Genomic DNA, 144,179 nt, shown 5'->3' with positions numbered 1-144,179 from the left:
TATGTGTGATAGCTGATCAATGAACAAAGATAAATGTTGAAATTGAGCCGACAGTTATGAACAGTAGAACATGAAGTCCTAGGCTATAGACCCATATGTACATTTTTCTGTTGGTGCTTTTCTGCCAGCCTATTGTTTTTCAAATTTTGATCATGTCATGTTATGTTAAAATTTACCATTTTCTTCACAAATGAACAATTTGGAACAATTGAGCTACATTTTTCTGTTGGTGCTTTTCTGCCAGCCTACTTTTTTTTCTTCAAATTTTGATCATGTCAAGTTAAAATTGACCATTTTCTTCACAAATGAACAATTTGGAACGATTAAACTTATTAAACATGCAGTTCCATTACCACAACTAGTGAATTGTTTGGTGTTTTTCCCTTCTCAAGACAAAGTTGTCAGCACCACGCTATAATCGTTACGGTGGACTCAAGCGGTGGCAAGCTAATCACGTATCAGTCTTGTGCACTTTTCCTCTCCCATTTCCTCTTCAAGGAATCAGAGCCAATGGCGTAGCCCCTGGGGAAAATGGGGGGGGGGGGGGGGGGTAAAATATAGTTGCAGAGCATAGTCATATTTTAGAAGGATTGCAAAATTAACTGTTTTTATCAAATTGTTTCTATGGCAACCGGTCAATCGATTGTGTAACGGAAGTTTTACAAACTCCTGATGACTGTTCTCTTTGTCAACGCTCGCTGGTATTTGGGGACAATGTTGGTCTAAATCATTATTCACTGAAATGAAATCATCATTAGTTGTATTATTAGTTATGTTTAAAGATAGAGATATGCTACATGATACATATAAACACACAATGCATGACTAATGTTGATTTTCAATCTTTTAGGACTTGTCCTTGAAGGGAAATTAGAGTCATGTAAAATGTAACAAAAGAAAAGAAAGTCTTTGCTGCTTTTAGAATCAGTCAGGAAATAAAATCTTTGGATATTTGATTACAACGCTGATGAAATGTTTTGATGAATCTTTCTGTGGGTGTTGCCAGAGGATGTCTCTAATTTCTTGAATTTGTGAAGGAATTGTGTCTGAAAATTATTGTATATTTTTACTTTTTTCCTGTTAAGGGTGTTTCCATGATGAACGGGAGTGATAAGATGAAACTCTTTATCTCCAAATTGCCCTGAACTTTTCTTTTTAATATAGTAACTCCAGATAATTGCTTCTTAGTTAACCTATGTTAATGTATGCCTGTGGTGTATTGAGTGATAGCGTATATATTCAGAAATGTTATTATATCAAACTTGAAACAAATTGTGGTTTAACTTTTGCCCCAAATTTTAGATTTTTATCCTTTACTTTGATGTATACATGTATGTAAACAAACTTATTTTCTTCAATTATTCTCTTTTTAATCATATAATGAGAATTGCAAAGATGATGATAGATAGGAAAATAAAGAAATGTAGAAGAAACAAAAATTGAATGAAAGGAGGAGGAAGAGATGAGAAATTAAGTAAACAGAAATGAAGAGAGACATGGAACGAATGGAAAGAACATAAAAACAGTCAATTAACTCTGCATTTAACTCCAATATATACAAGTCAAATTTTCCCTAGCTAAAAAAGCAAACCCTCGTCACAAAAGCTTGAGAAAAGTATGAAACGAAGACAAGAATAGATTTTAGACATGGAAAAGATTAATTATCCCAACTGAATTTCTTTTTCTTCCCACTAACTACACCATCTCTTTCTGCATACAATTTGTCATTAGAGAACCAACTTATTGGAATTAAACACGTTGAGTACTTTTGATATGTAAGGTGGAATTTGGACGATAGGTTGCAAGATGGGAGAAATCCCTTTTGCTTTGTGCCGTCATTAGGAAGAACTAGAGCCTAGAGGCATTATTTAAAATCCATAACTGTTAAGAAATTTATGGCTTGGGAATAAACTCTGGATCAGTTTCTGTTTGGTATTCTGAAGAAAGATCTTGACATTACTATGGGGACATTCTATCAAAAGAGGAGAATCCTGATTGTATAAAGCTTGAGAAAAACAAGTGATCATGTAGTCCCATATATAGATATATCTGATATCAAATCCTGTAGAACCCCAAGACATATTCCCCTACCATTGCAACACAACATATGATTTCTGCCATTATTCCCCCCCCCCCCCACAATTCTCCTCAACACAACACCATGGCTGGCCAGAGGAGTTCTATTTTTGATCACTGGTTGCCGTGGCGATGTGTGACTTCAGACCAGAGCTTCTGTTAACACTACACCGCCGGTAACGATCCTGTGTAAGCTGGGGGCAAGTGGCGATACAGAGCACCTTGTGTACGAGTCAATATTGACTGTGATCGTGGGGGTAATCATTTCCTAGCTATTCTTAGCATCGCTGCTCAACAAAAAATATCTCAACATTTCTAGCGGTGAGCCATGCACATGGTCAGTTAGATCCATTTTGTGATTAACAACACAATCTGCATAAACGGGTTGTCATGAACAGTGCATGCCAAATAGCAATTCTGTCTTGTTTAAATAAATAATTAACTTCTAGTGTGAAAGTCTTAATTAACTTGAATCAAATCATGTTTTATCTTACCCACTCGTTTAGAAAGCAAGTTTGTCTTTGAAGGTTATGATAATTTATTTATTATCTATCAAAAGTCAGAGTAGGATAAGAATGTATGAATGATGAATTATGTTGACATAAGATTAGATGAAAATATATTTGTTTTTACACAGAAGAAATATGACCAATATATAATATAATGTACATGTTAATAATCAGAATATGTAATGCTCTACCACACTGATATTTCATTCCGTACATCCTCTAAAAACACTTGTTTGTATTTATTATGAAATCAAATGTTTAAATCGATTGAATGGCAGAAAAGGTTATAGAAATAAATATGTCTTGTGCAATACTAGGAATTGAATATCATTATCTCATCAGTAATCTGTATATCAATATTCCAAATGATTTTCCCCCAAAAGTATTTTTAGCATTGTTGATTAAAAACTGATCTATAAATGTGCTAATTGATATATTCCCCCAATATTTCTGAGCCTCCAATCTAATTTCATAAGCATTCTTTTTTCTGAATCGGGGTAAATTTACATCATTCCCTCTTTAAAAATAATACTTAATGGTCAACAAATATAGGAAATTATGGATAAACAACACAAGCTCTTGACGTTGAGCGGATATAAAAGCTTGAACAATATGTTTTCTTAATGAGGGAAGAAAAGAATAGAAATGTTTGTTGTTAGATCCGTTTTGAGAACTGATTCCTGTGTATCCTTCTGTCGCGTTTCCCCTGATGGTCGACGTGATGCTATTTTTAGCTTCCTCGAGCCATAAAACTCGGCGTAATCAACTAACGCTATACTCTTCCTTCCCCTACTAGTTAAAGGTGCGCAGTTGAGTCTGTGTCGCCCTCTCTCTCTCCATATCTCTCCCTCTCTTCCATTCTCTTCCCCTCTCTCTTGCGCTCTCTCTCTCTCTCTCTCTCTCTGACATCACACAAGCTGATTCTCGAATAAACCATCGCCAACCTCTTTCCTGTACACTAATTCCTATTGGCCAGTTTCTTTTCATTTCTGCCAAGCGGAAAAAAGCGACTTCCCGACTCGGGGGTTGCGTTGCAAGCCAGATCGGCTGCTAAGAAATAAATCGTAGGAGGAGTTCCACTCATATTACACTATTTTTTTCTCTCTCCCAAACCATTTTTGTGATTGGTACCGAGTGCAAGCATGCATAGAAGTGAATGAATGCGTTGATGTGTTGAAGGCATGGTGTGTGTGTGTGTGTGTGTGTGTGTGTGTGAGATCGTGTGTAGGACATGTTTAGTGCACGTAATCACTACCGATGACTATTTGAATTGAAGTGTTTTTCGCAGTAAGGTGCGTTGATTGTTACGAGCTCCATGCTGCCAAAGGATTATTACTTGTCGGTCTATTGTGCGACGAGACGTTTGTATGTCAGAGGCTGGCATGAAGGTCTAAAATCAACAGAAATGGTAATTGTTATTTGTAAGCACTTAGTGCTCAGTCTCTGCAGTGTTTAAAGGCAAACTAATATAAGAGATTCAGCTACTTCAAGTAAATAATCTGAATGTTTTTATATATTTAGGTCTTTATTTAATGTATTTAATTTGTCTATTAACTCCTGACATTGAATGAATTTAAGAGCTTTAAAGGCTAAAAACTGATCATATCTCTGTCTTCTGCATTTTTTTTTTGTGAAAGGGGGGTGGTTGACTGTAACGCTCTGCAGTTGAGTTAGAAATTTCTAGTGACCTATTGACCTTTGACATCTCAGGGTCATTTAAAGTACAAGAATGTCTACATGTCTGATAAATAAATGTGTTAGTTTCCATGGTGAATTCAATAGTTTTAGTGGTGATGACAATTAGATTATACTTCTTTGTCTTGTATTTTTGAAAATTGTACACTGACTTATGTCTTTAGATTTATTTATTTGTTTATTTATTTATATTGTATATTATTCTTTTGTGTCAATGATTATGTAGACTGTATCTTATTGAATGCATAACAGTATTTTCAAATTTTTTATTCATGGTGACATAACTAAGTGAATATAATCTTCATATTGCATCAACATAGATATTATATATTTTTTTTTTACATTTTTAAGTCCATGTGTATTGTCAGCATCAATAATAGAAGAAGATGTTATTGCACTTTTTTTGTTGTTAAACACAGTGCACTTTATGTATTCCTATCCTTACTGGTCTTTTGTTGCTGTGTATTTACCAGTAATGCCTTGATGTCAGGCCAGCGTAATCCAATCAAGTTCACGCCTGCATTTGCCACAGGAAATTGAGCGAGATTTCTGACTGAGATATCCAAAATGATCATATCACAATTTTTGTCCCTTTTTTTCCTTGACAATTTTTTTCTTTCATATTGCTGTTGCTTTCTCACTCTCTCTATCTGTTCTTGAGAAATGAGACTCCAAGCTGAAAATTGAACTAGTGCCAGCAAAACACACAAAAAACACCAAAAAAACACAGCAAGTACTGCTAATACATCAAATTGGACTTGTCACTTGTCACTCATATTCAGTAGTTTTATTCAGTAAAGATTAGCAGAAATACATTGACTGGGCTTTTGGGGACTGATATTTTGGTTTGTATTATGTTTTTGTATTTTTTTTCAAACCACATCACTTTTCTAAAATATGTTTTTATTGTCCAGATTATATCTAGCAATATTGGTCTCATTGACTTTTGTTATTTTCACATTAAAAAAATCAAAAAAATCACATGAATATAATTTTGGGGAACTAGATCAATTGTCCTTCCTTGTCCTTCCTTGTATCTTGAGCTGAAAAAGAGGAGCTTGGATTGGGGGGTGGGGGGGGGGGGGGGGGGTGCATTTTCCAGCATTATGTCTAATTAGTGCACCTGTGATGTTGGAATGCTGCTCTTTCCAAAATTAGCCTTTGAACATCTATCCCGAGCAGTCCTCTGACAGGAGTTCCCTGTCTGTGCTTAGGCCATTAGCTCCACGAGCCGCATGGACCTGGTGTGAAATAGAAATATTTTGTCTGTTTGGAGCCAGAAGGGCGTTGATCCATATACTGTAATACAGGGTTAATGACCTTCTGGCTCTAATTTAAAAACAGACAATACTTGTATGTACAGTACTTATACAGCCTTTTCACACACAGCTAAAATTCATCGTATCTAGAGCTGATTAGTTTAAAGCTTTTTAACTCTACAGCTTTAAAGAAAATTTTCTCTGTGTGAACATCGTTTATACGAAGTTCGGATAGATACAAAGTCGCGATTTATACACCCCTCAAAGCAGGCTGCAGATACGAAGTTCGTATCTAGAGAGCTTGACATTTTGTGTCTGAACGGTTATACGTGTTTAAACTGGATGGAGCCCGTGCTTTGTATGATATGACCTGACCTTCAACGCGCAATGGCACTACTGCACATTTTAAGAGCAGTAGTTAATCACGAAACGATGAAAGATCGCACCGTAATTTCTGTGTGTGAATGATGTAGTATGTAAAGCTGATTATTTTAAAGCACTTTAAACTAATTTGCTTTAAAGAATTTTACTCGTGTGAGATAGGAATATAGTCTTTTCAGAGCCAGAAGGTCATTAATTAACTTTACGGTTTTTGCCATTTTAACAAAAAAATTGAAGTATGCAGGAAGTTAACACACATTTGGCTCCAAACAGACAATGTTATCATAGGTTTCTGATTCGTATGGCAGTTTCTTCTGTTATTTACCAGGTCGGATGCTTCTAATTCATATCCCATTTCTCTTAAAATTGTTCATTGTTTTACCACCAGCAAGAACCATCGGAGGTTGTAACTTTGCATGAAACATTTGCTGACAGCCAAAAAGTCTTTAACCCTGTGTAAAAGCAAATGACTAAACACCCTACTGGCTATCAACTGATGAAATAGTCACTGGCTTCTTGTCTTGGCAGGTGATGCTCATTCACTTGAAGTTGTTTTGTTGATGAAAGTATTTTGTTAATTAATGAATTGATTGTCACTTGTGGAAGGCAGACATCATTTTGTAGGAAGCCATATGCTTATTATTTTGGACAAGACAAATTTCACCCTGTTAATACTATCACACTTTTTTAACACATTCTTTTACATGTATGCAGTTCATGATTTGTGCACGATCTCAAAATTTAACTCCTTTACATGGATGTTTACTTGTAATTAGTGTGAGAATGCGTTGATATTAATTTGTCAATGTGCAGGAAATCGTGGGTTGTAAACAAACAGTACTCAATACTAGATATTGACTTTTGAATGACAGAATAATATTTATTATTGTAAAATTGATATGCCTTTGAGATGACTTTGATTTGATTGGCTCTCCGCAAGAAGGCTGTAACAGCTGTGTATTGTCTTTGACAGTAATGGCCTTATTGCAGGCAGCAGCCAACATTTGGTGTTCAACCATGGACCTACTAAGAATAGTCTTAGTACCGGTAGGTCCATGGTTCAAGGCAGTTTAGATTTCTTTGCCATCTATGAAATTTGCTTTGAGACTGGAAGAGTAAGACTAATACCAACTATCTCGCTTGCCACAAAGAGTTATGAACGTTTGGGATGTTGGTACAACACGGTTTTGTTTAAAGCAGACAAAACTCATGCAAGAAAGGAGACAGATGTTTACTAACAGAAGAATTAAAATATAGGGTTCGTTTTTGGTAACCTTGAAGACAATTATCAAAATGAATAGATATGTTTTTTAATAATCTTATTTATTTATTAATCAAACATCAATTGTAGCCAGTCAATACTGTGAAATCCTGTTATTAAAACGCATATCTAATGTTTGTTTTGTGAAAATGATACAAGCTGAAAGAAAAATAATGTTTATACAGTATTGGATTCTGTAGTTGTGTAAATACATGTGTATAATCATTTCTTTAAAATTGACAACATTCTTAAAGGGATCGTTTAACAATGTTAAATCTGAGATACACGGCCCTACGTGTTATCAGTGTCTGTGATATGGTGTAATATTGAAGCCCTAAAAAAATTGCGATTCAAAATGATCAAGAAGTGCCTCAAAAAAGTAAAAACCTTTGAGTGACCGGTTTTACCATACTCGTTTTCCCCAATAGACTGTAGTGTTATGAAAACCGTCAGGCGAACGGTTTTCAAAATTTGTAATTCCAATCATAAATATCTTGATAATCAGACAGGCGATCGGCTTGTAAAAGTCATGGGGTTCCTGACTGACCTAAAGGTTTATAATTATCATTGCATCATGAGCTAAATCCAGAATTTTGTCTCAGAATCTGAGACAAAGTTACCGGATCCCTTTAATTGTTTTTCTCTCTCTCTCTGTTTTTATTTTCCATGCTTGTTCATCGTTCAATCTGGTTAGGTAAGTGAACTGATTTTTGTTATATTCTGAGAAGTTGATGGTGTGTTAGATGAGTAAAGTGTAATGAAGGAGGACCTTTTTAACATTCATACACATACCGGTAAATCCGTACATTAAGCTTTGAGGCTCAACTTAAGTTCAACTTAGGATCTTTGTGAAACACCCCCAGGGTTATGAGTGCTTATTTTGAATGGTCTCGGGCAGAGACTATCCCAATAACTCTCATTCCAACAGCTGATCAAAGGACAGGAATAGACAGATAAAATATCCATGGAATTTGAAGCAGCAGCTCCCAGCTATTGGGTGGAATAATGCAATGAGATCACATGGTCAGGAGGAGTTCACAAATGTATCCAAAATTCTTTAGATACTATGGGTGGTATGCTCGAAAGCGGACTCAAACTATGGTCACAAAGGTTCGTACGAACGATGCGTCTGTACGAATCTCCCTGTTTTTCCATGGTCTTCCCGAATTTCAATGGTCTGAAACTCGTTTGTACGGCGTTGGTAGCAGTTCGTAATGGCATTTGTGGGTATTTAAGTGGGTAGAGTTCATCCAATGATTTGTGAAACACTAAGTGTCAACTTCTGTAATACTGTCAAAATTAGCATAATTCTGTAAATTAATATTTGTGATAAAAACTATTACATTATTGAATTTATTTCTCATTTCATGACATCTGTTTGTTTATAGTCATTATATGAAAGAATTGAGAGTGATTAGGCCAAATAAAAAAACAAAACATGTTTAGCGTCCTGTTTTTTCGAAAAATAGGAAGGAGGAGGCCCTTTTTATTTTTTATTTTTTCTTTCAAAATGGCCGCTCAAAATGGCCGCTCGGTACATTTTCCCTGACAATCGAGGCTATTTTTTTTCAAGATGGCCACCGACAATTTTTTTTTTTTTTTTAAATCAGAAATAGAGCCATTTTAGCAGTGTTTTTCTTTCAAAAAAAAACATTTTCGAAAAAAAAAATAAATAAAAAATAAATAAATAAAATAATTAAAAATTAAAAAAAAAATTAAAAATAGGAGGCGGCCCCCAAAAAGGAAGCGGGCGGGGACGCTAAACATGTATATTTTTTTAATGGCCTTAGTACTGACTACTGAGTGAAGATGTGACCCTTGGTGCTTCATAATCGGTGGACTATTAAAGTTAAACCCTGTTTAACATAATGTGCCTCAATGAAGATGAGCCTTTGAGTTATTCATGTTCTTTTTGATTATAGCTGGGCTGGAAGTGATTTGCTACTTGATGCATGCTCTGTTTTTTGTTTGGTGCATTGTTAAGCAGGAAGAAATAGAGGCCCCATAGAAAAAGGTTCATTCTATAGAGTTTGTACGCCTATTTGCTTGAGAAAATTATTGATATTTTTGTTTGCTAATAATTACACATACTGTGTTCTTTTGATGTATATTGTTATATATTAAAAAAAAAAAAGAGAATAAGAACCAAGTAGTGGTGAATGTAGAGTGACTTCTGGAAGGTATTTCTCAGTGAGATATGCAAGACAATCAAGACCATGTGTGAACGGATCAACCAGTGAGTGTGTATTGTAAGTACACCTCTTGTGTGGAGTACAGAAGGGGTTCATTTCAAAGTTGATTCAAATGTCACTTTCTATTTGATGAGTATCACCACTAGCTCAAAGTGACTGCATACTTCAATCTACTTACTGCTCTTTGACGTAAACGCTCTAATGGCTGTTTGGGACATTCCCCAACTACCCTAAATATATTCCAATTTAGGTAAATCTCTTTGAAAAAAATATATGAATAATATAATTTCATATTCCTGATACAAGAAGTTGTGGAAGTTTCTTTAACGTATGTCTAAAAATTTGATGTTTGTTAGTTGTATAATATAAGTTACATTCTTTGACGATACATACATTACACAAATGTCAGAGTTTTGAACCTGAGAGCCAGGATGGCACTCACTCTGTAAAAAAGTATGTGAGTTAAGGCCCTTCTTGCCCTTAGTAGATGATATTTTCATGGATTTTGTTTGATGGGGCTCCTGTCTGTCGTACTATGACATTCTAGACTTCTGTATTACCCTGGTTTTATAGCCAGCTTCCATTTGATAAGTTCCTTTTAAAATACATATTTACTGTACTGCACCTGGGTTAAGAGAGACAGCTACAGATGAAATGCTTTGCCCATCAACAAAGGAACTTGGCAAGGAATTAAAGTTATACTTACAATCATTTCATTGAAAGTCAACTACATGTAAATGTATTGAACCACTTGGCTTGAATTTCGAACTAGATTTTCAACTGAAAAAGCTATTCAGTCTCTTGCCAAGAAAGGCAAGGACTGATTTGAAGCATCATCCTTTACGTAATGGAGATACAGGAGATTTTTTTGGTAAATGCCTCTAAAATACCCCAGTTTTATGAACTTTGGGAAGTCACTTTTATTTTTATACTTCAATAGCAAGTATCAAAATTGGCATTGGGGAACTCATTTGAGCTAGTGTAGTATGTTCAAGGCAAGCTTTCAAAGTCAGCTGCCAAGTTTGTCTGAAGGGGGGGGGGGGAGGGGATATTTGTCATTTTTGAAGAACAAAAATGAAATAATGGCATTGCTCTTTCAAAAGAACAACTATTTAGAGCATGTTTCAGACTTTTGCCATAAGACACAAACAGAATTATCTATAAGTAAACATTTTGTTGAGCTGAATTTGTTTTGTAAACAAGACAATTGTTAAACATCTTTTTGTTGCTTGGTTTATGTAAAAGGAGAGTCGATCTTCACTCAGTGACTTCTCAGTGAACTACTCAGGATATAAAAACAAATCTTTTTGCGTACAAGCATGCAGATTTGTGTTAAATATCATTTTAGTAATCAAAAAGGAATCCTACATCTTGTTGAAAAGTTTGATTCAGTCATATTTGATTGTATTATTGCTCTGGTTTGCCACATTGGTGGTTTGTTAGTGACAATGATTGAGGCTTTACTTCTGCTTCAAACAGCTTCGAAGGCAAGGAGGAAGAGAACTCACGCATATTGCCATAATGGAGTAGTCTGACAATTAATCCTGTGGTACGATACAAGCCTCATTATTTGCATTATCACTTTAGTTATCTAACAGTCGGACAAGAAAGAAATCCCACAAATGCATGCATCACTTGTCGGAGGTTGATAATGCTGAAGCTCTCTGGTTGCCTCTTTAAGAAGCAAGGCATGACAATTCACGTCAAATGTGGTTGGTTGTTGTTCCAGCTCTGACGTAAATGAGCCTACTCGTATTGAAGACAGCATTGAAGTAATGTTGGCCTAGAACACAAGCAACACCCCCCCCCCCCCCTCCATCGGGGTAGAGAGAAAGAGAGAGAGAGAGAGAGAAAGAGAGAGATGGAGAGAAGATGGAGAGAGAGAGAGAGAGAGAGGTGGATAGAGGGAGGGAGAGAGATAGGAGAGAGGAGAGAGGAGAGAGAAGAGAGAAGAGAGAGAGAGAAGAGAGAAGAGAAGAGAAGAGAAGAGACGAGAATGGAAGAGAAGATAAGAGAAGAGAAAAGGAGACAGATGGAGAGAGAGAGACAGACGGAGAGAGAGAGAGAGAGAGAGAGAGAGATGTTAGAGGCCCAATGATGTCCTGTTATAATGGGAGGTAATTATTTTGCTTGTAAAGGATGGGTAATTATTTTGTAGGATGATACTGTTAATGAAATCATTCCATCGTCTATCCTGCCTGTGGTGAAGTGTGTTTCCACTCCCCTGACGTATGGGAAATATGATTACTAGAACCTGGTATAAGGTACATTACACTAAGAAAGGTTTTTTTTCTAGGGGGTGGGGGGGGGGGGAGATGGTACATTTGTTATCTTATTTTTTACGAGTCCACCATCAATGGAATTGAATAGTCCAGAAACTGTGATAGATTCTCCTAAAATCCCCCTTTCAAATCCCTTTTGACAAGAAAATTAGCAATCATATACCCAAAATAAATATTACAAAACATTTTCATAGATGCTAATGGCTTTCCATAATTGTTCAAGGTAAAGACCAGTATTGGTAACGCCCCAATTTCAAAAAATGAAATGGAAGCTCTCATTACCAATCATGTGAAAGAATATGTTTTGACTAATACATGATGATAAAAAATTTGCCGGGAAACCGCCTACTAATTCATATATTTGGTAAATTTATTTCTCTCATGGTCGTGTGAGAGAGATAGGGTAGTCCCATATACATCTTTCTGTGTATAGTGCTTGTAACTTTACGAAGAATGGGCCAAATTTCTTATCAATTTGATGATTCCAGAACCTTGCAGATGCTAGATGCTAGATGATCAACCTTTTCTGATCGATTCCAAAACATTTCTTTCACAATGCAATCGCATGACCATTACTGGTCTTTACCTTTAAGTCCAACTTAGAGTTTAGTTCAACTTAGGATCTTTGTGAAACACCCCCCACCCTAGGTCCATAGTAGTGTGAATGGTGGATGTTGATCACCATTTTCTCTTCTACAACTCATTATATTTCTCACTTTCAAAGAAATGCACGTGTCGTACTACTCGCAAGCTTTATCAGTCCTCACCGAGTAGAAAGTATCACTTCAAGTGTTCCTAGAAAAGTCGCCGTCTCGTCTATTTTTAGTGAAATGTGCTTTTCCATGGTGTGTGAAGTGTAGTGATTACACTGACTCTGTAACATTGCCTCAGATTCTGAAACAAAATCCTGGATTTAGCTAATGCTGCAATCATAATTATAAACCTTTAGGTCAGTCAGGAATCCCATGACTTTTACAAGCAAAGCGAGACATAGGCGCCGCTTTTCCGGTGACGGTGACGACGACGGCGGCGGCGGCGGCGGCGTCAACATCAAAAACTTAACCTAAGGTTAAGTTTTTGAATTTTTGATATAATTTTTAAAGTATAAGTTCTTAGTCAATGAAACTTTGACTATAGGGTAATCAAGTATCCCCAATCATGTGAGTAGAATTTCAGATCACAAAGTCAAGGTCAAAGGTCATTTCAGGTCAACAGACTTGGACTATGTTGTAGCATCATCATCGAAAACTTAACCCAAGGTTAAATTTTTTAATTTTTGATGTAATTTTGAAAGCATAAGTTCTTAGTCAATGAAACTTGGACTATAGGGTTATCAAGTCTCCCCAATCATGTGAGTAGAATTTCAGGTCACTAAGTTAAGGTCAAAGGTCATTTAAGGTCAACAAACTTAGACTTTGTTGTGGCATCAACATCAAGATTTTCAAAATGCTTCTTCTTCGTTATTTTTCAACCGATTTTGATTCTGATTGTTTCATATGATAACAAAAATTGCTTCTTTTCCCTCATTTCTTGACTGATTTTGATTTGGTTTGCCTTATCTGGTAGAGCTAAATTTGGAACACTAAACTTCTACACAGAATTGTGAGATTTTGCTCCATTGATTATTTATGGTACTTTATGCAAATGAAATGAAATTATGTCCCTTCCAGGGCATCAAATTTTTATTTTTTGACCAGTTCAAAAGTGTACCACATAAAATTTACGATATTTGTTGTTGCGAGATGCGGATGAGCGCTCTGTCATTGACGTTCTGGTTTATCATATTGAATTGCGTTATGCAGGCGAGACCGCTGAGAGCGTTTCCCTTGTATAACAAATTAATTTCCTTTTCCATTCCTGTGTATCAGAGTGACTGAATATTGTGAAGAGGTGTTGCTAATAATACTTTAGGGGGTACTAGGGGGTATTATTGATCATAAATATTATGTAGGCCTATATCTGCCCGATGTTGAAATTAAGAGCGGCTATTAATACTATTCTTGACTTATCTGATGACGAGTTGTTGGAATTATACATTTAGATTATAACAATGCACATTTGTTTGTATTTGTTGAGACAGTTTTCTTTTTTATGTAGTAATCAACAGTACGGAACTCCATAACATTTTGGATTGGTCTTTTAAACTTTTAATTGCAATGTAAAATGCTTGACAAAATTGAGGGATTAAAACCAATAGAAAATTTACTTCTTCAGTGTAGCAATTACATTGAGATAATTAAACACATATTACTACCGGTAATAATTTGCACATTTTTTGTATTTGCTCAGACTTTGTTTTCTTTGTTATGAAGTGATCAACAGTACTGATCACTAGCATTTCGGATTGATTTTTGTAGCAAATATGTTTCCACGCACATACCAGTGTTGGTGGTTATTATGGATAAAGATTATGAATACTAGGGTTAGATTTGATTCAAAAGTTGGGGAAAGTTGGGGTTATTGGGAGGCCTACACTCACAGGGCTACATGTAGCAATGCTAGGGTGTGCAATAGTTGCACTTAAACATTTTGCATAATAACCCAAATAATGATACCTTTTTTAAAATAAAGAGTTTGTATAATATTTGAATGTGTCTGGCAGCCTGGCTCTGCCTGCTTTGTTTGTGTGTGCTAAGAATCTAATGGACTGTATGATTACCTGTGAATACCCTCAAAGCTTTCCCCCGTTCCTTTCCCCATCGGATATCCTACTCACCAACGTATTTCCTGCCCAGTGCCGGCCCTGCCAATAACTTGTTGGACACCACCATCATAAATTGGCATGAAGGAATACATTCGTGTAAGGACACAATGGAGTCTTGTGACCAAGTGCTAGCCCAGTGGGTGTTTCACAAAGATCCTTAGTCAAACTTAACTTAAGTTGGACTTGAAAATTATAGAGAGCCATTTGTAGCCTCAAAACGATTATATTCAAAAGCAAAAATTCAAGTATTATATACTTTTTTTTTTATAAATTTTACATCAAGAACATGAAATCTCCTTGATAATAGAAAATATGAATGATTTGAATCAACATTTATGCCCTTTAAAATAACTTTTACAAAATATTTTCAAAGATGCTAATGGCTTTCTATAATTTAAAGTCCAACTTAGAGATAAGTTCAACTTAGGATCTTTGTGAAACACCCCCCTGATAGCCAGGGGTAAGCCATTAGGGTAAATTGTGGGAATTTGCCCCCTGTATGATTATCCCCTGTAAGTGACCCTATTCTCCAATGTTCCCTTCTAGTTGGTGGAGGCACAAGCCCTCACTGCCAGGCCAGGGAAAGCTAACTGAACAGTTACAGTCAAACACCCCAGTAATACTTTACTACCTCCTTAGGCATCCCAATATCCCCAACAAGTCATTCTTGAAGACTATATATGTTATAACGAATGAGGTGGAGATCAGTGCATGTAAGCACTAGTCAATACACAGATATACTGCCATTCTAGCTCTCAACAGATAGTTAGAGTCTGATTAAGAATTTATTTAGAGCTAATTGTTCACAAGCTGTTTGTCCTGTTGACCCCTTTAAAACTTTTATTTATGGAAGATATTAATATGTTGATCTGATCAACTGGGTCAGTATGGAACATTAGTCTCTCAAGTCACAAAATAATAAAAGTTTAAAAGGAAAATCATAATTTCTTTGTTTATATACAAGTCAAATATGTTTTAACATTTGAAAAATAACACATTTAATGAGTTGGATTAGTGTCTCATTTTTCAAAGATAAAAGCTAGATGAAAGCTCTATATAAACTATTTAGATTGATATGAATAATATAAATTACATATTTCAGACAGTGTGCAACATATTTCAGCATGGTACAATAATATTAAGATTTGCAATGCTAATTACAGAGCATGCACCTTGCATGATCTTAAAGACAACAACATCTCTGCACAATTAATGTCCGTCGGGTAGGCCTACTATACCATTGAATAGAAATCATCCAGGAGTTTTGTCAGGAAACGTTATTATTGAATTCAACACAAACAAGATGGCAGCTTAGTAGCTGAAGCAATCAAACACTGGAACGAACAAAGGAAAATTGAGCAGCAACGTCGACGACGGAAACGGGAATAAAAATTCTACTTTCGGCGGGGAGTTGATGCAAATTTGATGATGCCGAGGCATGCGTGAAATGTCAGGTATCTCAAGTTTAGGTTAGGGATCTCTCTTGCCCCAATATCTAGTCATGGGGCATCCCTGAAAAAGAGAAGGGTAGAAATCTGGCTAAATAGCTCACGGATGAACGCAGGGAGAGAGTTAGGATAGCCTGATCGTGCTCCATGCGTGCCTGAAACCCAACCATCACCTAATATTTCTGGCCTGTATTTCTAGGACTGTTGAATGTGTAATCAAGCAATGGATTTTACGAAAGAGCTCTCAATTTTAGTTGTTAGTTTTTACCAAGCCTGTCTGTTTGCAATGTTACATCCAGTCACCTTGCAAACAACACAGTATATCACCTTGTGCTTACAAGTATATCAGAATTATTTGACGTTACAAAACCTTTGCTGTACTCTGCAATGGAAATCTTAAGTGATATTAGCTATTAGCTGAAATGGCTAGCTCTCAGCTACTTGTATGATTGAAAATGGGAAAGAGAGAGAAAGGGAGGGAGAGAGAGAGAAAAGGAATGAGAGAGGGAGAGAGGGGGAAGGGGGAGGGGAAAGAGAAAGGGAGAGAAAGAGAGAGAGAGAGAGAGAGAGAGAGGGGGATGGAGAGAGAGGAAGAGAAAGAAAGAGAGAGAGAGAGAAATTATCATCACAATTATCATCCATGAGTTTGATCTATAAGTTTGATGGTTGTTTAAGATGTTTTGATGGAAGGAAGTGTATGACTTCCAAAGGTCAAATACAAATGCCAGACTATTAAATACTGGCTAGTTTAATTACATTAGTCAAGTTATACTGTATAGTGAAAGTTCAAAGTACAATAAAAACACTCGTGTTCAGATAGCCCTCCGTTTCTGTGTAAAATATTGAGGTAAACAAGTTTATAGAAGAAATGGTGCCTGAATCTAGTATGACTTTCAGTAGATGAGGTTTATCGATGAAGATTCGGTCCGGTGGCACAATAATTTCTTGTGACGATACCGAGCAATATTAGAAGAATATATTCCAAGAAGAATATGTTTAAATGGTGTGAGTGGGTGATAATTGTGAATTCTTTATTCCATTATTAATTGCCACCCATGCACAAAAATGCCCCAAGCTACTTTTAAAACTTTGACTCCCATTATATCATATTGATTACTAATGTATGTTGTATAGAAATCATGTTTTGATTGTGTCATTATAATATTCATACATATTAATAGGTGAATAATGTCTAGCTGCCATCTAACATTGTTTTCAAAATTCATATTTACCCAGAGCTTTCGTAACTGACATCGCTTAGGGATTAATCAAATTGTGGTTTGTAAAATGGAATATAAAGCTCAGGACAAAGTGCGCCTGAAGCTTAGACCCCCCCCCCCCCCCCCCCCCCCCCCAAAAAAAAAAAGATCTAGTAATTGTGGAAGAACCTTTGTAAAAAAAAAAATTTTGATTGTTTATTTGTATTGCATACTATCACTGACAAATGATTGTGAAGTAAAGCCTGTGCATATTTAATTGTATTATAATCACACTGAATTTCCAACCAATAAGATTTGCAGTTTGGATTTAGAAATACATATTTTAAGTGGGAGCAGTTATTCTTCATAAAGCATTGATCATTCCACTCCGTCATAGGTAAGAGATTATAACCAGACACACCTAATATTAGCAGACTGATTACCTTTCACTGAACCGTGGATGTTTTCTAGGATGGATAAATATAGATGACTTTGTGAGAGAAGTATAAGTCAGGAAAATGGTTGATTTCTACCTCAGAGTCTTGCCTTTCAGCCATGCCTTTCAGCCATGCCTCACTCATCCGTTCGAGCATTCACACCGCAAGCAAAAAACTTTTTTTTCCCCTTCATATTCCAGAGTTTTGTCGCAACTCCTCATAATTAGGACGAAACATACTCTGTGTTATGGGTTATTCCAGTAATTTAAGTGGTAGATTTATAAAAAAAACACAGAGGTTTTTCAAATTGGTTTGTCTACAATGTAACAAAGTGCTGGTCCTCATTTAACACCTGGGTGAAGAGTGGCAAATGTAGATTAATGTCTTGCCAAGCACTCTGATCCTTTTACAACCATTGTGAAGCTGTTCACATTGTATTTGAGACCACATTTAGACCATCAGAATTCACTGTATGGCTATAGGAGAACCTGGGCCTGTTGCACAAAACTTACCATTGATGGTAACTTTGCCATCAATGGTAACTACCATGGCAACCTTGATTTTGATTGGCTTTTGAGCCCTGTTACCATGGTAGTTGCCATTTGATGGCAAAGTTACCATCAATGGTAAGTTTTGTGCAATGGGGCTCAGATAGGCCTAGCTGTAGGATAAGTAATTTACCTTTTCAAAATCTGAGCATGGTATAACAAAACGTTGTATGATTTAACATTGTATTGCGAAACAAATGTTTGAGCATCATTTAGAAAACAAACTCTATGAAGAATCAGGATCACATTTTAGTCTGAACGTTGTACAAAAAAATAATATTACTGGATGGGATTTATTGTGACCATGCATTGATGATGACCAGCTGTCCATTACACAATTGACCCCTTCACAACTAGTTTCTTTGTACGATGTTGTTATGTAGTGTATATTCCGTGTTCTTTACACAACGCTTTTGGACAGTCTGAACTTAATAATAATAATACCGGTACACAACATTTATTATGCGCTTAATACGGGTGTTTCTAAGCGCACCATTGTCTGGCTAAAAATTGCCAACCAAAACTTAAAATAAACACACAAAATATAAATCTGTTCTTTATTCAATAATCATGCATATATAATAATTGAAATAGAAATGAGATCAAACATAAGGTCAAACATAAGGTCAAACATTAGATCAAACAAACAAAGAACTAAAAGAACGTAAGGAAATCAAATCTGAAAGATATTTCAGGGCTTGGCCATGGAGAATTTTATATGTCAGAACAAGAACTTTAAATGTTATACGATGGTGTATGGGAAGCCAATGAAGAGAATGCAATATTGGGGTTATGTCAGATTTGCGTCTGCAATTGCAGTTTAAATTTGTGTCCATCTTTATAGGTCTCATGTTGCCCTTGTTTCTCACAATATTTGAATCCATGCCACCCCCACATCACACACATGGGCCATATGACGTAGAAGAAGAGTAAAACAAGGAGATTGACACCCTTTTCACACACGAGTAAAATTCTTTAAAGCTGATTAGTTTAAAGCGCTTTAAACTAATCAGCTTTACATACAACATCATTCACACACAGAAATTGTTGTGCCATTGCGCATTGAAGGTCATGTCATATCAAACAAAGCGCACTCTCCATCCAGTTTAAACATGTATAACCGTTCACACACAAAATGTCAAGCTCTCTAAATACGATACGAACTTCGTATCTGCAGCCTGCTTTGAGGGGCGTATGAATCGCGACTTCGTATCTATCCGAACATCGTTATAAACGATGTTCACACAGGGAAAATTTTCTTTAAAGCTGTTTAAAACCGTTGATTTAAACAGCTTTAAACTAATCAGCTCTAGATACGATGAATTTTAGCTGTGTGTGAAAAGGCTGTGAGTAGGAGGAGGAGGGAGAGGAGGAGGTATCTATCCGAACATCGTTATAAACGATGTTCACACAGGGAAAATTTTCTTTAAAGCTGTTTAAAACCGTTGAGTTAAACAGCTTTAAACTAATCAGCTCTAGATACGATGAATTTTAGCTGTGTGTGAAAAGGTTTTGAGTAGGAGGAGGAGGGAGAGGAGGAGGAGGAGGGGGAGGGGGAGGGGGAGGGGGAGGAGGAGAGGGAAAATCAGTCAGTGATTTATGTGCTTTACCTTACTCAGAAACTGTGTTAAATGGGCACTTAGTTACCATGACGATGAGATGAGAGAAGCAAATGAGGAGTAGGAGGAGGAGTAGGAGGAGGGATGCTTGTTTGTTAGAAGGTAGTTGATTCTATAATTAAGTGTCTCTATGGATGCATACGATGCTACCAGGTTGGTCCTGCGCTTGTCCGAGACAAGAGGCCCACTTCTGGAGGATTATTTTTAATCAGGGGCCATTCAAGTGATTATTTGTTTTTTTCATGACAGTGTGTCATGTTATTCATATTCACAATTTGTTTAATTAATGATTATTTGACTGAATTAACTTGAAATCCTTCCGTGTTGGATTGGATCGATATGAAGTCGATACTTACTTGTAAGGGCGATTGAGAACAAGTACAACATTGCATTTATGAACAAGTTAGACATAATCATTCATTAGATGTTGATTATATTTACCCATAAGGAAATTAAAATGTTATCTTATCCCCACATATTAAAACAGATGTGGGGGCAGGAGACTGCATTTAAGACAACACACTAAGGCTGCGTTCATGCTTAAATTTTGAAGGCAGAATGAGCGATCTGAAACGCTCATCGTAAACGCTCATCGTGATCGCAGTTCCACGATGTAGTGTTCATGCTTACTTCTCTGGCTCCCAAGGCAATTCTACGTGTGTGGCCTTAATTGGTCTTCCAGCTGGATTCGCAAACCTTCACTGTGCATGCTATGTAGACCTACTAGAGGTCAGTGCGTTGACCCCATTTAAACGCGTTTACAAATTGTAAACGCATCTTTTTGTGAGTTTACGATCGGCGATCGTGATCGCCGTTTTTCGGTGATTCTACAAAAGTGAGCTAAGACGCAACCGTGTTTTAAACTAAACGCGTAACAGATGCCTGATTCTGGCCGTCAAAATCAAGCATGAACGCAGCCTAAGGTTACCGATGATTTGCGGTTTGTTGTCGTAAAAATGAGATATAGGCTCTAAATGTTTCATTTTCCATCATTTTAAGATGTTTAGAAATGAGGCAGAGGAAATATTCTGTGAGCCTTAGCTGCCAAAACAAATAATCGTCCCAAATGAAATCAATCACATATTGCTAGGGGTCACTCCGGGGTCGTAGGGCTTGTAACAAAGAAGTGCCCCCTGTTTGAGAAAGGAGAGGCAGCTAGCTCAGCGCACGTCAAGTGTTCAGAGAGGAGGAGGAACGAAAGGAAAAGGGGTCTAGTTAACAGTGACTGTGAACTTGTGTTATGAACCTACTGTCAACTTATGGTGTCTTTTCACACAACGTCGAAGTGTGTGTTTCTCCGTGTGTGTGTTATTGTGTATCCTCATTGCAGTTGAGTCGAGCAGTGCTTTATTTTTATTCTACTTTTTAAACAGTGTATGTGTGATATGTGTGGATCACAGACTGGGGGTTGCTAGTAGTCTGCTCTCCTAGACCCTTCTGGACAGTTTTATTTCTAATTTCATAAATCAAACCCCAGATAGGGCAGTAATACCTAGGTCATTATGGACATTGAGGATATGTTTGGGGTAATTTTCTCTGGACATGACATAAGTTCACTTTAGTGGAAGAGAGTCAGTGCCAGGGATTTTAAAGGATTTTCCCCCGAACCAGGATATGGTTGAGAAAGCATTGGAGGAGATGTCGGCCTATATTGTAAGTCACAAGTGATCTGCATTTGAATGGGCTAACAAGGATTTTATTGAGCGAATAAAACACATGGACATCGGAATTGAGGTGAGTTGTAGCGGAGACTGCTGTGTAGGAAAGAGAGAGAGAGAGAGAGAGATCAGGAGAGAAGGAGAGAGAGAGATCAGGAGAGAAGGAGAGAGAGGATGGAAGAGATAGAGATTGGGAAAGATTGTGAGAGAAGGATAGTAAGAGAGCATTAAGAGTGAGGGAGGGTGAGAGAAAGAGAGGGGGATACATTAATTATGTGACGTAGAAATAAGTGAGCGTGAGTGAAGGCAAGATGGAGAGAGAGAGAGAGAGAAAGGGAGAGAGAGAGACAGAGGAAGAGAGGGGGAGGGAAGGAGGAAGAGGGAGAGGGAGAGGTGAGTGTGTGGATTCGTGTGTGTAGTATTTGATTGCTCTTTATAGAGGCACCGTCACACATAAAAGCATCTGTCAATATGTTACCGAATATTATGCGCGCAAGTTCGGCTGGTCCCCGTACTACTACGTGCGTCAATTGACGCGGTTGTGAATTCTTCTTGGTTTTTGCTTGCCCTCCCCGTGTTTCCCTTACAGAATGGTTTGTGTGTGCGTGCTTGTACATGGCCTGGGGATGGTCGACTGGACAGGAGTGATTATGGATAGCAGCTTTACAGATTGGATGCCAGCATCATACGTCCATTGACTCGATTCTATCGATTCTAGTCATCCCGTTCCCTTTGCATTAACTCTATACCTGCTATTCTCTATGTAATAAGTGTATTCTCCAATGAATTTACGATTGCATATATGGCACATTAAAGGAATGTTCATGCATTTGAGAAAAAAAGAGAATTTACTGACATCAGAGTATTATATCAGTATATTATAAATATATTATATGATTTGTTTTCGCATATTCTATATTTATGGTGTTTTTGTGTAAATAATAAAAAGGAAAGATAAATACTTCAGTATGGGTACTTTATATGTGATTTGCGTAGAATTTATGAATGCATAGTGCATACCATATAATTCATAAGTGCATAATACTGTATACAAGTCATTTCTAGGAGTAATATATTTACTCAGGGATACATGGTGTACCTGCATGTGCACTGATTATAAATATATATAGGCCTATGTTTGCTGTATGTTTATTTTATAATGTGTCCATTTTCTTGGCTGTTGATGTGCCTATGGAGTTATGATATAGATAAAAGGTCGTAGGTCATCAGGAATAACCTTTCAAGATGTGTCTACTTTAGATTTGATCAACATTTTACGAGACCATGAGTTTTTACCATATTGCATCAAGTTTTCAAATTTTAATTATTTGCAGGATTTCATACATTAACAATGAATACCATGCTCAATTATTGGTTGAAAAACATATTCTTTTTTTTCTCCCTATTTCCCCAATATGTGTATATACTAGATTTTCACTAGTTGGCAGCAAAGAAAATGATGTCAAGTCCAAGAATGATCGACAATAGCTTTCAAATCAGTGTCATAATTTGTTGTTGGTACCTATCAGTACCTGTACTTCTGAACGTTAGTTTTGACTTTATGATGTTTAATCATTGCCAATTTGCTACTTCTTGTGTTCTCTGTGCTTAAATTGTATATCTCCGAGAAGCCAAAGATCAAACCCAGCTATTCCTGTAACCTAACAAAGCACATCCCATCAACTGCAAAGTATTCAGAGAATGCCTGGCATCAAAAACCTCCAAAAACCTCAAACTTTTAAAGAGCTGAATTGTCCCAATACAGGGGGATTGACCCCACCCCACCCCACCCCACCCCACCCCACCCCACCCCATTGCTCCTCCTCTCTTTGTCTTTAAATGTGTTTCTATCACCCTGCCTTTGTCCGCTCTTTCTCTCAACTTTAAAATGGAATTACTTTATTTCATGGTCTTTACATCTCTTTGTGTTTGAAATCTCATCAAAATCCCATTCACTTTCTCTTTTCGTTTCTGCTTGGTATTTTTGTTACTTTTCACATGTCTTTGTTTTTTGGTGTTTTGCTCATCCCTCCAACTCTGTCTACATCTCCCCTTTTTGCTTCTGGTTTGGGTAAACTCTCTTTCAAAAACAAAGTACATTTCTGTACATTCCGCCTCTCTATCAATGTAAGAACAGTTTACCTACAAATTCAGTCACCCCCTCCCCTTGTCCCTCCCCTCCCCTCCCCCTGTGGGTATTTTTTCACCAAAGGAAATATTAACATTTATCAAATGTCATAAAATTTGAAAAAAATTGTATTATGCATGAAGTGTAGCAACATCACTCATTTCATTTTTCAAAAAATCTGTTCAGATATAATGAATTGTTTTGATGCTACCTCTCTTGATCATCGATGTCCTCACCTCCGCCTCATCCCCTTCACCTCACCCCCTCCGCCCTGCTACTAGTAGTGGGCAGAGCTGTGGAGGTGGGAGATTTGAGCCTCTGTTCTCAATCTGGGTGGTCCTGGTAGACTACCCCTAATTGGTCTCCTTCAGAAGCCTGGTTACAGATACATGTACAACAGTTACAGTTCTAAACTTGAACCATGGACTTATTAGTTGTCAACTACTAAGTCCATGCTTGAACATTTCAAAACTGGTATGTGGTATCACCCCCCCCCCCTCCTATACTGGTATGTGGTATCATCCCCCACCCCCTCCCATATTCCCTTTTCATCCTTTTTTATTATAATAAATGTTTCTATATTCTTGTTATATTCTATCACTAAGAATCATTTTCAAAAGCTGGTACCAGTTTAAAAAGTTTAAAAGCTATGGTTACCTTGAAATATCAAGATTGATCATTTCCATTTTGATTTAGTATGCTCAAAAACAAATGAATAGGCACACATTTAATTGTGTATATTTAATTAATAATTGCATTATAAATGTTCGGTTGAGCAAATTATATTTCCAAAAAGAATATAAATTAAATGAATTAAGGGGGAAGGAAGTTTGACATCATGGTAGTGTGAATGTAATTTGAGATATTTCTTTCATTTTAAAATGACACCCCCCCCCCTTAAAGGTACTATGTCCCATTTGCAACCCAAAAAATGAAAAAGTTAAATTCCAACTGCATTTGAAAGATAATACTAATTTAGAACTTCTCTAAAAAAGGTGGGGCTTGAAAATATCTTCAAGTGGGAAAATAACGACCAGTAGTTGTCAAGTTGACTTTAGGGCTATAGAGCCCAAAAGTAATAGTCTTGATTTTCAGACAAATGTACCGAATGGTCATACGTTTTATGCTGCGCAAAGATTCAATCAGTTTAATCTTGGCCATCACAAGAAGTGGGTTATTGATGTAGAAAAATGATGTACCCTTCACAACTCTTTTCATGTATGTTATTACTAAAGAAGAAAACAAAGCCAGTCAGTCACTCAATAGTGTCTGACAGGGAAGTCTAGCAAATAAACGGGTTTCCTTGCATAATTTGAATATGAGGACACTGCTAATGTTTAAATTTCACAGATAGGACATACATGACATATTCATAATTCCTGCAAAGTTCTACAGCATTTGAGGTTGGCTGCAAAAGGGACATAGTACCTCTAATCCTGGTGGATGCATAACTAGCCTGAATAATCAGGCCGTAATTTAAACTCTTATATCAGTTGAAGGTAATACAAAGTTTTGGGAAGTTTTGAAACTTGACTGGATAGTGATTCTTTACAATTTTGATATATTTGGATGCCCCTGTGGATGTACAATAAACAATAAAAAATTTAGCATCTAAAACACTTTTGATGAATTTCAAATAGTGCCTACGGCCATACAATGGTAGCTGCGACCATGAAAATCTCAGAATATGTAGTTGTGATATATAATTTCCAAACGGAAATAGCCAATCGGTCGTTTTTAGTCAAGAAACATTGTTTTATAGCTAAATTAATATCTTGACCTTGAGAGGGAGCTATACAACATAAAGAGTTTATTATTTACAATTTCATCACTTTAGACTCGATTTCAACCGCGACAACGATCACTGAATATTGTAGGATCGCAATATGCTTCCAATATGTCCATTTGAACAAAATTTATGACCCCTTACACAAACTTTGTATTACCTTTAAGCCAATAGTTTTAAGTATGAAATATCAGGTTCATGCCTCATTTCTTGAAGAAATAGTCATAACAATTTTGGGTCATTGTGATTTTACAGGGTCATTTGCTTCTAGATCCATGATAGTTTCAGTGATGTTCAAGTTGAGATACTGAGCACTTTTGATGAGTTCATTGGCACTGTGTGTAACCCCTACAGTGAAAGGATGTGTCTTTTCTCCTTGGTTTCCTTTCTTGCAAACTGCCAGACATGCATATGAAGACTAGAAAATTATATTTACTGTGAGAATGGGTGAAATCCCTGATGAAAACGGTTGAAAATTAGCTACACCTCTCCTGCAGGATGAAGATAGGGCATTTCTTTCCTATTCCAACTCACCGCAAAGTTTCATCGTTTGGATCCAGCCTTGCCTCTCCCCCACTTGTCTAAAACTCTTTGACAATCTCTCCCCCATTAAAAAATCTATTTCTCTCTGTTGTACATGTTTGTTGAGTAACTTATCTGACATCTCTGTTTTTGAATTCATCAAAGGATTTCAGTCTTTTCAGCTCAGATTTGGTAGTTTTAAATCTTGATCCATGACATTATTTTTGTCTAGCTGATTCTGTTTTTAATTAGCCATTATTAAAATCTCTTCTCTCTGTAGATGTTCAATCTCTCTCTCTCTCTCTCTCTCTCTCTCTCTCTCTCCCTCTCTTGCTCTCTCTCTTGCTCTCTCATTCTCTCTCTCTCTTTATCTTGCTCTCTCATTCTCTCTCTCTCTTTATCTTGCTCTCTCAATCTATTTTCATTTGACCCCTCTCTCATTCTCCCTCTTCCATTTTTTCTCCTTGTCTGAGGAAATATCAGATAATGAATCATGCCTAAGTTACGGATGTGACATACATTTTTAGCTCTATTTTAAGTCTACAATTCCTGACTATACCCCCTAACTTCTTCCACTCTCTCTCTCTCTCTCTCTCTCTCTCTCTCTTGCTCTCCCCTTCCTCCGACCCCTGCATTCTCTCCCTCTCTTGTATTTCCCCCTCTTGGTTTCCCCTACCCCTTCTATATATATATTTCTCCCTCTCTTTCACTTTCTCTCATATTCTCCCCCCCCCCTCTCCATCCCGCTCTCTTCTCTCCCCTCTCCCTGTCTTTCCATCCCCTCTTCCTATCTTTCCCCCTCTCTCTCTCTCTCTCTCTCTCCCCCTCTCTCCCTCTCTCTCTCCCCCTCTCTCCCTCTCTCCCCCTCTCTCTCTCTCTCTCTCTCCCCCTCTCTCTCTGGTTCCCCTTCCTCCTCTCCCCCTTTATGTCTGCATCTCTCCCTATCTCTCTGCACCTATCGAGAAATTCAGCCAAGAATCCTTACCCTGAACTTCCCCTGTACTCTGTAACCTTTTATTTTCTCCAACAAGTTTTTGGGCTGAGCGTGAAATGCCATAGTCCTCACACTTCTAAAGGGCACTTCCTTCGTTATGTATGCGACTCAGAGTCAATAGAAAATAAAATAAATTGTGTTGGATAAAGAAAATATGAGTGATCAATTCTTTCCTCACCAACGCCATTGCTAAGGTAGGCTCCGAGTGACCTTCACAAGTTTACGACACGACCATTGTTCCCCTTTGTTGGTGTTCCACTTTATGCGTTAGAGAAATCATTGTATTCAATGTTGTTCTTCTTTCTAAAGAGTTTTGTGTAAAAACTGAAATGAAATTTGGTAAATATTTTACAAGATATTCTCTTTATGAATCCTCGGAAACCTTGGCCTGGTTGTTCATGGGTGAAAGAAACCCTATGGTGCGTGTGCGTAGGGTAAGTGCATGGTATTGTTTATGTTCATACTCGTCTTTTGATTGAAAACGAGGATCTATGTACACACATCGACAAGACAGTGAGTGATCAAGGATAGCATTGTCAGACAGTGAGGTGAAAAAATATGCCCTTTACCTTCACGAAGAGTCAATGTATTATCATAGTATTATTCCTAGGTGATATGGAGTTAGTCATTTATGGATAAACAAATCAAGTCACTAAAAGGCATTTTGGTTCTCAAAATTATCTTTACATTGGCGGAATGGTTTTTCTTTGACAGAGCAGTTTTCTTGTGTTTGGAAGGTTTCTTTTTTTAAAATCCAGGTTGTGTACTAGATGTACATGTCGAGTTGTGTTGAGGTTTTAATATCCAAACGTTCAAGTACATTAATATAACAATAACAATAATAAATATGTGTTTAACAAAGATCAAGATGTAGCTGCTTTTTAGTATATCATTTTTTCTCAATTTTAAATGGGTCTCCTGTTGCCTCTTCACAAACATACTGGCTTTCTGAGCATGAAAGAAAATAAATCATCAATCAATGTTTTTTGTTATACGCAATGAAATATGATGTGGCTGTCACTGTCCTTGAAGTCTTATTATGTCCCATCTATATCTTTAAAGAACTTGTTACAGGAAACACTGCCATAGCTTCCATATATTTAGAATAAATTCATGTGAAATCCACTGAGAGCACTCTTATTTGTTATGAACCGATTCTTTGCTGTGGGTGTTTGTAAATTCTCTTCAATTTGTTAACATGCATTCTCTGTCACTACTTGGAATCAAATCTGGATGGTTTTGACCTCTGTAAAGCCCTGTAGTCTCCTACTGTGTGTTGCCATGTCTGGCCCAGTAAGACACCAATTTGCCATGGTGGAACCAGATAATATTGCTCCCAAGTTAAATGCTTCATACCAAGATTTAAAGCCTGTCTGCACTACTTGTAGCTACTTGCGCCCTCTATATAGCAAACAATACCTAAACGGTATCCGTTAGTCCCCCATGATCCCCTTTTTCTTATGTTAATTGAGAGCTGATTTGATGAGATAACCACCTGCCAGTGACCAAGCAGGGAGGTCTTATCCCTCCTTGTCAAAATTGTGCAAACAGGCTTTACCAAACGTGTACATGTAGCCCTTTTTTACTCCAAGATTCAACTTTTGTGTCGGCCAATATGCATTATGCAACTGTTTGCGACATGCAGATATACGCTCAGCAAAAATAGAAAATCAGCAATCTTTATTGTTCGAGGTTTTCATATAAATCATCAATTTGAAGGAAATTTAATGCCCTACAAACTTCAATTGAGATGAAGTTTTGAAATTTCACGCTTGGATGGGCACAATTTAACTGTTAGAAGGACTTATTAAGAAAATTACAAAAATAGTGCAATTAACCATTCAAATGTACTGATGTACATTTTAGACTAGTGAGAGATGATAACTCCTGATGAAATGGGCTTTACTAAGTTTACTTAAAAGGAGGTCACCCTAACCCCATAGCAACCTGTACTCCTCTCCCAGATCCTAAACTAATATACCCATGAACATAGCAAGGGGGTAACCCCCTTCTCCTCCTCCTCCTCCTCCTCTTTACCTTTCTCTTTGTATCTTTCTCCATCTCTCTCTTTGTGTCTGTCTCTCTTGTATCGCTATCTCTCTGCTTATCTCTTGTATCTCTTACACTCTCTCCCTCTCACTCTCCCCTCTCTCTCACTCTCTCCCTCTCACCCTCTCTCTCTCTCTCTCTCTCCTCTCTCTTCATCTCTCTTCCTATCTCTTACACTCTCTCCCTCTCCCCCCTCTCTCTCTCTCTCTCTCTCTCTCACTCATAAACTCTCTATTTCTCCCGCTGTCTCACTCTCCCTTTCCTCTCCCTCCCCCATCCATCCTCTCCCTCCTCTCCCCCTCCCACTCTCTCCCCTCTTTCCTTACCACTGTACCATTCCCACCCCGTGCTTATCAATTGTTATCCCTAATTGGAGTTTAACTCCTTTGTGACCCCCACTTTGATACATGTTTGACAGAGTTTGCAGCACTGAGTAATTCCAAGTTACATACCTCCACACTTGAAAACAGAGAGCCCTCCTCGCCTCCCTCTTGCGCCTTTCACCCCTCCTTAAACTGGTATTTACAAGGAGTTTTAAAAAGGAGATGGAGAAAAGAAGGAGTCGATGAAGTATCATGCTGATGTTTCTCAAGTTCAATTGTAATATGTGCCCCATGGGAGTAGGACAACCTCTACTTAATTTACAAATTGAAATTACTATAAACTATTTGTGACAAACACTCCCTTGAATTCATCCATGTTGCTGATAAAGACATAGACTCAAAACATTGTTATTCCTTCAATGAGAGATCTATGCCATACTTATTGAGACACAATTCCACTGTTTTGTCTTTAGAGAGAGAGAGAGAGAGAGAGGGGATCCCTTGTCCCACCACCCCCTTTTCTACCCCAGAACACTTCCATTGAATGTCACTACTACCAAGACTAATGGGTCACCAGCAGGTTGACCTTAAATGCACTTCAAAAATATTTGGGACTCCTTTCTTTTCTGTCTTCTTGGAGACTGTGATGTAGATTTGACCTGAATTTGAGGTCAGAGGAGCCAAGGACTTTCTCTCTCATGGTATTTTTCCCCTTTCAGTGCTGGCTTTCTTTCTTTCATCCTTTTGCCTTTTCTCTCTCTTTTTCGCATTCTCTCTTGTTCTCTCACCCCTCTTTTTTTTCTATCAAGAGTTGTGAAAAGAGGGATAAACCTTTTCTTCATTGTCCCTGCTTTTTCTTTTCGTAACCTTCTAACCTTTTCTCACATATTCTAGCTATTGGTACTGATGGTAGTCTTTATAACATATATATGTAACTCGTGTAGTCTCTTATATCTCTCCTTGTCATTCCCTTTTTCATTAATGACCACATCTTTTGTCTTCAACTTAACAAAAAATGATTTAATATACAATGTAGTTAGAACTTTTCTCTTATATTTCTATCTTTCTGTCACTATTTTCCCCTTTGATTTATTCTGTTATGTATTTATCATCTTATTTTTGATGTGTATCATTCCTTCTTCGCCATCTCTCTCTTCGCCCCCTCTCTCTTCGCCCCCTCTCTCCTCTCCCCATTTACCCTTTCACTCCCCACCCTCCTCAACTCAACCTACAAACCCCTCCTTTTACTCATCTACAATGTATTTCAGTTGTCTCCCTAATCTGTCTGAGCAGTGGGAGTGTGGTTGAAACCCCCAACTTTCCCCTTAGATACCCCTCCCCACAACTCACACCCCTTACCCACTCTTTCCCCTTCTTTCTCCTCCCTATTCTTCCTTCCTTATTCTTCCTTCCATCTTCCTCTGCTGTTGCCTCAGTCTGGATCAAAATACCGGAATTGCTCTATCCTGCCCCCTTCCCCCTTCTCCCTTCTCCCTTCTCCCTTCCCCTCCCCATTTCCTCTTCCCCCTCCCCCTTTCCTCTTCACCCTCCCCCCTTTCCCCTTCCCCTTCCCCCTCCCCCTTCCCCCTTCCCCCTTCCCCCTTCCCCCTTCTCCCTTCTCTCTTCCCCCTTCCCCCTTCCCCCTTCCCCCTTCCCCCTCCCCCTTCTCCCTTCTCCCTTCTCCCTTCCCCCTCTCCCTTCTCCCTCCCCCTTCCCCCTTCCCCCTTTCCCCTTCCCCTTCCCCCTTCCCCCTCCCCCTTCCCCCTTCCCCCTTCCCCCTTCCCCCTTCCCCCTTCCCCCTTCTCCCTTCTCTCTTCCCCCTTCCCCCTTCCCCCTTCCCCCTTCCCCCTCCCCCTTCTCCCTTCTCCCTTCTCCCTTCCCCCTCCCCCTTCTCCCTTCTCCCTTCTCTCTTCCCCCTTCCCCCTTCCCCCTCCCCCTTCTCCCTTCTCCCTTCTCCCTTCCCCCTCTCCCTTCTCCCTTGCCCACCCCCATCCCCATCCCCATCCCCACCCCTGCCCCCATTCCATATCTCCCTGTTGTCGCCCCAAGTCTGTCTGAGTAGTAGGAGTGTGGTTGACCTCTTGACAGTCCTGTCTAGTGTTTTCAGAGGAGACAAATAGATGGAATTTCTTGACTGGATCACATGTCTCTGTTATTGTCATACAATTTGTACCTGACTGCTCGCACTGAAGAAAGAATCATAACCCAATGTGCGTAGCGGTAGTAGTTGTAGTAGTAGTACCCACTGTTTGCTGCCTTCCAGCCCATCCTCAAGTTAAACACGATGCGCCCGCTGTTACTACTGCTCCTACCTTTTGAACTGGTGTCATGATCTCAGAAAGGTAAGGTGAACCTCAAATCTCTTGTTGAGTTTCTGATAAACTTGGTGGAAAGGGGAAGAGGTCTGTTTATTGTTTCTCGAGGGAGCGAGGAATGGAATTCTTGTCTAGTTTTCAAACGGGAGACACTGTTTGGAGCAGCATTGTCGGTGGTAGAATGCGCACCTGTGCCCAAATTTGAGTCATTGATGTAAATTGATGCGGTTTGTTGAGAACTAAAGGGCCCTTGCATCTTTTTTATGTGATGCTTTTGACTCTTTTCAGTCCTCTCGGCGGACCCAAGCCTCCATGTACAATGTATATAGGAGCTATTAAAGGTAAAGACCAGTTTTGGAAAGGCCCCCCTCTCAAAAAATGAAATGGAAGCTCTTATTACCAATCATGTGAAAGAATATGTTTTGACTAATACATGATGATACAAATTTTGCTGAGAAACCGCCTACTAATTGATATATTTGGTAAATTATTATATCTATTTGGACCTGATAGATATAACGCACGTGTCGCGCATGAATATACATCTTTCTGTGTACAGCTTGTAACTTTACCGAGACTGGGCCAAATTTCTTATCATTTTGATGATTCCAGAACCTTGCAGTACACACCAATACTTATATGCTAGATGATCAACCTTTTCTGATCGATTCCACGACGTTTCTTTCACAATGCAATGGCATGACCATAACTAGTCTTTATCTTTAAGTTGATGGCATGTTATCATGAGTGTTAATTGAACCTTATGAAAATGTATACCTTACTTTAATATATGTATGGTATTATTGTCATAAATCCTTTGTGATCACATATTCTATTAAGTATGATCTTGTGATTGTATTTCATTCATTGACCTTGAAGTTTGCTGTTTTGATGCTATGCCAGTCAATCATTTTAATGGTGTTCATACATGTAACTTCCAGCAGACACTAGAGAAGAAAAAAAAAAATTAGAACAAAATTGGTACAGAGTAAGAATATTTTTCTACAAACTCATCATTCATGATCCTGCTGTAATGTTTTATTTACAACACTACAATAATCAAAATACATGTAGCCTTCAGATATCTGAACATCATACCAGTTCCCTCCATTTATGCCTTCATACCAATTTAGCAGTTAGACAAGACAGAAGTAAAAACATACAAGTTGTTAGAAAGTGAATGAGTTTGTATGTTAACATTGATTTGCTACATTGCAAATCCAAAGTCTTAAAACCAGTGCTTGTGTCTCAACTCTCGAGGAAAGCAGGATATATTACTTTCAGTTTTGCTTAGAAGTAAGTTTACTCTACTTTAATTATGAGTAACAAGTGAAACTTGGAATGCATGTTTATGCTGCTTGATTTTCTGATTCGCTGTGAGAATCCTTTTTGAAAAACGTTCCTGAAACTAAGGTATTTTTGTCTTACAAGTATTGTGCATTTATTTATGCTGGATATGTTTGTATAAGTGTATCATGATCAAGTGTAATTAGATCATGTGACTACCTGAGCTGAGACAGTTCCTGATTTGAAAAAGGAATTTTTCTTTTCACTTTCATGAATCATGCAAATTCATTTTGAGTTGATTCCCTGCGGAGTTGAATGATCATGTGCTATGTAGAGACAACACTTTACCAAAATAGCTCATATATTACAGATAGTTTGAAAGACATTTCTTCAAGTCTCATTCTGCAGTTAAATATTATAAAAAAGTGTAAACAATATTAAAATAAATGATAATAATAATGTTGAAATTAATTAAGCAAAATGATTAGTTTCTAGTTCATAAAGAAGACATTACTTATATTGTTCAAGATATTTCCTATAAATGTTAATTTGTTAATACAAAGAAACAAGGCATACAATTCAGCTTGGGGGGAATAGAAGAAGAAAGAATAACAACTTTTTTTAGCCCTGGATTATTTTGTATTGGGTACTCAAGATTTTCTAACAATAGTTACCCCTCCCCTACCCCTCCCCTACCCCTAACCCTCCCCTACCCCTAACCCTCCCCTACCCCTATCCTTACCCCTCCCCCATTTCCTCACCCATCCATTAAGCAAGGCTATCATCTTCAACCTCCAATACAGCCACATAGCCTTGTTGCCAAGCAACAGAGGTTGTTGACCCAAGGACAATGTCACATGACCATCAGTAGGAGTCGGTGAACATATTTTCCTTTAGCTCATTAGAAGATGGGAAGAATATAGACCTTGGCTTGTAGCCTGTTCATACTATAGCTATAGGGAATTCATACAAAACGTATAAAGAATAATCCTTTTGCCGTAGACTTGATATCAACATCATACAAAGAAACTGCTTTTGAGTTTTGATGAGTTCAGTTGACATGACAGCCGGCCAATCATGAGTGCACGTTGATGCTAAGCCCCGCCCAGTTATACGATGATACCAGAGCAGGGACCTAGTTCTTAATCAAGTTTTTATTTTAAACGATGCCCAAACATGCGTTTTGTACAACCTTTCATTATGCGACATTCAGACAAGCAACAATGTAATAACTTGTTGTATACATGTAGCTAGCTATACGAGACTCATTTAGCGATACGTTGAATGCTGGTAGTCTGAATGCAAGGTATGTTTGAGTTTCTCGCTCTTGACCAGTACTCAATGCCTCAGTGACTTACTTATGATTGAGAGAGAGAGAGAGAGTGATTAGGTCAAACATGGCTGGTTTTAGTGATGTACTCAAAGAAAACACATTTCTTTTCGTTCACAATATCTTAATTACTGTTCCTTGTCTGATTGTTATGATATGTATGTTTCTTTTATGTTGTAATAGCGCTCTAATTAGTTTGTCTGTAGTGGCGCTCAATAAGAATCAATTATTATTATTATTATTATAACAGTTTGTCTGCCAAGAGCCTGAACGGCATTAACTAGTATATATATACTTTAGATGACAATATATAATAATAGCTGCATTAATATTGGGCATGTATCCATCCCAAGGGATACTCAGGGCATCTACAAAGTAGTATTATTACCCTGGCCTTAGCCAAGCTGCCCAAATGTGCTAAAGGCATTCAAATTCATACCAGGTACCCATTTACTACATCTGGATGAAAAGTGGCAAATGTAGATTAATGTCTTGCCATAGGATATTTGAATTATTGTTGACACCGTTCTGGCTCTCAGCAGAAAAGAAATGGAAAACCAATCTACCAGGGAAAAAATACACGGGGCTCAGGGCGAAGTAGCGCCCAAAATGCCCAAAAGAGCCCCCGAAAGCCTTGAAAGAGCCCCCGAAAGTCTTGAAAGAGCCCTCAAATTTTGCATAGAGTTCAATTCAAAACAAATTGAAGAGTGTTATTTTCATGTAAGCAAGCTTGAAAAGTAGCCCCCGAAATTTTTAAATTATTTGTTTTCCCTGCAGTCTACTGTATGTAATGGAAGGTTTTTAAATGTTCTGTCTTTTTTTTTTTTTTTACATATTTATCTGAGAAAATATAGGTTTTACAACAGACATCACTTTTATTTTATTGTCTGTTTGGAGCCAGAAGGGCATACATTAAAGTCTGTATTGAAAAATACGAGTTAATGCCCTCCTCCAAACAGACAAATTATGATTTCGTTTATCCAAAACATTGACAATAGGAATGACTTTCAATCTCTTGTGAACCAAAAGATCAACAATATGATCTACTCCTCTCTCCTTACTTAATGTCTTGGTTTGGTTGAATATTGGTTATCGCGAAGTGTTAAAAGATGTCTTTTGGTCTTTCTCTATCGTCGGTGCTGACCTGGATAAGGATACAATGCACTTAATTTGACCGCTACATTAGAGTTGGATCTCCTGGGGCGCGTGCTATTAGAAAGAATTTAATTCCTTAAGTGCTTTACGTAATGACAGGCAAGGCAGACGAAGATTAATACCGTGACATATACCTAACTATGCTAGCCTCAGACACAACACAGCCCTACCCCTCCTCCTTCTTCCACCCTACCCGGCTAGTCTTGTTTCCAGTCTCAACTGAGGGATGGATTGTTAGCATGAGGAGCAGGGGATAGTCTGTGAATACAGACCCAGTTGTGGGGCTGATATAATAGCACAAACACTGTGGCTTGAATTCTGCTGAGGAAGAAGAAAGAAATCCTGTTTTATTGATCATTTCCAGTGATAAATAATCTTGAATGAGTTGCTCTCTCCACTCTTTCTTTCTCTCTACCCTTTCTTTCTCTCTCTCTCTCTTTCTCTCTCTCTCTCTCTCTCTCTCTCTCTCTCTCCTCTCTCTCTCCTCCCCTCTCCTCCCCTCTCCTTCTCCCTCTCCTTCCCCCTCTCCTCCCCCTCTATCTGACTCTCTCTCTCCTCTCCATCTATTTATCCCTAAACTCCTATCTCCTAGCCTTCCCTCTGTGCCACTCTATCATCTCCTCTGGTTGCCCAAATTCATTTATCTGAGTGAGGTATACCATCTTTATTTGCCACATTTCCTTTCATCGATAGGAGGGCATGAAAGGTGTCTCCACTTTCTTGTAGAGTCTGGAGGTTAAGACTACCTCAATGTAGTTGTCATGGTATAACAGGCAAATTTCAACAAGCCGCCGAGAGGTGGAGGGGACGAGAAGGGAAGGCGAGCTGAACGCACAATGCAATTTAAGGGATCTTCCGAGGCGCATTTAATCAAAGTGATTATGTCTTAGGCTGAGGGTAAAGTCAAGTTAGTGTGGCACGCTGAAAAAGCACATATGGGACCATTAGAGGGGAGCCCCCTTGTAATAAACCTATGTTACCTGTCAATGCTGATTCTTGAGGACATATCCCTGGATTAACAAATGATTTGTTGATTTACTCTTTCCATGTCCGCTGTAGCTGTCGTTATCACTGTAGATTCTTTTTGTTGGAACTTCCATCTCTTTAGGTAATCCTACTCACAGCTAAGATGATTAATACAAATGAAAATATCTAACTTTATAGTTCTGGCAGTCACTTATCATTTTGATGGAATGGTTGTAAAGAAAAGTGTTGAATACTCTGTAATCTACTAAATTGCAAACACTGGTATAGAATAGCAATAATTATCTTTTCATGCCAGTGCAGAAGCAATTTTCCGCTCATGCTGGAGTAGGGTGGAGAGAAATTTATGATTTTGATTACTTTGGCTTGGTGAAGCTGATAAGCTCAAGATACCCTGCTACGATTAAAGTGGCCTTCATTATGCTTCTGCTGTCATAGTCTTGCCGGGGCGTGTGTGGGAAGATGAGAGTATCATCTTAGGGACATCAATCCTCGTTTTCCCTTCTTCAAGAGGTCCATGAAAGGACTACCCACTTCTCATTAGGATCGATTTCACCTCATCTCATCGAGATAATCATCTTTGCAGCGAGAAACCAAACTGCCAACTCGCCTGGCCCCATCATGCCTGAGCAGTTGTCGTGTCTTGCTTTCATTTTAAGGAGGCATCGGTTTCATGGAGGAGAAATCAATCGCTACATCACACAAGTCATTGAAAAGAAGGGAAATAGAAATGATGTATCGTCATGACTACTAGACATTGATTTGGAATGCATCACAGATGGGAGTATCTCGGGCATGGTATACCAAGATTTGTATATCATTGGCCTTATACTAAGCTACTGATCAGGGCTTCATGTTCAAGTAACACTTGTATAATCCATTTTGTTCCTTCCTTTCAGTGTTTCCTTTTGATGATGCTTTTGAGGATTCTGATTTGACATTTAATTTTCAGGGAAAGAAGCTTTTGTAACAATAGCTCATGCTTAAAATACTTTTTTGAAAACGTCACTGCCAAGATAGTTTCAACATTTCAAAGAAGAACCAAGAATATGATTAAATGTAATCAGTCCAGATTGATATACATCAATGGGTTTTGATAACTTGAGTTGGAGATGGAGAAATAAATAGACAAAGAGGAGAGAGAACAAAAGAATAAGGGTAGGAAATGGGAAGATACTGCAGAAATAATGAGAGAGACAGAGAGATAGAGAGAGAGAAAGAAAGAAAGAAAGAAAGAAAGAGAAAGAAAGAAAGAAAGAAAGAAAGAAAGAAAGAAAGAAAGAAAGAAAGAAAGAAAGAAAGAAAGAAAGAAAGAAAGAAAGAAAGAAAGAAAGAAAGAAAGAAAGAAAGAAAGAAAGAAAGAAAGAAAGAAAGAAAGAAAGAAAGAAAGAAAGAAAGAAAGAAAGAAAGAAAGAAAGAAAGAAAGAAAGAAAGAAAGAAAGAAAGAAAGAAAGAAGAAAGAAAGAAAGAAAGAAAATATTAGATACATGGAGATACATCAGAGATATATCACAAAGAGACACATCAACCAAATTATCAGAACCGTTCCGGCTGTCTTGTGTAAAGAGGATCCTTTGAGATTGCGATTGAAGAAGAAGAACAACCGTCTGTGACATTCTACTTATGCCATCCCATGCGATTGTCGCTGCATGAACGGCATTCCGGATTCCACGCACCCTGCCGCGTCATGCTCCGGCCAGAATGCACGCTTGTGTCATCTTGGCTTGCGTGTAACGACACACGGGTTGTTTCATCAACCACGCATCGCCCATCACTGCTAAACAATGATAGGAGATTGTGTTTGCTCTAGGGTCTACATGGTTGGTGTTGAGCCTTTAAAGATAAAGTTGAGTTCTGGTCATGCGATTGCATTGTGAAAGAAACAGTGTGGAATCGATCAGAAAAGGTTGATCATCTAGCATATAAGTATTTGTGTGTACTGCAAGGTTCTGGAATCATCAAAATGATAAGAAATTTGGCCCAGTCTTGGTAAAGTTACAAGCACTGTACACATATATATGTATATGGGACTACACGAACATGTGGCATAAAAATCCGTTTTATGCTGTTACATGCCATATTTAGAATAATAATAATAATAATAATATTTAATTTTTATATAGCGCTTAATACAAATTTCTCTAAGTGCTTTACAATAGAATATTAAGGCATTTAAAGATCCATGCTCTTCAGGGAACATTTTTAATCTGATGTTCTTCCACCCTTGCATAATAACAATGATAAAGCTCACAAATTTTTTGTCACCTCTTTCCAGAACTCAACCTTCTCTTTAAAGATCATGCACAGTTTGGGTAGCATAAAGGAAATGGGGAAAGAAACATGTTGAATATATAGTCACATGTTGTTCTATACTCAAAACATATATGTGCGATAATCAGCGAGATCATTGGGTACGCTATCCCTGATTTCTATTTTCTAGTGAATTGTAGTGTAAATATCTGCAAGGAATGCTAGATATAAACTCCCCTACAATAGGATCCTACCACCCCCATGGCTCCCGGCACGTTAATCTCAGCAGCGACTGTAGCATTCACACACAGTCCTCAATGGTTTTATACATGTGTAGTGCAGGTTGCCATTCTTATTATTCACGTCCCAGGATGGTATCTGTATGATTTTCCACCTCTCATTTGTTTAATATTTCACTTGAGGAGGGAAATACTTCACAGTAGGTAGCTTTGAATTGCTTGTATCTTCCAATTAATCATCTAGAATCAAAGAAATTTGACTAAAAGTTTTCGAGGGCTTATCAAAACTGTACTCTACTAGTCCGAAGTCAGTATTGACTATTGAGTAGAACTGGTACCAAGACCATTTTTCCCCCTTAAAAATGAGGATATATTAATGTATGGATAGGCCAAATCAATGTAATGTAAACATAGTGGTATTAACCAGACCAGTGAATTTAATCAAACTAAGTTTTTGATCATTACAGTGTTATAGTTTCAATTGTGAAGGATGGAGCTTTATTTTTCAGGGCATATTATTATTATTTTTTTTTGGGGGGGGGGGGGGGGGGGGGGGGGGGAGGAGCGGGGGATAAGAGCAACAAAGCTTACAACTTTTTACTCTATCAATCAAGGCATGTATCTTTTGTGATAAAACTTGTATAATTTAATGTAAGGTTTAATTGAGGTAAAAGATAGGTAGTGTGAAAATAATGATCACAGTCAGTAAGGTCTGTTTATGAAGACTAAGATTAAGTACCCCCATCTAACAGGTGATAACAACAGTTGATAGTCCTGTGAGGGAATTCCCCTTAATCAACATATGGCTATACGGCCCATGTGCAAAACAAGAACTGGAACAGAACAATATCGCATCCTGCTTCATTATTGATATTTTTATGGAAGTCTAATGAGAATCAGATACAAGAAATAGCTGGAAATTCTTGCAAGGAAGCAGAAGAAGGGGTGCTAAATTTCACATTAAGACCTTTCTTAAAAAAACATAAGGTATTGATTCCTTCTCAGGAATTACATGTCTCTCAGGAGTTGTATATAATGCATGACTTTTGAAAATCAAGTTTGTCTGCACTTCCTTTTTTATCGCTGAATGTACAATTATATATATATACATCCTGTATATATACACACAGATGCTTTTTTACTTTCGACACACAATCAATGATTAGAAAATTAGTGTTGGTATTGCATCATTGTGCTGGATCAGTCCTCCAAACTAAGTGAGATTGATGGTTCAATCACATGTATGACTTGTTTTGGTCTTCATTTCACCCTACTATATCCTTCACAATGAAAAAAGGCACAATTCCAGCAAGGCTAGCAACCCTACGTCAGTCAGTGCCAGCACAGATTTCCCTCCTATCTTCCTCATAACCATCGTGTTCTTGAACTCTCGATCCATGCCAGAATCAGGTTTCCTCTACAGGAACCAGTCTTCTATCTTACTTTCCGCTTCGTTCCATAATATTTTGCCCTTTTGTCTTCCTTATTGGCAATAGGCGACTTAGAGAGGATAAGTTGTTTAGTGTCGAGAGTTTGTGTATTTGTTGGTTGGTGAGTTGTATGCAAGCTAATCTTTTACATGTATGCTTTGATACCTGTGTGGAGTTTTGCATTGTGTCTTTTCATTGTGACAATGTGAGCTGTAAAACAATAATGTCTAGCTTTGTAGGCTGAAGTACTTCTGTTCTTGTTTTTTCTTTGTCTCTTCTTTTGTTAGAGTTGTTTTATAAAATCCAGACGGACAGTAACTTTATTTATATTTACCTCTTCATGTTAAGATTTTCATAGGATTTTTTTCTCAAATATACACAAAAAGCCCTTTTTATATGAACAGAATAAGGAACACCTATTTCTAAACCCCAAAAATTATAGCTTGAAAAGTTACAAATTTCCCCCAATATTTCTGTAGAATATAGGTTCCATTATTGAGGCACATTTCAATGCTTGTTCCTTGAAAATTGAATCATCTACAGAAGTTGAATGTTATTCAGCATTTTTGTAAAAAGCTGAAAAGACAAGCTCTTCGATTGTATATCCTCTGCCTTGGCCCCTTTCTAGGGGTTTATAACTGGTGTGTTTCCAATAAATGGTTGTGGTTTTAAAAAGGAAAGTGAGCCCCAAATACCTGTAATAATAGCCCCAAAATAAACCTCAATGGAAAGAAAAAAACCTTCCCACCAGAGAAAATTTTTGTCTTGTCTTTTCTGTGTGTATCATGTTTACAATTCAATTTTCCTCTATTGTTTTCTTCACATGATTATGGTTTTTCCGAGAAGTATACATGTACATGTATTTCATTGGTTTTTAGGGGAATATCTTCATTCCTGCATTAGAATTTCCTCCTAAATTAAAAAGTTATGAAATTAGCTTTCTAAAAGAAGAAGAACCTGTCTATTTAAAAACACATTAACTTGTATGCTGTGCATACACATGCTAGTTAAAGCCTTTCTGACTCTCAACAAATACCGTCCATTTAACAGTACAATAAAATATTCACAGGAAGTGACCTTCTTGTGAAAGAATTAGTTCAGGGTCAAAAGCAAATGTACAACTTTCGCCAAAAGTGTCTTAAATACAGGAAAAGGATCAAGAGTATATACAGGCATATATTACACTGTTTGTTTCTTTTAGTGTTGTTTTCCAATCAATCACGCTGACTTCCCCCAAAAGTTTCTTAGATACAAAATAATGACCAAGAGTACATGTATACAGAGCTGCCAACAAGTACGATTTGATCGTATTTCGTTCGATTTTTAGAAGTAAATACGACAGTACGATTTGTCCACAAAAAATATATGATTTTCAACAACAACAACAAAAAAGGCATTTTCGCAGTGAGAAAGTACTTATCGATAAAAAATAGGATTTTTATTTATTTTTTTTTTTGGGGGGGGGGGGGGGGAGAAATATCATTTTTCATTTGAGGTTGGCAGCTCTGATGCACATATTACACTGTTTGTTTCTTTTAGTGTTATTTTCCAGGCAGTCATGTTGATCTGACGTAGTCTAATCTATGACTTCCTTGTGTAAGTGATCTTTAATACAACTCAACTCCAAATTTCTTTGAGATATTTGATATTTTTGGAGTGTAGACCAACAATTGTGGTTGTGGTTTTACAGCGTATTTCCAACCAAACATAGCATCAAAATACATATATGGTGTTCATAGCCACTGGGTACGCACTGGGTAGACAGGAAGAGGATTTTAAAGGCAATGTTGATGACCGAGTGTTGCCCATCAATTCATCCGTGATCAATATATGCATCTAGGATTCGAGGAAGGGGAGGGGGAGGGGGGGGGGGGGGGAGGTTTCAAAATGTCAACAACAAAAAATCTGTAAAGAAAGAAAGCTTTAAAAAAAAAAAAAAAGTTGTATTACAAAAGGATGGAACAATGTCCACTGTATCTCACAAAGTGTAAAACTACTATGAGACCCTTCTTAGACATTTTTTTTGTGGGGGAGGGGGGCGGGGCACCTGCCCCTCCTGGATACATCACTTTGTGACAGTGTACAGGATAGGTACACGTGTTATAGAGCTTAATTTGTGTTTACATGGAAGTAAATGGCTACATTCGCAGTTGGCAGTGAGGAACTCTAGTTAGCCTTATTAAAAAACAATGTCCGAGTGATTTAGCCCGTTTTCTCCTCATTCATAGTGCATGCTTTGTACTAGAGTCGCTCCTGTCAAAAGCATTGCAAAGTTGTTTAGGCTTGGCTCACTTATGAGTTGTTCTTTAAGTAGGAAAAGTAAGATTTCCTCACAGTGTTCTAGGAATTGTTTAATTTGAAGAGCTTGTATGTTGTTAGGAGAAATTGATAGTGTAAGTGATGCTCTATTCATACATATCTTTATCTGTCTGGCACAAGTCAAATATAGTTCCTGTTAACCATTTTGTTTGTAGGCTACATGTAGTAATTGCACATGCTGTATAATATCAGGGAAAAAATACACGGAGCTCAGGGCATTTTAGCACCCGAAATGCCAAAAAGAGCCCCCTAAAGTCATAAAAGAGCCCCCAAATTTTGCATAGAGTTCAATGCAAACAAATTTAAGAGTGTTATTTTCATGCAAGCAAGCTTGAAAAGTAGCCCCCAAAATTTTTAAAGTTTTTTTTCCCCTGCTGTTAACCATTTTGTTTGTAGACCAGTAATTACACATGCTGTAAGATATTCATGTACTTGAACTTTATATGAAGGCATGAGAGATAGAGAGGGGGCAGACGAAAGCGTAGAATTGGAATGTTCCTAAAGTTAAAATACCAGTACCCTACCTTCCTCCAGGGGTGGATTTGCAGAAGGAGTCGAGACGTTTAGGAAAGCGCTTCCTCCTGTTTGGGTTGTAAGCCAGCAGATTTATGCTCTTCTCTCGTCACCGGAAACTTTGCTGCATACATGTTTCCAAGCGAGATTGGGTCAGGGCTAAGCTGAGGGATAACCCCCTTCCCCTCCTTCACCCCCTCCCCCCTTTCCACAATCTACCCCCTTCCCATGTCACCCTCTTCCCTTTGGTGTTCTCAGGCATGCACACAGTTTCTGTCTCTGTTGCTTAACCCCTACATGCTATTTGCAAAGAAGTCCCCCCCCCCCCCAATCAATTTTTTGTTTGTGGTTTTTTTTAATTTCAAAACAGTATGAGCACATATTTTCCTCTGTCTAATGATATGTATTTCATGCCCATTTTAATTTTGAAACAAAATGCAAGACTTGAAGAAAATTAATTTGAAATGGCAAAGAATAGAGTTAATTAGTGATACAGGGTATTGGGTTGCCAGTGAACAATATTTTTTTATTTAGGGGAAACGATGGTGTCTGTTTAGGTGTATATATTTTACATTAATAATGATGATATTCATAATTTAATATAGCACCCTTATATTACACACCTATCTAGGAAAACTTTTCTGAGACTCATTATGAAATTTAGACATTTAAAGAAAATTTAATACAAAATAGACTCAGGACAACGATGCACACCTAAACAATTCTATGGTACACTAACAGTAACATTGATATTTCTGATTGACATGGCTATTTGTGAACCATGTATTTTCCTTGCACCATTACCCCAATTCCCTTCACCCCTCCCAAACCCCATTGTCACAGCTTCAGCACATCATCTCTTCTCCCACTAGCTTCTCTCCTCCCACCCATCCCTCCTCTCTCCCTCCTCCCATCCTCCTCCCTTCCACCATCTCTTCTCCTCCCACCCCATCTTCTGCCCCCCTCCCCTCTCCCTCCTCCCCCTCCCCTCTCCCTCCTCCCCCTCCTTTCGCCCTCCTCCCTTCCACCATCTCTTCTCCTCCCACCCCATCTTCTGCCCCCCCCTCCCCTCTCCCTCCTCCCCCTCCCCTCTCCCTCCTCCCCCTCCTGTCTCCCTCCTCCCTTCCACCATCTCTTCTCCTTCCACAACCTCATCTCCTCCCTACCACCACCTCTACTCCCTCCCCTACCCCCTCCCCTCCAGTGACCCCCCTCCCCTCCAGTGACCCCCCTCCCGTCCTCCCCCTCCCGTCCTCTAACCCACCTCCTCTGATCCTAGCACTGGTACCTTGCTGAGTGCCTACGTCATACCTGTGCAATCCTGAAGGAGATAGCTCAATCCTTGGCGCATAGGAATGCACTCCAATTTTTCTAGCTGTTTATCCAAGCCTCTCTCTCACATTCCAGCCTGGAGTCCCTCAGGGGTAGTGATCTTGAACCCCAAGCATGGAGCCAAGAAAGACTCTGACTCTAGCCCAGCCCTGATTAGACTAAGGGTGCGTTCAATCAACACTTTTTCACCCTAGAATCACGGTTTTCAAAGACGTTTAGTTTAAAACACGGTTGCGTTCAAGTATACGTTCAAGCGATTTTCGTCGGTCGTAAAATTATATGTGTTTAAAAACACAAACATGAAACGCTGAAAAGAGATGCGTTTGTAGGATCACGGTCGCTAAAATTCGCTTGAACGAACAGAGATCTCAATTATGATTCTATGACGTCATTATCGTTGATGAAAAATCGTTTGAACGCTCTCCCGCAGTAAACGTGTCTTATAACGGCCTTTTGAGTTGTGATTCATGTTTGTGATTCTAGCTTCAAAAAATCGCTTGAACGCACCCTAGACTGGTTTGTACTCCTCCTCACTTTGAAGGATAAAGACACCTTTATGCATCGTGCTCCTAAAATGCCCTGTGCTTATAGCTACTCCGGATGCTATTGTGGTCTGGATAGGCTTACTTGGTTCTGAAACATCGATGTTAGATCAATAGATGATATTAACAGACAATAATCATGGAAGATAATAATGCTAATTTTGCAGATCATCACCGATATTCAAAGTGATTCTTTACTCCAGTTTTAATTACCAGTACTATCAAAAGATACATTGGTATCTTCCTCTTTTCTCATTACAATCCTCCCTTTTCTCATTGCACTTTTCCCTTTATCAACATTACTGAATGAAACTTCTGTAAAATCAAACATATATGATTGACTCATTAACATAATTAGACCTTTAACTTGATACAAAGGACCTCTAATATAATTAGCAAAAGTAGGATCATAGAGATGACTCTCGCATCCTCTCCTCGCACACCTGAGAATTGCCCTAATTACAGGCAGGTATCGTCTGGGTAGTAGTGTGCTTGTACCTTAGCTACGGCGGCGATACATAGCATACCTAAAAGGAATCAAGGTTGGTGCAAAAACATTAATTGTAATTGTCTGGTGAGTTGGGTGTAGCGTATCCTTCAGAAGCAAATGAGATGGAGCAGGAGGAGGAACGTAATTGAAGCCCTTTGCTCTCTAGAACAAAGCTAGAGAAACCTGAAGAGGAAATAGAATGGATGACATTGGTTGCCAACCCCCGCATCCGCATCAGCTACGTGATACATTTCTAAGTAGTTTATGAGGAGGAGGCTTTATAAGAGGAATCTCTCACGGAGCAGGTGATCTAGAAACATAGCGTTGAATTGATTGTTATTGTCTCCGTCTGTCGGTAACGTCACAAACTTCCTGCATCTCGTTTGAAGTTGGAGATGACGGAAAGTGACTATTTCTCGAGATTCTGGGATGAAAGTATTGGTTATTGACCCCTCTTGTTTAAAGGCATCGTTTAGCAATGTTAAATCTGAGATGCATGGCCCTACGTGTTATCAGTGTCTGTGATATGGTGTTGGTGGGACCATGTTTATTTGTCATCATAATCAGTATTTAAGACAAACTTTGACTGAGATATTTATTCATTCACTCGTTCATTCATCCATCCATCCATTCTTGCATCATTATTGGACCAATGTACATTCAAACATGGAAAATTGTTTTCCTCACATTAATAGAAAGGCTCAAGTAATTTACATTGTATTTGCATTAAAGAAACATAAACAAATCAATGATAAGATATAATACACTTGACATGAATAATAATTAAACAATTATAATATTCCTACTTTATACTCTATAAGGAGGCCCGATAGCTCAGTTGGTAGAGCAGTGGTCTCGTAATCCGGTGACCCGGGTTCGAAACCAAGTCGATGCGCTAGTGCCCTTTGGTGAGGCATTAATCCTCATTACCAGGTCTCTCGGAGAGGACCTAAAGCCGTCGGTCCTCAGGTTGCTTAGTAACAAGCATTTATGTCTTCTTAGCAGTCAGGTAAAATAACAAAAATAACAAAAATAACAAAAATAACCAAATAATGCATGCATTAGAAATGTTTGCTGAATGCTGTCTCATCCAGTGTGAAGCATTAAGTTTAAATCCTTGTTCACTTTTTGTCTCTTCAATCACAGCCCAACTGTCGTCTTGGTGTGAAGATCTTGGGAGGCTCCTGCTCCTGAGGCACCAGCAGTCCAGAGAGGAAGGGGGAGACCTGTCTTCGTCTGGGACCAAGACAAACTCAGATTCAATGCACCAGCAGATGCAGAAGAATCTGCCTCCAGTGCCACACAGGTAGGTCTTCATCCAAGATTTTCTCTTGCAAACATTCAGTTCTTGGGAGTGATTCGCAGGTGTTGCGCAGGTCGAAAAGCGCTATTCCGGATTACACCGCACATCGAGGTAGGGTATTGTAGGATACCAAATCTGCTTGCGATATAGTACTAGCTTAAAAGTCGATGATGATCTGCTAAATTACGATAATTTTTTAGGTAAACTTCTTGTAAATTTATAAGAATATTGATGAATTTGGTATCAGTTTGTAAAAAAAAAGAGTGTTCTACAAGAAAATTACGATCATTTTGTTTTTGGCAGGCCGTTCATGCCACTAGTTCCCTTAACCATTCCTGGCATTGGTTGCTCAAGGTACGTCCAAATCATGGTCACAAATCTACAGAATTTACATTTTTTGATAATTCATTATTGAAAGAAAAAATATTATCTAAAGATCTAAATGATGGAGCAAACAATGGCATGAAAGGCCTGCCATAGTTAAGTCCAACTTAAAGTTGATCTTAGTCTTTGTAAAACACCCCAAGTTCATCTGATAATAATAATAATAATAGCTCGTTCTTATATGAGCGCTTTTCAGGACGGCAGGCCCTCTCAAAGCGCTTTACCGATATACATTATTACCCTGGTCATTGGATCCAGGCTTACCCGCACACAATGTATGCACATTCTCCACTCCCTGGGGAGCATTCCAGCCACGCGTCATTTTGACAAGCGCACACTTGCTAATCTAACCACATTAGCTTTCGCATCCTACCGGGTACCCATTTAACACCTGGGTGGAGAGTGGCAAATGTAGATCAATGTCTTGCCAAAGGATAGTATTGGGCATTACTGCAATCTTGCCTGACGTGAGAGGAACTTCCAAATTCCCTGGTCCTTAGCTGCAACTTGGGCCTCTCCCACTGACCACCCTTGGTCCATTTTGTCGATGATTTTCTTGGATTTATTTCGTCCAGAGTACAGGGTTAGGGTAGTCCAAATTCTGTCCATTTTTAAACACCTTTTATTCTTCAATCACACGCATCCCACACACAGCGCGCTGTCTCCACTCATTGCGCGATCCCCAGAAACATCCGTCGGGTACAGAATGAGAGGCAAGGACTACTGTCACTGGTTCCTCATTTAGGGCATGTTATTTTCTCGGCTGAATGGATGCCCGACAAGGAAACAGTCCAGGCTATGGACTAGGGTTAGGGTTGCGATTGTCCTTTATGTTAGGTTTAAAGCCCGTCTGTACTAGTTTGGCCAGGGGGATTAGACCTCCCTGCAAGGTCACTTACAGGTGGTTATCTCATCAAATCAGCTCTCAATTAACATAAGAAAAAAGAGGATCATGGGGGACCAATGGTCACCGATTAGGCATTGTTTGCTATATAGAGGGCGCAAGTAGCTATAAGTAGTGCAGTGGGGCTTTAAGATAAGGTAAAGTGTTTGGTCCAGGGTTGAAGTTAGGATTGTGGTTTGTGCAGGAAGTTACCACTGAGCAATCAGAAGCCAGTGTCACACAATACTTAATACTCCTGTATGAAGAGAGGTCATGCCTTTAGAAATGCATTCTAATCATGAATCAGATTACAGTAAATCCAGAAGCTTTTATACGCATGAAGTATCCACAAACTTTGTGAATGGTTTGGATTCCTGAAATAATTTAATCATAATAGTAACTGACTCAACACTACATTTTTCTGTGGGTTTCTTACTGTGAAAACTGCTGTCCTTAATAAATTGTGTAAGTTTCTTGTTTTTTTACTTCTTCATACATGTTTTGTAACACCCTCTGTAACAAAGAAATAATGAACAGTAGCTATCAAATAACATCACCTTATTGCATTTGGCAAAGCTATTTATACATTTCATCAATACGAATTGAACAACAAAACATTAATATACACAAACTGATTTTTTTTTCCTTCTTCTTCTTCATGAAAGGCAGAGACCTAGCTTTGGCACAGGTTCACAGTCGGGTGAATGGGAAAATATTGTTATGTATGCAAAGCTATGACATCATCTCCAAGAGCATGTTAACATGGTTCGAAAACATGATACCTCTTAGGTCGATGTTCATAGACAAATACAATTTAATAAAGTTGTGTGAATCGTCTGTTTTGAATGTTTTATTTAAACTGTCTGTAACTGTGATTAAGATGCGCAAATAGGATCAATCTGGTCCTTTATGTTACTGTATGTCTAGCAGTTTTCAAAGAAGATGCTTCTATTTATAACTTTGGTACATGGATTGAAGTGTAAGGTATCAATTGATCAGAAAGCTTTTCTTGCTTGTGAAGAGAGAGTAACGTGACTTTGTCCAATACCTCTACACATTTTCCACTCCAAATTGAACATCTTGTTTACAAAAAGAGATATATCATCTATATATCTTCAGATTAGTTTTACTTCTATAACAAAAGTGACCAGGGAAAAAAATACACAGGGGCTCGGGGCGAAGTAGCCCCCAAATGCCAAAAAGAGCCCCCAAAATTTGCCTAGAGTTCACTGCAAAACAAATTAAAGATTTTTTTAAACAATTTTTTCCCTGAAAGGGACTGAAAACTTGACATAGAAGGTATTTTTTTTAGATGACTCTTTTTTTGCCTGCCAGTCTGCCTGGCCTGCATGTCTGTCACTTTCTCTCTTTTCATTTTCTTCATGTTCTGTATTATCTCTGTATCTTCTGGTCGTCTCAGTTTTCTTTCAAATGCTGAAAAGAGGCTCTTTCTCTCTACCTTTCTCTACATGCTATTCTCCCCCATGTCTCCCCCCACGTAATCCTCCCTCCATCTCCGTTTCACATCTCCAGGTGTCTCAATTTGGTGAGGTATTCATCATTTTAATGACCTCTTTTTAATCTTTGGAAATAGTCTGGGGTACCCATCTGTTAAGTTACTCACATCTCTCCCGCTCTTGCTTACCATCTTGACATCTTCAAAATGTCATGGCAATCAACAGTCAAATGTCATTTCGAAAATTGGTTCATTCCCAGCATAGAATAACTGAAGGAAGAGAGAGAGAGAGAGAGAGTGAATAGATGTCTAGAAAATGTAGAGCAGTAACGCCACAAGTAATTTTTATCATGAAATATCTGAAAGAAGATTACAGTTATTATAGGCATGTTTGTTGAACAAAACAATTTTATAGTTCTTGAAAGTGAAAATTATAATTAATTAATAAGCTGGGATAACCATGTATAACCCAAAAATAAAAAATGGTTTTGGAACTGTTATTGTCATGCAAATGAGTGATATTAGAGTACATTTTGAAGTAGTAGATTAGTAGTAGAAGATTTTATTGAATAATTTGTTTAGCATAAGGCTGATCTGCTACAAGGTCCATATTTCACAATTAACAAACTATATTATCAGATAAAAACTCTTCTTTCTAGTGATAAGTTTTAATGTGAAAAATAGCTCCTTTGTGAAAATTTATGATTATGGAGTTGCATCATCATCCCACTTTATCTTTCTCATGATGAAGACCATTGATATAGTATGGTTACCATGGTTATATCTTGATGGAGGAAGCTCCCCTTATAAATCAAGACGCATTGTTTCTAATAAAACGAACAAGATATTTTTTGTTCTACCAAGGAATGGGAAGATTTATTTGATTAGAGTTTCTTAGATCTTTGATGTTCTTGAAACCGAAACCATTGAGCCGGTATATCATTAGAGGAACTCGCGCATATAATATAAAGTACTGGTCGTGCATTGGATATGTTAAAGTAACTGACTTGAAGATTTTCCAATGGTTGATTATGTATGTAGCAAGTTCAAATGAGTATTGGGAGGTTTCAGACAAATCAAAATGATCAGAAAAGCATTGCATACAGAGCTGTGTAGGCCTGTATCGCCTTTAAGTGTTATAAAACTTTGGTCCCCAATTGTGAACTATTTTGAATTTGGAATATCTGATCTTTTTAAGACGTTTTTGATGTAACTTCATTACTATGACAACCTTTCGCATCGGAATAAAAAGATTAAGAAAACTCACAAATTATTTTTCACTCTGAACACTGTCCATAGCACGGAGAGACAAAAGTACATATTCAATCTTCTTTAAGACAAATCACTTGTTTTTATATGGTATCTTGTAAACCTTTTGTCAAGGCTTGTTTTTTTCCTCATATCTACGGAGGTCAGCATAATGCTAATTACATTCAGATATTTTTGTGAAAGCAAATCTTCAGTTCCGATAATAAAAGTAGTGTCAAGAAAAACATTTTTCCTTGGAATGAAGATTGTTTTCAAATATTCATAAATGAATGATACACGCCATAAAAACTAAAACAACAACAACACAACATGTATGATGTTCCGGTCAATATTTTCTTCACCACTTCCGTCTCTATATCCAAACCTCTGAGGGCAGTGTTACAACTCATTCATTTGAAGGATGAAGATTGTGTTAAAATGATTATGTTAACCGGTGGATCGAGAGAGCTCGTGCTGTAAGGGAGAGTTAAATCAACTTACAGCTGCTGTGCATCTCTGGTCCCAGATCACACGAGCCTGTCTTCATCAGCTTGAGATTTCCAAATAGCTCGATATTTCTGATTTGGGAAAATAATCTCGAAGTTACAAATCGCGTCTTCATCAGCTCGACATTGATTGAGCTCCCGAAATTAGCTCAAGATATTTTGCTCAGCGTTTGTGCATAGTGCGAGTCTTTGGGCTGGTGAAAACGCACCGGACAAATGGCGAGATATTTTGCAAACTAGCCCAATATATCTTGGGATGATTATATTAACAAAATATCCCGCTAATTGCAACTTCGGGCTGATGAAGATGCAAATTAACTGGATTATTTGCGATCGGGATAGTTCTAATAGCGGGATATTCGGCAATCTCGAGCTGATGAAAACAGGTCTACGGAGAAGGGGATCAGGTAGAGATGATGCTCAGTGGAGGTGCTTACATAGTGCACCCAAATCCTGCACCCAATTCTCCCTACCTTTTGGTCTTCAGGATGTCGATACAAATGCAGTCTTGGATGGGTTATGTTAAACACAAGTCAGTGTGCTAAGGGCATTATCTACCACTATCAACCCTCAATATTGGGAAGCCTTCTCAATCCACTAGTCTTTAGATTCAGGCCTTATCATAAATGGTCTTAAACATCAGTTTTAGGTAAATAAATCTGATGTAGATGTCTCTTTACAGAATCCTAACTATTTAATCTTTTTAGGAAGGACAATTAGTAAATGTCATGCCTGTCCATTTGAGGCTCTTTTGGTTTCTGTACATAAGAATTGTTATTGGAATTACAAATTTACTTGTACCGGTAATCATTAAAAATCTTTTAAAAAAGTTATGTAATTATAAAAGATAAAGACCAGTTAGTTATGGTCATGTGATTGCATTGTGAAAGAAACATTGTGGAATCGATCAGAAAAGGTTTACAACTGTATCATCTAGCATATAAGTATTGGTGTGTACTGCAAGGTTCTGGAATCAACAAAATGATAAGAAATTTGGCCCAGTCTTCGTAAAGTTACAAGCACTGTACACAAAAAGATGTATATGGGACTACGCACACGTGCGCGACACGTGCATTTATCTCTCACACACCAATAGATAAACTAATTTACCAAATATATCAATTAGTAGGCGGTTTCCCGGCAAATTTTTTATCATCATGTATTAGTCAAAACATACTCTTTCACATGATTGGTAATAAGAGCTTCCATTTCATTTTTTGAAATTGGGGCGTTTCCAATACTGGTCTTTACCTTTAAAGGATCTTAACTATTCAATCTTGTCAGGAAGGAAAATCAGTAAACATCATACCTGTCCATTTGAGGCTCTATTGGTTTCCGTACATAATAATTGTTATTGGAATTACCAATTTACTTGAAATCAATTCAAATCTTTAAAATTTGTAAAATTATTATTTAATTTATAAATTGATCACTTCCCTAAAATACAAATGTAAATCATTATTTTCTCTTTGTAAAGTAGGCGCTTTAGCTGCTTTATCAAATTCCAAACTTACATGTATGACTGTAAAGAAAATGTTGCAGCATGTTGGTGAAAAAGACGCCTCATTTCATTCAGCTTCTAGGAAATTCCCCCCCCCCCCCTGTACATGTCAGAAATAATATTGAGCTTTTATATAGCGCTTAATACAAATGTCTCTAAGCGCTTTACAAATATACTATTACCCCGGTCATTGGATTCAGTGCTTGCCCGCACACACTGTGTGCACAATCTCCACTCCCTGGGGAGCATTCCAGCCAGGTGTTACTTGACGCTCAAAAACTGTTTGACCAACAATGACGATCACATCCTACTGGGTACCCATTTAACACCTGGGTGGAGAGTAGCAAGTGCAGGTTAATATCTTGCCAAAGGATATTAGTGCCGTGTCAGGATTCGAACCCTCGATCATCGCATCTCCAGCTAAGTGCCTTAAACCACTCGACCACGAGTAGAGATGCAGGTCTGAATTGTCAGACTACCTCTGTCAAGTCAGTGCAGGTCATTCCTTGTATGAAATGCAATCAAGATACAGCCAGTGTGTCATTCATTGTCCGCTCAACCTCTTACCGACCAAGCTACCCCGGCCCAAACATCTGACAATTTGATTTTGGGTCGTCGTCGGGACATAAGGCGGCATTGGTAGGCTTAATTGATTTGCTTTCTGTGCGGTGCTCTCCCCTTTATTCTCTTTTGCTCATCCGTGTAACACGTTATATCCATTCTCATATTCAAGAAGATATATATTAGTTTTACCCACCTCGATAGCGCATATTCCAACATTGGCATGGACTCTGTTTTAACAGTGTGATATAGATATCCTCTTTGTTTGTCTCTGTGCATATGTGTTTTGACCCCTATAGTTTAGGTTTATCCAAAAAGAGATTTGAGAAAATGAGTTATTTAGATCTACAACTATTACCAAATTAATTCACGGGAGAAATATGAAAATACTTGTGAAATAGACCAAAAAATCAATTCAATTAGATAACGGGAGGAAGTGAGAAGGCATACGGTATATATGAATTGATAATAGATTAAGTTTTTAAAGGTCAATTTTACAAGTCCAAATAAAAGGGAGAAAGTGCTAAATATCTGATATTAGGCAAATGTGACATTTTCAATGGATTCCCTTTTTGTTTTTTTAAGGAGGACAAAAAATGAGACCAAATACCCTGTAGCTATCTGGGTTCCTCTCTCTCTTTGATTTAATTGAAATTCAATTTCTGAATGCATCAAATAGGGTTCAATTGAAGCTCAAAACTATATCCTAGGTTTCCGTATAATGAAATTCCAGCCTTTCGGCATTGCATCGTGACGCGCAAAAGACAAAAATACAATCCAATTGTCCACACCAGTATGCAGCCGGGGTAAAGTCAGGAGTTTTGAGGCTATTTTCATCCCATTTATCCGGTTAGCAGACCGGTCCCATTATGCGCCTCTGATCAACTCCCGAGGGAGCTGTTTAAATTGTGAGACGTTATCTTGACTTGCTGAGGAACCGATGATGACTGTCTGATCATCTCTTGTTTCTATTCCGCTCACCTTTCTAGATGAAGGATAGAGGTTTAAGGAATAAATGCATTTTTGATGCTGTGTGCAGAGATCTTGCTTCCTGTCTTAAAAAAAAAATTCCAAACTTTTTCTAGCTTAGCAACAAGAAGCAATTAATGGGAATTCTCGTTCATGAGTAAGTTTACTATTCTATAGATTTCTGTCTCCCCCTCCCCCCCCCCCATCCTCCCCCTCCCCCCCCCTCTCTCTCTCTCTCTCTCTATTTCTATTTCTCTTTATTTCTATTTCTCTTTCTGTCTGTCTTTTTCTGTATTCTGTCCGTCTCTGCCTGTCTCTATGTCTCTCTGTAGATTTGTTTAAATAGTTTATTCTTTCATCTCGAAAGAAAAAAGAACTACTTGGCACCATTTTCTCTCATCTTTAACAATGTTACCATGTCCCTTTAATGACCATGTTAAAGTGTAAACAAAACCACCTTCAAACTGAAAAGTGATGTCCTTAAGTATTTAATCCAGAGAGATGGTGAGAGAGAAAGAGGGAGGTCTACTTATTATTGTGTGTGAAGAGGGCTGGAGAGAGAGAGAGAGAGAGAGATGCTGCTTATTGTTGTGTGTGAACAGGATCATAGAGGTTTAATAGAGTATGTATAGTACCTGTAAATGGTGTGAATAGCCTGAATGAAAGACTTCCTACTCTCCAATCTAGCGTTGTGAATCATGTTTGCTCAAAAAACAAGCCAACTTTAATAGAAACCTCTGCCTTTCCCCTTGTAAAATGATCCATCGAGCTAAAACCAAATACACAATATTTTTCGTAATGCACCCATTTTCTTTCCAATGTCAAAACCCATTCATTCGTTTCATATGTTAACAGAGTGCAGAGATGCCAACCCTCCCGATTTCATCGGGAGGCTCCCGATAATTCACCCCAACTCCCGACCTTACGATTTCCATCCTTATCCTCCCGATTTATTTAAAAAAAAAAAAAAAATGATTTTTTTTTTTTTTTTTTTTTTTTTTTTTTTTTTTTTTTTTTTTTTTTTTTTTTTTTAAATTATGATTTTTTTTTTTGTTATTGGCGCTTATCAGTATATATATCTGTGAATTGTATGAGAAATATCGTCTGTTAACTTTAGCATGTAGTATTTCCACTATGTTAAAAGACAAAGTAACAAAAGATTGTTTCAGCATATGGATTGCCGTAACCAATGCGTGGATATAGACACAGAATCCAAATGGCGGAAAATCAGCAAAAGAAGACCAAGAAATGGTCCCAGAAGTATAAGACCGAAACAGTATCAAGTACCCGTGTATTCGGAAGTCTGAAAGGAATTCATCATGCATTTTGTACAATTTGTATGTTATTTTAAAAAAAAGTGGGAATTATTTAACTAAATACACATGTAAAATGCTGCAAAATAAGGCTCAGATTGCACCAGAGAGCATCTAGAACCCCAGAGCTTCCAGGGCCCTAAGGCGGGCCCTGGACCCCGGCCACATGGGTCGGGCGCTACGCGCTCGAGATGTGCGCTACGCGCACATTATTTGGTGTCGGTTACAAATCCTCCCTATTTCTGTTTTCCAAAAGTTGGCATCTCTGAGAGTGATATATATAGTGTTACACTTTCCATTCATGAAATTCAAAGAATCTGTATTTCTATGAATGTTACCTTTTCTGCAATAAGGGTGCTCAATATTTTCTTTTTTCATGGCTCAAAATAGAAAGCTCTCGCCTATCTTTATCTATAGATATTGATACTGTGAATCATAATACCCGGTAGACACTGCACTAATGTCCTTTGGCAAGGCATTAATCTTCATTTGCCACACTCAACCCAGGTGAGGTGAATGGGTACCTGGCAGGAATTAATTCCTAGAAATGCTGGAGCACTGTAATGGCAGCTAGGCTAAAGCCTGGGTAATAATAAATGCGCCTCGGAATAAAATTTCTAAATGGACGGCGCTATAGAAATGCCTATTATTATTATTATTTACAATGTGATTTATAAGTGTGATTATATCAATTTTGTTGATTATTATGAACCTTAATTTCTTTCTTCTCTCTCATCAGTGATTCTGCATGGCAGGGCCAGCCTCAGCAGCCTTCCCAGCAGTCTTTGAGTGTCGTCACCACTGTCTGGGGGGTGACACAAACCAGCGACGCAAATAACATGATTAGTAACACAACGTTTAGAGGTAGGTCAATGTAGTCAAAGCTCGGCAGATTATTAATTCTTATGTAGAGTATGAACAGTGGAAGATTGATTACTGTAATCAGAATAGTAATAATTGATTTTTAAATGAATTAGATAGGCTACGTGATGTTCTGAAATAGACCACTATTACCTGATCAGTGATGCACTGTACTAGTGTGATTTACGCACTGTCAATTTTTATTGTATCTGTGTATCAACACCAATAAAGTTATAAATGTGTCATCATGGCACGACGTGCAAATTGTACATGTGGTTCATAGCAAGGTTTAGAGATTAATGGCTGTATCTTTGCTTCTGTTTAAGATCAGTCTACGTGTATGTATAGAGATATAAATCAAGTGTAACTAAACATTATGTTAACCTTAGCTTTGCTCTGTTGATGCTACCAGAACGTGAATCTTAAAGCACTGCTCACATATGATATGGTCATTACTGCAATACTCATAGAATAAACCAGATATTGAGGTTTAAAGTTTTTACAGAGTTGGTGAAGATACAATTCAAATTGCTGTACCAATGGTAATACAGTCAAACCTGTCTATAGCGACTGCCCAAAGCAAACAAAAGAAAAAGTGGTCTTTGTAAACAGGTTCCTTTAGTACATGTTTCAATGAGAAACCATTTTCAAGGGAAACAAAATATGTGGTCTTTGTAGACAGGTGGTCACTATTAAAAGCAGGTTTGACTGTACCTTAGTCAACCAACTCCAAACCAATCCAAACAGATTCCAAACTACTGACCGATTCTTAGTCATTTGTTGTATTACAATGATGTCTTTTGGGGGTCCACTGTTGGTCTGGTGTTGGTCTGGTGTCGGTCTGGTATTGGTCCGGTGTCGGTCCGGTGTTGGTCTGGTGTCGGTCTTAACGGTATGATTGGGTTAGAAGTGTTCTACAACTTTGTATTGCAGACACCAAAGTCATTTGTTACTTATTCCTTATTCTCTTTTCTTACCCCTCCCTCACAGGTCAAGGGGGTAACATGAACGCTCAATATAACGGTCAGCAGCACCCCTTCTCAGCAGCAGCGGTAGGGCAGAGCAAGCCTTACAACATGCAGGGGATGCCAGGCTACCGAGGGCAGGGGGGCCCTTATAGGGGCCAAAACAGGTAACAATCTTAACTTCTTCAAGAATTGACTCTTATGTTTCATTGACTAGAATTGAAAGGATAATGTTAAATTCTTAAGACAGACTAGTTCGTGAACAAAGTCATAGTATATACAATTGTTTTGTCTAAACAATCGAAATATACAAAAGAACAGAATTACAAAACGGGACACAAAGGACAGGGAACTGACATAATAAGATAAGACAAGACATGACAAAACAATTTATAACAGGACTAGACAAAACAAGACAAAACAAAACAAAACAAAACAAAGGAAAACAAAGGCAAGTTTTTCGAAATTGTAATGGAAATCTACCTACAACATGATTGTATTTATTAGTGAATCGAAAGTAAGTTGATATGGTCATTTTCCTGGTATTACGCTCTCTGTATGTCATTGATCACTTGGTGGAAAATACTTGGTTTCATAAATAACACCTCCAATCAGATAAGGTGCAGAGCTTTCAAATCTCCAGTCAGTTTAGTTGCAAGTATTCATTCAGCTTGTTGATGTTTTTATCACTATCTCACAGCATGCAACCTGGTATGGGAGGACCTGGATACCCCAACCAGCCCCACAACGTGCCCCCTCACATGGGCCCGGGAGGGGGAGGACCCCACCCTGGTCCTCAGAAGCAGGCTGCACCAGGACAGTTCCCACAGCCAGCAGCCGCAGCCGCAGCGGCAGTCATGGCAGCAGCAGCAGCGACGGTCAATGCTGGCGCAACGGCAACGGCCACAGCGACGGCTACAGCCACGGTCTGCTTAAAAGAACAAGAGGACCAGCAACAAATGGGAGACTACGGCATGGTAAGATACAGGGATTGTAATTCTACTTCTATGGTAATACTCATCAACGCCTGTTCAGCGTCTAGATGAGGGTAAAGCATAGAGTTGTTAAATACAGCTCTATGCGGTACAGTTCCTGAAAAGGGAACTAAATTGTTTCAAGAGCCACCTTGAACTGCTCCAAAGAAGGCAGCTCGACGATGATCTGAGGTAGCTCGTCCCAGTCCTTAAGTGTCCTGGGGAAATAACTAAATTAATGATCATGATAATAATCATAGTATACATGTGTATTTCCTGAGGTCTACCTGACTTTGGCCTAGCTGCCCTGACAGGCGCTCAACCATTCAAGGAATTTCTTCTATCTGGGGACGTATTCAATTCAGGATGCAGATTGAGTTTAGTGTTTTACTTAGAATTTATTTGGCTGAGTAATATGTCTAACTCGTATTTGAATCATATCTGAGCATTTCACCTAAGCAAGTGGACTTTCAGGCAAACTACTTTCTGATATGCATTGTGACGTCACATGGTCAATCCATGATTATGCGCAATTATTGCGTCACATTAAATGCGAGTGTACAGTTTTCACTAAGTTGTTGTACCACTGACCAGTCTTTATGCCATGGGTTAAACATTTGTGAGGATCAGAAGTTACATTCTCCTTTTTGAAGGGGAGATATGAAATGCTCCCTATTTGACAGATGGTACTTGAGGTGAGAGTGCAAAGGTCATTAACTGACCTATTAAATCTCAGTATAAAGATTTGATTCAATGAATGCCCCCTGTGGCTCTCAGCAGATGATTGAGGTCAGAGGGCAAAGTTCATTATCTGACATTGTATTGATGGGAGACAATGAATTAATGGACAAGGTTGAGAAGTGTTCTCCTTATTGCTAAATCCAGCCTTTCTTTCCCTCAGGATTTCATCCAGAAATATGAGACAACAGTATAAACCAGTAGAAACCATGACAACATGAACAAACTGAACGAGAAAAGCCCCAGCTTATTCACTAACCAGAATTTGTTTGGGTTGTGTTTCGACAGGGACTAATGAAGAACCTTTTTAATTTTTAACCTTTGACCTTTGATCTCAGAGCGGCCAGCAGCAGCAGCAGGGAATGTACCCTAGCCAGTACTACCAGCATGGGGCGCCTCCCTCGAGCCCCAACCACCATCCTCATCTTAACCCACAGATGATGCATACAGAGGTACTGACTTCAAATCACCCCCTCCTTCCTTGTTTGTTCTTACTATCTATCTATCCTTTCGTACAGTCAAACCTGCTTTAGTGACCTCCCATCTACAAAGACCACCTGCCTACAACAAGCACATTTCTTGTTTCCCTTGAAAATGGTTTCTCATTGAAACATGTACTAAAGGAACCTGTCTGCAAAGACCACTTTTTGTGTTTCCCTTGGGCGGTTGCTATAGACAGGTTTGACTGTACTCTTTGCACCTGCCTGGCTGTCTCTCCATTTGCGAACCGTTAATTTCATGAAGTTATTGTTCTCATTTCAGTTTGTAAACCTGACTTCTGTCCACCCGTCCATCCATTTTTCCTATCCATTGACCTACATGTTCCTTCGCCGTATCACTTATCTGTTTGAGCAGTCCATTGCCTATAATCTGTCTATCTGCCTTTCTGTTCATTACATCTATTCATCTTTGGAGCGTGTATTTATATATCGGTTTGCTGTTTTTACTTGGGTTTTATACCTGTACCACTGAGTCCATGCTCCTTGGTTTTAAACCACTATTGTTGAGCTTTGCACATTATATCACCTACACCTTTACAACAAGAACTCTTCTAAATGAAATTCATCATATTTTTCTTTCAATATGATCCTATGAAAAGTCTATCATTTCTCCATCTCTCTCTCTCTCTCTCTCTCTCTCTCTCTCTCTCTCTATTCCACATTCTCTATCATCCTTGCCTCCTTCTCTCAATCATCTCCATCTTTCTATTTCCTTTTCCACATTCCTTGCTCATCTTCATCTCTTTTATCTTCTCCTCCATCTCATTCTCTTCCATATTTCTTGCTCATCTTCTCCATCTCTCCTTCATATGTATTTTTCCGTCTTCCTTTTCCCTCCTCCTCTCTGTTCTCCTAATCCGTCTCTCTATCATCATCTCTTCATTCATTCCTCTGTGAATAATAATAATAATAATAATGGGTTCTTGTATAGTGCTCATGTCTGTCAGACTTGACACTCCTGTCGCTCTACAATTATCTGCTCATCATTGGTTCTCTTTAACAAGATCTCCATCATATTCTCTTATTCTTTTCATCCTCCTCTTCACCTCCTCTCCATCAATCATTTCTCCATCTCTCAATCAACTCTTAAATATCACTGGTCATGTTTTAGACCACATGACTATCCACTCTTTACACTTGAGACATTCTGCAAATTTGAACAGTCCGTCCAGTGCAATACACGGGCTGCTTTGGAGTTCACTAACAAAACTTTCTTTTTTTTGTCTTCACCTGATCCTCATGATATCATCTTTGAGAGCCAGAAGGGCAGTAACTCTGCATCAACTCTGTGTAAAAGTAAATGAGTTAACACCCTTCTGGGACCCGTTTCACAAAGCCGTTTCAATGACAAATGACAAAAGTCAGTGATAAATCTGTTGATAACCAATCAGAAGCAAGGATTTCAGTAGCTTATAACAAAAACTGTCATTTGTCACTGATGACAAGTTTTGTGAAACGCCCCCCTGGCTCTCAACAGATGATACATTCCCTTGGCTGAGAAACGGGATGCTAACCTTTGACCTTTGACCTTTGCTCTTCCAGCCCTTGGCCTTAATGTATGATATATATGATTTGAGCACAATCTGTTTTAATTCTATACTATTTTCCTTGTGTATTTAGGTGCTGGCTTGGGTGGTCACTCCCCCTATCTTCACATCCTCATATTCCAATGGTGCGGTCACACTTGCATGTAAAGCCTAACCATTACGGCCATGTACGGCCATTTTTTATGATATGGGTTAGGACATTAGCTATCTCAGTTCAATCCAGAGCTGATGAAGATGAAGATGCAAACACACAAAATGATCATGCTACTTTTCAGCTCTAGCTAATAAAGACCCATCTATAGATTGACTAACCCTTTTCCCTTTGTATTACAAATATTTTTCACTTTGTATATCATGACATGAAGATGATGTGAATTCTTGAGTGGTCATCAAACTCGTTCCTTTCACGTATCTTGAAGTGGTCAGTATTAAAGATAAAGTTGAGTTCTGGTCATGCGATTGCACTGTGAAAGAAACGTTGTGGAATCATCAGAAAAGGTTGATCATCTAGCATATACGTGTTGGTGTGCACTGCAAGGTTCTGGAATCGTCAAAATGATAAGAAATTTGGCCCAGTCTTGGTAAAGTTACAAGCACTGTACACAGAAAGATATATATGGGACTACACAAACATCTGGCATAAAAATCTGTCCCAATTTGTATGATGTTACATGCCATATTTAGAATATTAAGGCATTTGAAGATCCATGCTTTTCAGGGAACATTTTTTATCTGATGTTCTTCCACACTTGCATAATAACAATGATAACGCTCACAAATTATTTGTCACCTCTTCCCAGAACTCAACCTTCTCTTTAAGGATCGATGGCCTGACCCTCTCCACCTTCCTCTTATTATTTTCCTCCAATCTTTATCACAATTCCATAAATATCCTAAAATAGACGTGGAAAGTGAGGGAAATGTGTATTGTGTTATGTGATTTCACAAACTCAGTTTTTCCAAGCTTTACCTATTCACATTAATGTGTTTGATCATTATCACCTGTTAAGAGCAAGAAGGGCATTAAATGTATATCAAAGTATATGAGTAGACCACACTTTGGGCTCTTAGCAGGTGATATACTTTGTGTGATTGGTTTTTTAAAAGGTGGATTCTATTGGCTCTTCTTGTTGACTATCGCTTCTGTTCACCTCTAGCACATTACACACTCTGTAACCTGCCTTAATTCACCATTTTTGTTTTTTTAAGTAGATGTATGGAGGAAAAGATATGAAACTACATGAATGATGAACCTTCCTGATTAGCAAAATAGTTATAAATCTATGTAGCAGTGGAAGTTGCAAGGCACTTTCTCATATTTTAGATCCAATTATAGTTTAACGTGAGATTAAGGACAGTAGAACTACTCGTCCAACATCACCATAATGATTTGAAAAGTGCCTCAAAGTAGAGAACCCATTGTGAAAATATTAAAACAAAGTAATGAAAAAAGAAAAAAAACAGTAGCATATGTTTGGCATCATTGCAACTCCTTCCTGCTGACCTTGTATAAAGCCCATCTGTACTAGTGTGCAGAAGGGATTGGACCACCCTGCAAGGTCACTGGACAGGTGGTTATCTCATCAAATCAGCTCTCAATTAACATAAGAAAAAGAGGATCATGGTGGACCTATGGTTACCGATAAGGCATTATTTGTTATTTAGAGGGCGCAAGTAGCTATAAGTAGTGCAGTGGGGCTTTAAAAGAAAGCTACATTACATGCATCTAGACTTTGTTTGAACTTCACACTTTCCAAACTCAGCCCTTATCATCATCTAAAATCCAGTATCTCCTTTTTCTCTTTCAGATGAGACCGCAGCAGGAGTTTGTCAACCAGTACCCACCGGGAGGCATGCATCAGATGGGGCCGATGATGGGCGGAGGGGGGCCGGGCAAGCACCCTATGTATGCTGGTCAGATGGGGCCCAACAGGAGTATGGCTGGTCCACAGCCCCATCCTGCTTCCTACAACAAGAGGCCTTTCCCTGGACCCCAAGGATATAACCCGGTAAGCAAACTATCAGAGGAGGCGCGATAGCTCAGTAGGTAGAGCAGTGGTCTTGTAATCTGGCAACCCGGGTTCGAAACCAAGGCGATGCCCTAGTGCCCTTTGGTAAGGCATTTATCCTCATTACCTGGTCTTTCGGAGAGGACCTAAAGCCGTCGGTCCTCTGGTTGCTTACTAAAAAGCATTTATGCTTTCTTAGCAATCAGGTAAAACAATCACCACTACCACCACCATCCTCTCTTGTCAGTTGACCAAATCAAGAATCATTAAAAAATAAACACACGTCTCTATTGATCAATGTTCCTTAAATTTAGTAGCAGTATCCAAAGGCTTGAAGATAGTGGTTAGGGCGTTGTCATGAAAAACCTGACCCCCCCCCCCCCCCAACATCATGTGCTATGAGACCAGGGCCATATCTTATGCAAAGCTTTTAAACTGATACCAAACTAAAGATGAGTTGGTATATTGATAAGGCACGGCCCGGGTTAACAATTTACGGGCCTTACAGGATTATGCAATCATTAAATTACATCTACTGGTAATAGACCAGAGGCAAATGATGGTAATATGTTGAGTTAATTTTCTGTACCGTAGCAGTTCTCTCTTTCACTTTTTCTTCTGCTGTACAGAATCCCATGAACCAGCAAGGGTACCAGATGGGACCTCAGGGCCCTATGCCCATGAAACCTGGCCCCTACCCAGGTGGGCATCCGGGCGGGCATCCGGGCGGGCATCCAGGCGGGCATCCAGGGGGGCATCCAGGCGGTCATCCCGGCGGCCATCCAGGCGGGCATCCAGGTGGCCATCCAGGCGGGCATCCAGGGGGCCATCCAGGTGGCCAGCCGGGAGGGCCCATCCCAGGCCCGATGCCTGGTCCCATGCAAGGCCCCATGAGAGGAGGCGGGTACATCAACAAGCAGGGTAACCAATTCTTCCCCCGGGGAGGCCCTCCACCACAGGGGCACATGGGTTCCATGCCAGCACCACAGGCAATGGTAAGTATCCATTAGGAAAAGAAATTTGCTATTAATATGGAATTTATATTGAATATAGAAATGTACATATCACCTCTTATATTCCTCAGAACTTCCCTAGAAACAAAAGGGCTTGAAAATGTCTTTAAGTAGGAAAATAATGACTGTTAGTTGTCTAATCGACTTAAGCGATTGCAATCATCTAAGTTATAGTCTGATTTTTAGACCCTTTTACAGAATGGCCGTACATTTGTGCTGCGCAAAGATTCAATCAGTTTATTTTTGGCCATTACAAGAATTGGGTTATTGATGTAGTCAAATGCTCATGCACCCTTTACAGCTCATTGTATGTATGTTATTACCAGAGAAGAAAAAAGTCAGTCAGTCACTCAAAAGTGTCTGACAGTGAAGTCTAGAAAGTAAACAGGTTTCCTTGCATGATTTGAATACTAGGATGCTGCTAACGTTTAAATTTCACATAGGCTAAATGTGACATATTCTTAATTCCTGCAAAGTTCTACAGAATTTGATGTTGGCTGCAAATGGGACATAGAACCTTTAATGCAGGATTTATCACACAAAAACCTGTATTACGTCTTTTGTATGATTCTGAATATAATCATGTACATGTTATCATCTTGCTGTGTAGAGAACTTCATACTCTTGACTTCTCTTTACCATACCTTTTCTCTCTCTTTACCATACCTTTTCTCTCTCTGTACCATACCTTCTCCCTCTCTTAACCATACCTCCTCCCTCTCTTTACCATACCTTCTCTCACTATTTACTATGCCTTCTCCCTCTCTTTACCATACCTTCTCCATCTCTTTACCATACCTTCTCCCTCTCTTTACCATACCTTCTCTCTCTCTATTTACTATACCTTCTCCCTCTCTTTGCCATACCTTCTCTCTCTCTTTACCATACCTTCTCCCTCTCTTAACCATACCTTCTCCCTCTCTTTACCATACCTCCTCCCTCTCTTTACCATACCTTCTCTCTCTATTTACTATGCCTTCTCCCTCTCTTTGCCATACCTTCTCTCTCTCTTTACCATACCTTCTCTCTCTATTTACTATGCCTTCTCCCTCTCTTTACCATGCCTTCTCCATCTCTTTACCATACCTTCTCCTTCTCTTTACCATACCTTCTCCCTCTCTTTACCATACCTTCTCCCTCTCTTTACCATACCTTCTCCCTCTCTTTATCATACCTTCTCTCTCTCTTTACCATCCTTCTCAGCAGAATAATGCACAACAAATCAACTTCCAGTCACCGATGCCGGGTAACCCGACGCCGCCCCTCACACCGAGTCCCAACATTCCCCCACCTTACATGTCACCTACAGGGCCCGGTGACATCAAACCTTTCCCTAGACCACCTGACATGAAGACAGGTAAGCTAGCTCATCAACGCCAGTCAAAATTTCATTTCATTTCATATTTCTCATGTTACATATACATTTCAAAACAAAGTACAAGTTGTTTTTTTATGTGATAAAATAACAATCATGCTGTTATTTATCATGAGTATAAATAATGAGAAGGGTATGCACATCATTCTTGATTGATTGATTGATTCAAATTCATTCCATTTCATATCAATTGTTTGCACAATAAAGAACACAGTTGACAAAGTAAGTTCAAAATTATGAAATGAAACAGGAACCTACTGGAAAGCATTGCTTGTTTTTTGTAGGTTCCCAATAATAAATATAATATGAACATTATTTTCATAAATCTAAGTGTCTGTAAGGCATCGTTTAACAATGATACATCTGAGATGCACGGCCCTACTTGTTATCAGTGTCTGTGATATGGTGTAGTATTGAAGCCCTATAAAAAATTGCACTCCAAAATGATCATGAAATGCCTCAAAAAAGTAAAAATCTTTGAGTGACAGGTTTTACCGTACTTATTTTTCCCAATAGACTGTAAGATTACAAAAAACTGTCAGGAAAACGCAAAATTTGAATTTGATTTCCAATCATAAATATCTTGATAATCAGACAGGCGATCGGCTTGTAAAAGTCATGGAGTTCCTGACTAACCTAAAGGTTTATAATTATCATTGCAGCGTGAGCTAAATCCAGGATTTTGTTTCAGAATCTGAGATAAAGTTACCCAATCCCTTTAAAGTGGTTTGTCAAATATTAATCTTCTTTCATTTGATCTTGCCTAGCAGCAAGCGACGAGATGTGCATGACGTTCCCTGTACGAGATGGTGTGGTGCTGGAACCGTTCAGGTTAGAGCACAATCTAGCCGTCAGTAACCACGTCTTCCACCTCAGGCAGTCAGTCCATCAAACCCTTATGTGGAGGTAAGTAGCAAATTGGCAACACTGAAACATACTAATTTTATTTGATATGATTTGATTTGATTTTTTGGTTTCCGCATCCTTTTTTCTTTCTTTTTCATTATACATTTTCATGAACATAATATGGTTTGATACAATATTTCAAGTGTACATAATTTTATACAGATAATATACGAAATTAAACAAATATATTGAATGCATAATTAACATACATTAGATGCTGGAGGGCTACAGAATAAGCAAAGTAGCCTGACGTGCCCGCAGCTCTCAATAATATACTCATTTATGCTACGGTCACAATTTCGTACGAGTCTCCCTGTTTTTCCATTGTCTGAAAATTGTTTGTATGGCGTTTGTAGCAGTTCGTAATGGCATTTGTGACCGAGGCTTTAGCCATCTGCTCTTTGAGGGGGGGGGGGGGGGTAATCTTTTTATAAAGTTTGTTATGAATTACAAAATACAGTATTTGAGCAGCAAGAGTACAAAATACCTGAACAATTAATCCATTTCTGATGCAGTATCCATTGGACTTTATTCAATGTTTTTGGTAGCTTTTTCAGTCTCATCGGCGCCTTTGATTAGGCAACTAGATACAAGCGCTTTATGAATTCCTGGATTGGATTGGATTGGCATGTATTCCTGTTAATCTGCTTCTGGAGATTGTAGTGTCTTCATCTCGTCTTTTGATATTATATGTACATATAGGAGAGTCAACAGTGTAATTTTCAACTTATTCAGTAATATGACGACAATAACAATAAATCATGCCATACTCTGTGAAATGGGGGAGGGCTGCATTTTATATAATTTTCATCATTAATTTGTTCTGCTTCCTTGTAAAGATACATTGACTTTTTTGTCAGAAAAAAGTATCAAGATTTTCCACATGAAAGTCAGTGGGTTATACTTTCTTCCATTTCCTTTGGCATCAAAAAAAAGTTTATCAGGATCTCAAGATATTGCTCTCTTTTTCTTTTCCTTTCTAAGATCGGACTTGGAACTTCAATTCAAGTGCTATCACCATGAAGACAGACAGATGCACACAAACTGGCCGGCCTCTGTCCAGGTGTCGGTCAATGCTAACCCACTGACCATAGAGAGGGGCGACAACAAGACCTCTCACAAGCCCCTCTATCTTAAAGGGGTGTGTCAACCAGGCAGGAACACTATTCAAATTACTGTCAGGGCTTGCTGCTGTGTAAGTTTGTTTTCTTTCTATTCAGATGGATAGGGGGAAGGGGAAGGGGATAGGAAGAGGGAAGGGAGAGGGGATAGGAAATAGGAAGAGGGGGAAGGGAGAGGGGATAGGAAATAGGAAGAGGGGGAAGGGAGAGGGGATAGGAAGAGGGAGGGGCGGGGGAGGACTGGGAAGGGGAGGGGAAGGATGAGGGGATGGGTAAGGGGGTGGGAAGAGGGAGGGGAGGAAGATGGTGTCATAATGTCTTAGCTGCTATATAAGATGTTTAAGATGCTCAAATCATTCAATTAAATCATATCTTGCCAAACATTTGATTCAAGTCATGATCAGTTGATCCATACAGTAGTGTTGTAGCTTATCCACATTGATACCTACACATTGTCTAGAGAGTCCATGGGCATCATGACTGTTAGCAAATTATATTTTAGATACTCCTCGAGATCACATTAATGTCATTATCTGCCTCCCTCTTTTGTTTTGTACAGTCTCATCTATTTGTTTTGCAATTGGTGTACCGACCGACCGTCAAATCAGTATTACAACGACTACTCCGAAAGAGATTGCTACCTGCCGAACACTGCATAACAAAAAGTAGGTGTAACACAGATGTAAACTAGGTTGATTTGTTTGCTTATTTAATTGTTTATTTTGGTTGGGGAGAGGGGGGGGGGGGGGAATCTCAATGTACTCTTGCATCAGGAAAATATCTGTACGAGAAGCTAGAACAAAAGTATAGTTTTTGTTTTGTTAATGAAGCAACATCTGCATGTTGTGGCACATGTTCTTGTTTTCTTTTACAAAGAAATTGTGAAATGGTTCTATGTCCTATATTCACTTTCAGGGAGTTTTATGTATATTACTTTAAAGTAGTATTATTTCAACTTTAAATATGATATGATAATACAAAAGAGTACTGTAGAATAAATCATTGACTTTAATCTACATATTAATTGAATTATGAACCTACAGTGTACATGCATATATTTTCTTAAGTTATATTTTACACAACGCTCTTCTTTGCAATTATCCAAGCCGTGAGTGGCAGTGCTGAATTTATGATAATTTCCCATTTAAAAAGCTTTGAACACTACCTTTTTGCTTGTTTGTTCAATAAATCTGATTGCTAACAAAGATTAATGCCATACCATACTAAAGGTCACTAGTGCATCGACTTGGTTTCGAACCCGGTACCTCCCGGTGACGATACCACTGCTCTACCACTGAGCCATCGCGCCTCCTGCATCTAAAGATTGAATTTGAAGTGAAGTAACATGATATGTTTTATTATTAACCCTGCAGTCAAGAGGAATTTCTCAAGCGTGGCATCATCGACGGGCGGACTGAGCGAGGATGGGGTTGAGCAGACAGCGATCAAGGTCTCACTAAAGTGTCCCATCACGTACAAACGTATTACCCTTCCTGCGAGAGGGCATGACTGTAAACATATCCAGTGCTTTGATCTGGAGTCCTACCTCCAGCTCAACTGTGAAAGGGGGTCATGGAGGTGTCCTGTCTGCAAGTAAGTGGCTCATCATCATCAATCATCACTCTCATTGTCTTTATTGGCATCAGTATCACCTTCATCGTCATCATCATCAGCATTTTCATTGTCAATATCACCATCGTTTGCATTGTCACCACCATCATTATGATTATCATCACCATCATCATCATCATGATCAACATTATCATCACCATCATCATTATCTTATTCATCATCATCACCATCATCATTATCTTATTCATCATCATCATCATCATCATCATCATCATCATCATCAACATCATTTTAATCATCTCACCATCATCATCACCATCATTATCACCATCATCATAATCTTCATCATCATCTTAATCATCATCATCACCATCATCATTATCTTAATCATCAACATCATCTTAATCATCATCATCTCCATCATCATTATCTTAATTATCATCATCATCACCATCATCATTATCTTAATCATTGTCTTAATCATTATCTTAAACATCATCACCATCATCTTCATCATCACCATCATCATCATTATCTTAATCATCATCACCATCATCATCATCATCATCACCATCATCATCACCATCATCACCATCACCATCATCATCATCATCATCATCATCACCATCATCATCATCATCATCATCATCATCATCATCTTAATCATCATCATCATAATCATCACCATCATTGTACTCATCATTATCATCTCTGTTATCATCATCATCATCTTTATCTTCACTATCATTGATATCTTGGTCAGCAATGTCTTTTTGCATGTCATCCATGCGACAATATCATTTATATTATCTCAATATCATAAATACATATGTAAATCTGTTTCCATTGTTTATGAATAGGCATTTATTAACTCTTTTTGTGGTGGTACTTCTCTTGTCTCTTTGTAGCAAAACTGCATTACTAGAAGGACTGGAGGTAGACCAGTTTATGTGGGGGATACTGACAGCGGTCCAGTCAGCCGATTTTGAGGAGGTGACGATAGATGCTTCAGCGAGCTGGAAACCGGTCCCTATAAAGAGTGAATTCAAAGAGGAGGAACCAGGTATGGTACCACAAAGGTTTAGGGTTCAAATCCCTAATGTGAATGATTCCCACAAAGGCCTTGGACGAGGATTCCTTTTCCGTCACATGTTTTCTTCTTATTCTTCTTCTGTATTTTATATCTTCACGCTCTGTACAAGGTGTTCTGCGATTGGTGGAATTCTGGTACTGCTAAAAAAAAATAATACATGTATCCTTCGTACAGAACTAAAAAAAAAGGAATTGAAGAATTAAAAGATAACAATAGATGAAACCATATTGATGTACTTTTTGTTTGGATAATAAACTTCAAACTCAAACTCAAAGTCAAACTCATTTTCTTTTGATCTGCTCAGACTCATGCCACGCACCCAAGAGGCATAAAGCTATGTCACCAGGGAGCATGACGATGCCTAGCACGCACCAGTATGAAGGTGGACCTAGTCCCTCACCGTACCCTCTACCTAACATGTCATCACCAGCTGAATTCAATGGAGGTAGGTTCCCTAGCTTACCCCTAGGACTGGGGAGTGTTTCACAAAGATCCCAAGTCCAACTTTAAAGTTGGACTTAAACATTACGGAGAGCCATTTGTAGCCCTAAATTTAAAAAATATATTCAAAAGCAAGAATTCAAGTATTTTTGACTTTTCATAAATTTCACAAGAACATGAAATCTTCTTGATAATAGAAAAAATGAATGATTTGAATCAACATTTTATGCCTTTTGAAATAATTTTTACAAATTATTTTCAATGATGCTAACGACTTTCCATAATTCTTAAGTCCAACTTAGAGATAAGTTCAACTTAGGATCTTTGTGAAACACCCCCCTGGTCTACCACTTAGCCATCGAGCATCCTCATGACCTTTGAACTATGCAAGAATGATAATAATATTGGATATTTTTTTATATCCACCATGCAAGGTGCTCAATGTGTTCCAATATTACCCTGGCTCTGCTAGGCTACCAATTTTGGTGCTCACAGGATTCAAGGAATTTCTTCCTACCGGTACCTATTTAACACCTGGGTGGAGAGTGGCAAATGTAGATTAATATGCATGGAGCGGATTCAAGGCATAATGAATAATGTATAATGTCAAATTGATCTGTGTTTACACACTCTCCAAACTCTTCTGACTAATCTTTCTTAATTGAACAGTGCTTTGTTTTTATGATCGATAGAATATCATGCCTTTGAGATCAGAAGCAGTACATTTTTAAGAATACACTATTGTGTTGTTTGTTCAAGTGCTTTCAATCAACTTACATAATACAGTTATTATTCCGTCACTGGGTGCAATGAAATGACACATGTATCTCATGTCAGATAATTACTATAACCGATTCTTTTTTAAATTCCTCTCTTTGCAGCGATGAGACCAAATTCAAACGCCAATCCCAACGTTGGGGGTCCCAACAACTTCCGAAACTTCCCTGGCTTATCACCCCACGGTGCGGGCGGCGGGGGAGGAGGGGGTAGTGGAGGGGCACCAAACATGACCCCCAACCCCAACAGCTTCAATGGCCCTACCATGATGACAGACGATAACATCGCTACCACAGACATGTACCCAGTGGAGAAACAGTTCAATCATGCATTACCGGTAAGTATTTTGAGGCATATTTATTTGTATGGCTGCCATCTGTTTCCAAATTTATGGATGGTTTGCCAAAAAACACCTCATTTTGCCTGCACTGTATGATATTGATGTATGGATGAGATCTATGGAGTTTATTTTGCCTATATTAATTGATGCTACATTACCAGCATACATAGGGCAAGCTAAAATTAGGAAATTATTTGTAATTTCCATTACAGGAGTCTATACTAGATTTTGAATATTTATTTATTGAGTTTATTTTACTAGGGTGGCATCATCAGTTATTTCAATTCTGTTCTACATGAAGCCCTGTATTGAACAGTATTTTTGTTTGTATCTTGACAGCCCATGGGTATGAATCAGCCCCACCCACCAGGCCAGCAGCCTCACAGACACCCCTCCCCGATGCAGCATCACCCCAGGAACAATCCCACCGGTCCTGGTACCCCAACATCAGCCTCCATCGCCTCCCCACGCTCCATGCATACCAGCAACCCCAACCTGAGACCCCCGACACCAGGGGTACCGCCCCATACACCTGGCATGGGACCAAGTACACCGGGGGTGGGGCCTATGACCCCCAACATGAACCCCCATACTCCCAACAACATGAATCCCCATACCCCGAACAACATCAACATGAACCCCCATACTCCAAACAATATGAACCCCCACACGCCTGGCAACAATATGAACCCGCACACGCCCGGCAACAATATGAACCCGCACACGCCTGGCAACATGCCGCCGACGCCCAACAGCATGGGCAATACCACCTCTACCTCGATGATCCAACAACCCCACACGCCAGGGGCGTCGTCCAACCCACCTTCTCACCCCGGCATGAACACCATGAACAACAACCAGCGCTCCCACCAATCCCCTAACCCTGGACCACCACCCAACACCTCATCGACCAATCAACTTCCAGCATTACTTGGCCATGGTCCAATGAGTGGGAACCCCACGACCAACGGGGGTGTAGTGGGGCTGGACTCTCACTCCAGAAATAACAGCATATCAAACAATCAGGTCAACAATGCCAGTCATAATTTAGACTTTGACCCAGCGGCCGTTATAGATGGGGGAGGAGAGGGCCAGGAAGGCTTAGATGTAAGTATATCTCCACTTATCCATTCTCATCAATTATATCACTGTTGGGCATCACATGTTTTCTCCAAGTAGATGATTTCAGCTGATTTGAACATTTGAAAATTCGGTCAAACCTGCTTTAGTGACCACCTGTCTACAACAAGCACATTGTTGTTTCCCTTGAAAATGGTTTCTCATAGAAACATGTACTAAAGGAACCTGTCTACAAAGACCACCTATCTACAACAAGCACATTTTTTGTTTCCCTTGGGCAGTCGCTGTAGAAAGGTTTGAATGTACATGAAGCCTGTAAATTTCAGGGTATCAGTAACAAGTTCACTATTCTCAATTTCAATAGGTGATTAAAAATCTTCTGTAAACTCATATGAATATTTGACAATCCTTATAACTTTCTCTCTCTCTGTCATTTTCATCCCACAGTTACTATCGGACAACATGGTAGACGTGGACATTCTCTCGATACTTGGCCAAAGCGACAATTCAGCCGCAAACAACGACAGCGACGAACTCCTTTCATTATTTGACTCGTGAGAGTAAGACTATACAAACTTTTTTGTGAAAGAAAGAGACTCCAAGACGCGAGACAGATAATGATTAGATGTTATTGAAATCGGTGCTAGACAAACCCAAAGGAGGTTTGCGACTCCAAGACAAGTCGAGGAGAGATTTCACAGAGATAGGGTTTGCAATCGACGACTTGCGTGAGGTTGAGTTAGCTTGATGTTGTCATGGTAACAGACACTGCTCATCGTCCCAAGGCTGAGGCGGCTTCCGATGGTTGTGACGGGAAAGGGCAGTACAACGATGGACGACGGCTTTTTGCAAGACTGCATGGAGAGAACTTGATAAAGAGGAATTGACATGTGAAGTTTCTCGTTTAGTTTGGATGAGAATATTAAGCTGCCGAAGAAGTGCTGCAGAGCGGCACGCCCGCCCGATGAACAACCCTTTTAGGAGGGAGGAGATGATTGCTGCCTGTCCACTTAACACAGATTCGATCACATCTCTGTGCTTCACTACCTGCCTGGTAGATCAGAGTTTCTATCTGAAGGAAACAGAAATAATAGGCTTCAAGTTTGCCTGTGGTTAAGAGCCAAGATTGACCAGCAGATTATAAAAGAACGGTGCATGATGCTCACAGTTCAGGAGGCCCAAATGATGAAGCTAATCTGGATCATTTTCATCTCTATTTAGCCAATTCTTAATTCAGCTTGAGGGTCTAACACATCATGCAAACAAGCAAGCAGAAGCTTGAAGATAAAAAAGGGGATTCATTCAATTTTCTTATGACATGGGCACCTGTTCGATGCAGGGTGTTAAAGGCCTCCAAGAGTTAAAGAACAGAACATCATATGATTTTGCAGACATCAATTCATCTGTCGAGTCGACTCGAGTGTAGATCAAAAGTTGGTTGACGTCTTTGAAATATAAGTGGGTGTGATGCCCTTGGTTCAGGTTTCTGAAAAGGCAGTACGTCTAAAAGGCAGTATGTCTATACAGATGTAGTGGTGATAGTGTGAGAGAATTTTGAAATCAACAGGTGGAAATTAACTGAGAACACTTCCGAAGGCATCACCGTTTGTTGATGGGTTGGCAGAAATCGATCATCATTAGCATGGATGGATTTAAAGCTATCTCCCTTGCCTTCCTAGGGGTACAGGCATCAAATCATGTCGGTTGTAAGGAAGAAAATACAACAATTCCAAACAGGCAGCAAACTCCCTCTTCAAATTTTTGTTAACCTGAACTTGTTTTCTTATCTCTGCATTTTTCCTTCTACCTGTAAATACTCAATAAAAATACCTTGAGTTTGTGAACTCATTTCATGATGTTTGCGCGAAGCAATCAAAGCAACTCGCAAGTTTTGTATAAAAGAAAGATATCACACAACTGTGTGAGTTTAAAGGACAGATTTTAGTCGTCTTTTTTGTTAATGTGAAAGGTTGAATCGCTAACTTATTACTGTTTGTGCTTTTGTTGTAATTTATTTCTTGTAAAGTGTAAATTTTTTGAAAAGGTTAATTATTCGGGGTTTTCAGAGGAAGAGTTATATTTTGATGATACAAGATGAAAATCTGTGCTTCGTGCTACTTATTAAACCATCCCCCTCATTGCCGGCCGCTATGTGATATTTGTTCATAAAATTCAGACTCGTCGATGAATACTGCAGAAGTCATCGGACAATACAGCCAAAGTAAACAGTATTCAAAGCCTGAAAAAAAAACTGTTACCTGACAAGACATGTTTACGAGCCAGATTGTCCTCGGCTAACCAGGACCATAAGTCATTACTAGGACCATCAGTCATATTCTCTACATTATTGTGCCTGGAAGGAAGCTCATTATTTTTGTGTGTGTTTTGCTTTTATTCTTATGGATATTTTTGTAGCATTTTCTGTTATTGAGACACAAGTGACCACCTATAGAGGAGATGGGAAAATGTAAAAACAAAACAGCAGCCTTATCCAACAAAATTCCATGTTCTAGCCTTAGAAGCATTCCTAATCGACTGTTTTTGTGCTGTGGGCAGGTTCCTTGTGCCCAAAATGTAGTGAGTTTTCATACTCTGGACTATTAAAGCTAGTACGTTTTGTTCCATAATTTTGAGCAGTGCCATGAGTAGTGCGTGCCCAGTGCTTGAAGAAAATGAATGATATTATATGAGTACCTTTTGCTCTTACATAAAAGTCTGATATACTTATGGCTTTTGGGAGGAGGGGGTCAAAGGTCAGACAAGTTGGGCCATTGTATGCAGCTGTTACGATATTGTAGTTTGATAAGTTGTCACCACTTAATGTATTATAAAGTAAAGCAACTTTATCTTCTTTGCATGAAGAAATTAACTTTTAGCCAATGATAATCATTCATCTTGGTTGTTACCAAACATTACGTTCCCCTTCCCGTCCAGTGAGCTTACTCTGTCTTGGGCAATTCTCTAGCGCCTAATTTTGCCTGGAGTTCAGTTTGCTTAAAACTCTGCCATATGTCGTCACATACCCGGACACCCCCCTCCCCCAACACCATTGCATCTTTTTCATCTTTTAATGGACAATAACATATGGTGAAGATTTGTATGTTTGGCTGTTAAAGTCTGTTTAACGAAATTTGATTTTGAACCTAGAAATTATTTGTCTTTTGATCGGTTCATTATTTCATTCCCAGTGACATGTATTGTAGAATATTTATTGCCAAAAGGAATTCTGATAATCTCAAGCTTTTTTGAATATGCTTAAGAAATATGTTTTAAATTGTTTAGAATGAGAGAGAGAAAGAGAGAGAGAGAGGGAGAGAGTAAATATGTGAGAGATGAAGCAAGAGAAATACAATATTATTGGTTTAGCAAGGGAGGAAAGTGTTTTAAAAGAAAGACTATTTTGAGGACCTTTTTAGGGGAGCATTTTTGTCATGCTCATGTTTTGTATAATGTAAATACTTGGCTGTTTGGGAGAATCTCCGTATATTTATGCAGTAATACTGGTTGTTGTTGATAAATTATATTTGAAATACTTCATTTTCAGGTGTTGTGACAAGGGAAAGGATATTTTTTGTTAATGTCTCTCGCTTTCCTAGACCTTAAACTTTCTGGGACTATCGGTTGTGACAAAATAATTTTCATTCGTCGGAACGGCGATACTCTAATAATAAACACATGTATTCAGCATTGTAATTACCAGACCCTAAGTTATTTTTTCTCTTCTGTAAAACCTTTTTTTATTAAACAAATGTTTCTGGTTTTGTAAGTACATGTATTTTTGTTTATATGTATTGCCCTTTTTGTTTTTGTTTTTTCATGTTTACAACACGAGAGAAGAAAAAAAATGATTGTCTTTCCTCCAAAGTTCAAATGATGTCTTTGTACATAGGTATTTCTGAAACACAAGGATGGGTTTAGTCTTCTTTTTTTTAGTGTATAAAAGAAAAACTGTCTTTTCTTAGCTGGAGACAAACTATATGCATGTAACCTAGGTGCTTTCTTATGTATAGTTGGTAACAAAGGGGTTTCACAGACAGGATTAAGGGCAGTTTAGTCACCTACGGACGTCGTGACGATGCAAAGTGCCAAATAGATTTTCAGGAAGCGACCAACACAAAGAACAAAGACTGTTTCTACAAATGTTTAAAATGCTTTTTTGGGGCAACAAGTGTAGAATTATCCTCATTTTCCCAACAAGTGACAAGAGTCAAGATTTCTTACCGATTTAATGAAGATCAAAAGCATGATAAAAGCATAAATCTATTTTTGAGATTATGTCTTGTTTTAATATGCTTATTTTTATAGTCTTGTCCTGTAGTATCCATAATGTGATGATTGTGCACTGCTTTTATTTTTAATTCATAGTTGTTTCTTTTCACATTTTTCATCACTTTCGAGTCAAAATGGGTCCTATGAACATTCCATCTCTGATCGATTACTTATTGAGCTTAATTTAATGATTTTTCATATGATTTTTCAATTGACTGTCTTTATATCTCATTTTAAATTGTCTGTTTTCTCTCAAATATCCTGCAAAGTACTTTTATCATTTTCAGACTCTAAAGACAACAAAATTAAAATTCCAAATTCTTTAATTTGTTTTTAATATCTTGCTTTCTAAGAACAATTCATCATAGACTTGACATAAGTGCTTTCTAATTTGACTTGAAAGTAAAGGAGATTTGCTATGCAAGGTATATTTGACCCCAACTTCTGTGAAATTTCAGAATGTATTAACGAATGTAATATAAAACCTTTTGGTAATTTGTTTTCCCTTGATATATGCATCAAAAGAATCTCCATTTCTCATTTATTTGAAAATTATAAATTCTTTGCCTTTGGTACCCTACATTTTCAAGTTGTTTATCCTTTTAAAAAGTGATAGCTACCAACTTGGACTGCCCCATTTTGAATGAACCTTTATTTTTCCACTTTTAGTATTTCAAAAAAGTGAAACCCTGTCCGCGATGTGATTTTGTTTCTTTCTTTTCTTCATGCAATATTGAATTGCACGGCACCTTGAGTCAGATCGTTAACGGCCTTTAAGGCTTACAAGTATATTGTTGAAATAAAAATATTTGAGCTAATCTTTATTGATGTTTTATAAAAGATTACCTTTCAAACCTAGGAGGGGGTGTTGTCAGGTGCTAACATCTGATATTCCTTAACATACAGTGTGGTTAAAGGGAGACTATCATAGAAATTTAACATTCAGAAGGAAGTGCAAAAAATAGAAAATCAATGGGCGAGAGAAAGTGTTATTTTGTAGCAGAACTCCCACAATGCTCCAGGTTGTTGCTACTACAGATCGAATATAATCTTTGTGATTTCCATGAGGAAATTATATTAGTATCCTGTTCTTCTAGCATTGTTTGTTAATGTGTAATAACACCTTTAAACATTGCACTTCTTTTGAGTTTAAAGATAAATGTCTCTACTTGTCGGAGCTAATTATTATGAAACATGTTTCCCCAAGAGTTGTATGCTTTGGCTCTTTACATTTCATTACGTGATATGTGACAATGTTAATGTTTGACCGGACTAGACTATCACATCTTAAATGCACATTGTGTCTGTATATACGTCTACTTTAATGTCAAATCTTTATTTCAGATGTGGCAGGAAAACATACAAGTGCAAACAATTAGTTCATTTCAAACATTGTTTGTTCTTGTATGTTTTTGTCTCTGACCAGGAATCAGTATTTTGAAGCAATACCAGCTCCACAATAACCTCTCAATTTTTAAAGAAATTAAATTTAAGCAATTTCAAATGATTGAATGATTCAAAGGCGCCAAGATGAAATGATAATTCTTCAAAATGAAGAGATTGTGATATACTTTTTTTGTGAAATAATGAAATATTGGCAGGTGAGAGGGTTTCAGGTGGATGAAGGGCTATTTCTCGTCTTATTTATGTACAGATGTGAAAAAAAGAAGAAAAAAAGGTAGTTTGTAGAAGGAATGCGGAATGCGTTCTCTTGTTGCCATTCAATATTTATCTAATAAACGAAAATACATTGAAATTCATTTTGTGTACAGTGTTGTTATATTACGAGTCGATAAAATTTATTCTTTTGTACCAATACAGGGGGGTGTTTCACAAAGATCCTAAGTTGAACTATCTCTATGTTGGACTTAATAATTATGGAAAGCCGTTGCATCTATGAAAATATTTTGTAAAAATTATTTTAAGATTTCATGTTCTTGACATGGAATTTATAAGAAGTCTGAAATACTTGAATTTTTGCTTTTTAATATATTTTGATTTTAAGGCTTAGCATCTTTGTTAAACACCCCTGGTGTGTTGCGGTACCGGTTTACAAATACAGTTCCAGTATACCATTATAAACATACCAGTACTGATATGCTAGTGTACCCTACTGGTACACCCGTAGCTGTAGCTGTAATTAAATTTTTGAAGTAGATCTACATTATAACTAGATGGAACTTCGACTGCGCGCAGTCGAAATGATGCCTCCGTCATAGAGCAATTTTACAAACCAAAACAGAAGAAATTGTTCAAATTCAAGTTCAATTGTAATCCATTAACAGGTTCTCAGAATATCGTGATAACAAGCAATTTCTCATATACATACATGTATATGACCCTTTGATCTTTGACCACATGACCCTAACATCTACTCAGTTCATTGGCTCTGCAAGATGTCCCGAGTTAAATAGTAATCCATCTGTCAGTTCTACTGAGATGCGTTCACAAGCTATTTTTGCATACATAATGAGCCCATGACCTTTGACCTTTGACTTCATGACCCAAGAATCTACTCAGTTCATTGGCTCTGCAAGATACATACATGATCTAAGTTTGGGAGGAATCCATCAATCTGTTCTAATGATAATGCGATCACAAGCTATTTTTGCATGCATAATGAGCCGCATGACCTTTGACCTTGACCTCATGACCCCAAAATTTAAACAGTTCATCGGCTCTGCAAGTAACATACATGACCTAAGTTTGGCAGGAATCCATCAATCGGTTCTTGAGATAACGCGATCACAAGCTGTTTCAGCATACATAATGAGCCCTGTGACCTTTGACCTCGTGACCCCAAAATCTAATCAGCTCATCGGCTCTGCAAGATACATACATGACCAAAGTTTGGCAGGAATCCATCAATCGGTTCTTCAGATAACGCGATCACAAGAACGGGACGTACGGACGTACGGACGGACGGACAACCCGAAAACATAATGCCTCCGGCTACTTCGTAACGGAGGCATAAAAAATGATAACATAAAAGTCAATAAGACAGACACAAAAAACACTTGTCTCAAAACTGACTTTCTATCAAATTTTTATTCATCTGGCTCAAATTTCACGGTCAACATTATCCTTTTTAGTATTGCAACTATAAGAATATGATTGACAATGACCAACAAAATGGTACAAAAAATAAAATCATATCTTGCATAAAAAACGAGGCTAAATAAGTACATTTCAAAGGGTTTGCTTTTACAATGGGCTACAAAGAAACAAGCAAACATGGTACAGAACAAAATGATTACCCGGTAGGACTTTTTATTTCCCAAAGCTCTCAAAAGAAACATTAATCACAGTAGAGAGGTCCATACACATGAGTTAGATGTCCAATTGTCAATACGAAATTAAAAAGTGAATAAAAACAAATATATTCCAGTGCCAGTATAATGTCCAATATCCTGACATGGCAATAATAACTAACAGTAAAAAGAAAGGGGAAAAAATTCCATGCACATCTGTCGAGAAAATCATACATACAGTGGTCATTTTCCTTTCAAGTCTCATTTTATTGTGACTGAAGGATTTAACTCTTAATTGTGACTGAAGTGAAATAACGATGCTTGAAGGTCAACTGAATTACATGTTTTCTGCAGGTCAACAGAATGCATGCAAGTTCAGCTTAAAAATTATTGACCTTTAAGAAGTCAGACACCAATGCAAAGCGAATGGTCCGTTTATCTTTGTGATAGGCTACATAGCCCTTTGACGATTGATTTGCTACTAGAATTATATTAAAATAATCTAAGCACTGTAGTACCCCCACATGGCAGTCATTAATCATTCTCTTAAAATGATTTAGGTGCATGTAAATTTACTCATCAAGAATCAACATAGCTTGAGGCTCTTTAAGACATACACAGCTGTAGCTTAAAGATAAACTTGAGTTCTGGTTTAAAAAAAATGAATACTCACATAATCAAACAAAACTTACGCTGAATGTTCAAGGTTACAAATAAATGTCATTTGCCAAACAATTTGGGTTGAAAATGTATACTGGCTGAGTAATGAGCAAAGAAAGATAAGGAAATCAAGGTAAGTCGGGGCCCGACACCATGTGTAGTCCCATATACATCTTTCTGTGTACAGTGCTTGTTACTTTACCAAGACTGGGCCAAATTTATCGTGATTTTGATGACTTCAGAACCTTGCAGCACACACCAATACTTACATGTACATGCTACATGATCAACTTTTTTCTGATCCATTCCACACCTTTTCTTTCACAATGCATTTGCATGACCAGAACTCAACTTTATCTTTAAGTTTATTGGGCCTTTTCAGCACCCGTCTTTTGAAGAAAAAATTACTTGATGTAAACAGAAAAGCTTTACTCACAAGTTACTGCACTCAAAAAGTTTAAGATGTTGTATATAATCTTACAAGGCAAGGGATATAAGGTTGCTTACATTCTTTTTTTGAGAAAATTTCAAAACATCAAAAGTAAAAGCAAGCAGAAACAAACATAAAATCTTTCTCTTATTCCTAGATTACAAAACAAAATATTTCCTCTTTTAGCCATACATACATATGATATATTTCAAGATAACTTTACAAATGTTATTACAATTTTCTAAGAACATACTACCTACCCAGAACCAGAGGGGTATATGCTAATATTATTAACCATGTTGACACCTTTTTTAAAGCAGATAAAGAGGGGAGGGCATGGCCCCCTTGGGCCCTCCTGGCTAAACATATGCTTCTTTAGTCAAATAATCAAACTCCCTACTGGTTCTTGATAGATATGATAGTATGTATTCTCTTAGAACATTCAAACACAAATTGAAGAATTACAAATAACAGGCACTTTTTGGTTTCAAATTAGATTTCAGGCACACAAGAGACTTCTTCACATTAGACAACATTCTCAAATATAAATCCCAAAGAAAGAGTTCATGAAAAACTTAGAATTAACAAGTTTTTAGACTTTTCTACAAACTTCAGAATGTTCTCATGCTTAGATAATGATACCATATTTGTTCTAATTCAGTAGTATTATAAATAATAATGGGAGCTGAAAACCAGAAGGGCATCAACTATATTTTTGCCCTCCTGGATCTCAACAGAATCTGAACATGAATCATCAAACGATTGACTTGAACAAACAAAGCACAGATTAAAGATAAACTTGAGTTCTGGTAATGCGATTGCATTTTGAAATAAAAGGTGCGGAATGGATCAGAAAAGTTGATCATATAGCATGTAAGTAATGGTGTGTAATGCAAGGTTCTGGAGTCATCAAAATCATCATAAATTTGGCAGAGTCTTGGTAAAGTAACAATCACTTACACGGAAAGATGTATATGGGACAACACACATGGTGTCGGGGGCTAGTACTACCCTGATTTCCTTATCTTTCTATGCTCATTACTCAGCCAGCATACATTTTCTTCCAAAATTGTTTGGCACATGACATTTATTTGTAATCTTGAACATTCAGTGTAAGTTTCATTAGATTCTGTGAGAATTCATTTTCTTTTTTTACCAGAACTCAAGTTTATCTTTAAACTAACAAAAACTAGTAGCACAACTGCACAACCAATTCTGGTCGCGCATAGCACATTAGCAATATTACACATGCATAGGATGTAAAATGGCATACTACCATATTCAGATATATAAACACAAACAAAAATACATGTAAAGCTCTACCTGCATTACACAGTGACTTTAAAAAATAGCACAACTTCTAAATCTGAACGACAAGCACAACAACAACAAGTAGCTGAAAATATATTTTTATCATTTTAAGTAGCACATTATAACGCTGCATAGACATTGGTGTTGTTTCTATAAAAATAGCATGTCAAGTTTCTGTCAGCTTGTCTTTGCAGCACATATATTGAACATAATACATGGAAAGTAAAATAAGAAGCTGTTTTAAAACAGAACCACCTGGCAAGGGAGAGGGAGGGAGGTAGCCGCTTTAAATAAGTTAATGTAAAATAATACTATAGTAGTTTGAGCTAGGATGCACAGTTTAGAGCAAGAGTATTTTGGTTTCTACCCTGCAAGCATTTATATCTACCTTGTACAAGATAAAGCAAGGCACTTGATTATACACATTTTACAAATAAAGGAGTACAAATTGAAATTACATATGTCTGCAATGGGAAAAACAGTAATTACAAACAGTGTCAGTGGTGTAGACAGGATTACTTGGGGGGGGGGGGCGCAACAGAGCTTCTCTGCAAGAAGCACAGGAGATTAAAGTGTGGCAGAGCATTGTATTACACAGCAGCAGTATCGGATGTCCTGAAATACAGCATTAGAATAAATTCAACAGTATTCTCTGCTACTTACACTACATGACTTATCCCTCAAACATATATATAATATATATCACATTCTCTTGATTAATTGTCCATCATGGGCAGAAATAAAAGATATTTAAGATTAGAATTCTTAGAAAAGTACTTCAAAAGAAATACTCTTGTACTTCTTCTTTTGTCGGAATACTGCTTAACAAGAAATATTTAAGTCCAATTGTGAGAGTTTTGATACCTACCCTGATAGATTAGTCTTCTAATATTTTCTTTCAACAAGCATTACCCTTAACCAGTTTGTTCTCTGACAAGATGACTGATACAAAACGAGAGCTTTTACAATTGTTCTTACTAGCATGCAAACAAAACTTAAAATATGCCTTGCCTGATATAACAGCATTTTTGTCAACTTCCAATGGTTGCAATGGTTTTAAAGCATGCACAATCTTTGCATCATTTCATAATGAGCCTACTTATATCTTATAAACAAAAGCATAAAAAGAAGATAAAAAATATACAAACACTTTTATATACATTAATTCGGAATGCATCTTCATCAGAATCTATTTTTGTCAAAATTAACCAAACCAACACATAATTACATACAAGCTATGCATATTACATGTATAGTTAACAACTACATGATTGATTTCTCAACATTTATGTTTCTTGAAAATATGACACATATACATTTTAAAGCATTCAACAAAGGCCCTATTCAACCAGTCAACCTTTCATTCTTGAGTTTAAAAAAAACACCCCAAAACCATCAATTTTACAAGGGGTTTGAATAATTTAGTTGTTAACACTATAGTTGTATGTCCTTTGGCTTCAAACATTTAATTTTTAATTCATGGTTAGAAAATCATACCTCACATTGCTATTTTTGAAGAGCAATGAATAAAAAAAGTATACATATATATCAATTCATTAAAAATAAAATTGAGCAGCTACATACAATTTGTTCAGACCTGTATAGTGAAGTGAAGCTCTGAATACATTGTATTTTGGGCCAATATATCAAGTTCTAGAATTTTCATTGGTAAACATCCCCCAGGGGGTGTTTCACAAAGATCCTAAATCCAAGTTAACTCCAAATTGGACTTAAATATTATGTAGAGCCATTTGTAGCCTTAAAATAAAATATATCCAGTAGTGAAAATTTAAGTATTTTAGACTTTTCATAGATTCAACATGAGAACATGAAATCTCTTTCATAATAGAAAATATTAATGATATGAATCAACATTTTATGCCTTTAAAAATAACTTTTACAAAATATTTCAAAGATGCTAACGGCTTTCCATAATTTTCAAGTCCAACTCTGAGTTACGTTCAACTTAGGATCTTTGTGAAACACCCCTCCCCTGGATTATATTTGTCATTACCTCTCTACATGGAAATGACTCATCTACAGGCAGTCCATTTTTTTTCTTCATGCAAATAAATTCTGTGATTTCCGCACAGCACATTTCCTGCTCAACTTCTTAAAGCAAACTTGGGCCAAGTGAGCCACATCATCATTTCTAAACCTTCTGAGATCCCAATTGCAATCTAAATACACTGTATAATGTTAAGTTTCAAACTATTTACATCATACTTTAAATTTAATGGTAAGGAATCCCCTTTTACTATTAAACATATCTTGGTAATTGAACCTCATGCATATGTTAATCTATCCCTTTAAAATATTTGCATTAGATTTGAAAATTAGAAATGATATCTTTGTCATAGCATGACATTCAATCTTGTAGAACTGTATGAAATGTTCACACACAATTGTAATCTAGTATAATAATACACTGTAGTCTCCATTGATTTTTTGTGTGTAAATAATTCAATGTGCACAGGTCTGATCTACGCTTTGGTGAAATATTTTGAGCTTTTTAATGACTTCCTATCCCATGTTGTCATGGAAACTAGTCATAAATAATATCTGGGCAAGTAAAAATAGGCATCATTAAATCAGATGAGACTGTGTTCACTACTCCCTACAGTCTACTCTTACACAATCATAATAGAAAAATAGTAAATATCAGTAGTATATATATATACTTGAAAACATATACATATTTGAAAAAAATTGAATAATAAAAATGTCCAATATGATCTGAGTCCAAATAGTCATAAAGTATGTCCAATAAGATTTCATCTAAGATTTCCAAAGTGACCAATGGGAATCAATACTGTTGATACATGGTTGTTAAGATGGTTTCTGAGTTGACCAATGGCTTATGAGGTTTCTGAGTTGACCAATGGTTCATGAGGTTTTGCATTACAGATGGTTAATGAGATACTGAGATGGTTTTTGTGTTATAAAAAGTTAACCAATGGTTTATGAGATGACTAAAAAGAGTTGTATGTCACTTTCTTTGGAATAAAGTATGTCAGATTTGTTGTGATCTTACAATTATAAACCTATGTGAGACATCGACATCATTTTGTTCATGATCAGAACAAGTTATAACCAGAAGTTATGAAACGATCTTAGACTTACATATCCATTAGATTTTTATGATCTCTTAATCCTGAAGATACTTCATATCTCTATAACAGATTGCATGAGTAAATGTAAGAAAATTCAAATCATTCTTTTAAGATCGGGACCCGACTGGACAAGTAACACACTTCAGAGCAGTTGGTAGTGATTGGTCAGGCAGGTGATATGGGTGAAGATCAGTGGTCAATGTGACAAGGCAGATACTTGGTGATTGGTCAGTTACACTTGGTCATCTTGAGTTCAATTTTCTGATTGGTCAGTGTGGAGGTTGATGCTTGGAGTCTCCCATTAAATACAGCGTCATGTTGATATCATCTTTGAAAGCCAGTCGACCAAGCTGAGAGTGGGAGGCTTCGCTACGAGCCTTCGACCCGATGCACATGTGATACTGCTCCGCTGTCAGGTCCTCCGAGCATTCCTTTGGATGGTACGTGTGGAAGATACCTGCATCAGGTACCCGTATCACTTTCAGATCTGACTGGAGATATTTCTTGTAGAGGTAGACGTCCTCTCCGCCCCACCCTTTCATGTCGACGTCGAAGCCCTTGATGTTCAGGAAGTCTGACCGGTACTGACAGGTCATCCCGAAGCCAAAGTCCCTCCAGAACCCAGAGTCCTTGTGAATGTGGAACATATTGCTTTCAGGAGGAATCTGATCCCGGGTGGAGTAGACGATCTCTGGGTTGTAGAGGCTGAACACCATGGGGTAATAGACAGTTCGCCCTGCTATGGTGTAGTAGCGGCAGTGCTCCAGGAACTCCCGGTTGAATGCAATGTCCACGTCGCAGAAGAACATCAGGACATCGGAACCGTCCCAGCTGCGCACACCTTCCTCTAGTCCACGACCTCTTGAGAACTCTCCGGACAGTGTTATTATCTTATAATTATGGAACCTGAAGGGTTCTGTGACCTCCTCTAGAATGTGATGAATTTCTGGCAAACCCATATTTCCAAAGTAGACTATAGTCAGGAAGACGTGGATCTTTGTTTCTAGAACCACTGTCTGGAAACGCTCCATAAATGTCCTAAACTTCTCAATTCGACCCGATAAAGGCATGATGATATTAATAACTATACGACTAGTGTCTACAATCTGTGACTTATACTTTTGGATGGGTGCAAACGGCCGTAGAAGCTGCATGCTGTAATAATAGTTCTCATGCATACCACGAAAAACAAGATTGTAAAAGGTTCCAACAGTCCTGTCTGTCCTATATATCCCATCAACAAAGTTTTCAATGGAGAAATCTGTACTTGTTTCTTTCTTCTTATTTAGTTCATCGATAGCGAAATAAACAGCTTCTACTAATTCTTCTTTGCGATCACCCTTAGGGCGTTGCGAGGGTCTTTTGGATAGCCCTTGCTCCATACTATAAACAAGCTTGGAAGTCAAACTGCCGAATGGTACCACATCGTACTCGTCCCGGAGCGGGCGATGGCGTTCGATCTTACCCATCTGCTTCTGCATGTGCTCGAGGAGCTCTCGACCCTGCTCGCGATCAAAGTATTTGGCAAGTCGAGCGGTTGCTGCGGCTTCTCCTGCAGCCATAGGTTCCTCTAGTTGCTGGATGTTCTCCACATATTTAGTTAATTCAGTCTTGAGATCCACAATCTGCTGCTTGAGGGCCGCGATCTCTGTGCGGTGGCGCTCTTCCTGCTCACTGAGTGCGACCATGCAGTCCTCCTTTCGGTCCATCTCCCCGTTGGCGGCAAACGGCTGAGCCTGAGCCAAGAGGTCTCTGACAGCCAGTCGGCCGTCTGAGATGGTGTTTGTGCATGTCTCTAGTTTGGCTACGAGCAGGAGGAAAGCGATGCAGAGCAACAAGCCAGCCTTGATCAGGGTGCGGATTGAAGGGGTACGGAAGACCATCGTGACACATCAGCATTTCTCACCCGACAACCAGAGTCCACTCCAATATGTCACAAATCTCCCTTTTTTCCAAGCTCTAAACACAGAAAAAAACAAGACAAAACAAGATATTAGAACACTAGCAGATTGAACTGAAGAGATAAGACAGGTGCAATTAAAAATGTATGAAAAGAAACTACTTGAAACTTATTAAACCGGCATCTGCAATGGATGACTGAGCACCAGGTTTTTTAAAAAGTGCCATCAACCTCCCTACACAAGGTTGAGTAGAGCACCAAATGTGAGTCAGACCATATGCATGTGTTATTTGAACTTAAATCCATTTGAAAGTCAGCTAAAGTTTTTGGACAGAAACAACAATGCAAAGAGCTTTTTACCAACATTCAGTGAATCAGCCCAAACTCTGTACCAGAGGGTTTTTGACAATACTCTTTGAAAATGCTGCTTTTGCGTCACACTAAAGCAATTCTGAGCTTGTTTTATTCTTTTACACGTAACGGTACACACATACATTTTGTAGACCTGCATACATGTATAGCGTAAGGAGCCAACTGTACTACTATGGAAATGTAGCCCTTTTCACACCTGGTAAATTAACCCGAGTCAACATCTAGCCCGGGCTTTAAAACTTTCCCTTTTTCACACCTGCTTTGCCTTAGCCCGGAACTATCGCGATCATATTCAGAAGATTGACATGACCTAACCTGTGCGCACGCGCAGTGCAGTTCTACGACTCCACAATCGGAAGTTGACTGTCAACTTCGTTCTTCAAAATGGCGCGCCACAGTTATAAAAAAGATTTTAAAGGAAACAATGGTTTTTCTGCTTGCCATTTTCTTTTTGAGAAAGAATCATTGTTGGAGACAAAATAATAGCAGTAGGAAGAGGATGAAATGTCGTTTCCGACAATTTGAAGATTTTCAAGGTCACAGCCGGCTGTATTTCGTGTGTTTTGCATGTCAGCTACTACAAAAAAAGTGCACTCCGATCCTTGTCATGCCTGCTTCATCACACGCTGTTGTGACGATTCGTTTCTTGAATATTCATACGTACACCATCGTTCGAAAGATATCCCGGGCGAAAGGCTCATGCTTCTACACCTGACAGGTTCCCCCAGCAATTGCGGGTTAGCGCCGCAATTGCCAATTGCGCTAACCCTACTCGGAGGCAGCGCCAGCTTAGCCCGGGAACTTGCGGTGCTAGCCCCCCGGTGTAAACACAGAAGATAGCCCAGGAAATTGCAGAGTTCAAAACTCTCTTAGCCTCACAAAAAACCAGCTGTGAATCGGCTATAAGTGATATAAGATTGTACACAAGAATTGTCTCCTTGAAACTGACCTTGAATACCCTCCTACTGCTTACGACCTTGTTAATTAAGAGGTCAACTTCTTCTCTACTTTCTCCCCCTCCAAAACTCACTCTGAAATGAATGACAAGGTAAGCATACCATACGTGGCTGGTTACCGGTACGTAGGCCTACATTATGTGTACAATGTAGGGCCTACGTGTACATGTATACCAGAGCATGCATGCTATATACAGATAGATTATTGTGGATTGAAGCATGTAGTGATCATGTAACAAGATCGATCAATGGCATGATTAATATTGATGGCATGATTAAGTTTGATGGGGGATCATTTAAAAAAGATAACAACAGTGGGGCCTGTAAAAAGGACATAATGAGCCCTTTCATCCTACTATATGAAGCATTATTTACCATGGCAACAATTTCTGGCCTCTCTCAACTAGGTCAATAATAAAATATGGATTTATTGATCAAAACTTCCCACATCTAATGATAGACAAATGCTGTTATAACACAAAGCATGCTCCAGCTACAAATGCTAGCCTTGCAGTCAATTTTCTACACTACATGTATGTAACTTCAACCCTGTGCAAACACGCGACCCAGATGAGGTAAATGGGTACTTGGTAGGAATGAAGTCCTTGAAATGCTGGAGCGCTGCAATGGCAGCTAGGCTATAGCTGGGGTAATAATGGATGCGCCTTGGAATAGAACTTCTAGATAGATGGCGCTATAGAAATGCCTATTATTATTATTATTATAATTATTGCATGTACATGCAGGCTAAATGTGACCTAACCCTAAATTCAAGCGTGAATCTAACCTCACACAAAATTACAGCCCTAACCCTATATCTTTGACAAAGTACAGCCCAGAACAAAGGTGGAGCATTAAGTCGGGTCACCTTGTAAATGTAAAAAATCAAGAATATGGCTATTCACTATAACATAAAAAGTGTACGTAATGTATTTGTTCCTGTCATGTGGAATGGCCTACAGATACGGCAACCAGACAGACCTCCATCTTGAACTGCTTCAGCCCATGAGACCGACAGTCCACTAGACTGGCTGCTCACTAGACCTGGAGCCCATGAGACACAGCCAATAAGACCGAGAGTCCATAAAACCAACAGGCCACTAGACCAACAGCTCACTGGACCTACAGGCCACTAGACTGATAGTTCATGAGACCAACAGCTCATTTGACCTACAGCCCATAAGACCGAAAGTCTTCTGACAAATATTTTGAGGGTCCAATAGACTGAGAGAGCCAACAAGACTGTCAGCTCACAAGATCCACATTTGTCTATCTTCCCTAATGCATTTATCTGCCTTGTGGGATGTCAGTCTATGCATGGGGCTGTCAGAGTACGTTTATGCTCAATTTTGGAGGCAGAATGAGCTATTTGAAATGCTCATCGTAATCGCAGTTCCACGGTGTACTGTTTATGCTCACTTCTCTGGCTCCTCCAGGCATGATTCTGGCTCTGCAGCTGGATTCGCTTCCCCAGAAACCGTCTTTTTGCAGAATCGCCGATCCAAAACGCACCTTTTTGTGACTTTACGATCGGCGATTATGATCGCCGTTTTTCGGTGATTCTACAAAAATGAGAAACGACGCAACCGTGTTTTGAACTAAACGTGTAACAAATGCCTGATTCTGGCCGGAAAAAGTTGAGCATAAACGTACCCTCAGTCTACTTGGAAGACTCCATCATCATGATCAAGAGATCAGAGCTAGGGGAGAATATCAACAATGAAGATGCCTTGGTGTACTCTTCTCAAGGTCACTTTGAGAATTGACCACAATTTAGGATTGTCTAATTCGATCATTGGTCGAATAGATACGGAATAATATCTCTCTATATGTCATCGGATTTGCTTATTTCATCAAGGGTATTCTTCAACAAAAGATGATTCATGAATGAGAACAGAATCAATCATCCTTGTTATAGAAAACTTGTAGAAGGGAAGTAGGGGTACTTCACCACAATTTCAAACTTTATAAGCACTTTATACAAAATGTTATTGGCAATTTGCATGCAAAGTGTCAATCCCTTGTGACATATAACTTTTTTCCATTTATTTCATTCAAATTTCAAAAATGTCAAATTTCACCAGTGGAAATTCATAATGATATCAGAAAGAACCTTTTTATTTTTTATCAATTTTTGACTGAAATAAATGGATGAAAGTCATGTCATATGAAACACACTGCATAGAATCGCCATTACACATGTATTCACAAGGTTAAAGGAAATTGTGAGATCTCAAAGTTGAAGATCTGCATTTTGAGAGAAACTGACTAAAAATGCCAATCAAACAAACTCTTCATCATAATTAAACTGGTTGTTTGGAACAACAAAATCTATTTTAAATTACAAATATTAGACTGAAAGCAAAACTTGCTGAAATGTAGCTACCTCCATGTGTGTTTAGATGGCTATTGAGCTTTCTTTGCATACTTCTCAGAAATAATACATTTTCTTCAACATTTTACACCTTTCCCATAACATGTTTCCCATAGCAACAGGCAATTCTCCTTCAGCATTGCTATAAACCATTTTGACACAAGAAGTGTGCATAAAATTGGAATGTGGTTTGGATCAAGCTGTTACCATGGCAATGCTATTGTGTGTGGCTCGTGTCTGATGTGGTCGTAATAAATGAGAAAATGAGACCTGTACGTCTTCATTTACATTCAACTTTTGATTTGTCAGCCCAGATGATGTTCAGGGAGTTATAGGTAGAACTGCATGGGACAGGCTTGCAACTCACTATCAGTATTTCAGAATTAAATGTTTAGATTTGGTTAAGGTTCAGGGAGATTGATTTCATGTCTTCTTAGTAAAGTTCTGTAGAATAATTGAATTTCTGTAGTGATATGCCCCTCTTGTTGCCTCTAAATACACTTTTCCTGTTATTCCACTGTGTGCATACTGCATAGCGTAAGGGCCTCAACGTACAACAGGAATTATCAAATCTGTTGATCATCAGGAGTATTTTTAGTAGCCTGTTCAGACTATGAGGAATTTATATGAAACTCATAAGAAGAAACATCATAATCATAAAGAATCATTGTATAACAAAAGGAGCGTATAGACTAGAAAACAACATAACAGAAACATTGTATAAAGAAGCTAATTTTGATGCGGTCAGCTGACATGACAGCTGGCCAATCAATAGTGCGTGCTCCCATAAGGCCCGCCCAGTTATACAATTTCTGTATGAAACAACAGTCAGACTAGAGCTGGGGGTGTTTCATAAATATCCTTAGTTGAATTTATCTCTCAGTTGGACTTAACAATTATGGAAAGCCGTTAGCATCTATGAAAATATTTTGTAAAATTGAAATAACAAGTCTAAAATACTTGTATTTTCGCTTTTGAATATGTTTAATTTTTAAGACTACAAATGGCTGGCTCTCCATAATTTTAAGTCTAAATTAGAGTTAAGTTTGACTTGGGATCTGTGTGAAACACCCCCCTGACCCTGATTCTTTATTAAGTTTTTTGTTCAAAACGATGCTTAAAAAGGGTTTCGCTATACAACGTTTCGTTATACGTTTTTTTAATACAACGTTTCGTTATACGTTTTTTTAATGCAACGTTTCGTTATACGTTTTTTTAATGCAACGTTTCGTTATACGTTTTTTTAATGCAACGTTTCGTTATACGTTTTTTTAATGCAACGTTTCGTTATACGTTTTTTTAATGCAACGTTTCATTATACGTTTCGTTATACGACGTTCAGACTAGAAATTTGTAGTTATCACAGAGTTATACATTGAAGTCTTGTTTATCTCTACAATGAATGCCAGATAGTCTGAATGCATGCAGGCAGGCAGGGTAGAAAGGTTTATACCTCCATACAAACATCCTGTAGCAGCAGGAAACAGCCCTGCTTGAGTGGAAAATTTCTGTTTATAAACTGACCTATTTTAAGCTGACACAGGGCTTGAGTTCTGATTTCCAACATTAAACAATTACAGAGGGATGATCCACGATACCATGTGAATTCTAGAAATTAACCAATCGCATACTGGTACCCAGAGGTTACTGTGTTAAGCCAACGAGAATGAGACAATGCAGTAGTGAACCGGTTAAACTCTATGTCAAGAGAAACAGTGTACACAGCTATCCTTTAAAGTTGGGCTTAACTATGCATATTTCCCAAATATTATAGTATTAATGACTGCTTTGAGAGAAATAGTTGTTTTATTACGCTCAAGGGAAGGTTAGAATTGTGCTATTCCCCGAGGCTTGCCGAGGGGAATAGCCCAATTGTAACCTTCCCGAGAGCGTATGAAAACAACTATTTCTCGAATATTAAAGCAGTCATTAATACTTTTATATGCCGAAAAAAAATAGACTAAAAAATAAAAAATAAAAAATAATTTTTTTTTTTTGTCGAAGGTGAGAGTCGAACTCTCGCGTACAATGAGTGATGAATCTTACACCAACGCCTTACACCACTCGGCCATCGCGCGCTGTTCACGAGCTTGGCAGTTTTGTACAATATATACATTAAAGTGGATTGAAACCGGCTTCGGCGTGATGAATGCTTCGCAAAAGCACCCTTCTTTTACTTTTGCAATGCATATTGGCACGAACTTAGATCAAGATCTATCGGCAGATGTTGTTTTTTTGTTTTTGGAAGTTTATTTTCGTCTTCATGTCAACAATGCAAGATAAAATTGTCGGTAAGATCGATCGAGATTCAATTGTATTGAAATTACCGACCAATCCTTCGCACACATACGGTATCCTCGATCGCTCAAACCATTTTTTAACATGTAAACCTATGGGGTAACCATGGAGGCTGACCTATTTTTTTAATAACCATGGTTATTAAAAATAGTAAATGTTTTATGCATGGTTACCGGGAATTTTACAGGAACAGTTGAAGTTTATGAATGCAATTCGACCAATCAGATGGCTGGATTTCTTAAGTGAGGTATATAAATAATAATAATAATAATAATAATATTTAATTTTTATATAGCGCTTAATACAAATGTCTCTAAGCGCTTTACAAATATACTATTACCCCGGTCATTGGATTCAGTGCTAAAAATGTCAGTGGAAAAGGTATTAGAAGTGATGCAACTGTTCCCAAAATACTTTCGTTCGCATATTTCGCAAGTGTTTCATATTCATAAAATTGTCATGCCGTCAAATAATTAAAATCACAAAAAACAAAAAACTGCATTTTACAAAATCATAAATGTTTGTTGTCATGACATTTTCTGGTTTTACACTATTACATACATGCCCTTGATTCACAATGGTTTTTTTTAAAGGGATTGGGTATTTTTGTCTCAGATTCTGAAACAAAATCCTGAATTTAGCTCATGCTGCAATGATAACAATAAACCTTTAGGTCAGTCAAAAACCCATGACTTTTACAAGCTGATCGCCTGTCTGATTATCAAGATATTTATGATTGGAAATCAAAATTTCAAAAACTGTTTTTTTTTATAATACTGCAGTCTTTGGGGGAAGATGAGTGTGGTAAAAACCGGTCACTCAAAATTTTTACTTTTGGAGGCACTTCATGATCATTTTTAAATGCAAGTTTTTTAGAGCTTCAATATTACACCATATCACAGACACTGATAACAGGTAGGGCCATGCATCTCAGATTAAATATTGTTAAACGATGCCTTTAAGATACATGTACCGTTACTTTTCTATAAAGAAAAATTGCTTTGAAAGCCTTTGATGCAAGTATGAAGGGAGTGTTTATGAGCCTGCCTCCAATCCAAATACTGCCAATGGGGGCAGCCAAATGTCAAGAATGTTTATTTTTTGTGAGGAACCAGGGAGGAAACCTTCATTTATTTGTTGAAGAATGGAAGAATTGAATCTCAACAAGTGCTAGGAATCTTGCCTTTGCCCCTTGGGTGTATATTTGAGAGTGTGCTTTCGAACCTGAGTTTAGGAGGGTGTTTCACAAAACTTGTCCTCAGTGACAAATGACAGATGTTGTTATAAGCTACGGAAATCCTTGCTTCTGATTGGTTATCAGCAGATTTGTCACTGATATTTGTCATTTGTCATTGAAAAAAGGCTTTGTGAAACGGGCCCCAGATCTTATGGGAGAAGTTTTTCAAGAAAGTATAAGACAAATAATGACATGTCAGGTACAGTAAACAGACAGATCTGGATTATGTTTGAATCACAAAATACATATTTGCAAAGCTACTGTATAGTTATTACCATAATATAGCTTTGATACTTTGAATGCCGACATTTTGAGAATTAAAGGGAATTCCTTCAAAAGTTACTTGACATCCAGCACGATTTTGAAGTTACTCATTCTGTCACAAGAAATTATACTAAAATTGATAGTTTTTCTGGAAACTTTCGGTGGTGTTGCCCTTACCTTTTTCAGGCAACGGGGGAAATCAGCAGCAGTTTCTAAGTTTGTTCTACAAAATTTCGAGTTGTGAATTGGATGGAAATTACAGAACTGATCTAGTACGATAACGATATAATTTTGGAGCATCATATTGCAAAGTAAGTGTTTCAAATATCATTTTTACTTTTCTCCCAATTTGTTTTGTACATGTGCAGGATGTGTGCGAAAAGTTTTTAACTTTTAAGCGCGAATGGTTGTATGAGGTCAATACCATTTACGATTACACCTCATGCATTGAAGGAGTGCTTCAGACAGGGGTATGGGTGCCAATGAAGGCTAGGTGAAGTTAATGTCATATTTCATATCATCACTTAGCCCTTGAGGCAAACTGGTAAACTACATGCAATGAATAACAATGCTTAGAATTCGAAGAACTATGAACAAAACTGGATATGCTGACAGAAAGAGTCAGATTCAAGCAATTTCTAACAATGACTTACAGGACACTTGACATACAGAATGACACTAGAGGGTACCACATAACCTTGATCTTAACACTGCATGGTCAGAAGATATTTCAGAACAGCTCCAACAATAGGGGGAGGTGATGAGGTTCACAGCAGACTGTACTTGTTTTTTCAAAGTCTGGTTCCAATTGGATTCTCTCTCAATCTGGATTCTTTTATGCCCTGAACCTTGACTTCAGTCTTGTGCAAATCTAAAACAAAGCTTGACATCACACCCTCTGTCTGACTGTAGCTTCCATAACAAAGTGTTTCACACCATGTTCAGGCGACTATTCAATCGAGATGTGTTGGAATTCACATCGAAAACAAAATCCAGATTTTGACAAACACCTCAACCACAATCAGAGCAGCATACCAGGTTGCATCCAGCTCACACAAAGACATTTCAATGTACAGAAAAGCGAACGATCAAAATCATAAATTACAAAGACAAGTTCACAACATAAATTCAAATTTTGGGTTCAATCAAAATCCTAATTTACAAAGACAATTTCATAATATGAATTCAAATTCTTTTGATAATGCACCTATTGAGCAAAGGTTACTCTTCACATGCTTGCCTGATGTAGCAACATCTGAGCTATACACCTGGCATTCTGACTATTTGGATAGCTAAAATCAGAAGACCTATACAAATTTCAAATATATATATAATTATTAATACCTACTTCTTGAACAAAAGTTGCTATTAATAACTAACCAGCTTGCCAGAGGTTGCCTGACTTAGTAACAATGAATACAAAAGTGGGTTCCATCCACACGGATGCTAAACATAACAGTGTAAATGCAGCTAGTGAGGAATGCTACTGTTATCGTTGCCTTTGACTTGTGGTAAGAAAATTTGTTCTTGAATTGAAATTGAGACAGTTTGTTATCAATGTTCTATGAAACAGTGTCTACTTTCTCACACATGATGAGGACAATATTTAGTCTATGGGGGGGGGGGGGGGGGGGGGGGGGGGGGGGGGGGGGAGGTGCTCATACCACACATGTCTTAACTGATAAATTTTAACCTCTTTTCAAGTGATTCATTTGTAAAAATTTCTTGTCATAACTTCACTCCTCTTCAAAATACACGTACTGTACACGTAAGTTGGGTTTACACAACCATCTATGAACTTAGAAGTTTAGGATAAGTTCTTATAAACTTAGAAGTTATCTTCTAATTACACGCCATGCAGAATGAGATGAACTCTTGGTTTGGAAACTTAAAAGGGCAATCCAACCTTTGTAAAGAGTTCATTTTTATGAAAGCAGAAAACTAAAAGAAACAGAATTGCGAAAGTTTGAAAGAAATTGGACCATAAATAAGATAAGTTGAAAGAAGATAATAATTATAATATTCTCTATGCAAATCTCAAATTGGCAATTTGGTCAGTGGATTGTGACATACATGTACATGTAGTCACAGACAACTCGCCATGTATGTCGTGTACAAACATATTGTTCATTTCTATATTTCATCTAGGTGCCTTCTCTCTTGGGGCACTACTCAAATTATATTATTAGAGATGGTATATTTTATTAACAGGTATGGGTCATCTAAAAGAAAAAGACTCTTGGTTACACTTTAGTCATGTTGTGTGCTGAAACAAATGGGATAATTGTCCAACATTACATCACAATGACATTAACTATTCAGCCAATTTGACAATATCCAGATAAACCCACCTTGAATTTCAAGGAAAAAGACAAACTTTACCTCATCCTACAATTTCAATATCAGCCTTAAACCTTGGTTTATTACTGCAAGAGTATATGAAATAGGAAACTGCATACTTAATTGGCAGACAAGACTGAGAACCAACATTTGTATACTGCTTTGTATTAAAAGCAAACTACAAAAATGAAGTATACATTTAGATTTTGTCATATTGCACACAAAAGAATGAATTTTTAAGTGCTTACTAAACCTGGCACTTTGAATTCACAATTGAAGAGCTATCAAATCCAGAATTGCTGAAAAAATAAACCATTGAAAATTTAGAACAAGTTATTGACCTAAAAATATAGACCTTTGCAGAAACCAGACAAACTTCTATAAATGCTGCAGGATTACTTCAAAGGAAATTCACTTCCTAGATAAACATCTACAATTTTGTTCATAGAAGCAGACTCATAAATATTCTCTCAAATAAACATTTGCAAGATGACTTTCAGGAGCAAAGGTTACATGTCCACAATTTACTGCAGGCATAAATCACCATTCTCTCTCTCTCTCTCATATTCAGATAAACATGTACTACTGTTGAAAGACTTCAGGATCATGGCATACCAGCTGAAAGGGCAATCCAACCCTTGTAATAAGTTGATTTGTATGAAAGCAAAAAACTAACAGCAACAGAATAGCGACAGTTCGAAATGAATCCGACCAATAGGTAGTAAGGGATTAATGAATGTTTGAAATATGAGATCACTAAGTTAATGCGAATCTCAAATTAGTAGTTCGATCAGTGGATTGTGACGTAGGACGTGGACAACTCTCCCATGCGCCATGAACAAAAATATCATTAAAATATATTTTTCTCGTATTAACTTCCTTCTCCCTTGGGACACTACTCAAAATATATTATAGATAGCACATTATTGTAGGTCCTCTTAGAAGAATAGACCCTCCTGAGCAATGAATTTATGATTATTTTTTTTTAAATTTGGATTAAAAACAAACAAACAATCATTTTACATGTTGGAACAGATGGGAAAGTAGTCTGGCACTACATCACATTGACGTTGCTGCTTCAGCCAATTTAAAGTGCCCATACACATAGTGATTACAACTTTCAAAAATTCATTAAGAAGGACACAAGATTGCAAGCTCCTAGTGTTTACTGGTTACCCGGTAATTACATGTTGTATTCTATTTACTATTAAAACTGCTTTAAGAACTCAAAACATTTTACCGTCCAGGAGACTCAGTTCTGGGGGAATTCCCTTGTTCCATCACTCTGAAAAGATGTATCCATTGTCACTTTGGTTTGTAGATATTTCAATTTTTCCAAAAACCTGCACATTATATTGAAGAATAGCTGCAGCTCTTATCATTTTTCCTTTCTTGTTAGTGATGGAAACATCCCTCCTACCCTTGACTCGATCACAATCAGCGGTGAACCTCAGATTGAGTTACAGAAAACAAGGTAGCAGCGGCTAGCGGCGTGCTTCAATACAGTGTTCTCCTTGGCCTCGTAGTGACTGACTGCCTGCCTGGTGCAGCCCTCTCGAGCTCTCTGACTGGACTGGAGCACTAACCACACACCTCACCACACACCATGGGCTCCATTGCTCATGCATACATAGTTGACATGTCACTAAATTAACTGTGACACAAATGGCACTACCAGCTTGCATGTGTGGGACTTCACTTGGGTTTCTTCTAAAGATTGAGCGAGTAGTCACAGTGCTCTATCTCGCATGGCATGTGACACTTTATGAACGATGATGAATGAGGGCAAGAAATTGGTCAGTAGGTCGAACCTGCTTACAGCCTCAGGGGCGGCCACCTCTTTACAAAGGATGAGAAATCAAGCACAAACAAACTTTCCAGTAAGGCCTAGGTTAAGGTACTTCTTGAATAATAATAATAATAATAATAGTAATCTTTTAAAGTCCACTCCGAATTGTTTAAAACCGAAACAGAAATTCTTTTTGCCCAATTGATCGTGAGCCAGGCAACCACTGAGCAGCGCCAGATCGATGTTACTCTATCCCTTATTGACTATTATTGTTGAATGCCAAACAAGGTAGCAACAACTCCCATCTTTCAACGTCTTTTGGTATGACGCGGCCGGGATTCGAACCCACGTCCTCCCGGTTGTGAGGCGGACGCTCTACTGACTGAGCCAACACTCCGGTGATATGAACAGCGATCTAAATTAAGCTCCACAGGGTATTAAAAGTAAGGTAACTCAGCTTTGGCTTAGGGATTGGTCAGTGGGTCATACCTGCCTATAGTGGCCACCTCTTCATACAGACTGGAAATTCACAAGCACAATCATACCGGTACTCTTAATTTTGAGTAAGGTTACTGTTGAAACATGAAAAGTGATCTAAAACATGCTCCAGAGCTGGTAGATTAGGCTAGGTTTAGGGTTCATTCAGAAGGTCAACCTGCTAACAGTGGCTACCTCTTTATAAGGGCTCTAAAATCTACCCACAATCACATTGGAACTTTCTGAATCCATGTGTCTTTAATTATATGTCCATGGTCACACGTAACACTTCAGAGTATTCATGAAAACAGGGGTCAATATAGGGGGGGGGGCACTATTTTGAAAAGTTACAAAAAAGGACTTTTCCTCAAACTTGCACTATTCTGTTTCTCTAACATTTCTGCATTAAAAAAAAAACAGTAGATCAAGTTGGATTTCCCACTATAAATTACAGGTGAGCTTATCTACTTCCACGTTTCAGTTGTTTTGCAACTTTGGCATATTTTGCTCAGATTTTCAAGCAGATGGTTAACAGCCCCCTCCTTCAACCCCAAGCTCACGGCTTTAAATACCTGGTGCTGAAACGTGAAGGCCAGGCTGCTTACCGGCTATTACAAACAGATCATGTGGATCCATACTGGTACAAGTCTGTATCAGCTACTGATATAAAAGACAAAGTTATATTCCTATTCAAATATTAAAACTATTCAAATGGGTATGTATCATGTGGAGTATGTAAGTAAGGCTTAAAGATAAAGACCAGTTATAGTAATGTGATAACATTGTAAAAGAAACGTTGTGGAATCGATCAGAAAAGGTTGATCATCTAGCATATATAAGTATTGGTGTGTACTGCAAGGTTATGGAATCATCAAAATGATAAGAAATTTGGCCCAGTCTTGGTAACGTTACAAGCACTGTCCACAGAAAGATGTATATGGGACTACGTGACACATGCACGATATCTATCAGGTCCAAATAGATATAATAACTTACCAAATATATCAATTAATAGGCGGTTTCCCGGCAATTAGTCAAAATTATTAGTCAAAACATATTCTTTCACACGATTGGTAATAAGGGCTTCCATTTCATTTTTTTGAGAGGGGGGCATTTCCAAAACTGATCTTTAACTTTAAGTCCATGCAAAGTAGTCAAACTGGGAAGAAAATTATTGGGATGTGACCTGATGTTGACATCACTTGAATTGAGACATTTTAACATGTCCATGTAACATGAACATGCCCAGCAGGACTTCATTTACAAGAAATGTCTTCATCCAATGTACAAAGATGTAGCAGACTCTCTGTGTTTACACAGGGACTGTCACAGTTGCAGAACTTCCAAGTTTAAAACAATGCTCCACTAATGATGAAAAGTGTTCGCACAGGACAAAAGCAAGTACTGTGCAAGAAGTCATGTTGCTAACTACAGGCTGGCATAACCTAAGTCATAGTTTATTGCATCTGAACAGCATATAAGTTCATGTGAGGACAACCCCTCCCCAACTCTAATGACTGTGCTAACAGCTTATGGTGGTAGGTCTATGATAAGAGTAAACTTAGGGTGCGTTTTATAACTTTTGCTACTCAGAAACAAAGTATACAAACGTAATTTGCGGGATGTCACGTTTATCAAATTGTGACAATTTGAAATGAAGCTGCTTTCTGCCGTTTGTCCCGGGAAGCAGAGAGTTGCTCGGAGGTCAACTAGGGCACATTTTTAAGAATATTTTTGAACGTCTCACCGGTGCATATGATGTAAAGGTAGCTAGCTATATAGCTCCCCAGCCCATAGCATAAGGTGTGCATCCTCATGTCCTATAAAATTCAAACTTGAAAAAGTCTGGCTCGTTTCTAATTCTGTTGTTGTCTGCGTGTTTTTGTTAACATGCCGTATTCAGAACATGTCTTTGGCAGTAATATGTGCTCAACGATGGGTACTCATGCTGCTGCTAACTTACTGGCGCACACTATTTCTCTGAACTTGAAATTAGCCTGGGAAGATCCAAAATGTACACACGTTTCAAACTGCTTTGCATTTATCATCTCTCAGAAACGGCATTCTGGCTTAGAGTGGGTATCAAATATACACACACAGTATATAAAGACGTATGAAAACGTGCTTGCGTTTATCAACTTAAAAATTTGCCTGAATCACTTTGAAAATGCTGATTATAGGCTAGACAAACAGCCTTTTCACACACAGCTAAAATTCATCGTTTCTAGAGATGAATAGTATAAACGTGTTTAACTCAACAGTTTTAAACATGTTTATAGACAATTTTCCCTGTGTGAACATCGTTTATACGATGTTGGGATAGATATGATTCATACGCCCCTAAAAGCAGGCTGCAGATACGAAGTTCGTATCTAGAGAGCTTGACATTTTGTGTGTGAAAGGTTATTCGTGTTTAAACGTGTTTCAGACGTGTTTAAACTGGATGGAGCGTGCGCTTTGATTGATATGACATGACCTTCAATGCGCAATGGCACTACTGCGCATTTTACGAGCAGTAGTTAATCACGAAACGATTAACGATCGCACCAAAATTTCTGTTTGAGAATGATGTCGTATGTACAGGTGATTAGTTTAAAGCCCTTTAAACTAATCATGTTTATAGAATTTAAGCTGTGTGTGAAAAGGCTGAAAGAGTTGATAAACGCACCTTTAGTCTAATAACCATGAGTAGGCGCGTCTTCATCATCTCGAGATTGCCAAATAGTCTGCTACTTCTGATTTGGGAAATAATCCCGAAGTTACAAATCGTGTCCTCATCAGCTCGAGATTCGACCTCGAAACTTGAAACTCAACCTTGAGAAATTAGCTCGAGATATTTTGCTCAGGATTAGTGCATAGTGCGAGTCTTCAGTCTGAGGCACCGGACGTATAGTGGGATATTTTGCAAACTATCCCAAAATATCTTGGGATGATAATCCCGACCAAATTAAGCCTGAGTCATTACGGTTTTTGTGCTAAACGGTTAACCGTTAAAAGTATACGGGCGGTTTCGTTTAACCGTTTAATAATAATCTGAAAAAGTGAAAATACAGTATTTGTAATAGTGCTGTAGCTCGGAACCCTGCTGGTCTTCAGACTGTCGGGCTGAGCATTCCCAGCCCCGGACTATGGCACAAATTGGGTCATCCTGATAAACAGAGACCAGTAATAAACAGAATAAAACATGTCTTTTTATTCCTCATCTGAATTTGATATCATGATTAACCTTGCAAAGTTACTCTGTGAAGATAGCTGATCTGTGACGTGTTTATATATGCCTTTGCAATGCAATGTTTGCACATGTCAGGGAGAGAGCTCCCTGCATGTATCATTGCCATATGAAATTATGTGGAAGTGTGTATCACACACACCCAAGACACACCCTGCAATGAGCTGATCCAAGTTAGTGACCAATCAGGAAGGTTCTCTAGCTATGTGGGTGGAGTTTGATACCAGCATAAATTACAGGTTGGTGACCGCGCGTGCTTTCACCGTACCCAGTTCAGTGGGAGGTCAAGAAGCCACGCCCACATGTGTGCATGTGACAAGCATGAGCTCTCCATCTGTGTGTATGTACAGTGTATTTGGGCGCCGGAGGTTTGTGTGTACATGTGTGTGTGACTGAGAGAGCATGCATGGGCTAGCATGTCCCTGCATGTCCCTGCATGGACGAGGCAGGGACACGAGAGAGTAAAGAAGTAAAACAAGTGAGACTAGATAGAAAGGGTGGCTGTGTTAATCGGCTGAATTGAAGAATGATCAAAAACTTAAATTACTCACAATATCCAAGACTTTGTTTATTGATATTTCTAAAACTTCAATTATTATTGTTATCAATATTTTTGTATTTTATTTATATATAAACATTATTTTAGGGGGCGAGTCGGCAAGGGGTGGATATTAATATTGAGAGAGAGAGAGAGAGAGAGAGAGAGACTCGGGGGAGAAGGGATGTGAGAGGAACTGACCATCGAATGTGTAAACATTTAGAAAGTTGTGAGCTGAGAGTGCAGTAATAAGAAAAGGTACATGAGCGATGAACACATTGCAGAGAGAAGGGAATAAAGAGGGTGAGAAAAGAGAGAAGGGGGCTGGTTGTTTTATTGTTTACAAATTCATTCATGGGGATTACTGCTGCCAGAAAGCTGGCGCGCAGCGGCCAGGGTGTAACATTACACTGCGGTTTCTTTGATTATCTTTATCATCGGCTATTAGCACATTCCAATATGTATGCAAATAACGGTTAACCGGAGCGAGAAATGCTAAACGGTTTTGATGAATGCGGTCGGATAACCGTCGGTTAAACGGTTTGACTCAGGCCTAGACCAAATATCTCGCTAATTGCAACTTCGGGCTGATGAAGATGCATAGATGGATAGATTGCGATCGTGATAGTTCAAATAGCTGGATATTTGGCAGTCTCGAGCTAGTGAGGACAGGCCTAGTGTGTCCATAACCTTGAAGTTAATACCACTTCCTAACCTTTTAGTTTACAGAATGTCATATGAACATGACCTAATGTGCTCCAAACCACATGTAAGTTATGCCGATTGAACAGTTTCCCATGTGCAGATGATTTGAAATAAGTGATCATAATTCTACCCCCTTGATGCTTCAATAAAAATCCTCTTGCTTTCAATGAAGCAATAACGAGTCAAGGTCACATTTACATGTATATAATTCTGGGAAATATCTTAAAATTCCCTGAAGATGTTATACATCAAAGAAAGTATGCTTTGATAGGCAAAATGTGGAATGGAGGGAAATTACAACTCCTAATGCACAAAAGAAACATTGGTTGTAGCAACAAATATTTCAATGTTAATATGGGTTTCTACATGTAGTCAAATCTTATTTTGTAAAAGACTATACACCATATAGCACTTCTTAAAGCTGATACAACCATGTAGGCCATACATGTACATGTAGCTGCACTACATGTATGCACAAGAAAATATTTTGATGAAATTTCAACAACAACAGCATATCTAAACTGGAGGAGAAGCACAAAATTCAGAAAGAGAAAGATCAACATTAAAATGTGAATCACACTGTGTTTCTCTTAGTGTGAAAGGTCTCTAATAGCCTTTCCTGTAGCTACATGTATACGACTCCCATGCAGCTATACAATGATTTCTAGTAGTCTGAATGAGGGGCAGGGTACATGCATTATATCCAGAGGAGCTGTAAAACGATGCTGGCGTAATGACATAATGTTGTCTCGTGAAAGAGATTGATTGTATAAGGGAAATTTCCTTATAACAATAAAGATACAGAGGCAAAAAAAAAACAGGCTTTGATTTTGGCACTTGACTAATAATATTATGACATATTCACATCTGCCTTAACTTTCGCTGTGCCTTTGCGGAACATATGGAAATGAATGCCACTCCATGTCTGCAAGTGAGATCCTTCCTTTCGTTTCCCTTAAATTTTTCTTCTCATTTTCATACGATTGAGAAAATGAGTAAAAGTCATGATTCTTCCTGAATGACCATAAATGGTGTACATGTCATCTCAAAATGCGGATTTATCAAACTGCCTTTTCTTCTTCTTGAAAATTAAAATTACATGCATGAATGCAACTTTTCCTTCCTCAAAAAAAAAGAATTGCAAATGAATGAAAAAATGAGTAAAAGTCATGATTCTTCTTGAATGACCATAAATGGTGTACATGTCATCTCAAAATGCGGATTTATCAAACTGCCTTTTCTTCTTCTTGAAAATTGAAATTACATGCATGAATGCAACTTTTCCTTCCTCAAAAAAAAGAATTGCAAATGAATGAAAGGAGAGATCTCATTTCATGCAAACTTCAGTGAATTTCAAAGAGGATACTAAATACTTAATACACAGATGCAAATTGCCTAAAAACAGGTAGACAAAGAGAATTCACAGTGGGCTGTTCCTTTAGCAAATTAGCAACATGTACAACGTAGGTTCAATCCTAGATATATATATATTTATATGGGGGGGAGGGGAGAGGTATTACACTATTCTACAGGTACAGACTCTAATTGTCCTTAGCTTAAGTCTATAAAGTCAAGAGCAGTCTAGCCCTGTCATTCTAGCTTTAGCTGTTTCAGTAACAGCGTTAGTACGAAGTCTATGGGGTGCTATAGACCGTGCAGTTGGCATAATCTCTCTTTTTTTCTTTTTTTTCTTTCAAGTTTAATTTTATTTCATTCCAATAAAAGCATATGCACAAACAAATCAGAAATACAGAACACATGCAAATAATTATACATGGAATCAGTGTATCATAAAAGATGAAGGCGGTCTTGTCAAGATAGTCCCACAATGATAAAAACATTGAAAGTGCTCAAAACAAGAGGCGAGTACTACATTTAAAAACATTCTGTGGTTATTAAGACACTTTAAAATGATTTATGAAAATAATGTTCATATTATATTTATTCTTGGGAACCCTATGAAAACAAGCTATGCTTTCCAGTAGGTGTCCTTACTTTGTCAACTATGTCCTTTATTGTGTAAACAATTGATATATGAAATGAATTTTTTATAAAATCAATCAATTTTTTTTTTAAATCAATCAATCAATCAAATATGCAAAACCAAACAATGCAGACAATCTGCATTGTAACTGACAAAGGTTTATATGTATGCAAACTATAATATGTTCACTGTGCTTCATAGTCTATACCAGCAGACCTTGAAAGCCTACATACAGGAAGTCATACATACAGAACTGTCAGAAAGCCAGGAAATTATTATTATACATTCCAACATGTTTTTGCACAAAAGCCCTACTACATGTAGTGTTTTAGCTGATTATGAACTTCAGTACTTACAGAGGAAAGTCCACTTCCCACTGATATTAAGTTGGTTTTAAAGGTAAAGACCAGTTTTGTAACCCCCCCCCCCCCTCTCAAAAAATGAAATGGAAGCTCTTATTACCAATCATGTGAAAGAACATGTTTTGACTAACACGCGATAATACAAATTTTGCCGGGAAACTGCCTACTAATTGATATATTTGGTAAATTATTATTACTATCTGGACCTCATAGATTTCGCGTGTGTCACGCCCGTGTCGCGTAGTCCCATATACACCTTTCTGTGTACAGTGCCTGTAACTTTACCAAGACTGAGCCAAATTACTAATCATTTTTCTGATTCAAGAACCTTGCAGTACCCACCAGTCACCAATACTTATATGCTAGATGATCAACCTTTTCTGATCGATTCCACACTGTTTCTTTCACAATGCAACATGACCATTAGTCAACCTTCTCTTTAAGAAGTTATTGGAAAAGGATGTTATGACATCGAAATCAATCATCATCTTTGAGTTGAATTATCAGGTGTTTACAATGCACAATGTGTCACATTTATACAAGAAAGAAAGAACAAACTCTTTACATTTAATCCCATGGTCTGATTTAAAGTTATCATTCTGAAATTCGGATTAACAAATGCTGTTGAAACTATGCTCACTACATAGAATAGTATTTGGCAAGTCTGATTATCCTTGTATGTCTTCCAAACACAAATTAATCTCTCTCTCTCTCTCTCTCTCTCTCTCTCTCTCTCTCTGTCTCTCTGTCTGCATATCTCTCTCTCTCCCCCCCCCCCCTCTCTCTCTCTCTCTCTCTCTCTCTCTCTCTGTCTGTCTGTCTGATGAAAGTACATTGCACTGTCTACTACAATGTGATCTATAACCTCAGAAAGATACAAAATGCTTGCACGTGTATGATGTGGACATCAGGATTGAAATTACAGTGAACTGAAAACTTTACCCTGTACTAGTAGATCATCAAAGATCAAATATCAAATTATCAGATATTTTGTCTAGAATGGCTGTTAAAAGCCTCAAATTTCTGAGTGGAAATATCACATTTGGATGTGAAAAATAAAAAAGAACACAACATCTTTAGAGATTACTAGACAATAATAAATTATTGGAAGTAACTTTTCAAATATAAGTATACTTTTGTAGAACTTTCTTTAACTTACTTTAAACCTACATGAAGGTCTACATGTTAACCTAAAGGAAATATTGCTTCAAATAACCTTTGACCATTTGCTAATTTCCAAAATTTACTAACAGCACATCTTTCATGATTTACCAAACCTAAACTCAACACATGGAGAATGGTGATAGCATGATCAAGACTAGATGCATGCATATCCTATCCCCCCCCCCCCCCAATTCACCCCCTTGATGTGCACACTTAGACCTTTAAAAAAAGATGTTGTATTGCCCATTGCAACCGACCCCAGAATCTTGAAATCTATGGTCAGCTTTTTTTGTAATTTTTAATTTCTTTTAATTGCTGATGAGTGATGACAAAATAGCTACTCCTCTGAAATCTACAAAATAAAAAAAATAAAAAAGTTTCTGAATCTACCTGAATCATGATTTAACAGGCGACTGCATTTTCTCCTCCTTATCCAGAGAACTTGCTCCCATAGTCAATGAAGCCTGTCTGTTCGGTTTTGTTTGAAATGTCTGCTCCTCATATCAAATGTCTTCTCTTCATGTTTTCTACCAAGATAAAACAAAAATAAAGAGTATAATCATTCATTTTATGTTTTCAAAATAAAGAATATCCTGTTGATAAACCATAAATATTATTGATCATAACAATATTGAGTACTTAGGGGGGGGGGGGCTAAAACAATGAAGCATGCCTGTTCTGGAAATGCCTGCTCCTTATATCAAATGTCTTCTCTTCATGTTTTCTACCAAGATAAAACAAAAATATAAGAGTAATCATTCATTTTATGTATTTAAAATAAAGAATATCCTGGTCATAAACCATAAATATTGTTATTAATAATAATATTAGTACTTAGGGGCGTTAAAACTAAAATAAACATAGCACTTACAAAATATCGCGCAAGGGGAAATATCGATCTGGCTGCAATATCTGGCTGCAATGTATCTGTAAAGCGCTTAGACACATCGTTGTATCGATGTTTTTGGCGCTATATAAAAGCGGAATATTATTATTATTATTAAGCCATTGGCATTGCCTCCAGGACACTGTTGGTTCCTGCATTTACCCAATATAGAATTAATAAATTAAAAAGTCAATTGATTAACATAGTTCTCCGGCTTTCCTTATTTTGTTAAATTTTCATTCCAATAGCAAACAACCTGTAAATTGAAAAGAGAAGAGAATAAATATAAAATAGACAAAATTACCGGTACAATCTTTCAACTCACTTAATTTCCACTAGTTATCACCAGGAAATAAGACCGGACATAGCTATCAATATTACCCAAACATTCAAGCTTGATTAATAGACTTTCCACTCTCAAAATACTCAAATATCGTAAATTGCATAAACATTACTTCCCAATACATTTCCAATTAATTTGTTTGCCTTAGTGCAATTTACATGTAGATGAAAGAGTAGAAATAAAGAACACTCATAGGTCCTTTTTAGGACAGCTCTGAATTAAAGATAAAGACCAGTTATGGTCATGCGATTGCATTGTCATTAAAGTGTTCAAAACACCAAAACATGTTTGCTCTTGATGTAAGGGGTTCCATAATGCTATACTGTATTCAAAATATGAGCTTCAAGAATTACTTCTACAAATAGATATCGCAATTAAATTAAATTCTCGGTAAATAAAAAAACGTCTTGTTGGGTTAACTAGTTAATACACGCGTACACACACTCAATGAATAGGGCTGGCACGGAACCCAAGTTGGACTTGGGTCCAGTGCCAGCCTCATTCATTGAGTGTGTGTACTCGTCTTTAGCCGCATTTATACAGGTCTCCCAAATTTGTTATGAGCTGGGAAAATGCCCAAATGAGGCACCTCATTCAGGAGATTTTTATGTTTTGTCACTGCTTTGAGCAATGAAACAGATTCCCCCTACAGGTTATCAAAATATGATTCTCTCTCATTATTCTTGACTTCACATGAGGATGAATGGGAGTCTGAATTCCTTCTGTGTACCCTACTCAACAAGTTGCAGTGATGACTCCTGACGACGGATAGTCAACCTGTTCGAAAAGTCGAGCCACTCCCGCCACTCATCCTCTCCAAGCGCTATAGTTCTCCTTAGAACTATAAGCTAAGAAAGATAACCAACAGTCTTTTTCAAGACTATACCAAACAGCCCTTTTCAGGACTACAAACCCTCAAGAAAGATTACCGAGAGTCCTTTTCAGGACTCCTCAATCCTCCCTCTCTCTCACATGGTGCACCCGCAAGCCTACTGTATATGTGATGACAATGTTATCAAGAGCTCAGAGGAAGTTGCATACTCCAAGGAGGAACTGAGCAGGAAGACACGTTATCTTGGTATCGTCAAAGACAGTTCATGCAAAAGACACAAGTTACGAAGGAATGCCTCTCAGGGTTAACGGCATCGATCACACTAGAGGAAATGTACCGGTATACAAATTACAAAGTTTAAAGGTACCGGTAATACAAAGTTTTGGTATGGGGTCATGAATTTGGTTCAAATGAACATGTTGGAAGCATATGCGATTCTACAATATTTATTGATTGTTGTCGCGGTTGAAATCGAGTCTAAAGTTATGAAATTGTAAACAATAAACTCTTTATGTTGTATAGCTCCCTCTCAAAGTCAAGATATTAATTCAGCTATGAAACAATGTTTCTTGTCTCAGATCGACCGATTAGCTATTCCCGTTTGGAAGTTATATATCACAACTACATATTCTGAGATTTTCATGGTCGCAGCTACCATTGTATGGCTGTAGGCGCTATTTGAAATTTATCGAAATTTATCGGGAGCACCGGTAAATTTTTATATTCAATTTTTCTCGAAAACAGAAGCATTTAAGGGGCTAAATTTTCTATTATTTATAATACATCCACAGGAGAATCCAAATATATCACAATTGTAAAGATTCACTATCCACCAAATTTTCAAAATTTCCCAAAACTTTGTAATACCTTTAAATAAAGAAACATTGTAAAGAATCAGCATAGTGTGAGAGGGGCTTTCACACACACACACACACACACACATACAGGATAACAGTGTCTTAAAAAGAAACAAATGAAGTAACTATAGTTTCTTTAGTGTGAGCTCACATCATGGGCATCAGAGCCATCTGTATACAGATTAGGCCACACAGTTCTTATTAGACACAATATGGTGAATCTTGCTTCATTGGGCAAATACAAGATAACAGAATATTTGCCACACCAAGTCCAACTGAAACACCTAGTTGGCCAAACTCTTGAGTATAGATGGCTTTGATGGGCACTACTCAAGTCTCAAGTTGGCTCAGACGGTAAAGCGTCTGCCTGTAGAACCAAAGATTGTGGGTTTAATCCAATTCATGGGACGTTGAATTGAGGCCCTGTGTAGAGAGTAACCTTCGCACGTTAAAGGGATCATTTAACAATGTTAAATCTGAGATGCACGGCTCTACATGTTACCAGTGTCAGTGATATGGTGTAATATTGAAGTTCTAAAAAAATTGCACTTCAAAATGATCAAGAAGTGCCTCAAAAAAGTAAAAATGTTTGAGTGACCGGTTTCACCATACTCGTTTTCCCCAATAGACTGTAGTGTTATGAAAACTGTTTGGCAAACGGTTTTCAAAATGTGTAATTCCAATCATTAATATCTTGATAAAAGTCATGGAGTTCCTGACTGACCTAAAGGTTTATAATTATCATTGCAGCATGAGCTAAATCAAGGATTATTTCTAAAGGATCTAAGACAAAGTTACCGGATCCCTTTAAGAACCCCCTGCACTTTTTGTATACGAGTAGGGGGAACACCCGGAGTAGTGGTCCACCTGCACACCCCCAATCAGTTATACCGGGAGGAGAGACTTGAGGGTCACAGTGATTCAGTTCATTTTTCCCCTGCCCGGGCAAAGACGCCAAATACTTAATAATAATAATAATAATAATGTTAATTAATCGCTACCTCAAGTAAACATGAAGAGCCATCAAGGTTTGTCTCTAGATCATTCTACTTAATAGTTCTTAGTAGGGCAATGTATATCCAACAATACAACAACCTAACTTCTACATGGGGGTCTATATTCATATTTAAATTTGAAACTTGGGGGTGAATAATACAAAATAAGATATTTGGAGTAAGATGAAGTGCATAAATATGTGTAAAACTACTTTAAAATGCATTTTTAAAAGTTTAAGGCGAAATGAGTATTGTTTCATGTTTACCATGTTAAAAGATAACAGTGTCTTATTTTTTGCACATATTGTGTGTTAGGCAGGAGTGCTATTCACACACATTGTTACGATGACTTAAAAAGAACAGCCCAGGATTTGGATCATCCTTGAGAGTATTCAAGTCATGTGCAAGGAAAGTGTTATGATGCTAAATATGATCCTCTAAACCTCAAGATCATCTAAATATAGTTGTGGCTAGACAGCTACGGAGCAGGTAGTTGGTCTATCAACAGAAAGATGGATCCATAATCTATAGGCCTGTTTTCATCAGCTCGAGTTTGCCAAAAAACCCGCTATTTCAATGATCCTGAACGCAAATTAACCAGTTAATTTGTGCCTTCATCAGCCTGCCGATGCAATAATCGAGATATTAGGTCAAGAAAATATCCAGGGAAATTTTGGTTTTGTTGCCAAAATATCCTGCTATTTGGGAAATAGCTGACTAATTTGCGCCCGTCCGAGCTAGTTTGTGATGAGCGTATTGGTCTGGTGAAGATGCAATTTTGAGCTTCGGGATAATATCCTGAGTCTGAAAAAAATACAGAAGGACAGGCCTTATGTTGACCAATCAACTTGTGCCTATTTTAACAGGATGTGAGGATCTAACATGAGATATTGAGATTACATTTAGACTTATTATACTTGCAATATCAATAATATCCTGAAACATGCATTTTAGAAGACAATCCAACATGTTGTTGTAGATGTATGTTCCTACAATGATCATTTATAGGTGCTAGCCATGTGTAAAAAAAAGACTACACACCCCTTTACAAAATCAACCTGTAACATTTTCACTATTTACAAGACACTCCCATGCAAGACTAAAGATTATATTAAATACTATAGATACAATATTGCATGCTCAGGCATTCAATATGAATAACAAATTGTTGAGTGTAACATGACACCTTTTCAGGCAAAAGAATACTTGCAAACAAATACCCTATTTCATATAATACTTGTAGAGAGCTTACGGCAGTTTGCTCTGCACATGTAGCAAATGTTATCATAAAACAATGCCTTTGGAGGAATAAATCCTACCAAGCAACCATATGAACCCTGGGTCATAGGTACAAGTGCAGAAAAGTGCCTTGTTTAAAGTAAGTAAGGACATACGTACCTAGCGAATCTTAATCCTTCAACTTTCTCAACTCTTGATTTATAAGACTCAAGTACCGTACCTACATGTATGGTATACCAAATTACTCCCATCATCCATTTTAAATCATCCAGAACGTATGATAAAGTAGATTTCAATGATGCACAAGAGAAACTTCTGGAAGACAACTAGAATTTGTTTTTGCGGATGTACCCGGTGTCTATCAGGACTTCAAACAGGTGACTAACAAGGGCTTGGCCTATAAACTAAGTCACATCACTGCATGAAGCATTCCGGTCAAATCAACACTAAATTGAATACCAGCATGAGGAGATACCGGTACACGTAAATCGGGACAAGTCCTAGGCTTACCTGACTTTTCACTTGTTAAGTGTCTCTATCAGATGGGAGTCTATTCGGGTCAAAATATTTGTTGCCGATATATTTTTCTTTACGTGGGTTGGGTGGGGCTGAAGATGAGCAAAAGTTGTGTGTGTAAGCATATATAGTGGTGGTTATTTTACCTGACTGCTAAGAAAGCATAAATGCCTGTTAGTAATTAGCAACCAGAGGACTGACGGCTTAAGGTCCTCTCTGAGGGACCTGCTAATGAGGATTAATGCCTTACCAAAGGGCACTAGCGCATCGCCTTGGTTTTGAACCCGGGTCAAGGGATCAAGAGACCACTCCTCTATCGCGCCTCCTTTGAGCGAGCATCCGGAATACGGCTAGAATACCATTAGCAAGCATTCTAGAATGCGTTGGATTTACCCGTGATTGGCATTTATTGTCTAGCACACAAAGAGGTATTCCGGAATGCGCCCAGAATGCAACAATGAAATTGACTCGACATGGGCCGGTCATTCCAGAATTGTCTTAGAATGTGGGGATTAATGAAAATGCCCCAGACTGTTAACAATTATCAAGCTACGATTGATGCGCAGTGTTTCCCTTTACTCTCATCATCACCATACTGGCATGGTGTAAGATAGCGAAGTTTTACAATGATTTTATTTGTATATTTATAATGTATAATAAATGTACAAAAGCATCGAAAGATGTTTACTACTAAAACCATGTTGGTGTCTACGTATACACCTTTTATTGTGGTAACGTTATTATATTTGATGAAGTTGTCACCTGTCTGCTTATCCTTCTTCTATCTTTCCTTGTGTAATTCTTTGTTTCCCTTATGTATTTCTGTTTTTCTTACTATCATTTTCCATCTATCCTTATGTACTTTTGTTTATCCTTCTTCTTTTTTTCTCTTGTAATTCTTTTTTTTCTTTCAATCATGATGGACACTATTGCTGGGCATGTATGCTCCAAGGGGAATGGAGTACATACACAGCTGTAATGGCTTGAAGGTTGTAAATCTTCCAGCGATCACCCCCTCTGATGGTTTTACGAGTCCTGCTTGAATGGGAGATCTGAGAGATGAGAGATGCTCCCTAGTTGTTTCTCCACCCTTTGAAACTCCTTGATCAGACCAACAAACCAACTACAAACTGACTGATACTCAGCCATTAGGGGTAAGAGTAAATAACTTTCAATCAGTCAGTCTGCGGTCTGATTTCAGTCTCGTCTGTGTGAGTGTGGTGAGGGTCAGCACTCAACCCTCTTCAGCAGTGAATATGAAAGATGTTAAGAGATTGCCATTGGCTCTTCTTCACACAGGAAGAAGCTCAACCTCGAAAACATCAGCAAGGATTGACCTTCCACCGCTGACCTACATTAACGTGGCATCCTTCTTGGAAACATGGATCAGACAAAGTCCACTGGCAATTCCGTCTTGCAGCAGCCTTTGACACTAAAGGATTTTCAATCAGAGTTGGAGTGTTTGAGTGTGATGACAAGGCAAAATGGAATATTCACTCAGTAATTTCAGTATCGGTATTTCAAGAGATGGTGGGTTCTGTAAAGGCAGGGCTCCACACTACTACATTTAACAAGGGAAATGCTCTCGGCGGTCTCGCCTGCATAACGCAATTCAATATGATAAACCAGAACGTCAATGATGTAGCGCTCATCCGCATCTCGCAACAACAAATATCTTAAATTGTACGTGGTACACTTTTGAACTGGTCAAAAAATAAAAATTTGATGCCCTGGAAGGGACATAATTTCATTTCATTTGCATAAAGTACCATAAATAATCAATGAAGCAAAATCTCACAATTCTGTGTAGAAGTTTAGTGTTCCAAATTTAGCTCTACCAGATAAGGCAAACCAAATTAAAATCAGTCAAGAAATGAGGGAAAAGAAGCAATTTTTGTTATTTTTGGAATAAATTTGCATTAATTACCATAATTAATTAATGGAGAACAATTTCAAAATTCTGTGTAGAAGTTTAGTGTACCAAAGTTAGCTCTACGATATAAAGCAAACCAAATCAAAATCGGTAGAGTAATGAAGGAGAAGAAGCCTTTTTTGTGATTTCGAATAAATTTGCATAAATTAGCATAGATAATGAATTTCAGGATTCTGTGTAGAAATTTTAAATCCCCCTCCTAGCCCTATCATATGAAACAGTCAGAATCAAAATCGGTTGAAAAATAACGAAGAAGAAGCATTTTGAAAATCTTGATGTTGATGCCACAACAAAGTCTAAGTTTGTTGACCTTAAATGACCTTTGACCTTAACTTAGTGACCTGAAATTCTACTCACATGATTGGGGAGACTTGATAACCTATACTATAACTATAGTCCAAGTTTCATTGACTAAGAACTTATAGCTTCAAAATTATATCAAAAATTCAAAAACTTAACCTTAGGTTAAGTTTTTGATGTTGACGCCGCCGCCGTCGCCGCCGTCGCTGTCACCGGAAAAGCGGCGCCTATATCTCGCTTTTTGCTACGCAGGCGAGACAAAAATTTTATCGTGGTCTAGATTTTTTTTACAATCTGTATGCATGAGCCCCTACCGGTATGTAAAAATTTCAAAATTTGGGGTCCGACTTGGATTTTGGTGCCCATGTGTCCAGGATGCCTATTTGTGTTGAACCCTGGTAAAGTGGAGAATTTTTTTTTTTTAGTTTTCTTCAAGTTTTTTAAAAATTCTTCTGTTGAAGAATATTATTATTACTATAAAAATGTCTCCTGAAAAAGATTCCACAACATTTCAAAATTTTAGGGGTCAAGACGTTGAGCCCTGGTGAAGGTGATAAAAATAAATTTGAGAGCTTTCTAATTTATTTATTCTTCTGTGGATGAATATCATAATAGAAATGCCTCCTGAAAAGGATTCCTATTCAAATGCTCTGATAATAGAAATATATACATGTATGACTATAAATAGCTTAAAAGGAAACATCTCCTTTTTTTAAGTGTCGGGCAATATACCATTTGATCTGCAGTACATGTACATCAGTCCTCCCTGCACTCTGCAGAAGAAACCCAGAAACCATCACAATGGCCTTTGACCTTTGACCTCTATCCCAATCCCATGGGAAGTCTACAACCCAGACTGTCAACAATTTGATGTGTCTGGACATTCCCTAGGTTATATTTTGTTGTGTTTTGATGAAAAAAATCATTTCATTACAAATTGCCTCCTTAACAACATGAATTGGCAGCTCACTCTTTTCATAAAAATACACTCTCATTTCAGTCCAAATGGAAGCATAACTTGCCCATTATAGCTGTTAAATATTCTATTCATACATTTTCAAACCTGCAGGTCCTGTACATACCTTGTACATGTTGACCTGCAGATTTTTTCTTCTTCAAGTTGCGCCAAATTCAATAACAATCCCTAAATCTTCAATCACATATTGCTGTTAATTTCAACTCAATGTGACCTGGCTTTGACCTGGCTTTGACCTCTGACTCCAGTAAATTACAGCTGATCAAGATCTTTGTACGAGTGTCAGTGTTGAGTGGGACTAAACTAAATTATCATAACAGGATGCTATTTTTTTCCTTCTGCAACATCCCTAATTCTGATATCCCTTACAAGGCAGGAAATTATCATAACTACATGTACAACTACATGCAGTACAACTTGTATTTGCAATGGTAACAAATTTTGTTTTTTATTATTAGTTAAATATTGTACTTTCATTATCTGAACCGATGATGACCTTTCAATTGTTGGTACCGGTAGTTCAAATAAACATTTAGAGATAAAGTTGAGTACTGGAGCCATGTGATTACATGGTGACAAAAATATGGAGCAATTGGGAAAGGGAACATACATACAAATTGTTACAACAAACGTGTACCATAATGTTTTTTAATCATCAAAATTATAAGAATTTGAGTCTATCTTGTTAGTAAAAGTCACATAACTACGCACACATAATAACATATGGCATGATTGGCATCGATGTTTGGTCATTACACCTTAGCTTTTTGTCTTCATAATTCAAGTATGAGGCCATTTGGAGAGCAATCGTTTTCAGAGGACTTTTTTTATTTCCATGACATACATGAACTTCCAAACTGATATAAAGACAATGAGAAAGCTCACAAATTAATTTTTACCTAAACCAGATCTCAACCTTTTCTTGAAACACCGACGTTTCTTAGATGAAACTAGAAATATCGCAATCTGTATTGCCGCGCAATGCGAATGTATCCCCCGGCAGTGGCAGCGATTTTGTGTTATCCTTATGTGGAAGGAGGGACAAAGATTCCCTCTCCTCTTTGTGAAACAAAAGGATGACGTAGAGATTGCCACAAGTGGCTCAGACTATTGTCAAGACTAGGAGCAGCATCACCAAAACAATAGGTGTGTAGATCAGATTATGATGCATATTTATAGAAAATTTGAAAGAAATGTGATTTGCATAGCGACACAAGATATTCCTTTAAATATGACCTTTGACCCTAGGCTATAAGAGATGGAATACTGGGGGGTAGCAGCACCAAATTTGTGGAGGTCTAGAGTAAACTATAATGAACCTTAATACAAGCAGCATCACTAAAATCTATAGGCTTGTAGATTATACCAAGATACACCTTTGTTCAAAATTTGAACAAAATCCCTTTAGAAATGTGGCCTATAGAGCGCACACAAACAAAAATATGGCCTTGTACCCTATAGAAGGCGGAACACTGGGGGCAGCATCACCAAAAGTTATAGGTATGTAGATTATACCAGGATACACCTCCATACAAAATTTGAAAGAAATCCGTCAAGAAATGTGGCAGTTAGAGCGCACACTAGAGTGCACACAAGACATCTATCAAAATATAACCTTTGACCCTATAAAAGACGGAACATTAGAGGCGGCATCACTAAAATCTATAGGCTTGTAGACTATACCAAGATACACCTTCGTTCAAAATTTGAACAAAATCCCTTTAAAAATGTGGCCTATAGAGCGCACACAAACCATCCACAGAAATATGGCCTTGTACCCTATAGAAGATGGAACACTGGGGGCAGCATCACCAAAAGTTATAGGTATGTAGATTATACCAGGATACACCTCCATACAAAATTTGAAAGAAATCCATCAAGAAATGTGGCAGTTAGAGCGCACACTAGAGTGCACACAAGACATCTATCAAAATATGACCTTTGACCCTATAAAAGACGGAACATTGGAGGCAGCATCACTAAAATCTATAGGCTTGTAGATTATACCAAGATACACCTTCGTTCAAAATTTGAACAAAATCCCTTTAAAAATGTGGCCTATAGAGCGCACACAAACCATCCACAGAAATATGGCCTTGTACCCAATAGAAGACGGAACACTGGGGGCAGCATCACCAAAAGTTATAGGTATGTAGATTATACCAGGATACACCTCCATACAAAATTTGAAAGAAATCCATCAAGAAATGTGGCAGTGAGAGCGCACACAAGAATATGACGCGGCGGCGGCGGCGGCGTAACGCTGCTGAATCCAAAGTACCCCACCGGCATACTGCCGGGGGATACAATTATGGGTTGCTAACAAAGCAAAGCCCTGTAAAATATCTACGACATCTGAACTACCGGTAGATAAACAGATATAAAAAAAAGTTTTTGTACAATAAAATGTTTTTCTGTAGAAAAAAGCAATGTGTATCTTTAAGTTGACATCAACAAACTGTCAATTTGAGACAATGCCAACATCGGCATTTCCCTGCATGTTTCATCGCTATGCAACATTCACACATTGTATACCATTCCTTGGCTTTTAAGTAAATTATGCACAATCAACATTATATTTGAGGTTGACATATGACTTTGAACCAAAACTAGAAAGAAACTTTTCATATAAAAACCAAATTTGAAAGAATCTGATCAGATCCCTTATCAGATTAGAACTCAACCCTCTCTTCAACCATTTTCAATCAAATATCTTCAGATGTCTGGACTCCAAAAAGGAAAATTTTGTAAATATTTTGTAATGGTTTTACCATTATGATCACTATGAAAGTGACTCAGTAACATACGTTTAAAGGGATTGGGTAACTTTTTCTCACTCTCAGATTCTGAAACAAAATCCTGGATATAGCTCATGCTGCAATCATAATTATAAACCTTTAGGTCAGTCAGGAATCCCATGACTTTTACAAGCAGATTGCCTGTCTGATTATCAAGATATTTATGATTGGAAGTCGAGATTTCATTTACGGTTTTTATAACACTACAGTCTATTGGGGAAAATGAGTATGGTAAAACCGGTCACTCAAAGATTTTTTACTTTTTTGGGGCACTTCATGATCATTTTGATGCACAGTTTTTTTAGGGCTTCAATATTACACCATATCACAGACACTAATTACACGTAGGGCCATGCATATCAGATTCAACATTGTTAAACGATGCCTTTAAGACTACCTTTAAACCGTTCAAAATCGTTTACCATCATGGACAAGTGGAAGATTAGCTCTCCACATGACCCGACCTTGTACACAATGCAAAGGTCATGCAGCTTTGACATGTCAGCTAATAAACGATTTAAATCGTTCAGACTGTAAAGCAGATTTGCACAGACATGGATACACCAGTGATCCATGGCATAGAACATGAATAGTTAAATGCTTCTTTAATAAAAGTAAGCTACATGTATTGGGTACTCCTTTGAGTGTTGTAACATTTTCCTGGTATGAATTTAAGAAGACATCTGTGAAACTAAAAAACTTTCTCCACACTTTTGAAATTTGTAAATGAGAGGGATTTTCAGGGCTAGAAACTCTTGCAGATGGTATTTCATCTGTGTTGGTTGCAATTAGTGCTGTAACATCACGGATATCTCCAATTCTGTTTAACCGCCAGTCAAAACCGGACGGTTTTCGGTTAAACAATTTATTTTTTATTTTTAATTAAAAAAAAAAAAAAAAAAAATCGTGTTTTTTTTGTTTGTTTTTTTGGCCGTGTGAAAAAGCGGGAAGGACTGCGAGGTGATTTAACTGAAGGCGCCGATTTGTGCTTGTGAACTAGTCACAAATAATAGTAACAATGTCGTTTTTAGAATAATGTGTAAGATCATTAATGTAAATTAAAAACAGTAGAGGACCTAGGATAGAACCTTGTGGTACACCATGTGTTAAACTTGGATGAATATATATTGAGATCTTTCAAACTTTCAAACCAAGATGACAGACAAATTGGAGTGTTGTTCTAGTTTCCAAGTGGTAAGTCATCACACCGATAACTGAGCTGGGAGACATTGCCAGGCATAGTGCCAGGTGGAGGGGCTTAACTTTTATAAAAAAATAATACAAAAAATTTTTAAAAAAATTAAAAAAAAAAATTTAAAAATTATTTTAAAAAATTTAAAAACGGGAAAACGAAACCGTCCAATTGAAAACGGAATCCGCCATGGGCGATCGGATACCGGACGGTTAAACGTTTGACTACACCACTAGTTGCAATTTAATTATTTTGCAGTCATGCAGTATGAGTCTTTCATGAATCTAAAGTTCTAAACCACTAACAAATTCACATACAGGTGTATATTTCAGAGAAGTTTCTGGTTTTGTAATATTCTGTTTGTTTGGGTGGAGGATGATTCGTCAAACCAGCTTGTCATACTTGGCAGAACTGTTTGGTTACATTAAATTCTACAAGTCAGATATTTATAAAAGAGAGTCATCAACAAAGTCTAGATTTTTCAAAATATTGTACTGCGGGATAAAATCAAGTGTTACGGTTACAATTCTATTGTATTCAAATTCACCTACTTTACAATCTGATTAAAAAATCTATAGAACTTTGTCTGTATATTTGTGAAAGTTGAGTCTGTCCTTTGCAAGCATTAAAGGTGTAGGCCCCTGGAAGCGACAATTTTCTTTCTTTTGACATGAATGCCAAGTCCACTCTTCAGGGAAGATGATGAGGGCTAGACTAGTCAATCTCTTGGGAAAGGCTTTTATTATCTAGCCAGAACATTCAATAAGATAATATCAGGGAGCTAAAATTCACTTGATTTCTACGTGACATGTCAAGTCTCTTCTGAAGGGACTATAGTCATCATTGAACATGACCAACGCTGTGATTCAATATTTTCTTGATTCTGCATGAATGTTAAAGGGATTGTTTATCTTTGTCTCAGATTCTGAAACAAAATCCTGGATATAGCTCATGCTGCAATGATAATTATAAACCTTAAGGTCAGTCAGGAACCCAATGACTTTTTCAAGCCGATCGCCCGTCTGATTATCAAGATATTTATGATTGGAATTAGAAATTTCAAAAACCGCTTTCCTATTTTATAATACTACAGTCTATAGGGGAAAGCGATTATGGTACAACCGGTTATTCAAAGATTTTTTTACTTTTTTGAGGCACTTCATGATCATTTTGAAGCACAATTTTTGTCACAGACGCTGATAACACGTACAGCCATGCATCTCAGATTTGGCATGGTTAAACAATGCCTTTAGGTCTATGACAAAGGGACAAGTTAGCACTACACAAGTGACTCAAAGAACTGTCTGGTAGTCAACACTTTCTAGACATAAGATTCGCTACATGCAATATTGGTAAGAGTACAGAGCGACAGGTAATTCCACTAAGTGCAATGTAAACATGCGATCTTGTCTTTAAGTCCTCCCCAAGGGTACCAGTGAACAAGGCTGAAAGCCTGAAACAGTGATTCAGAAAGGCCTTCCTCTCAGGGAAAGTACAGCATCATCCAGGCAAAAATAGTCAATAATGTGTCTGTCTGGAACTTGAGAGCGCACTTTTTTTTTTTTTTTTTTTTTTTTTCTTTTTTTTTTTTTTTTTTTTTTTTTTTTTTGGGGGGGGGGGGGGGGGGGGGGTATTCAATCAAATGTTGAATCCATGTTCAAGGGCACTGATTAAACATACAGATCAGGGCTAGAATAGTGCAATGAACTACGCAAATGCTATCTTGTGATTGGTTGACAGTTGCCACATAAGTATGTGCATACGTGTATCAGTTTTGTCTGTACTGTGCGCACTGCCTTGGACTGTTGGACATGAATATTTTAGTCATCGTGACGTCAGGTTAACATTGCAAACACGCACTCACAACCTCTAAAACTGCGCTGAAGTTAAAGCCCTTTTGTGCAAGTAATTTCTCAACAATTATTTTCTATGAACTTTTTGACAAGAATATTTTTGTTTTATTACCGAAAAGAGCAAAATTACTGTTTGCATGCTTGCATTGTACTTACCATACTTAAATTACAGAGAAGCAGCTCTAACCTCATTATTTGCAACCACTCTAAAATAAAAGTTTAAATAACATACTCTCTGTAATTTTTTCAAAAGACTTCATATCCTTTTCCCCCAGAAAAACTGAATTCTCTGTAAGCTATTTCTTTGTTAAATCTTTTTATCTATGCATTGATTTAGCACTTAAGTCCCAACCCCCTAACTCCCCTCCCCCCCCCCCCCCAAAAAAAAAAATAATATATATATCATTGTACCTTTTAAGTACATGAATGTCATTTGCAAACGGTTACGATAAGCCAGTTCATAGTTGCAGTCTGAGCATCAGCAGATAAAGGTCATCGCAGACCAAATTGTGAAATACACAGAGACAAAATACTGGATACGTGCTCATGAAAGTTATGTAATCATTATTCATTTATGCACAAGCATTGCACTCCATGATACACAGGTGGAAGTATTCTTTGAAAAGGGAGAAACAAAGGCTATTTATGTAGCACCTCCATCACTGTAGGAGTGATAATTTCAAAATGAACAAAGTGGGACCTCTTCATGTTTTGAAGATCTGTGGATATTCGGGGTCATTTGGGAAATGTGCCAAACGTGAACTGATCTATTACAACATGCTCTAGTTCTCCTCAGACAGCTGCTACAGCTTGATTGAAGTCACCACACTGAAGATCCACCTTCCATATAAGGCATTGCACTGTCTAGCACACCTCCACGTTCTACAAGGTGGATTAAAGGTAAAGATCAGTTTTGGAAACCCCCCCCCCCCCCCTCTCAAAAATGAAATGGAAGCTCTTATTACATGTACCAATCATGTGAAAGAATATGTTTTGACTAATACTTGATGATTCAAATTTTGCAGAGAAACCGCCTACTAATTGATTTATTTGGTAAATTATTATATCTATTTGGACTAGGGCTGTGCACAACAGTGTAATGAGGTACCCGAGTACACTCCCAGGCTCACAGGCGAATACTCTAATAATCGGACGCCATGTTTTTTTATAATTTTTTTGAATTTTTTTGAATTTTTTTGAATTTTTTTGAATTTTTTAAATTTTTTGGATTTTTGGATTTTTTTTCTTTTTTTTCTTTTTTTGCCACTACCATACCACTCGGCAGTTTCTCAGGTCCCTCACTGAAAACGTATGCAACTTTACTTTTGAGTTGCAGTTGAAGGCGCCGATTTAATAAGAATAATAACAGTAAACAATGCTGTTTTAAAAACCAAAGATGGCAGAATAATCCATTTTCCTCCAAGTCCAAACAGAAATCTGGACATTTGGTCCCAGTTTCTGAAAGGTGAGTTTGACAGTGCTTGAGTTGGGAAACATTTTTACCGACGGTACCATGCCAGCGGACGCCGCTCTCCCTGGCACGGGTACCGGTAAGCGTCGGCCTGGACATTTTTTTATTTAATTTTTTTTTTTTTTTAATTTTTTTTTTTTTTGCGGCCGAATATTCGGGTACAAGAAATCGTACCCGAGTAGTTGTCAACCGTGCGGGTACTCGAGCATTCGACTACCCGTCGCAGCCTTAATTTGGACCTGATAGATATTGTGCACGCATCGCGCACGTGTCGTGTAGTCCCATATTCATGTTTCTGTGTACAGTGCTTGTAACTTTACCAAGACTGGGCCAAATTTGTTATGATTTTGATGACCCCAGAACCTTGCAGTACACACCAATACTTACATGCTACATGATCAACTTTTTCTGATCTATTCCACACCTTTTCTTTCACAATGCAATCGCATGACCAGAACTCAACTTTATCTTTAAATGTATACAGGCTACTGTGTGAAAATATACAAGTAAAAGCGTACCAATCACCAAAACTAATTTATTTTGTATGGTAGTAGTTCCAAGAGGTAGTACTACATTAAAATACAAGCTTCAATTATTACATCTGAAAAGAGATTTGCAAGTTTAAATGTATGCACGCTTTTAAAATTCACATATAAGCTACTTGTGAGCACACTACTCAACATGCCCATACGTGCTTACATATAACTAGGCTCACAAGGAACCCATTTTGTTTGTCACGCCCAACTCCAATGTAACTTACCTTTACACAACCAATGAATGTTAAAATATGTCAAACATGTATGCCATTAACACTAATTTCAGAGATCAAAGAATCATTAAAAACAACACGGGCCCCTCCCCCCCTTCCCCCCCCCAAAAAAGAAAGTGAAACAATAAGGGGGGGGGGGGGAAGGAGCTTCCCACACAAATTGTCACTCTGAGGTGGATAGGAAATAGATTGAGTTGGGGGAAGGGGAGGGGGAGCATGGGGTAGGATTACATATCATCCTTGAGCTAGTTCACAAGCCAATAATGAAAGGGTCATTTCCCATGTTAGCTTATTCACATTGCAGACAAACCAATATGAAAAACCATAGCTTTTTCTAACTACATGTACCATTTTCACTACCAGAAAAACCCATTAAAAGAAGTTGGTGTTTGCCAACCCTGTGTTTTGTTTAAATGTGAGTATCGCATAGAGACTACGTATTATGCGCTATACAAGAACGGACTATTATTATGCGATAGTTTGGAAATGAGGAGTCACATGACCAACAACCAGAAAAATTCACCTGTGAACAAGCGTTTACAATGCAAAAATTGGCGGATTTTCAGTTGGGGTTAAAAAATCACAGTCCAGAGGGGGGTTTCCCGATGCAGGTTTTTTGTTGTGTTTATGGGTAGCGGGTACTTGCTAAGTTACTTCTGAAAAAACTCTGGATGTGAGAAAATCTGAGGATTATGCTTGCCGTGTACATACCCCTATTGTTTCTGAGGTCTGTTCCATAATTGCAACTAGCCCGGTCATTGTGACTAAATTGGAAGGCTTAATTTCGACCCAACCAAAAATAAGTAAGGGAAGTGTTCATTAAGAGCTAGCTTCATTTTTAATAGATTCTGGCACTAATTTGGTTTTCATACCAAATTGTGACTTCCTGTATTAAAAAGCATTTGTTTCATCTTGCATCATTTTGACATCAGGCTCATTTTGTACTCATGATTAACAATTTCCTTCCAAATTCCAAAACTTGCAAAAGTGAGGCCTGCAAGCGTAATGCAGTGAAACCTGTCTATAAAGACTACCCAAGGGAGACAAGAAAAGTGGTCTTTATAGGCAGGTGGCCTTTAAGTATGGGTTCCTTTAGTACATGTTTCAATGAGAATCTATTTTCAAGGGAAACAAAAAAAGTGGTCTTTGTACAGATGGTCACTAACACAGGTTGGACTTACTTTCTTTTCAGCTATATATACAATAACAGGGAATAATTTTCCCGGTATCGCATCGCAATTCGCGATGTATTTTCAGCCATTTGCGACGCATCTTTTTTCATGAATCGCAATTGCTGCGATGCAAGCGAAACGTACATTCATATACACAGACCGCCAATCCACAAACTACATGTACATACAATGCAGTGCATGCATCAACAATGCACGAGCTGTGTACTGTACTCACACACAGACCGCCAATCCACACATTGCATGTACAGCAGGCTAGGCCAGCGCAGCCTGCATGCACTGAACGATATTAGCGTACTACAGTCACTTTCTAACCGTGAAGCTACACACACCTACATGGCGCACTATCGGCGATGAGTGTCTACGGTCACCTTTTAGCCGTGAGTGTTGTTGCGATGCAGACAACAATGCACGCACGTGGTGAACTAATTATATATCCAGGGCAGGCTCAATCGCGCTCATGTGCGAGCTAATACTACGTGTTGTTGTTTACCCTCGATACGATTCAAAGTTACTGGATTTATTTGGATTTAAGACTCGACTCGTCTCTGGATTTATTGTTGGACCGATATTTTTGTCATTTTCAAAACATGGTGTCAATTCGTGTAGTTACTGTGGAAGGTTGGATTAAGGATTTAGACCAGAAAAGGGAATGGATCGAGTACGAAGAAAGTGCTGGGAGATTAAACTGCATTAGGTGCAAGATGTGTGTAGCACATCAAGCGAAACTGAGATCGCTACGTAATTTCAACCAGGCATTTATCAATGGAGTTACGGGGTCGGCCCTGAAAAAGGACAATGTTGTGAAACATTCTCGCAGTGAAATGCATAAGAAAGCAATTGCTCTTTCTTCAAGGCCTAAACTGACGCTCGATGCAATCTTCAAGACAACGCCTATAGGGAAAGCGTTAGCTGGAGCATCAAGTGAGGAAGAGAAACGAGTAAGTAAACTCTTTGACATTGCATATGCTATCGCAAAAGAAGAACTGCCTTTTACCAAGTACCCTGTTTTCGTCGAGTTAGAGAAGAAACATGGAGTTCCATTAGGCAACACATACACACATGAAGCAAAGTGCAGTGAGTTTATTGGTGTCATCGGTGATACAATGAAGAGTGAAATGCTCACTGCTTTGAAGGAAGCCCAGTATTTTTCCATCATGGTTGATGGTTCTACAGATGCCAGTGTTAAGGAGCAAGAACTTGTGTATGTTCATTTTGTGAATGATAAAACTGGTGAGGTCCAGTCAAACTTCTTTTGTATTACTGATGTTAAGCATGCTACAGCACAAGGCTTGAAAGATGGGCTGGATGAAATATTCGCTGATGCAGATATGTCACTGAAAGGAAAGTTAGTCTGCGTTTGTGCTGATGGTGCTGCAGTGAACATGGGAGTAAATAAAGGTCTGATTGCTCTTCTACGGAAAGATCATGAAATGCCCTGGTTAATTGGAATGCACTGTCTGAATCACAGATTGGAACTGGCAGCAAAAAATGCCTTTGAGAAAACGTACATGGATGAGATCAGTGAAATGCTTCTGTCCATGTATTATGTATACCAGAAGAGCCCAAAACGCCTGCGAGAGTTAAGGACTCTGGGAGAAGTCATGGAGGAAGTTGTAACTAAGCCAGAGAAGGCTCATGGGACAAGATGGCTACAGCACAAGTCCAGGGCACTTGCCACCCTTCTGCGGTCATATCCAGTCATCATTGCACATCTTGAATCTATGGCCAGTGAATCGTCAGCAGCAGATGGCGCTAGATTTCGTGGATACCTGCAGGTCTTGACTAGCTTCAAGTTTGTGATGCACTGTCTGCTATTCTATGTTATGTTGCAGCCTTTGGCAGCCCTTTCCTGCAATCTCCAGGGAGAGTCAGTGGACCTTATGTTTGCCATGGCAAGTCTCGAGTCATTCCACACTTCCATGCAAAGCCTTGAATCAGAGCACGAGGACATAGAGGATGCCTCAGAACTGTCAAAGTTCCTCCATGACATCACCTTTCAAGATGGCAAGGCCGAAGTGGAATACAAGAATGTCAGGCTGATCAACGTGAGAAGCGATGTTTTCACTGCTTTTCAGAACTCTAGAAAGATATATGTTAAGAAGATCAGAGAGTGTGTCGATGCAAGATTCTCTGACTTTAATTCACAGCTTTTCCAAGCATTCAAGGTGTTGGACACTAATGCCTGGCCAAGGGACAAGCCTTCTCTTGACCAGTTTGGTCACAAGGAGCTTAACACAGTGTTTGAGCATTTCAAGGGGTTGCTCCAGGAAGTCCAGCCAGAGTCCATCCAGATGGAATGGAACTCCTTCAAGTCATACTGGAATTCAAGTCTGATGGACTTGCAAAGCTCTGATGTTTGGAGAGCATTTGTCAAGGTTTCAACAAGCAAGTACCCCAACCTTGGTCTTCTCATCAGGGTCTTACTCACCTTTCCCATCAGTAATGCCAAGGTGGAGAGGGGATTTAGTACAATGCGCCGAATTAAGACAGACTGGAGATGTAGACTAAATGCTCGCACTCTAGATCATCTCATGAGGATCAGCATCGAGGGACCATCTTCCACTGATTTTAATCCACAATGTGCTGTTAAGAATTTCTTCTGTACACCTCGCAAACCAAATGTGCAACCCTACCTATACCAAGGTAGCAACAAGCGGCCATATCCACTTGATGACTAAAGGTGAGTCCACAGTTACACCAGAATCAATGTACATAACATAAAATGTAGTAAGTATGCATTCATGACCAGATGTTGTGACGTCATTGTTTTTGCACTGTAATTTATAACATGAAAAAAAAATTGCTATACAAGTTCATCCAACTGCTATGCAAAAATTATTTTGTGTAGCAGATTTGCTATGCAAATTTTTGGCTGGAAATTATTCCCTGAATAATGCACACTATAAGCAAACAGCGCATTGATTATTTTTTCCTTGTTTGTTTTTTACTCCAGGGTACCTTTTATACATTAAAGTTTTATGTCACCCCAATCCAAAAAATATATATAAGTGTCCAGGGGAAAAATTAATATTAATTTTGGGGGGGGCTACTTTTCAAGATTGCCTGCATGAAAAGAACAGTCTAAAATTTGTTTTGCATTGAACTCTATGCAAATTTATGGGGCTCTTTTCTGATTTTCGGGGGCTCTTTTGGGCATTTCGGGGGCTGAATCGCCTCGAGCCCCCGTGTATTTTTTTCACTGTAAGTGTCTTCAAGCACTTCTGGCACCTCGTTGCCCAAATATGGAGGTATTCATGCACTTCACTGTCTAAAATCATCCTGTTTCTAAATGTTGCGACCGAGTGAAGCAAGTTAAGAAAAAACATTTAACTGTCTTTAAAATGTTATTTCCGAATGGAATAAATACAAAGGGTTTTCATAAAATTGACATTTATTCAAATTGGATTTCTATTTATTTTCTCTAGTGGCACCCCGGTTGAAAAATGCTGCTTTACCCCAAGTTATCATGTTCCCATATATACTATATTGTTTGTTTGTTTGTACAATACCCTAATATCTTCCCTAAGTGATGTAAGTATTTTTCATGATATTGCAAAAGCTTAAAAGGGGGCTGGTTGGCTTATGAGTTTAAGGTTTACTGGAGAGGAGATATCAAGAAAATTTAGCAGTTAGATCTTTCTATAGATGTTCTTCCATAATCATAAAACTCTTTCTTTTTCTATACTAACTTTAAAGATTGCATGGACTTTATTTCTTTAATAAATTGAATTACATAGAACGAATGGAATGCTTACAAAAGTCAAAAGAACTTGAATGGCAGTTTTTTTTTTTCTTTTTTAACTTCCTGATTTCCTTTTCCCATTCATTGTCTTTCTTTTTTATTTTTCTATAACTTCTGTTCATTTTTTTGGGCAGCTACCCCAAACCCCCCCCCCCCCTCCCAACCTGGTACACTAGTATGGTGCTGCCCAAGTATTGGAGATGATACTTTTCTAAAATGATTTTACTTGGGCGGCGTTTTTTCCTTGTAATCCTTATTTCTTTCACTTTATTGGCCTTTGCCTCTCAACATATTTTCTCTCCATCCTCTTGCTTATTCTTTTCTCCTGTTTCTTTCTTTTTCCTTGACCTTGTCCTAATTCTTTCCTCATCTTTTGAAGTTGTATCTCTCTCATTAATCTCATATCCCTCTCCCTCTTTCACTTGCATTTTCTTTCTACTAAAAATTTTTGTTCCCCTCTGTCAGCTAAAAGGGAAAGAAGGGAAAGAATGGGGCGTTGTGGAGTGCGCCTGTAATCCAGCTAACAACGGAAGTTACAAACTGATTCAGCAGAGGACGCAAGTTCAAAACTGAGTCACCTCTTTCGGATGGTGACGTTAAAAGTTGATCCCCAGGCATAAATAATCATATCTGATCAATACACGTCTGTAAAACCCAATTACACACACCCACACACAAAGTAAAGTGGAAGGATTTTTGTTTTCCTTCCTCTTTTCCACTCTTTCTCATTTTCCCTTCTCCTTTTTATTTTCTCCTTTCCTTTTTTGTCGACAGAAATTTTGAGTGGGGGAGGGGGGTGCTGTAACATCCCCACACACCGACGCCTCTGGCTATGAGTGTCTCAAATTGAATGGACAAAATCGACTAGACAATGAGTGATTTTAAGTTTGGTGTTAGTGTTAGTGTTAGTGTTTAGAGCAGTCAAGAGCTCTTAAATCGAGCGGAGAATTTGCTGATGAAATTAAGAGCCCGATACCGATATCAAAATCGATAGCTTAACACCAGCCGTGACGTCACCACATACTGGATTTCACGACGATGATTTAAAAATAGTACATCAAAACTAAAGATATCATGAAAAGTACAGAATAAATTTACACCTATTTCTCTGGTCTTATAAAATAACTAATTTTACACAAAAGAATATATGAATTACCTGTTTCACACATTTGTATTTGATCGTCAGACAATAAATTGGCATCGTTCGTGCGTTGACTGTGTGCGGGTACAACACTAACACCGAACTGGAAATCCCCATTTGCTTAATCCCTAGGGGCTAGTGTTAGTGAATAGGACATTTGTATGTAAAATATTAACTCCGGGAAGCTCCAACACCGGCGCCGCAGGCGTCGGAGCTTCGGTAAAACTTGTTGTGGGGGCTTCTAAAAAAGCCGATTCGGTAACATTATTGTTAAATCTGCAAAGGGAGTACTAGACCAAAAGCTTCAGTCTCTATAATCGTCGGTTGTTCCACTGAGACTACGTCTGGCTCCACTAGACCTCCGGTTATAGAGACAGAACGATCGCCTATGCCAGCCTATGTTGAAGATATCACGGCTAGATTTTAGCCGCTAGGCCCCTCCCACAAACATGACAAACTTGCCACGGCCGTATTGTTATGCCCCCAAAATCCCCCAAAATGTCATTTTACCTCGTCCATATCCAATTTTAAATTAGGCCTAGGCTATAATACATCGGTTCCACTTACTATTTTGATGGAAATAATCCGTTTAATGGTCCCTTTTAAGGAAATTATGGGTCAAAATCGACATCCATGTTGAAAATCTTGCAAGCCGTGTTAAACTCTCGCTGCCGTCAATCTCATCCCTTCTAGTCTACGCCGAAGGCAAAATGATTATGAAGGACAAAACTGTGATAACGCCATTACGAACGTGTAGATGGCGCAGTTTTTCCTTCATTCAATCCTGTCGATTTTGACCCATAATTTCCTTAAAAGGGACCATTAAACGGATTATTTCCATCAAATTAGTAAGTGGAACCGATGTATTATAGCCTAGGCCTAATTTAAAATTGGATATGGACGAGGTAAAATGACATTTTGGGGGATTTTGGGGGCATAACAATACGGCCGTGGCAAGTTTGTCAAGTTTGTGGGAGGGGCCTAGCGGCTAAAATCTAGCCGTGATATCTTCAACATAGGCTGGCATAGTCGATCGTTCAGTCTCTATAACCGTAGGTCTAGTGGAGCCAGACGTAGTCTCAGTGGAACAACCGACGATTATAGAGACTGAAGCTTTCGGTCTAAGGGAGTACTTACAATTTTTACATCATAGGGTGCACGAATCCTCAGGGCATAACAATGATCACTTGAATTCATAATTTGAAGAAGTCTTTGATGGGAAAAAAGGATATTCAGAGCCCTACACAAACGATTCTTCCATGTCGCAGCGTCGATTCAAAATGGCGAAGAGACAGTACGCAGAAAGTATGCATATTCATGCTATCGAGCGCCGATCGCTCGAAATTGCTGAATATGCACGACTCGAACAAACAGAGAGCCCTTCTCAACCTTTGTTCGAGTCGTGCATATTCAGCAATTTCGAGCGACCGGTGTTGGAGCTTCCCGGAGTTAGTAAAATATTAACACCAGCCACAAAGGTCGGTTCAGCAGACGACAATTTTGGAAAATCGATAACACTAGCTACCAGAAGTTGACGATATTCAGAGGTCAAAGCCGTAACACCAGCTGATTTCCATTTCGGTGTTTAGGCTGGTGTTAGTGTGTATTAAACACTAACACCAGCCTTAAACACCCAACTTGAAATCACTCAATGAATACAATCAGTACACTACAGCCATACAGGTAACTCAGTGGCTGGGACTGAATGACCAGATTTGTGCTGAGATTGCATTTAGCAAACACAAAGCCTGGTCACTTACCTCATTTCATAGCTCAATACATTCATACCACAGATTTGCAGCTTTCACATCTCACTTCTCTTCTCATAAAAAATATTAAGAAAACGAACTTACAAGACAAATTTGGTTCGCTTATTGCTTCCTGTCCTCCCAACTAGCGGCTCCAGCTCGACCCTGCGCAGCGGTAGTGATCTTGAATTGACATAAACATTTGAAAGCAATGTACGGTGCGTGTGAAAATTGCATGCACACGGCCGGTGATATAGAAACACTAGTTTGCAGAGCGCCATCACAAGACTTCAACAACACAGCAATCAGCTTCAACACCAATTTTATTTTGTCAGTTCAAGTTCTTTCTTTTTCGGTCACAGTTATTCTTTACCATAATTTATCACTGGGTGCTTCATCTATAGCCCCTAAATACTGCCCAAAAAAAGATGGGAATGGGGGGGGGGGGGGGGGGGGGGGGGGGGGGGGGTGTAGCAGATTCCAGATTGGAGCATGGAAAGAAAGGCCAAATCGTATAACACTCTTCTTCTTTTTTACTTTGACAAGTGCCCCCTTTCCCCTTCTAGCTTATTAGTGCCTGTTTTCATCTCTATTGGGTATCCCTTTTAAAGTATGAGAAGAACTTCTTTTCACCTCTGATAACATTACTTGACATGTGCCCCTTCTCCTTTTTACATGCCCTTTTCAAATAATGATGAATATAGTTCCCCTTGTTACATTTGATAAGCCTCCCTTTCCATTTCTATACAACTGCCCTTTAATAGGTGCCACTCTTATCTATATGTCCCATTTCTCTATCAAAAAATGTGTGCTTTTGCTGTCGTATATCTATAGTTTTAAAAAATTGGAGCAGCTCTGTGCAACAGGTACCCTATTTCCACCACCACAAAGAAAGGCAGCAGCTGCGGAGGCAAATTGCCCCAAAGTTTATAAGATCTAACTGTGCCCCTTTTAGAATATCAAATGCTATAAAACGTCCCTACTCTATATACAGAAGTCGTTTTATAAAAGTACAAGTGTGCCCTTTTTACATCAAACAACATATTCTAGTAAAGAAAAACAGCAGCTGAGGAGGCAGAAGGCCAATTGTCCCAACTTTTTAAAGAACCATCTACAAGTAAGCATTTTAAAATCTCTCATCTTGTAAACTAGGCTCCCATGCCCTTTTAACTTTCAAAGAATACATGTACCAAGCTAATCGATTGCCCTTTCTTCAGTAATATAGATTCAAAGAATAAAGGAGTTTTCAAACTCAAGGCATTTTCAGGTGCCCCTTTTTTGAGGGGTGCACCCCACTTTGAAAGATGCTACACCGCCCCTGCTTGTGCACCCTGTAAAGACCAATAACTTTCAGTTTTTGCCTGTCAGATAAATGTTCTTGTGCCCCTCAGATTGATTAATTCTGGGCCTATCATTGCATTCTTCTACATCTTAATAAAAAATCCCAAACAAACAGATCAACAAAGAAACAAAGAAACACATACTATATACAAGGGTAACAACAAGCAATTTCTTATTATAAGATTTAATCCTCATTTCTTGTTGCCACATCAGAAACGTACTCCACAGTCATAGGTCAACAGACAATCATTTTATAGTGACAAGAATACAATCAAATAAACTCAATGTTGAAATGGCAAGCAAGATTTCTGATAAATACTTACATTACATTATATATGGTAGGATTCAGAGTCCATCATACATGTGTGTATTCATTTGATATAAAAATGTGTTTTAACTTCACAAAAACACTTGTGATATGGATAAATGGATAGAGACTTGTTACATAATCATAATCATATAGTCTTAGACAGTTTGCATTCAACTTGTATTAATTCTTACGTTTTGCATTGATTGTGTATACCCGCTAGCTAAATTGTAGCAAAGTCATTTACCAGGTACCTGTAAAAAAACAAAGTCGTAAAATTGTGTTCTTTGTAGCGCATTTGGATAATCGGACAATTTGATTCAGTCCAGTATAAATATCAAGTACAAACACCCCAAAAAGAGTGGTCTGATTCCTTTTGATGCTACAGAACATAAATGCACTCAATGATGACACATGTTATGTCAAGGATCCAGCTGTAATATATATTTTATTCCATGGCTTTGCGATCCCCATACCTCTATATCTACATATACCAAATGGTCAGGATATCAGGGCGTTAGAGCGTTAAAACATGGGGTTCAACCTTAATAGGATCACTACAGGTACAACCTCATAAAATGCACTTAAAGCCCCTCTGTACTACTTGTAGCAACTTGCTCCCTCTATATGGAAAACAATGCCTAACTGGTGCCCGTTGGTCCCCCATGATCCTCTTTTTCTTATGTTGAGAGCCGAGTTGACGAGATAACCACCTGTCGGTGACCTCACTGGGTGGTCTAATCCCTCCTGGCCAATCTAGTACAGATGGGCTTTATTATTCACTCATCATCAGCACATTTCTCTTTATTAAACGCCTTATAAACTGTCCCGTTACCAGCACATGGTTTAGCTTTTGATATGAGAAACGGTACTCATTTCCACCAATCTTTAATATGACTTTCTCCTTTTTTTAAGAAACTGTACTAATTCTCATTGCACATGCAATAAAGCTGCATATCACAAAGCCCAATTCCCAAAATGAGGTAGTAAGTAAACTGCTTCATTTGATATCAAACAAACAAACAAATTATTGGCAAAATAAAACAATTCTAGAGCATGTGCCAATCTTTATAGAGTACTGAAGCTGTGACATCATAAAAATCTATTTTTAGAATTTCTCCATCTCCATCTGAAGAAATAGATTTCCTACAGGAACTCAGTGTTATTTTGCTCTGGTTCCTAATGTATTATGAACCAGAGCAAAATAACACTGAGTTCCTATAGGACATCTATTTATTCAGATGGTTATATCTCAGCCAATACTTAACATATTCAATTGGTTTTTGACATTTGGACATTATTTTTGATCCTCTTTCGGAAAATGACGAAAAAAATTGAGAAATTCTAAAAATAGATTTATTTTTTTTGATGACGTCACACTTCACCACTCTATAATTATTTGTATAGTATATTATACAGATCAGTGAGTATAGGCACCAAAGAGACTTTCATGCAACCAACCAAATGTTCAATTTCACCAAAGTGGTTTTGATGTTACCAATTTAATTTTGTGATGGTAATGGGAACTGGGCTTTAATAGGGCAATTATGCTGCATTATTGTAGAGTGCTTAGAGACTTCTGATAAAGTAAGTGTTAGGCGCTATATAAGCAAGGATAATTATTATTAATATGGGCAGGGATTTTCTTTGCATAATATCTACAGAGGACTGAAGTACTTAAATAATAACAGGCCCATTCATATAGAGCTGCTACTCTTCGAATATACTGCGCTTACTACAAATTGTTTACAGTTCATTGTCACTAAAAAAATTGCAAATCCCTTTACATCATGATCTATACAGCATGTATCATCATTTTCATCACCAAAATCAATTCTTGTTGATTAGAAAGGCTCAGGATTTTATTGTTGATAAAAAAAGGCATAACATTCAACAAAATAAAGAAAAAACTCACATCACACACCCACTCCCATAGGGAGTAATTCATTTATCTTGGAAAGGATTTTAAGGCCGATTGATTTGAAAAGAGATGAGAGATAACAAATCAGACTTAATTAATCAATCATAAACTAAAAAACCTTTACTTTGAATGGTTTCCTTCACATTCTACAAATGCAGTTACAAAAGAAGAACATTACTAAAGTTACTTTTAGCATCAAGTGGAAATAAAGACCATATCCCGATGGGTAGAGCCCTGAAAAAGCAGTGGTGTACAAAGATAATACTAAAACTGGGCTTAAAACTCAACTGATGCTCAATGCATATTGTTAAATTTCAATGTTCTTTTTATACAATGCATGCCAAACAAATAATCACACTGTGCCACATTGTATGTACCTTGGCACCATGAACTTGTATGATCTAATGCTAGTTAACATTTAATATTTCTTTAATCTTAAGTATGTTGAATATTAATTTAAATTATTTGTATGCGCCTTGAGCATCTCTAGAGATAGATATGTTGCGCTTTATAAATATTGTTATTCTTGATGGAATAATCAACATCATAACTCCCCTTTCAAGTTGTGTTTAGACTTGAGGATTGTTTAAATATGGTACAGTAAAACACACACAAAAAAAAAGCTGCCAAGATTTTTTAATGTGTAAAGAAATGGCAATTGTGCGCAACAAGGACTTGCGTGTATTCACTGAGCACTGCGTTATAAGATAAAGAAATGTGAAGAGTATTACACTTTATGTCATCATAAGAAAGCGCTGAGGTTTTGTCGTGTCATATCTGAATGAGCCTTAAGACCTGTATTATCTTAAGCTATGTTGCAAGCCATGATCAACTCAATCAACAATAATCTAGAGGTTAATTGAATGTAATTATTCCTATGTGACTCCTGAGAATAAGTGTGCACAAGAAAAGGATAAAAAGATGCAAAGTCAATCTATGCACCTACATGTATTTGTTTTTACTCGCATGCAGTTAACTACACCTTTTATCAGACATTGTACATACCGTACATATGCACTGCACCTCAACAGTACGAGAGTACACGTGACGGAGGCCTGTACTGCATCTGAAAAAGAAGTGTATTTTACTGACATCGCTCCCACTCCCGTCATGTATTTTCAATTGGCCCACCTTTCGGTGAAGGCGTACGTAGAGTGATATTCGGTTCCTGTACCCGATCATCATAACATGTGCATCATCAGTTGTTATGTTTACTGCATAATTTTGTTATCTCAACTTTATTGCCCATGTTAAAAAAATACAGAATCCAAGCATGCACTGTATGTGGCTGTAGAAGTAGCCCCAGTCATGTGTGAACTTCCTGAAGTTCGGTGGCAAAACTTGTGGAAATAAACATTCTAGGAATCAAATTTCCCAAATCTTCAATAAAGGAAATATTCACAAGAAGTTCAGCAGGCATGGTTTCTGCAGATTTTATGGACATAATTTTATAAGTACATAAATAAGAATTCCACAATTCAAATTTCCTGACAGTATCTATCAATATGATTGTACTCACTATACTCAAGCGTTTTTTATCACCTCTTCATTAATTACTGTTCTATTTTAGAACCAAAAAAAAAGGAGAATGAAAGAAAGAAAAAAAAATTTGCAGCTGTTAATAACTGTGACCAATCTTGAAAAAATTGCTCTATCAACAACATTAAAGAATTTAAACATATCGCTTTCAGAGATTACCAAAATCCACACATACGTATCTCGACACCCCTTGGTATTACTTCAAGCTTGCAGTGGTCAACAAGGAGTCTTGTATACGGACAGCCCACCAAGAGTTCAATGATTAATTTCTAAAAAAAGAAGAAATTGAAAAATACTAATCCAGAGGAAGTGAGCTTAGAGGTTGTATGCTGTAATTTTGTTGCACCCTTGCTTCTTTTAGCTTCCCTAATGCCGATAAGACATCTGCCATACTCAGAGGTCGAAGGTCATCGCTGGCTGCTTCTCCTTCAGCACTGTAAAGGTGTCAGAGAAAGAAAGACAGGTGCAGAGAGAGAGAGAGAGATAGAAAGAGACAGAGACATAGAGAGAGAGAGAGAGAGAGAGAGAGAGAGCAAGAGCGAGAAAGAGACAGACAGACAGAGACAGACAAACAGACAGAAAGAGAGAGAGAGAGAGGGAGATTTCAACTGCATTATTCCTTTAAAGAAATAACATCTAATGCTGGTATTCTGAATTGATGTTATTTAACATTCATTCAGATATTTCTTTGTCTCCTCGTTTTTAATGTCAACATTTTTCTTTGGTGATTTCAGCAGAGCAGCTGTCACGCCCTCTGTCTTTCAAAGAATATATTACTACCAGGTCCCCATTTACTTCACCTGGGTGGAGTGCAGCACAATGTGGATGAATTTCTTACTGAAGGAAATTAACGTCCTGGAGTGGGCTTCAAAATCACGTCCTTATGATGAAAGACGAGAGTCAGGACCACTACACCATGACGCTGCCACTAATCTTTGGTATGAAAAGCAAAACTTTGTGGTTTCATAACCACAGAAACATGTATGTCTGAACAAGCCATCTAATTCATATATACTCCTTATAGCAAATCATGAATTATAATCGTAATATTAAACAGGAACTTATAGTACGAAGTTTGAGATTATTTTATTGAGAAATTTGAGGGGAGGAATGATATGCCCCCTCTCCTTCCCTAAATTTTCTCAAGAGTTCAGTAAGTTCTTTATGTTTAATCTTTGAGATCTCGTTTTGTGAGTGTGGGCACAATGTTGCTTTGAATATTGTTGGCACAAGCACTGACAGGATCTCGTACTATCCCTCATCTCAAGTTATTCATTATAACTTTGAAAGGTAAGTTCTTGTTAAATCCTTAGGGTACATGGGACATGCTGGTGAGGGGGCATGCACCCCCGTACCCTCTAGACATATCAATAAACTTACATGTGATCCCTGATGCGATACATGCAGGCATTCCGGCATATCTCTCTCAAGTCACTGCCACTGAAGTTCTCTGATTTCTCAGCTATAAGGTCTAGATTTACATCACTTTCAATCTGAAATTCAGAAATGATCATAATAAGAGTTAGCATGGATTAGTTAAGATACAAATTTGGATCACCATTGGATCAGAGATTAACCATGTTTTGTCATTTATTTCATTATTTCATTCTCCATAAGAACCATTAAAACATATAACATGATAACCAGATAAAAGATTGATTACAAGAAAAATACAAAGGGAAGAAGCAAACAATATTTTATGGGAATGTGGGGTTAACAATAAGGGCAGTTAGCCTTATGAACATCAACCCCTTAAAGAGTATACACAGTATTGCTGAGAAAAGAAAACAAGGAAAAGAAAAGCAGAGAAAACCTGAACACCAATACAAAAGGGGGAAAAAAGGGAAGAAGAAAGGAAGGGGAGGGGGAATACCTTACAAAGTGGCTTACCTCTTCATCTCTGAGTATGATCTCAAGTATATGTCTCCTTTGAGCCTTGTCTGGCATGCCTATATGGAAGGAGGTTGGCATTCTTCTCAAGATGGCTGCATCAACATCCTGCGGTCTGTTTGTGGCTCCCATTACAATCACCTGGACAAGAAAAGGAAATATAGATCAATTAATTGCTCAACTTCAAAAAGTAGACTGATGAGGCATTGCAAGAAAGTTGCAATCAATTGCAAATCCCCCAAATCAAACGTAAGTCTTGCGATTTAATTGCAAATTGATCGCAAATCAACCTTCTTGCAACGCCCCATTAGTAAGAGAGAGAGAGAGAGGGAGAATAAAAGCTAGATCTAGTTAACTTAATTTAGTTGTTAAAAATTGAATCCTAACAAAATCCTAGGAAACTTAGAAGACTAAGTGGGGCATGGCAAGAAAGTTGAGTTGCAATCGAATGCAAATATCAGTTGCAAACTTGCAATCAATCGCAACTTTCTTGCAATGCCCCATAAGTTTATCATAGTCCACTGATTATGGACTCCCAAATGTTGACCTCTTAATTTCATACAACGAAACAAAATGTAATTTTGTAAAACAATGAAAATATGATATACTGGTAAGTTCAGTCAAGAATGAAAATGAGAAATGATAAACCACTTAATGGTCCTATATTCATAGAAGCTGACTAAATCAAAATTGGGCCTAACATGGTCCACTGACTTCTGGAGCACCAAGTGTCAAGTCCTTTATTCTATACTAATTATTGTAATCGTTTACCAAAATGGATGAATGACATAAATCAAGTCATTAAATGAAAGTAATGAAATTAAATGAAATAATTCATAAATAACTGATTTTTGTTATCAGTCAGAATTATAGTAAGTAGCATCAATTAGTAATCTGTATTTTGTATCCTCTGAGAAAATGTGTTTTGTAAATTAAAGTATCCTCCTCCTCCTTTCTTCTCCCCTCTCCCTTTCCTCCTCCTCCTCCTCCTCCTCCTTCCTCCTTCCTTCTTCTTCTCCTGCTTCTTCTGATAGCTCAGTCGATAGAGCAGTGGTCTCGGAATTCGGTGACCCGGGTTCGAAACCAAGGCGATGCGTTAGTGCCCTTTGGTAAGGCATTAATCCTCATTACCAGGTCTCTCGGAGAGGACCTAAAGCCGTCATTCCTCTGGTTGCTTACTAACAAGCATTTATGCTTTGTTAGCAGTCAGGTAAAATAACCACCACTATTACTACTATCTTACATTTTAAAATTTTGACAGCAATCATTTACCTCACAGTTCTCATTTGTGATAAGACCATCCCACAAAGTCATGAACTGAGCCTTCATCATAGCTGTAGCCTCGTGGTCATGTGATGCTCTTGATCTGAGGAACGAGTCAATCTCATCGATGAAGATTATGGCGGGTTGGAATTTGGCAGCCTAGAAGACAGACCAACAAGATTAACTGCATTTATATGCTTAAATATATTCATAAAGTTTCTCAGTTCTTTGGTTAATTTTTTTCTTCAAAATCATAATATCTTAAAAAAAATAATATCTTAATAATCATAATATCTTTAAATTTTTCTTCTTCAAAATCTTTCCCAAAAGAATATAAAACCGCCTATCAGATTTGGGTGCCTAGATGGTATATCAAGCTAGAACAAAAGACAATGACCCCCCCCCCCCCCCCCCCCAAGAAAATACTATGATTTGTTTAACACTTTGTTTATCCTACCATATGGGGCAAGAGAAGTAAAATCAAATTTCTGCAACACTCTCAATTAGGGTCAAGCTCCCTCTCCAGGTCCATTATTCATAAGGACCGCTATCCATAATGCGCAAAATGAATAGCGGTCTTTTATAAATAGTGGTCCTTCGACTACTACGAAGATCAAGATACTATCTTGATCTAAGAAGACACCAACGAACGAAGCGGTCCTTATAAATAGCGAGCAGACCCCCTCATTTAAACAAAGAACTTACACACCATCCAAATGTGGCAATTGATTGCCCAACCTCGGTAAAGGGGCCAAGTGGCTTTGTGGCCTCCTTATCTCTACAAACTGTCACTAATGAATGATAAATAAATGATAACTGATAAATAATGATCAATGATTTACCAGTGAGAAGACAGCTGATGCGAGTTTCTGGGATTCCCCATACCACTTGTCAGTCAGGTTAGAAGCTTGCAGATTGATGAAACGGCATCCTGCATCTTTGGCAATGGCTTTGGCTATCATGGTCTTCCCACAACCTGGTGGTCCATAGAGTAACACACCTGAAACAGAGGAGATTGTTGGTATCAGATTTAGTCTTCATTGTAACACTGTCATCGACCCAAGGTTTGGAGGGGGAGAGGCAATAGACCAGTTCACGGTTAGCACATGTCCCAAATGACCCTGAATATCACTATGAATATGACTGACAAAGAAAGCGGACAAATATACAGTTCCTCAGGTAGACAAAGGAACATCCCTTCACTGCTATTATGTCAAAATGTGTAGAACGGGTGTCACATGCATATTCACCTTTTTACATAATCTCAGTGAAGGGATGTTCCTTTGTCTACCTGAGGAACTGTATATTTTGTCCGCTTTCTTTGTCAGTCATGTTCATAGTGTATCCACAGATCTTCAAAACATGAAGAGGGCCCACTTTGTACGTTTTTAAATAATCACCCCTACAGCGATGGAGATGCTACATAAATAGCCTTTGTTTCCCCTTTTCAAAGAATACTTCCACCTGTGTATCATGGAGTGCACTGCTTGGGCATGAATAAATAATGATTACATAACTTTCATGAGCACGTTTTTATCCCAAAAAAAGTCATTATGGAGACATTTTACCATTTGTTCTATTTTGCCTTAGAGAAAACAATACTCAAGTAACATTCAGACAGTACCATGTGTTGAGGAGGTAGAATCATCATATTTGGACTATGTAAAAGGCAGCGAATGCCATTCATAATTATAATAATAATAATAATACTACTCAGTTTTTATCTAGCGCTTGTTACAATCACTAAGCGCTTCCAAACTTGGAGAATAGTACCCCGGCTTTAGCTGTGCTGCCATTACGGCGCTCTAGCATTTCAAAGAATTAATTCCTGCCAGGTACCCATTTACATCACCTGGGTTGGGTGTGGCAAATGTAGATCAATATCTTGCCAAAGGACATTAGTGCCGCTACGGGTCTTGAACCGCGGACCTTGTGATCGACAGTCCGACGACTTAACCACTCGACCACAGCACAAGGAATCAATTCTGCAACGATTTTGCTGCACCAATTCCTCTGCATATCTACCTTTAGGGGGCTGCATGAGCTTAGAGCCAGCGAATAGATGTTTCTTCTTCAGAGGGAGTAAAATAGTGTCTTTAATCTCCTTGCAGGTGCCTTGTAGTCCACCGATGTCTGACCATGCAATGGTTAGGGTCAAGGGGTCAACCAGCTGAGTGGCTATGGACAGCTCATACTCTGTGAGACTGGAGTGAAGCGGGAGTCCTATTGCTCTCATCAGCTTCTCTGCCTAGAGTGAAAGGAAGTAAAAATCCCATTGATTTGGACTTCGTACTATGCTACATTTATATCAATTGCTGACCATTGTCATGGTTTTAAGCTCCTATACTGGATAGAAATTTTAAACATTCATGCAAAATATTTGTCAGATTTCTGAAATACTATCCACCTAAAATCAATTGTGTATCAATTAGTCAATTGCGTATTTTGTTGAAAGCAAAATATTTAATATTAGCAGTAATATTTAGGGCTGATGCAAAAAGAGAGAAGTGTTCTCTGTAAACACCCCTCCCCCCCCCCCCCACCCCCTCTCCCTCACAATGCTTGGTTTAATCACAAAGCAAGTTATGAACCCTTAAAGGCCTGTACTTTTACATGAACATACTTGTTGTTTAGCCTCTTGTTTCTGTTTTCTGGTAGGGTCCATGGCATAGACGATCCATTTCACTCCATAGTATGTTGCGGCTCCAACGATGGACAATCTGATAAGCAGTCCAATGATCTCACTCTTTGAGAGACTGAAGCCCCTTACACGGACAGCTTGTAAAGCGTCATCTGACATCGTGTCTCTTTAAACTTGGCAACCTGATCTAAGCTGGAAAAAAGGTATACAAATAAAAAAAAAATTGACATGCTGATTAAAGTATGATTTCATAAATCTCGAAGATATAATCATAATTGGTCTACTGGGTCTAGATATATATCTAACACGTTCTGTTTAGACCGATATATGTTTTCTAACTCCTTTACGGTAGGGAACAATAGACATAGACCCTAAGCCTAGATCTAGTTTATTTTATTTCTTATTTACAACATAGAGTAAAGGACCCGGTTTTCGGCCACTTAAGACAAAATCCTATTTTTTGGACTCTTTACTTCCTATTTATTATCATTTCTTGTTCAAATCATGAAGTAAATATTATTATTATTTAAACAAAAAAAGAATCACAGAAAAAAATCACGAATTGCCATGACAACATTCGTTTCAATTTTCACTGTTTTGGAGCCGGTTATCGGCATAGCGAACCAGTTTTCGGACGCATGTACAAAGTCAATAGGAAGCGCTCGCGCGCGCCGTGCGTTTCCGCGCTGATGTATAGCACAAGCGGGCGGAGCAGGTATCCCACGCAGGAGCTCCCAGGTGCTCGCCTGGCCGAAGACAAGCACAGCGGTGATCGGAA

At 38.1% G+C, this 144,179-nt stretch overlaps 4 protein-coding genes across 6 annotated transcripts in view; 2 read left to right on the top strand and 2 right to left on the bottom strand.

The window, feature by feature from the left end:
* Positions 1-46,308: 46,308 nt before the first annotated feature.
* LOC581897 (zinc finger MIZ domain-containing protein 1) lies at positions 46,309-78,717 on the top strand. Of its 3 annotated transcripts, none has more exons than XM_030979283.1 (17): positions 46,309-46,562; positions 56,120-56,244; positions 57,232-57,373; positions 57,907-58,183; positions 59,257-59,370; positions 62,774-62,974; positions 63,604-63,969; positions 65,194-65,344; positions 66,133-66,268; positions 67,253-67,463; positions 67,949-68,054; positions 68,763-68,982; positions 69,870-70,024; positions 70,359-70,499; positions 71,377-71,609; positions 71,952-72,719; positions 73,140-78,717. In XM_030979283.1, exons 1-17 carry the CDS (start codon positions 46,309-46,311, stop codon positions 73,248-73,250), a joined length of 3,711 nt encoding a protein of 1,236 aa, XP_030835143.1. In that variant the 3' UTR covers positions 73,251-78,717. The 3 variants fall into 3 exon arrangements, with proteins under 3 accessions (XP_030835143.1, XP_030835142.1, XP_030835144.1); XM_030979282.1 differs by having other exon boundaries at positions 65,191-65,344; XM_030979284.1 differs by lacking the exon at positions 59,257-59,370 and having other exon boundaries at positions 65,191-65,344.
* Positions 78,718-85,028: 6,311 nt separating this feature from the next.
* On the bottom strand, positions 85,029-132,693 carry LOC579124 (chondroitin sulfate N-acetylgalactosaminyltransferase 1). Its single transcript, XM_003723354.3, has 3 exons — positions 132,605-132,693; positions 108,106-108,242; positions 85,029-87,685 (listed from the first exon to the last, which is right to left on the bottom strand). The coding sequence occupies exon 3, from the start codon at positions 87,607-87,609 to the stop codon at positions 85,996-85,998; it is 1,614 nt and encodes a 537-aa protein (XP_003723402.1). The 5' UTR covers positions 87,610-87,685; positions 108,106-108,242; positions 132,605-132,693; the 3' UTR covers positions 85,029-85,995.
* LOC105441768 (zinc finger protein 862-like) lies at positions 126,570-128,546 on the top strand. Its single transcript, XM_011673212.2, has one exon. It carries the CDS (start codon positions 126,570-126,572, stop codon positions 128,544-128,546), a length of 1,977 nt encoding a protein of 658 aa, XP_011671514.2.
* A 4,538-nt stretch (positions 132,694-137,231) lies between the features above and the next one.
* The window catches only part of LOC579183 (ATPase family AAA domain-containing protein 1), a 10,047-nt gene continuing 3,099 nt past the window's right edge, over positions 137,232-144,179 (bottom strand). The window contains exons 2-8 of the mRNA XM_030979281.1: positions 143,384-143,593; positions 142,786-143,008; positions 141,603-141,760; positions 140,770-140,919; positions 139,498-139,638; positions 138,988-139,100; positions 137,232-138,041 (exon numbers count right to left, since the gene is read on the bottom strand). Coding sequence (XP_030835141.1) covers positions 137,903-138,041; positions 138,988-139,100; positions 139,498-139,638; positions 140,770-140,919; positions 141,603-141,760; positions 142,786-143,008; positions 143,384-143,560 — 1,101 coding nt within the window. The 5' untranslated portion in view covers positions 143,561-143,593 and the 3' untranslated portion in view covers positions 137,232-137,902. The remainder of the gene's footprint in view (positions 138,042-138,987; positions 139,101-139,497; positions 139,639-140,769; positions 140,920-141,602; positions 141,761-142,785; positions 143,009-143,383; positions 143,594-144,179) is intronic.

Source organism: Strongylocentrotus purpuratus, unplaced genomic scaffold, assembly GCF_000002235.5.
Source record: "Strongylocentrotus purpuratus isolate Spur 01 unplaced genomic scaffold, Spur_5.0 spur5_scaffold_10, whole genome shotgun sequence".
Classification (NCBI taxonomy): domain Eukaryota; kingdom Metazoa; phylum Echinodermata; class Echinoidea; order Camarodonta; family Strongylocentrotidae; genus Strongylocentrotus; species Strongylocentrotus purpuratus.
This window is presented reverse-complemented; position numbering and strand designations above follow the sequence as displayed.

Excerpts from the sequence above, each read along its gene's own strand:
- LOC579124 (XM_003723354.3), bottom strand. The coding sequence starts at position 87,609 with ATGGTCTTCCGTACCCCTTCAATCCGCACCCTGATCAAGGCTGGCTTG.
- LOC105441768 (XM_011673212.2), top strand. The coding sequence starts at position 126,570 with ATGTGTGTAGCACATCAAGCGAAACTGAGATCGCTACGTAATTTCAAC.
- LOC581897 (XM_030979282.1), top strand. The coding sequence starts at position 46,309 with ATGCATGCATTAGAAATGTTTGCTGAATGCTGTCTCATCCAGTGTGAA. Across the intron at positions 63,970-65,190 it reads TGCCAGCACCACAGGCAATG|CAGAATAATGCACAACAAAT; the intron begins GTAAGTATCCAT and ends CATCCTTCTCAG. Across the intron at positions 68,983-69,869 it reads TGGAGGTGTCCTGTCTGCAA|CAAAACTGCATTACTAGAAG; the intron begins GTAAGTGGCTCA and ends GTCTCTTTGTAG.